This window comes from Delphinapterus leucas, chromosome 10 (genome assembly GCF_059928025.1).
Source record: "Delphinapterus leucas isolate spDelLeu-1000000601 "Yukka" chromosome 10, BTC_Dleu_Yukka2, whole genome shotgun sequence".
Taxonomy (NCBI): domain Eukaryota; kingdom Metazoa; phylum Chordata; class Mammalia; order Artiodactyla; family Monodontidae; genus Delphinapterus; species Delphinapterus leucas.
In genome coordinates this window covers 21,623,608-21,742,454 of record NC_143138.1, presented here as the reverse complement: position 1 = coordinate 21,742,454, position 118,847 = coordinate 21,623,608, and the positions used below count along the sequence as shown (strand labels likewise).

General features: G+C 41.6%; 13 protein-coding genes and 2 non-coding genes across 17 annotated transcripts; 9 read left to right on the top strand and 6 right to left on the bottom strand.

Moving 5' to 3' along the window:
* Window positions 1-6,002: 6,002 nt before the first annotated feature.
* On the bottom strand, window positions 6,003-19,282 carry LOC111168422 (zinc finger protein with KRAB and SCAN domains 8). Of its 2 annotated transcripts, none has more exons than XM_089918476.1 (6): window positions 18,993-19,282; window positions 13,904-14,404; window positions 13,119-13,260; window positions 10,981-11,072; window positions 10,596-10,719; window positions 6,003-8,944 (listed from the first exon to the last, which is right to left on the bottom strand). In XM_089918476.1, the coding sequence occupies exons 2-6, from the start codon at window positions 14,318-14,320 to the stop codon at window positions 7,983-7,985; spliced, it is 1,737 nt and encodes a 578-aa protein (XP_089774602.1). In that variant the 5' UTR covers window positions 14,321-14,404; window positions 18,993-19,282; the 3' UTR covers window positions 6,003-7,982. The 2 variants fall into 2 exon arrangements, with proteins under 2 accessions (XP_089774602.1, XP_030616092.2); XM_030760232.2 differs by having other exon boundaries at window positions 13,904-14,407; window positions 18,993-19,281.
* An 8,844-nt stretch (window positions 19,283-28,126) lies between these two features.
* ZSCAN16 (zinc finger and SCAN domain containing 16) lies at window positions 28,127-41,851 on the bottom strand. The gene is made up of 4 exons (XM_022562147.2): window positions 41,077-41,851; window positions 40,033-40,498; window positions 38,893-39,031; window positions 28,127-34,900 (listed from the first exon to the last, which is right to left on the bottom strand). The coding sequence occupies exons 2-4, from the start codon at window positions 40,414-40,416 to the stop codon at window positions 34,380-34,382; spliced, it is 1,044 nt and encodes a 347-aa protein (XP_022417855.2). The 5' UTR covers window positions 40,417-40,498; window positions 41,077-41,851; the 3' UTR covers window positions 28,127-34,379.
* Window positions 41,852-45,014: 3,163 nt separating this feature from the next.
* On the bottom strand, window positions 45,015-56,296 carry LOC111168435 (uncharacterized). The gene is given in 8 exon segments (XM_022562148.2): window positions 45,015-48,393; window positions 48,396-48,631; window positions 48,633-49,081; window positions 54,143-54,256; window positions 54,258-54,290; window positions 54,422-54,767; window positions 54,941-55,069; window positions 56,280-56,296. Coding segments are annotated over 8 exon segments (1,587 nt in total). The 3' UTR covers window positions 45,015-48,130.
* A 3,454-nt stretch (window positions 56,297-59,750) lies between these two features.
* On the bottom strand, window positions 59,751-68,302 carry ZNF165 (zinc finger protein 165). Its single transcript, XM_022562133.3, has 3 exons — window positions 67,716-68,302; window positions 67,233-67,371; window positions 59,751-65,078 (listed from the first exon to the last, which is right to left on the bottom strand). Exons 1-3 carry the CDS (start codon window positions 68,124-68,126, stop codon window positions 64,171-64,173), a joined length of 1,458 nt encoding a protein of 485 aa, XP_022417841.1. The 5' UTR covers window positions 68,127-68,302; the 3' UTR covers window positions 59,751-64,170.
* Window positions 68,303-77,385: 9,083 nt separating this feature from the next.
* TRNAG-GCC (transfer RNA glycine (anticodon GCC)) lies at window positions 77,386-77,456 on the top strand. Its single transcript has one exon. It is a non-coding gene; the product is annotated as a tRNA-Gly (tRNA).
* A 366-nt stretch (window positions 77,457-77,822) lies between these two features.
* TRNAM-CAU (transfer RNA methionine (anticodon CAU)) lies at window positions 77,823-77,894 on the top strand. Its single transcript has one exon. It is a non-coding gene; the product is annotated as a tRNA-Met (tRNA).
* A 7,970-nt stretch (window positions 77,895-85,864) lies between these two features.
* LOC111168446 (histone H2B type 2-E-like) lies at window positions 85,865-86,736 on the bottom strand. Its single transcript, XM_022562159.2, has one exon. It carries the CDS (start codon window positions 86,352-86,354, stop codon window positions 85,914-85,916), a length of 441 nt encoding a protein of 146 aa, XP_022417867.2. The 5' UTR covers window positions 86,355-86,736; the 3' UTR covers window positions 85,865-85,913.
* Window positions 86,502-87,351, top strand: H2AC17 (H2A clustered histone 17). Its single transcript, XM_022562156.2, has one exon. The coding sequence runs from the start codon at window positions 86,606-86,608 to the stop codon at window positions 86,996-86,998; it is 393 nt and encodes a 130-aa protein (XP_022417864.1). The 5' UTR covers window positions 86,502-86,605; the 3' UTR covers window positions 86,999-87,351.
* A 669-nt stretch (window positions 87,352-88,020) lies between these two features.
* LOC111168441 (histone H3.1) lies at window positions 88,021-88,535 on the top strand. Its single transcript, XM_022562153.2, has one exon. It carries the CDS (start codon window positions 88,060-88,062, stop codon window positions 88,468-88,470), a length of 411 nt encoding a protein of 136 aa, XP_022417861.1. The 5' UTR covers window positions 88,021-88,059; the 3' UTR covers window positions 88,471-88,535.
* Window positions 88,536-93,677: 5,142 nt separating this feature from the next.
* Window positions 93,678-95,050, top strand: H4C13 (H4 clustered histone 13). Its single transcript, XM_089918487.1, has one exon. It carries the CDS (start codon window positions 93,791-93,793, stop codon window positions 94,100-94,102), a length of 312 nt encoding a protein of 103 aa, XP_089774613.1. The 5' UTR covers window positions 93,678-93,790; the 3' UTR covers window positions 94,103-95,050.
* Window positions 95,051-95,116: 66 nt separating this feature from the next.
* On the top strand, window positions 95,117-96,430 carry LOC149748166 (histone H3.1). The gene has a single exon (XM_089918482.1). The coding sequence runs from the start codon at window positions 95,154-95,156 to the stop codon at window positions 95,562-95,564; it is 411 nt and encodes a 136-aa protein (XP_089774608.1). The 5' UTR covers window positions 95,117-95,153; the 3' UTR covers window positions 95,565-96,430.
* A 1,443-nt stretch (window positions 96,431-97,873) lies between these two features.
* On the top strand, window positions 97,874-99,691 carry H1-5 (H1.5 linker histone, cluster member). The gene is given in 2 exon segments (XM_089918493.1): window positions 97,874-98,615; window positions 99,448-99,691. Coding segments are annotated over 2 exon segments (906 nt in total). The 5' UTR covers window positions 97,874-97,938; the 3' UTR covers window positions 99,677-99,691.
* Window positions 99,692-99,705: 14 nt separating this feature from the next.
* On the top strand, window positions 99,706-102,347 carry LOC111168449 (histone H2B type 1-L). The gene has a single exon (XM_089918486.1). The coding sequence runs from the start codon at window positions 100,111-100,113 to the stop codon at window positions 100,489-100,491; it is 381 nt and encodes a 126-aa protein (XP_089774612.1). The 5' UTR covers window positions 99,706-100,110; the 3' UTR covers window positions 100,492-102,347.
* Window positions 102,348-106,218: 3,871 nt separating this feature from the next.
* LOC111168445 (histone H2B type 1-N) lies at window positions 106,219-116,354 on the bottom strand. Of its 2 annotated transcripts, none has more exons than XM_022562158.3 (2): window positions 115,719-116,354; window positions 106,219-109,239 (listed from the first exon to the last, which is right to left on the bottom strand). In XM_022562158.3, exon 1 carries the CDS (start codon window positions 116,120-116,122, stop codon window positions 115,742-115,744), a length of 381 nt encoding a protein of 126 aa, XP_022417866.1. In that variant the 5' UTR covers window positions 116,123-116,354; the 3' UTR covers window positions 106,219-109,239; window positions 115,719-115,741. The 2 variants fall into 2 exon arrangements, with proteins under 2 accessions (XP_022417866.1, XP_022417865.1); XM_022562157.3 differs by having other exon boundaries at window positions 106,219-109,112; window positions 115,719-116,348.
* Window positions 116,355-116,400: 46 nt separating this feature from the next.
* LOC111168443 (histone H2A type 1-D) lies at window positions 116,401-116,904 on the top strand. The gene has a single exon (XM_022562155.2). It carries the CDS (start codon window positions 116,446-116,448, stop codon window positions 116,836-116,838), a length of 393 nt encoding a protein of 130 aa, XP_022417863.1. The 5' UTR covers window positions 116,401-116,445; the 3' UTR covers window positions 116,839-116,904.
* The last annotated feature ends 1,943 nt before the right edge of the window (window positions 116,905-118,847 follow it).

Sequence of the window (118,847 nt, the reverse complement as noted above, 5' to 3'; positions counted from 1 at the left end):
CCTTTTGTTTGGAATGGCAAGCTAAGGGGTCTGGTGGGCATTGATTCCAAATGTACCAGGGGTACACGTTGTTAATGTGACTCAATAAATCTCTGAAGACCTCAGAAAGATAGGGGTTATAATCCCGAGAGAAGTAGTCCAAATGTGGACTCCAGCAGCACTAAATCGCGAGAAAAACCCTTCCCTGGGAGGTTGCATCTGGGCTTAGCGCCCACCGTCCCAGGACTGCCTCTCGGGGCTCATGCCAACGCTCCACCCCGTCTGTCCAAGCAGAAGGAATCCGAGGGGTTGCAGCTGAGCAACGCCCACCACGCCACCTCCCAAACGCAGAGGACCCTACTACTACAGCCCGAGCAGCAACCTGGTCCGAGAGCTCCCCGCGAGCGGAAGTCCCTCTCAGCACTTCCGGGGCGGGGCCTAGCTTGTACCCAGGCAGGCAGTTGTGGGGTCTGGGCAATACTGTCATTCCTGGGAGCTCCTCTGCCCCGAGTCTTTGAAAGACTCCGAATTCCTGCCTCACCCGTCACGAAGGTGATTTTTTGCTTCCTGATTTTACCCAGGGTAGGATCACCCTTGAATATTGGAATTTAAAGACACTGCAGCTGGGAAAGGGCAACATCTCCAGTGTGGGCCCTACAGGATTCCTAAAACTGACCCACAGGTCCCTAAGAGCTCTGGTCTTCATTATTAGTATTCTGAAGCCAATGCTGCACATCCTATGTGCTTTCTCCAAGATTAGGAACCAGACCTGAGAGGGCAGGACTTTCAAAAGGGCGGCGGTACTGCAAAATCCCTTGGACTACTCAGTCGTTTATTAAAGAATTTAACTCAAGACACCAGTCAGTATACTCGTTTGGACATACAAGCTGATAAAAGGAATAATTCCTAAAATGAAACACTACAAGTGGAGGCAATAAGTATGAACACATCCCATGGCACAGTATGAAACAAGAACATAAAACAAGGGTCATGACTAGCCAAAAAAGAAATAGGCAAAGCCTCAGGAAGCCTGGATTCTATTTTCACCTGTACCACTAACTTAATGGGTGACCTGGTGCAAGCCACATGACCTCTCTGGACCTTCATTTACAGAATAACGGGCTGGAAAATGATCTCAAAAGTCACTTCCAGGGTTGAGAGTCCGCCTGACGACGCAGGGGACACGGGTTCGTGCCCCGGTCCGCGAAGATCCCACATGCCGCGGAGTGGATAGGCCCGTGAGCCATGGCCGCTAGGCCTGCGCGTCCGGAGCCTGTGTTCCGCAGCGGGAGGGGCCACATCGGTGACAGGCCCGCGTACCGCAAAAAAAAAAAAAAAAGTCACTTCCAAACCTAGCATTCTATAGACTGTATGAGTAAACACAACAGATCAACACAGTTATTTCTTTGCTGTATTACATAAACTGATTTTTCTAACTCTGGGATTGTTACTTTTTAAACCTGTTGAAGGAAGTACCATTGAGTTACAAAAGGAGACTAGTTTTTAAAAAGTCTTCTTTTACACTACTCAATTTCCTAATTAACTAAATTTCCTACTAATATTTCCCCCTACATGTGTTTCTTAAGTAGGATTAACAGAGTATGTTAAAAACTTTTTAAGTGGGGATGTGTTTTAATACTTGGCAAACTTTGACAACGTTCTGGCTTGGGGTTTCCTTGGGAAGTTGGCAGTTATTCCTGTCTAGTGGCTGTCCAAGGGACTGTCGATGGTCATGTGTTGTCCCCAAAGCTAAATCTTTGGTAAGTTGCAGGCCCCCTGCTAAAAAGATAGGCCCCAGTGTTTTACCTTGTATTTTATGTAATGAACCAAGATATAGAAGGCTAAAACTAGACTTGTACTCCTACAACATCTTCCACTTGGTATAAAGGATGGAGGCAGATTTGATGCTGAAAGCAATCTTAAAACATACAGGTATGTTGCTGTAAACGCCAAACGTTAAGGCTTTTTCTAATCTTACAAACTACAAAATATATAAACACTTAGGATTCTCATAAAGCTTGGCATAGCTAATTTTTCTAATTGTAAAAAAAATCTAGTATTTCGTCTCTCTTCTTTTTCCTATTTACCTTAAATATATCTAGACCAGGGTTTCTCAACCTTGGCACTATTAAACATACGGAGCTTGGTAATTCTTTTGTTGTGGGGGTTGTCCTGTGCACGCAGGATGTTTAGCAACATCTCCAGCCTTAACACTAGATGCCAGTGGTATCCCAGCCATCCACTAAAGGTACAACCGAAATTGTCTCCAGACGTTGCCAGATTTCTCCAGTTGAGAACCACCAGTCTAACTTGAGATACAAAAGCCTATTCTCAAGCACTTTTGCAACGATAAACAGCAATCTTTACAGTTTCCTATTTTCTTTCTTAACCAATAAATAACTCTGACCAAACAAATAGAAAGCTTCACATTTCAACTTTTCACACATACCCTCCTAAAGTTGAATTTTTTGGTCTTTAGTCTTAGGTACAGGCAGTTATTGATGTACAATGGAAATGGGTCTGTGCACAAAATAAGAAGAGACATATATCCTCAAAAGCAGTGTAAAATTTTCTGTATATAAAAAAATAATCCACACAATAATTCGACAAGCATTTATTAAACGCCTACTATGTGCTCAGCACTGTACTAGGCACTAAGGGGTGCAAAGATACAAATGTAAAAGTTATTATTCCTGCCCTCAAGGAGCTTACAATTTAACTTGGGAAATAAATACAAATGTGAAACTACAATACAGAATGCTAGAAAATAATTACATAACAACATATTAGTAACTGCATGGACCATAGTAAAAACTCAAAAGGATCAGTGCTGAGGCAGCACAGAATAAGGGAGGTCTCAGTGTGAGATGAAATCGTCAGGGAGAGCTCATTCAGAAGATGTAATGGAAGCTAGGCTTTGAAGGGAATAATGAACATGAGCTGGGGCCAAAGAGAAATCTAAGCAAAAGGAAAAGCATGAGAAAGGCACAGAGGCAAGGGCTTTTAAGACAACAGTGGAAGGTCACAGAAGTTTAACCATGATAAATCCAGGTGAATATGCTAGAGAGTAATGAAGCTGAGGCAGATTAAGTATGGAGGGCAAGGTAATGGAGAGCTTTGAACATCATTGCTCTGATAGGAATTATTTGCTGGGTGTTCTTGAGTAAAAATGAGATATCATGAAAATGGAGTTTGAGGAGGACCATCTTGGAAGCATACAAGGTGGGGATCTTGGGAGTAAGTAAACTGAAAAGAAAGAATTACAATAACCTGGGCCTCAGATGATATGGATCTGCAGAGAAGGATATGAAGGGATAGCAGAAACGTAAAAAAGTCCAGCCTCAAGGAGAAAACTGACTAAGAATTGGTACAACTTAGCAAGACTTTGGACATGAACGATGGAGACCAGAAAAAGACTAAAAGACCACTCTAAGATTGGGATAAGAAATACGAATGGTAGTGAGTCTGTTCAGGGTAAAGATGTTAAGCAAAGATGCCTATTTAAAAGGAAAACAGGGGTTGGGGACAGAGTGATGAGTTCTGTTTTCAAATACCAAGTTGTATAGGTACCTGTGGAAAAGTTCACAGGTACCTATAGTACCTGTGGGAGACAACCCACAGGGCAGGAAATATTAAGTTACTCAAATATAAGAAGGTAAGTGTAAACAATCACAATGGTTAAATAGGAGTATAGAAAAAGTAGTGAATAAAATTAAGACATGGACATTTTCTCAGTGGAGAGGAAGAAAAGACCAACAAAGAAAAGCTAAAAGTGAAGAAACTGACCAAAAAGGATCCCACAAGTCAAAGGAGAATTCCTGAGATGCAGGGGAAATTCCCAAGTATGAAATATAGATCTAGAAGGACAAGAACTAAGAAAAGGCATTAATATTTATCCACTGATGATTCTGAGGATATTTCAGTGGAATACAAAAGCCAACAAGGAGAAGTTTTAAGAATAGATTAATGAGGAAACGGGGTTTAATAATGGATGACATGTTTGAAAAACCATGAATGACAGAAGAATAAAATGGTAGTTGGAAATGAGCAGTAAAGTTGAAGCTTTTACACATTTTATGCTATAGATGAACTTACTGGTGTCATCCTGACTGTCCATCTGCCTGGCCTAGGGCATGGATATTTCATTTCCCTCCACAATGCTACTTTCCTTGGGGCAGTTCAGAGAGAAATGTACTTGAATCTATAAGTTACTGCTTTGTCCTCCCAGTTTTTAAAAATGTTTTACTTCTTTAAACATGTTTTCCTTGCAGAATTTAGCTTTCTAGTACTACAAAGCATCAAAAGTATCAACATTTAAAGATGATATAATTATAAACCAAAATGGCATTTTCAACCAATTTTCCAGTAACTATATGGATTTGCACTATAGTGCACATTTCCTCCCTCAGTAACCAGGAATACATTTTTTTTTTTTTTTTTTTTTTTTGCGGTACGCGGGCCCCTCACTGTTGTGGCCTCTCCCGTTGCGGAGCACAGGCTCCAGACACACAGGCTCAGCTGCCATGGCTCACGGGCCCAGCCGCTCCGCGGCATGTGGGATCTTCCCGGACTGGGGCACGAATCCGTGTCCCCTCCATCGGCAGGCAGACTCTCAACCACTGCGCCACCAGGGAAGCCCAGGAATACATAATTTTTAAATGGCTGGCCAGGGTTAGGGTGTTCATTAGAGACACAGCAGACCAGCTGTCAGGAGAACAGGCTTGAGAATCAGACTATGTAGGTTAGAATCCCTGCTCTATCACTTACTAGTTGTGATCTTGATCAACTCATTCAGCTCTCTAAGCCTCAGTTTCCTCATCCATACAGTGGAGTATATAATATCTACCATAAGCATAAGAAATATGTAACACTGGGTTTGGCACATAGTGAGTGCTCAATAAATGTCAGCTATTATTATCTAGAGCCTCAGAACCAAGAGTAAAACTAACTGTTCCCATATGGGAATCAATCACTGCATTCTAGCACTGCCACCTTACTCAATGGAGAAAATCTTTGAAACCTAAGATGTCTCTATTAGGACTATGCTGGATCGCAACAGTTACGGAAGAACCACTTTATTACACCAGGTCCTAAAATGAAAAGCTGAGGATGGGAGAAGAAAGTACTGGTGAACAGTTCATCTCAGATTAAGAGCATAAAAACAGAATATGTAGGATAAAGGAACTTAGTGCATGTCACTCATAGTTAGGAGCAAAATAAGGTCATACAGAGTGATCAACAATATTCTAATGCTAACAGTGAAAACAGGAGACCAAGAATGGGCTTCTACTTATGCCCCCAAAGAAACAATAGCCTTTTTCTACTGTCTTATACTACTTGGCTATCTCTATAGGTGTGCTGAATCAGCCTTGGTATATATCGTTCTTTCAAATCATATTCTTTTCTCACATGCATCCCTGTAAAATAGTAATCTTTCTGGTCATATTTTCTTTAAATTTCTGCCAGATATTAGTAATTCTGAGATTTAAGTCTGGCTACACATTACTCTGAGTAGAGATGTTAACTGGTACATTTACAGTCATTTCAATATGGTACTCTGCTGAGAGCTTTCATTGGAATAGGAGACAACTGTTCCCCTAAACTATCAATACATGGGAGGAGTGTGTGTATACATGCACATGCACACACACACATACTCTCCCTCTGACAATGTACTCATCCTATGTAATATCTGTACACAGGTAGCATTTGCCTCAGGTAGAATTAGTATCTTAAGGACAATAAGGCACAACTAAAGTGGAGAGCAAGGATCTAGAGACAACTAGATTTATTTCTGGTTTCTTGTAATTTCAAGTACCAGGGAATTAGGAATAGTAATCTATAGGCCAAAAAGAGGGAGAGGGAGGAGGGAGGAGGGAGGAGGAAGGAGGAAGGAGGGAGGAGGGAGGAGGGAGGAGGGAGGAGGGAGGAGGGAGGAGGGAGGAGGGAGGGGGAGGGGGAGGGGGAGGGGGAGGGGGGAGGGGGAGGAGGGAGGAGGGAGGGGGGAGGGGGAGGAGGGAGGAGGGAGGGGGGAGGAGGGAAGATAAGAAAATAAAGGATACTGAAAAGCATTGTTTTGAAGAAGTTAACCAAGGAAACCAGGATGACAAATAACAAGTGGGTACCAATGGTTCAATGAAATAGATGTAGATAACCTTGATGTTATTAGTGGTTAATATGGGCCATACTGGGGTAGGGAAGGGATGTTATAGGGAAGGAATTTATGATCCAAAAGGTGGACCTCTATGATACCTGATTTTATAACTGATTTTTGAAAACATCAATCATAAAACAACATGATTAGAAAGTGCTGTCCCTGTTCATGATAGTCACAGTGTGAAATTTCATAATTTCTCTTGGAATTTTCATCACAATGTGTATCATTTTCTTCTGGATAGGATTAATGGAATTAATTCCAATTCTGACAGCTGATTTTGGAAACAGCCAAAAGTTATTCAATTCCAAATATGGTGAATAAGTGAGTAATCAAATGGTCAAAAATGAGATGAAATTCAAGAGTAATAGAGTTTTCTTGTATGGTCTATTAAATGGGAATCTTGAGAATGTTCCAAATATCTACAGGAGTGGTAGCACTTGGAATAATAGCACTACTGGAATAGCTAGAACTGCCCAATTTAAAGGACAACCCACATTTGGATTCTTCTGGAAGTTGTAGGTGTTACTTTAAACCAGCCTCATTACTTTATACAATATCCCCTGGTATACTGAAAGCTTCAAAGATGAAATATAGTGCTTGGTGATGATGAGTTTAATACTGTGTCTTTGCTGGATTACAGATGGAGTGCACCAGAATTCAGAAGAATGAGGAACTGTGAGGTGAAGTATTCAACTGATTACCACTGTAGATATGGCAAGAAAGAGATGAAGAATGAGGGAGGTGCTGAGGCCATCTAAGGAGGTGGGTCCAGGGTAAAGACAAGAGTGTAGACCATCTAGTCAGGGGGTTTGTGCAGACCCCTGAGAGAGTGGTACCGTAATGGGCCAAAAGAGATGAGTATACATTCTTTTTAAGGATTTTTATGTCTTCTTCAAGCACCTCTGTCTCCTTTTTTTTCCCCATGTGATGCCTTAACGAGGATAGTGTAACACCTATTTGTACCACAGTGTACAGTGGGAAGGTGGAAAGCAGAGTCAGAAGTCACCAAAAGGTACAACCATCCAAGCTCAAGAGCAGCGGGGCTGAGTCTCCACTCACCTCTTTCTCTGCATCATTCCCACAACCATCACTAATGCGTCCACTTCCTCGCTGACACAGGTACTGGGACTGGGAGTGGTGAAGGATACGTATGGATGCTCAATGACTCAGTGGAGTCAGTGAAGGTGATATATGAAGAAAAATGCTGGAGTGCTGTTAAAAATATAGCATTCTGAGTTTGCATGGGAATATGGATTTCCACTATCAGGAGCATTAGAATAAAATAAAATGCACACTTAAGCATAAATACATGAGATGTCTGTAAAATTTTCCCTAGAACTAGGATCTTAGAAAGCTAAATATAAGTCTCACACAGAGGCTGCTTCAAACTCTAAAGCAGCTTCTTAGGTCAGATTAGGAGCACAAGTGCACCTTTAGGGGAATAAATGGGAGAAGGGATCACAGATGGGAAGAAACAGAGAAACTAGGAGAAGTAGCCTCTCTCAAACCTATAGCTACTCACCAAAAAGACAAAGTTAAGTGCCTCAAGCTGCGACAAGCAACTTGCTCTAATGCTATTTTAAGCTTCTAAAGGATACCTTAGGCCATCGGGAGCTCCACTCCATCAGACACCTCCCAAGATAGTCAAGCTAATCAACCTGCATCAAGGCACTGTGCCCAAACTACTGAAGAGCTATTCTAACTTTGTCACCACTATCAATTCTGACCCTAGATAAGGTTGTAATGATGCTGAACTTTCTGCCTTTTTGTTACACTGAAAGACCTCTCACTAGCACATGGTTCCTCTAATGCTGAATAATGCCCAATCTATGACTAAAGTTTTTTCCTAAACTCCCGTGGATTCAGGCTTTTCTCCACTGTGGATTCTCTGATGTCGAATTAGACTTGACCTCTGAATAAAGGCTTTCCCACACTCATTACATTGATAGGGCTTCTCCCCTGTGTGAATTCTCAGATGCTGAATGAGGCCAGTGTTCCCATTGAAAGCCTTGCCACATTCTTTACATTTATAGGGTCTTTCTCCAGTGTGGATTCTCTGATGTTCAATAAGGCCTGACTTTTGACTGAAGGCCCTCCCACACTCATTGCATTTGTAGGGTTTCTCCCCAGTGTGGCTTCTCTGATGGCCAATAAGATGTGAGCTCCGCCTGAAGGTTTTCCCACACTCATCACACTCATAGGGCTTCTCCCCAGTGTGGATTCTCTGATGTCCGATGAGGTGTGAGCTATGACTGAAAGCTTTCCCACACTCATTACATTCATAGGGTCTCTCCCCACTGTGGATTCTCTGGTGCAGAATAAGGCCCGCACTCTGACTGAAAGCCTTCCCACACTGATTGCACTGATACGGCTTCTCCCCAGTATGGATTCTCTGGTGCAGGATCAGGCCTGTGTTTTGACTGAAGGCTTTACCACACTCCTTACAGTGGTAGCGTTTTACTTTGTTGTGGATATCCTGATGGGAAAGAAGGGCTGACCTGTAACTGAAGGCTTTACCACACACATTACACTGATAGGGTTTCTCCCCAGTGTGGATTCTCCAGTGGCGAACAAGACCTGAACTCTGAGCAAAGCTCTTCCCACATTCATCACATTTATGTCGTCTCTCTTGGGTGGGATTTCCCCGCTGCCTCTCTAATGTGCCCAGAAGGTCTCGGGCTTCTCCATGCTCAAGACCCCCGATAACATCCCCGTTGCATTTGGCAGCTGTCTCTCCATGTGGTTGGATTCCAGTAGATATTACCTGTTTTGAAGCTAATTCCCTGTTCTCATTCCTGGTCTCACCACCTGGAATAAAAATGTAATAAATATCAAGCCAACGTCACTTCCTATTCTCTATGTTAGGAGAAAGAAATCAAAGATGGGGGAAAGGAATATACACTTGGAACAGCTACAAGTAAACGCAAAGCTCCCACCTGTCTCTGAAATGCCTTCGTTAACATGGGGAGAAAGGAGCAGGGTCAAACAGAAGTACCACACACCAACTGGGGAAGAACTGCCATCAAAAAATAGGGTTGATGGGGCTTCCCTGGTGGCGCAGTGGTTGAGAGTTCGCCTGCCGATGCAGGGGACACGGGTTCGTGCCCCGGTCCGGGAGGATCCCACGTGCCGCAGAGCGGCTGGGCCCGTGAGCCATGGCCGTTGAGCCTGCGCGTCCGGAGCCTGTGCTCCGCAATGGGAGAGGCCACAACAGTGAGAGGCCCGCATACCGCAAAAAAAAAAAAAATAAATAAAATAGGGTTGATGGAAGGAGGACTAAAGTAGAGAAGGGATCAACTGCGGAGAAGTGGAAGTTGGGGAGTGGGAAGGAATATGAAACTACGAAAAGATCTAATGAGTGGAAAAGGAATGAAAAAGTCCCAGTCATTAAAAGGGAGGAGCACAATAGGTCTAAGTGAGAGAATCTATGTGAACTCAGAGAGCACTAAAAGATTTCAATTTCCAACTGGCAAAGAGACCAATACCCAGTTACAAACTGTAAGGTAAGTCCTAGATTAGAGAATAAAAGTGCCCTTTTATTTTTTAAAATTTATTTACTTATCCTGGTTATTTTATTTCTATTTATTTTTTTAATTGAAGTATAGTTGGTTTACAATATTGTGTTAGTTTTGGGTGTACAGTAAAGTGATTCAGTTACACATATATATGTATATATATCTTTATTCTTTTTTAAAATTCTTTTCCATTATAGGTTATTACAAGATATTGAATATAATAGTTGCTGTGCTATAAATCCTTGTTGTTTATCAATTTTATATATGGTAGTGTGTATCTTAATCCCATACTCCTAATTTATCCCTCTCCCCACCTTCCCCTTTGGTAACCATAAGTTTGTTTTCTGTGTCTGTGAGTCTATTTCTGTTTTGTAAATAAGTTCATTTGTACTATATTTTAGATTCCACTATTTTTTAGATTCTCTGTCTGACTTACTTCACTTTGTATGACAATCTCTAGTTCCATCCATGTTGCTGCAAATGGCATTATTTCATTCTTTTTTACGGCTTAGTAATATTCCATTGTATTGAGATATATATATACACACACACACATACATACACACCACATCGTCTTTATCCATTCATCTGCTGATGGACACTTAGGTTGCTTCCATGTCTTGGCTATTGTAAATAGTGCCGCTATGAACATTGGGGTGCATGTATCTTTTCAAATTACAGCTTCTGTCTTTTCCAGATACACACCCAGGAGTGGGATTGCTGGATCATATGGTAACTCTATTTTTAGTTTTTTAAGGAACCTCCATGCTGTTTTCCATAGTGGCTGCAAAAGTTCCTTTTAGAACTCCAGAAGTCTCAATATTTTATCTTTCTGTTGGATCCTGAGTTTAAACTCAACTATGTCTTTCAGAAAGCTCAAAGCTACTGTACACATAAACAAACACAAAACTGTAAATGATAATAATAACCAGAGCTTTCCTTACCCAGGGAGAACATGTTTCTGTAATTCTCTGGCCTGTTATCTCTACTCAGATCCTTCTGTGATGAATCAAGAAGCCATTCCTCTCGAATTAGGGACACAGCCATGTCTTCAATCTTCTCCAAAGTCTGAAACAAAACAAGATGCCCATCTGGGACTGGGACTATTCCACAGTTCAAACCCAGAGTGTCAGAGAGATCCACCAGGGTTGGAGTGGATCAAGAGGTGGGAATGTACTGTGTAAAGGGATCTGCATAGCTAGCAGGAAAGAACAGGAAAATGCACCAGATTCACTGGGGGAAAATCAAGGATCAACCTGTCTCTATGCAGAAGAACATGGGACAAGTTCTTAATGGAGCTATGGGGTTTCAGTGAGGAGCACAACTCACCTGGAACCCTGCTGTAAGAAGTGTAGCTGTCATCTCCTGGTCTCGAGGACTTCCTTTCTGGGAAGGAGTAGGACTCTGTGAAGCAGATATGGCTGAGAGAGGAGAAAGGAGCTATGAATGAGCCCAGCCTTGTCCTGTGGTTATAGGAACCAGCACTAACACATTCCAAAATTATTTGTATTTCAGCCGATATGCATGCCAGAGATTTTGAATATGAAATGCTGTTAATCTTGGACTCTGGGTTCATACCTATGGTTGCTCACAAAACATCTGCACTTTGATGTCCCACTCAGCCTGAAGTTACATGTCAAAAATAGAAAGTGTACTGGTTTCCTAACAGGAAGTGCATTACAACTTCTTCTCTACCACCAAAGCTACATTCCATCCTTGTGCTTGTACACAGTATTTCTTTAGGTCCTGATCTCTTGCCAAGCTGAATATGAGAACCAATCTATCTCTACTAACTCTACTACTTTTTTGAAATGTCTACCATGACTGCCAGCATCTGCTTCCTATAGAAACCAGACAGGGTAATATCAAAATAAACATAGAATACTGTGTCTTGGGCAACAGGCATTAGAATTTTACATAAGGATTGTATTATTAATTGAAAATGTTTCTAAACTTCTTTAGAAATATTAAAAATCCACTAATTTAGAACAAATTACTATAAACCACACAAATGAAAAAATAATAAATTCAGGGCAAGTATGAGATGAGACTAGAACATCTTATCTTATTCTGTAAGAAAATTCTCAAAAAATGATGGAGAAATGTCAATAGGACACAGGAGCCAGACTGAAGAGGCCTCCTCTGGCCAACTCTGAGACAATTTAAGCATCAAAATAAAGATAGTAACAGAACATTTCTGGAATAAAATAAGAATTTATGAGTCCATATTGATAAATAAAAAATGAATAAATAAAATAAAATGGGGGAAGGAGAGAACACTCTCCATTACAATAAATAAATAAATGTAGAAGAAATGACAGAGTTAGAAAATAATCACTTTAGTAATCACTGATTCAGTCAAGAAGCATCAATAAATACTAAAACTAGTGTTTCAGCAACAAAAGTTTCATGAGGATCAGGATATTTACATAGACTCAAGAGTATCTCCCCACAAATTACTTATTAATTACAAAGGGAAAAACAGTAACAAAAACCTAGCAAGAATAACCTTAACCAAGTCATCAAAGATAACATTACCAATAACAGGCAAATTCCTGTTGTATTCCTGAGGACAACATCACTTCTGGGATGTTCATGCCAAATATATACAACTCGAATCTACATATGAGGAAACATCACACAAACTCAAATTGTTGTCATTCTACAAAATAACTGACTTGTACTCTTCAAAAATGTCAAGATCGTGAAAGGCAAAGAAAGGGTGAGGAGCTACTCCAAGTTAAAGGAGACTAAAGAGACAGGACAGCTAATTGGAAAGTGGGATCTTGGACTAGACTCTGGAAGAACATTATTGGGACAACCAGCAAAAACTGAATATGAACTGTGGACTAGATTAGTATTGCATCAGTGTTAAATTTCCTAATTGTGGGGGCTTCCCTGGTGGCGCAGTGGTTGAGAGTCTGTCTGCCAATGCGGGGGACACGGGTTCATGCCCTGGTTCGGGAGGATCCCACATGCCGCGGAGCGGCTGGGCCCGTGAGCCATGGCTGCTGAGCCTGCGCGTCCGGAGCCTGTGCTCCGCAACAGGAGAGGCCACAACAGTGAGAGGCCCGCGTACCGCAAAAAAAAAAAAAAATTTCCTAATTGTGATCAATTTATTGTGGTTATCTATGAAAACACTCTTGTTTAAGAAAATACATACTGAAATATTTACAAATAAAGTGTCATGATACCAGCAAAACCTCAAAATGCCTATGTTGTAAAATACACTGTGGTAACAGAAATGTATGAATACATAAAACCCCCAAATTCTTTAATTTGTTCATGAGTTTACCACTGGGACTAAGAGTCTGTATTTGAAGCCTAGATAAACATTTAAATCAGGTCTTATGGCTGTTCTGTAAACAGTAGAGGCTAGCTCCTTCCAGGAACTAGACAGGTGTCCCAAAGGTACTTTCTTTCCTCTCTGCTTTCCCACTCCTCATCAATGAATTCTGGCTCCTCACCTCTGTCTTGTGGCCCTTGGAGCACTGGAGATTTGTGCTGGGTTGCCACAGGTTGGAGCTGAGTATCCGGAGGCTCTGGTGCAGATTTGGAATGCACGGCCTCCTCCCAGAGTACCCTATGTCCATGTGCACGAGCAGGGACCTAGAAACAAGACACCTGCATTACAAGGAATCCCTTTGAGAAATGAAGTGAACAATGTAACAGTACCAAGAGCACATCTAAAGGGATACGTACTGGGGGAAGGAAAAAGCAGAATCTCACTTACTTAGGAACACAAACATGTTGATTTGCACAGAAAGGCATCATTTCTGCTTAGTACTGAAGGAAAAGATTTCTGCTGATGCCCTCCCTGCTGCACATAATGCTGATATTCTGCATTCCCAAGAAAGGGGAAGAATGATAAACAGAAGCTTAAAGCAGTGCTCTTTAGTGGAAACAACTTTTGATAAGGAACTAGGAAACCTGAGTTACGGGCTCAGATCTGCATTTAGTTATTGGGTGCCCCTGAAAAAGTAAGTTAAGCTCTCTATGCATCAGTTTCCCATCTAGCAAACAGAACAATAATACAGTTGTAGGGATGTTATGAGGATAAAAAATGGATTTATATCCTTTACAAGAATAAAATGAACTCTACAAATACAAGGCATACCACATGATAACTCTTTTCATCCTCCTGCAACACAAACTCATGCTCAGCATTTATTCTCCCATTGTTGTGTCAATGTCCCTCCACCCAGCTTCCTGGACTCTCACAGTCAGAGCATGCCCACCTCCTTCTACTTACTGGCCGTCCTAGTATATCAATTTGCCTTTCCAAATCCTCCAATAGAGTCACCACCTCCTCTCCATTCTCTAGATGATGTTCCTTAACCAGAGTCTGGAGCTCCTCAGGCAGGATGGTCAAGAACTGCTCCAGCACCAGCAGCTCCAGGATTTGCTCCTTGGTGTTCAAATCTGGCCTCAGCCACTGGTGGCAAAGTGCTCGGAGTTGGATCAGAGCTTCTCGGGGTCCTAGTGTCTCTTGGTAGCATAACTTCCTGAAGCGCAGGCGGAACAGCTCTTGGCCAGGAGGGTTATTTTCATGTAGACTTGATTCCCGGTCCCAACCATGATCTTCCTCTACCTTGATGATTACAAGGTCCTCTTCAGGAGCCTGGTCTGGTGGGGATGGGGCTAAAGGCTTCCTTGATTCTGCAGCCATTTAGGGCCAGAAAAGCTCAGGAGACTCGTTTCCACTACTTTATCTTCTTAAGAGAACCTTCTGAGGGCCTCTTCTTTAAGGGTACTTCTTTGGGAAGAGAAAATGACAAATAGTGTAAAGGCAAGTCAAAGGTCATAGTAATCTACTGAGATATCTTAACAAGTTCCCTTCCATGACATGGACTTCATGGCTCAGTCATTTAAGTGATCCTCTCCAGAAATAACTCCTTGCCTCCTTAGCCTTCTGCATGCCAATCTCATCTGGGAATAACCCTTTCCTTCTGCTTTCTCTCTTGGGGATGTGGAACATGGCTAAACAAAGTCAGGAAACCAGGTAGACTGGGTCTAACTGAAATTCTGCATTTAACCTCATCTGGCCCTCAGGGCTGCTGATTTAACTCCTTTCAACATTTGCTATACCAGCTATACTGTTTCTACACACTTTGGCTCTCAACCTGCCCCTCACTCTCAACATGAGACTAATTTCCATATAATCTAGCTCAAGATATTGTCAAGAACTGTCCTAACACTTTCTTCTTCTCCACCTAACGTTATCATACATGTGCTCCCCCTGCCATCTTCCCCCTGTCTCCAGGCTAACTTCTACTATGGACTTTACCTCAAGCTCTGTAACTCTTCTCTGGGGCACAGGTCCTGCATCTCCAAGGAACCTGGATGCCCTATCAACACCTGCAACCCCAAAACCTAGTCCCATACACTAATGATGTTCCAGAAAGTTTTATAAATAAAATCATACAGTATGTAGCCTTTTGAGTTTGGCATCTTTCACTTAGCATATTGTACTTGAGATCATCAATGCTGTTGTATGTATCAGGAGTTTATTCTTTATATGGATGAATGTTTACCCATTCTCTAGTTGACAATATCTCAATTGCTTCCAGTTTTTGATGATTACAAGTGATGCCACTATAAACATCTGCACATGAGTTTTTGTGTGAACAGTTTTCATTTCACCCGGGTAAACATCCAGAAGTAAAACTGCTAGGTCATACTGTAAGTATATGTATAACTTTATAAGAAACTGCCAAACTGTTTTCCAAAGTGGCTATTATACTTTGCATTCCACTAGCAAGATGTGAGAACTGCAGTTGCTCCATATCCTGACCAGCATTTGACATATAAATAAATAAATAAATATAGACATATATATAGATTTAGATATCCTAAAGGCATATAGTGGTATCTCACAAGGGTTTTAATTTGCATTTCTCTATTGACTAATGACGTTGAGCACCCTTTCCTGTGCTTATCTGCCATCCATATAGTTGGTCCTCCATATCCATGGGTTCCACATCCCTTGATTCAATCAACCACGGATCAAAGATGTTTGGGGGAAAAAAAAATTCCAGAAAGTTCCCAAAAGGAAAACCTGAATTTGCCACACACCACCAACTATTTACATAGCCTTTACATTTTATTAGGTATTATAAGTAATCTAGAGATGATTTAAAGTATACGTGAGGATGTGTGTAGGTTATATGCAAAGACTATGCCATTTTATATGAGACTCGAGCATCGACAAATTTTAGTATCCATGAGGGGTCCTGGAACCAATCCCCCATGGATACCAAGGGACAACTGTATCTTTTTTGGTAAGTATCTGTTCAAAACTTTTGCCTATTTATAAAATTAGTTTTTTTTATAATTGAGCTTTGAGAATTCCTTACATATTTTGGATACAAGTCCTTTATGAAATACGTGACTTGCAAATATTTCCTCCTTTACATTCTTTTAACAGTGCCTTTCCAAGAACAGAAATTCGTAATTTTTTTTTGCGGTAGGCGGGCCTCTCACTGTTGTGGCCTCTCCCGTTGCGGAGCACAGGCTCCGGACGCGCAGGCTCAGAGGCCATGGCTCACGGGCCCAGCCACTCCGCGCCATGTGGGATCTTCCTGGACCGGGGCATGAACCCACATCCCCTGCATCGGCAGGCGGACTCTCAACCACTGCACCACCAGGGAAGCCCTAAGGTGCTCATTCTTGCCAAGTTATTTTTTACATGGTCCAGACATAGGATTTATCACACTGTGTACAGTATGTACTGCAAATGTCAGCCCATGGCCATGATTTTCTTGCAAATGTTAGTTTGTAGCCGTGACCTTTTTCTTTGTATCTCTTTTTAAGCAGGGAAGTTATATTACATATTTGTATGTCAGAAAGATCACAATGGCAGCACTGTGGAAAACAGGATGGAGAAAAACATAACTGAAGGCAGCACTGTAGAGAATGGAAAAGAGCATAACCAAGGGCATCATATCCAAAAGCAACTGGCAAGAAATGCTAACATCAAGATAAAATCTCAGACCTGTAGTCCGCCAAGGGAAAGAAGAGGTAGGCACTTATAAGGAAAATCAGATTACATATTGTTCCTGACATGAGTCTTCAAAGCAGTGTCTCTACCTTTCAGGGGTTTTGGGCCCAGAGGGTGGGGTAGGGTTGGCTCATAGTCTCTCAGTCTAATGAAAACACAGAACTTCTCCCCATAAAAAAGCCCATAGGCACAAAAGTTTACATTCAATTTCATCGGGTTCATACACCAAACGCCCACCTAAGGGCTCCAGGAAGGTTAAGAACCACTACTTAGAGAGAGTGGACAGAAAAGGAAGAGAATTTGAAAGGTTATCTTTAAAATCAGACAAGACTGGTGACAGTAGTTTTGGGAGTAAACTACAGATAGGCGAAACCAAGGAGCAAGAGATAAGGTTAAATATGGTAACTGACAACAGAGGGTTTAATTAATAGATGATAACTTTACAGAGAAGTGGGGGAATTTCCTGGAATACAGAGATTTGAGGGAAGAGTGAATTTGGACAAGAGGCTGAGATTTTGTGGAGGGTTTGAGACAAGGGGTAAACAATTTTGTTTTGAACAGACAGGGTTAACATCCATGGTTTTAAAATAATTCATTTAAAAAATCAAGGAAAATTTAATAAATTCTTAAAATAGATACTTATAGTTTAAAAACTTAAAAGGTCATTACTATGGGACATGAATTCTGAGCTCTAATTGTTTTGAATGTGATTCTGCATAATCATAGTTTTACCATGTTTTCCTATGAATTTCCTAAAGTCAAGGTTCATCTTTAAGTACTGAACTACTGGCCATCTTCCATCTTATAGTCAATGCTCGTCAATACTAGCTTTAAAAGGTTTCAATGTTAAGTGTGCATCACGCAAGAACTTTATATTGTTGATATGTTAAAACGGTAATATAATACTAAATGACATTAAAATCTCAGTAGTGAAACTGATGGGAGTAATCTAATTATCAGATTTGTTCATATTTTAAACCAAATCAACCAACAAATCTTATCCATTATCCATTTGATTATTCTTTTTAGTAGCTAACTTTCCATTTTTAGCCTCTTCCCTCTCCCATGAGACAGTTTTTGAAAATTACAGCCTATAACTAAACAAGTACAAAGATATGTACTACAAAATTAGTCTACTATGTACCCTCCTCTCAAAGTATATACACCTGTATTTAGGTTGGTAAGCACCTTGTGGATAAAGACTGCGTCTTACATTCTCTTTTAAGAATACCTCAAGTTTCTTGATTTAGGAAGCTAAAATAATCAATCTTTAAAGCTTCTTCTCATCTCAAACGCTATAATCCTGTGAACTACTGAAAGCACAACCCATTTTAACAGCATTATCTTTTCAACAGATGAAGAAAGAATGTTTTCTTCCTTTAGACTAATTTAAGTCTAATTTGGGATGTTTGAGAGCTGAAAATAAAACAAAACAAAGATATTTTCCAGGCTTTAAAGATAAAGGTGAAGCAAACACTGTGCTTTATAAGTATCTCAAACTGCGTAAATTTTAACATCTACCACATTTTACACTTAACCACAGCAGAAATTCAGAATATGTATGCATTTGCTACAACAATGATTACTGCATAAGTATACTTAACTGAACTAATCAAACAGAAATAGGGATTATTTTTTAGAGGTGGTAGTGGCAGTCTTAACGTTGCCTGACAAAAATTACTCATGAGTCACTTGAGTTTTGGAAATGGGGCCCCTCCGAAAGAGTTCCCAGGCATCTGCTTCAATTAGCTTTAATAAACTAAGTATTCTGAATAAGTCTGAATTTTACATCACCACAAAGTTGTCAAAAAATGTTTCTTTTGTACATTTATGCAGTCAACACACCACCACATTCTGAATACACCACAAAGAGCAAAATAACTTAGCAGGAAAAATTGGTTTCCAAGGATAACTGGGGTTTCCAAAAGCAAAATATATCTTAAAAAAAAAAAAAAAGAGAGAATTGTGAAGGAAATGCAAAATTGCTAAGTAAAAACAATTCAGATCGTAGAAAGAGGAGGATGAAAGATAACACGGGGGAACAAAAAAGATAACCCGGGAACAGTTTCCTATTTTAAGACAAAATCGACTGCAAATAACGCCACAAAACGATTAGCGATGAAGACAGCGAATCTCTACTAAAGGTTCCCTCGCAAAAAGTTTAGGCACGCGGACTCGGCCTGCGCTGGCAACCAAAGCGACCCCTGATCCACCGAATCACCGGGGCGCCGACTTCGGCTCAGGTCCCCTCTCAAGACCCCTCACGCTTGTTCTCACCTGCGGCCTGGTCTGGCCACAAAGCCCTCCCCTTCCTCCGGCCCGGAGCCCGAACCGTACTCACCGTGAGTTCCAGCGGCGGCCCGGGTGGGGAAGTGAGGCTGCAAAGTGTGGACAGACCTGGAGGGAGGGCTGGTAGAAAAAGGGGCGAAGGCTGTAACCGGACCAGGCCCCTCCAGCCCCTAACTTCCAAACGTGCGGAGGCACAGCACCGGCCAGCAAGCATCTTGCCCCAAGCCACTTCCGGGAGCTCTCTAGGAATCCTGGAGGTCTGAAAGCTCTATGGTCGGCCGACTAAGCGGACGGGGGCACCGCGCCCCTCTCACCAGTACTCTGGGCCTAGCGTTCCTCTTGCGTCTACGCGTCGCAGGGTTGCGCGGCTCTAGGGCATCGGGAAAGTCGTGGGGAATAACGGACTGTGGTGTCACCTCTGCCCCGCGCACCTGGCTCACCCAGTCCGCTCGGCACCGTCGCTAGGGAGTCAACCGTCCCCCGGCGGGCTGATCCGAGGGCGTGCGGGGGCCAGGGATGAGAGCAGGCGGAAGTGGGGTATCGGTGGAGGAGGATGCGCCTTAAGGATCCTTATGATGCTAATTAACTAGACTCGCGTTTGGCCGGGTTAGTTACCCCTGTACTTTACTGTTCTCGCTTCATAAATATGTCCAGCCCTCTCACATAGACTGCAGATCTCTTGAGGAATTTTGTTAATCATGGTTCATAGCTTTTTGAATCCCCTATGGCACCTAGTAATAGTATACCATATACTATTAAGTATTCAAAAAATAATTATAATTAAATGTAAATTCTTTTCGAGTCTTTACATATGTTCCACCCTTTCCTATCTTAATGAATTGCAGTCTCTTACAAAACCTGCTTTGTAGTTTATTTTTAGTGCTGAGTTAAGCTTAGCATCATGACGTAACCTGTGCCTTAAGCTTCAGTAGTAGACTCTAGTTCTAATACCACAAATTTCGAAAAACCTAAGTTCAAATCTATGTTCATTCTTTATACACCCTTACAATTTTAACTTTTCAGACTACGTAGGATTTTGGGGTGGAGGTTGTGGATGTTAACCTTAGAAATAAAACACAATTTTTTAAACAGCAAAATGGGTTTATGCAGGAAAAGCAGAGAATTGCAATTTTGGTCAGGCAAGCCGTAGTGAATCATAGGCAAGTGCAAGAGACAAAGGGAAGGTCAGCTTTTACTAGGTTTTAGGAGGAGACTGGGGAGGGTTGTCTTGAATAAAAATTCATTGGAGAAGAACAAGAGTTAGTTGTTATGGCGGTTTCTTATTAGCTGCAAGCAGTGGTCACTGCCTTGTTGCTGGGACAAGAAGTGATCTTCTTAAAAGCAGGTGATGCAGTTCCCATGTGAAAAATGTCCTCCCTTGTACCAGAAGAGAAGTAACGTTCTTATTATCATGGATAAAAAGTTGTGACAGAGAAAAATTTATACAAAGAATTCTGTATAAGCTGACCTTGTTAAAATCATCTGTATCTTCCTTATTCCTGCTGGTTATGCAGGCTGTAACAGTGGTACATGCGTGAGAGCTCTCCTTCAGGGCTTCCTGACTCCAATTTAAATGAGGCTTTTCCTTAATTTATTTTCACATGAAAACTGTTTTACTTTGGTCCCCCATTTTTATTCCTTTAACACTTTTTCTAACTACCCATTTATTTTGGGTTTTCAGGTTCCCCTCCAGTCTTCACTTTTTAAAAAATATATTTATTTATTTTATTTATTTATTTTTGGCTCCGTAGGGTCTTCGTTGCTGCACAAAGGCTTCCTCTAGTTGCGGTAAGCGGGGGCTACTCTTCGTTGCGGTGTGAGTGCTTCTCATTGCGGTGGCTTCTCTTGTTGCAGAGCCTGGGCTCTAGAGCGCAGGCTCAGTAGTTGTGGCGCCCGCGCTTAGTTACTGTGCGGCATGTGGGACCAGGGCTTGAACCCGTGTCCCCTAGCATTGGCAGGCCGATTCTTAACCACCAGAGAAGTCCCTCCAGTCTTCATCTTAATTTCCCCTCCTTATCTGTTCCTGCTGATAGCCACCACCGATGTTTCTATCCAGTCCCCAACCTTAACCTAAAAATATTTTGTCTACCCCCAGTAGCTTTGATTTGTTTTTAAGAGTTTTGTCATCTAATCATCACAATGAAACAAATAACAATAAACATTGAGAAGTTACAGTGCTTCAGCTCTTTCAAAACACTTATTTTTGCTCTTTATCTCATAGTTCTTGCCTCATATCTCGTAGTTCTGTATTTTCAATACATATTTCTGACAGCCGGTATCCAGAATATATAAAGAACTCTTACAACTCAATCATAAGAAGACAAACATAAATAGGTAAAAGTTATGGACACACACTTTACCAAAGAATATATATGAATTATCAATAAGTACATTAAAAGGTACTCAAGGTCATATTCATCAAGGAAATATAAAACTAAAGCTACTACACATCCATTAGGATGGCTAAAATTAAAATGACTGACAATACCAAGTGCTAATGAGGATATGAAGCAACTGGAACTCTTATACACTCCTAATGGGAGTGTAAAATGGTATTAGTTTGAAAAATGGCAATTTTTAATGAAGTTAAATAATGCCTACATTATGACCCAGTAATCTCACCCTTAAGTATTTACCTAAGAGATATGAAAACATAAGTCCATAGCAGCTTTATTCATAGTAGGCCCAAACTGGAAAAACCCAAATGCTCATCAACAGGATAACAGAGAATCAAATAGTGTTATGTTCATACAGTGGAATACTACTCAGAAATTAAAAGGAGCTACTGATAGATGAACAATTGTAGATGAATCTAAAAAATATTATGTTGAATAAAAGTAGCCTTTTATGAACAAGTAAAATTAATCTCTGGTGACAGAAGACAAAAAAATGTTTACCATTGATTGGAGCTGTAGTTAACATGGTTGCATACATATGTAAAAATTCATTGAGTTGCACACCTGATTTGTGCATTTTACTAATAAAAATACATTTTAAAAAAGTAGGGACTCCCCTGGTGGCGCAGTGGATAAGAATCCACCTGCCAATGCAGGGGACATGGGTTCGATCCCTGGTCCGGGAAGATCCCACATGCTGCAGAGCAACCAAGCCTGTGCACCACAACTACTGAGCCTGTGCTCTAGAGCCTGCGAGCCACAACTACTGAGCCCATGTGCTGCAACTACTGAAGCCCGCATGCCTAGAGTCTGTGCTCTGCAACAAGAGAAGCCCACACATCGCAACAAAGAGTAGCCGCGCCTCACCACAACTAGAGAAAGCCCACGGGCAGCAACAGACCCAACGCAGCCTAAAAAAAAAAAAAGTAAATAAAATTGAATAGTACTCTCAGGTTTATGGTGTGAAAAATACCAGGCCTCACTCTTCCCTTCCGTTATCAATATCTATTCCCCAGAGACAACCACTTTAACTCTTTCCTTTTACTCTTGATATTAACCTCCATATTTATAAATAACACGCTAACACTGCCATTTCTTGATTTTTCAGGTATAGATATATTATCTATTGACTTCCTGCTATGGGAAGTAAGCATTTAACCCTTTTAAATCACTACTATAATTAGCCACACCAGGGTTTAGAACATATTTTAAACTGCCTGAGTCGCTAGGTCCAACAACCATGACAGCCCCACCAAAGCACAAAAAAAGTTAGACCCTGGTTACTCATACTTTCCTTATTTGTATAAGCAGGCAACATGTTTTTAATAAGACTCCAAATATTTTCCACACCTAGGGCCACAAGGGTGTTCCCACATTTTCCGTAGTTGCTCTACATTTTAGTTTCAGAAGCATCACTTCATATAGTGTATGGACTAGCATATTAATTCTCAAATATTTTGGTCTCATGACCCCTTTTATACTCTTAAAAACTAGTGAGGACTCCAAAGAGCTTATGTTTATATGGGTCATATCCATCAAGATTTGCTTTGTTCGAAATTAAAACAGGAATTAAAAATATTTATTCTTTAACAATAACATATCCATTACATGTTAACTTAAGTAACATATTTTGTTACTTTTTTATGAAATTTAACTATATTTTCAAAAAAAGTAAAAGGAGTGGAATCATTTCACATTTTGCAAATCTTTTTAATGTCTGGCTTAATAGGAGGTGACTTGGTTCTCATACCTGCTACTTCATTCAGTATCACACTTTTGCTCATACTGACCCCTCTGCTAGAAGTGTACTTCCTACTACTCTCCACTTACCTAAACTCTATCCATCCTTCGAGGTCTGGCTCAGATTTCACTTTAATCAGAAAGCCTTCTCTAAGAATCCAAAAATGAGGTGTGTAAAAATGAGAAAGCGAGAGAGAGGTGGTATAGAAGAACATGGCTTGTTTTAAGTTCAAGTTGGAAGGGTGACATATATCTACTTCCTTTCCCTCCCAAGAACACACTTAAATGACTGAAAAAATTAAAAACAAAATAAATAAATAACAGTGCTAGAAAATAAAGAGTGGAAAAGAAATTTTGAGGAATTTCTGGAAAAGAATCAGCAATTGGGATCAGATTGTTGAAGAAGCAGAGGAAATTGCCCTGTAAGACACCAGGGCCAGGTATGCATCTGCAAAAGAATCCTGGAGAAGTTCAAACCTCAGGACCAAGAGGTGCAAATGGCAAGAATGGGCTATTCATTTAAGAACTGCATTTGGGACAGTTGGATATCTCCCTTTTTTAACTGGGAGCTGGGGCTTCTGCCCTCTAGCTTGATACCTGTTTTCTAAAATGATCGGGAGGGCTCTTAATAAGAAGACTGAGGCCTCAAAAAGAAGCATAGCAAAATTTGAAATGACTCTGGACCTCTACAATGGAACAAGGAGGAGGAGAAAGAGGTTCTCATTTTGGTAATTGTGTAGGCTCCCAGCCTGTCTGCTTGCTCCCACTCACTCTAAAGGAAGGCCTGCCTACTTACATACAACCCGGACTGAGAATTTCCATTAGGATAATACGAGCTGCACAAGCAGCCTCCTACAACTGCAGCGGAAACTCATACTACCTAAGTTAACCAGCACAGGACTCCATTCCTAAATATAAGCATCCAATCCAGAGGACATTTAATGAAAATCAGGTGCAGAGCATGAAAGGCGGGACAAGAGTAACAGAGATCTGACCACCCCAAAAGAAAGAGACAATCCAGAGAACAGAAAGAGACAATCCAGAGAACAGAAGGAAACTTTAAATAAATCAGTTGGGGAATGAATGCTGAAGACCAAGTTGGCAGATGTCTTCTAGGTAAATGAGTATGTTAAGTATTTAATCCACGCTGCTTTAAACATAGAAATGGGTTAATATAAAAAAGTGGAAAAAAGAAACATTTAGGTTGAAACATTCTTTGAATCTCTACTGATCAGAAACAGAATAAAAATGCAAAACAGTGAGCAGGGCAGAAGTTGCAAGCTTGGTGGATAGGCCTGCTGAGCTAGGGGAGGCCACAAGGCACAGGTACAGCTTCTCAGCTAGGAGCTGAGCCAGGCCACCTACTTGATTTGTGACTGGTGTTGCCATATCCTCATTATTACTGCAGAGTGGTGACTTTAAATTTTCACTGTGAGAACTGGTTTTGATCTGGGGCCCTGTGGGCCAGGTGAAAGTTGCTTTAAATCAATTCCAGGGTGGGAGGCAGCAGATTTCTCCTTTGAAATGTTGCTCTTCTCTATTATAGTCACCTTCCTCTAATTACCTCATACCTACATGACTGCAGCCTTGAGATAATCTTCATAACTTTAGTCCATTCCAGATATGTTTACTAGATTCATGTTCCTTAAATATCATTATAATTTCCCCAGTCACAGACCCTGAGTGGCTCCTTATCCCTTACTAAAACAAATGTAAACTTCTCTGTTTGCCTTTTATTTTTATTATATTTTTTAAAATTAAAATAACAAAATATGATAAAAACTAAAATCTTGATGTATATAAAGTTAAAAAAAAAAAAGGCTGACATCTCCTCTAACCCCAGATGCTATTACCTAGAGTGTTGGGAAACAATTCTCCAAGGATCTCTCACATTTCTCCAAGGGTTCTGACAGATTTTCTTTCAGATTACCTTTTCAAAGATGTTTGTATCTCCTTGTGGAGCAGATTTGTTTCCTGACCAGGATAATAAAGATATTGCCTCACTCTGGGGCAAGGCTGGGCAAAGACTGGCTTTTCCTATGCTTGGGGTTCCTCTGCTAGGATGCAAACCCATTGTGTGAGCAGCACCCACTGGGGCCCCTCCACGGCACTCCTCTGGCTTTGAGGACAAGGGGAGCATGAAGTCCATGATGCTTGTGTCATTAAGTAAAGTCCTTTGTCTGACACAGGAGCCTAGTGACTACCATACATTTCTGACAAGAAAAGTGGTTTCGCTTGTTTTGTCAACTAGTTAAATATAGTCAGTCTGATTCACTTTCTCCCTTCTGTTCTTTAATTCCTTTTCCCTAGATCTGTCCTCATTCATCCAAGTAAGTACTTATCAAGAACCTACCATGTGCCAGGAGCCAAGTGAGGTGAAAATGCTGGGATGGGCAACTATGTGAAGCTCACAATGACTGTCAATCTTTTGTATTCTTCGTGGTTTCTCCCTTACTCAAATCTTACACTTTACTTTTCTTCACACGAGCTCCAGAAAAGCAAAAGTGACAGTTGGTTAATTAGTCCTATTTGTCTGACATGGATGAGTGATAGGGGAGGGGAGGGAAACGTCTAAAGACTAAGTTTTTTACGTGCACTCTCACAGTCGTCACAACCATCCTATGAAACAGGCACTATATTATTCTGATTTACACAAACAAGGAAACCGAGGTTTAGAGAGGTTAAAAACATTGCCCTTGATTCTAACAGGAAAGTGGTGGAGCGGGAATTTGAATCCAGGTTTAAAAGAATACTAGCGCCGGTACTCTTCACCCATTTCATCCTGGGCCCTCATTTCCCCTAAGGATCAGAGAAGTTTAAACAGAGGCCAGTTTTCCTCTCCCTTAGTGCACAAGGTCCTGCCAGATCACGGTGAGCGGGGCACAGCAGGTACAGTTGGCAACCCCGAGACGCGAGTGGAGGAAGCTCCTCGGTGCCCCTTCCTAGTGTGACCCTGGGACGCGAACGTCCCAGCCAGACCCTCTCGCAGGAGAGAGGCGCCTGCGCTCCAGGATGAACTTAAGCAGAAGAAACCCCCTTTCCCTGTCCGCGGTTGACCGGGCCTTTCCTGCACCCGAGGCCCCTAAGGCTTCGGCCCACTCCCGGCCTGGGCCCGCCGGACCCGCGCTCTAGGGAGCCGCGGACTGGGGTCGACAGTTGCGCGGAGGGAGCGGAAAGGAAGCTGCGGGCCGAGGAAGAAGCCTGTCCCCAAAGTCACTTTCGGGCCTCTCGCACAATCCTGGAGGTTTCCACAGGCTCGCGGTTGGTCGACTTTTCGAGAATGCCCCCGCCGCCGTAGCTGCGTCCGAACCGGCTGCAGGGGAGCGCGTTTCCGGATCTGCCCCAAAAGTGTCTCCTATTCCTCCACCTGGGAGCCCTGGGCTTCTTTCCAGGGGCAACCTCAGTGTTTCTGAACCCGGGAAAGACCGGCCCCCTTTTCCAGCGCTCTCGCGACTCCCAGCCACTTCCGGTAGCTAAAGGTTCCAGAGCTCCCCGGGCGGGGATTTGCGGCTCGGTAAACGGCGCTGTGAGCTGGACCCGGCGCCGGGGGCTGGAAACCGCCAGGAGACGAGAGCTGGCGGGTGGGTGCCCCAGTGAGGGTCACCGGGGCGGTGTTCTCCGCCGGTGGACGGGTGGGGCCGTCCGGGCTGGGTTTGGGGTTAGGTATTTAGGGAGCAGGGAGCAGTTCAGAATTAGGGTAATTGTTAACATTACAGGAATTATTTTAAAACACACACAACAGCAACAAATGCAGTGAATTCATGAAGCTCGAATGCCAGTTAACTAATTTAAGCAGTCTGGGGGGAAGAAAATGCTGAACATGACGCATTTTGATAAACAAGAAGACCTAACTGCGCTATTGGCAGAGGCTAACATAGCACTTACTATGTTTCAGGCACTGTTCTAAACCCATTACATTTGGTCACTTATGTAATTCCTACCTTATGAGGTAGATAACCATTTTACCACCGTTTTACAGATGGGAGACCTGAGGCACAGAAAGTAAGCCAAGGTCATGTAACTAGTAACAGGCAGAGTAAGGATTCATACCCAGGCATTCTGCTTTTAACCTCTGCTCTACTGCCTTTCATTGATAACCTTGACTTTATCAGTTTAGGAAATGTGCTATCCAGAAGGAAGTTTGTACAGAGACATGTTATTATAGTGGTGTTCTGAATCTCGTCAGGTTTGTTGGCAATTTCCCTTTAGACAAAGGGCTTAACAAAGGGTGCCTTCCACAGAAAGTTTTAAGGAGAAAAGAATACAAATTTTCATTTAACAAATTAATTAGGCCCACACACAATTTCAAAGTCCCTTCTCCTGTTCCATTTCACTCTAGCTTTTTCTCTGTTCTTATTTTGTTTCCACTAGGTTAAATCATTTGAAATTGCTGATATTTCACTGCTTCTGACACACAGAAATGGCAACTTCATATGTTTAACCCAGTATTTAAACATCTTTTTGTGTGAGAATTTAGGAGTCTACAACAATCTTTTAGCAAATTGTTTTGGCTTTATCTCCAAAGTATACCTTGAATCCTTTTATTTCTCTTCATGTCCACTTTGGACCTGTGGTTGGTGCCACCACCTTCTCTCATCTGCCTTACTGCAGTAGCCTCTTGACGGGTCTCCTTGCTTCTGCTTTTTTCTCACTCTTGCTTCCTTAAGGGACCAGAATATTTTAAAAACAAAAATCAGATCATGTCCTTCCCTTCCAATGGTGTCCCACCATGCTTAGAATACATATCCTGGCCCCTGCTCGCCTCTCTAGCCTAATTTTATACCACATTCCCCTTAATCCAGTGCTTTAGACCCAATGACCTTCTTTCATTTCCTGTAAACACATCAGATTCATTCCTACTGTAGAGACTGCATAAGCAATTCCCTTTGCCTGACAGGGTCTTCTTCAGAACTTCCCAAGGCTGGACATTTATATTTCAGTTAGAATGTCAGCTCTTCAGAAAAGCCTTTTCTGACTACTTGTAGTAGTCATTCAGCCACTCTGTTTCATTTCATTATTTATATTCCATATACCACTACTCCTATTTGATATTTGTCTTGTATTCCTTCACTGTAATACAGGCTTATAAAAGCAGGGATTTCTTTTTTTTTATGAAAAGACAGAAGCAGCTCCTTTTTTATAGCCCAACAGTTGTGACAAATGAAGACACATTCAAGAACAGATAATGAAAAATTTTGAATTATTGTCATTGTTTCTCATATTCCTGAGACTCTTGAATTAATATAGCAAACCAGTCTGAAGATAAAAAGCTAGAAGCTTTATCAAATGGATTATGTCTGGTAGAATGTCTACACTGAACTAACTCAAAGTCCTGGTAGTAGTTTGGGTTTTATGTAAGAAATGGCATAGATTTTTCTAGGAGGTATTGATTTACTTACTCTTCATTTGAAGCCAAACTGTCTGACTGTGATGGTTTTATACTTTTCCAATTGGAGTGTCATGTTTATTTCTTCTTTATTTCTGACTTAGCTTTATCTACTTTCTGGAGGAGCCAGGATGTTCTTTTCCATAGGTGTCAAGAATACTGATCCAAGGGGAAAAATGAATTTAAGGTCAACCCTTGAGTAAGAGAGTGCCTAGAAAGTAGCATTAAGTGTTGATGCAAAAAACTCAACTTGTGCAAGAGTTAGACATTAACGTAACTTATATATGCAGTAGGTGAAGAAATGTTTTAACTTTAAATTATTTCAAAGATTCCAGATTTATTGTGTTGTCATTGCTTTACAAATAAGAATGGTATTTTCTTTCCCAGCTGACTCCTATTGTACATGCAAATCACCACAATAATGTGCATAGCTATTTACATATTTTATGTGACAATGAAATACTAAAATTGTTCAAAATATGGAATTATACATTTGCTGGAGGGTTTAGGATTTTAACCTAGCAGATAAGGCACTATTTCCTGATTCTGAAAAAGGATTTCCTTCCAGCTATGTTTTTATACATTGATACATGGAATATATAACTATTTCTGCATTTTTAGATGTCCTCATATTCATGTTTGTATTTTTATATAGATAGTAAAATAGAATTTGTTTATAATTATCTAACTGTTGATTGTTCTTCATAGGTAAGTTATTTTTAAACAAAAAACATCAAAAGCACGTAATCACTTCATGTCTTTGAGATAAAGTTAAGGCTATAGGAGAGTTTTCCAAGACTATCTACTGAGTGGAGTAGAGAAAAACAAAAAGGCACAATAACTGGATTAATGAAATTTCCTTCCTTGTACCCAGTATTACGGTGATATATAATAGGTTAATTCAACATACATGGGAACTTATGGTTCTTACATATAGAAATTGTTCCATTGCTAATTTCCCCAAAGAGACTTCTGCAGTAAATACTATGAAGTGTGTATTAAAAATAATGCATAAAGCAGGTCTAACCATTAATAAGTCCTCTCATGCAATGGCATATCCAAAGACCTTTAGTCCCTATTGCTGTGCTATTGGACTTGCCAAACAAACCAAACTTAAAATCTTATTAAATTGAAATGAAATTGTAATCCCGAAGTAACAATCTATTTTTCCCCCTTTTCTTTCCTTCCTCCCCACACCTAACCTGAAATGCCCTGCCTTTTTTTTCCTAATAGTCTTCCATCTGAAAGGACAGCATTATACCTTTAATTTTAACATTCACTATTTTTCTCACAGTCTTACATGGAAATATCTTGTTATATCCTGCTCTATCCCCAATACCTAAAATAGAGGCGTGGCACATAGCATGCACTCAGTAAATACCTGTTGGATTAATGAATAAGAAGAAAAAGGTAAAAAGTCCTTGGCAGCACAGAACTTAGCCTCACAGAATTGAGGTGGTTTGGAACATAGTGAATGGGACCTACCCTGAGAGTGAGATCTTGATCAGTGTTGTCCAATTAATAGGAATGTAATGTGATCCACCTACGTGGATGTAAGTTTTCTAGTAGCCACATTAAAAATGTAAAAAGATAGGTGAAATTAATTCTTAATGTATTTTATTTAAACCAGTATATCCAAAATATTATTTTAAAATCAATATAATTTATTAATGAAATATTTTACATTCCTTTTTCATACTAAGTCTTTGTAATCCAGTGTGTTTATACTTACTACACATCTCAATTCAGTTATTAAATTTTCATTGGAAGTACTTGATCTGTATTGAGATTACATAAAATTTTGAATGGAAAAAATAGATTCCTATACCCGAAATACTCCAAACATACTTAAAGGTTTTCCAATAACTGAATTGAGTATGTTTTTAAATTTAAATTAAAGTGAAAAAAATTTAGTTCCTCAGTTGCGTAGCCACATTTCAAGTGCTCGATAGCCACATGTACCTAGTGGCTAATGTATTGGACAGTGCAGATCAAGGATAAAGTGTCTATTTGTGGTTGGGTCAAGGGGCAAAGGAGAGGGTAGCAGCAGAAGTATGGTATAGAGAGAAGAAGGTGTAGAAAATCATTTTGTGGGGTAGTAAAAGGGTCTAACAGTGCTGGCCATATATAACATTTCTAAGTTGAATCTTACTGTATATGATGTTGAACGGTCATGGAAATCAGATTATTTTCCTATAGAGCAGTGGTTCTCAACTGGGCTGGCAGGGCAGGGGAGAGATTTTGTCCCTCAGGGAACATTTGCATCTCTTAAGAAATTTTTGCTTGCCACAAGTTGGGGCTGCTGGTATCTAGAGGGTAGAGGCCAGGAATGCTGCTAAACATCCCACACTGCAGAGGACAGCCCCCCACAGCAAGAAATTGTTTGGCTGAAAATGTCAGTAAAACCAAGGTTGAGAAACTGTGCTCTAGAGGATTTGAGTAAGAAAGACTGAGAGATCTATTCTTTTAGAACCTTAGTCTAATTGCCTTGTGATATTACTAAGGGGAGAACAGGTTGTTTTGAAGCATTTCAAAGTTTCTAGCAGTTTCACTGTTGATGGACTTTTTGATTAGACTATAAAGAAATAATTTCATGCTCAGAATGAGATTGTAGACCCATTCAATAAAGATAACATAAATAATATGTGCTGTGCATGTAAGACTCAACGACCTTGGGATAAACTGATCTGTTCACCTTCGTATGGCTGTGGCATATGACCCACTGTCTCAATTATAATTGATGTCAATATTAGAATTACTTGTCACTCTTTTCTTTCTCTATGACCATCTCTTATTTTATCTTTGTTCCTTTCCCTATACCCTTTCTCCTTTTTTATCACTCTCTTTTTGTTCCATCCCCTTCTCCTCTATCTTGTTTCTCCCCTGTTCACCAAGGCCCGTGCATACCTCCGACATCCTCTCCTACCCCAACTCTCATGTTTCCTCCCTTTATAGCTGTTGGCTCCTCATTCAAAATCACCAGTTTAACCACCATTCCCCAACTGTATCTGAAAGAACTGCCCCTGTACTCCCTTTAGATGCCTCTTAAAATCACTGTCTGTTCTACTAGTTCATGAAAACTACAAACTACAAGTTGTTGCCTCCCTCCAAAAAAAAGAAAAACCCTCCAAAAAATTTGGGACAAGTGATGCATATGTTTTTGACACAACTATTTAAGAAATTGCCTTCCATGTTTAGGGTTCTTTTAGAGCAGGTGCCATCATTCCAGGATGGCTCTCTGCTAGAACTCAGTGGTTCTGATTACGGCGTCTAACATATTACACCTTCTTTTCGAATAACTGTGGCTGTGATTGAACTCAGAGCTCTTCTTTCTAACTGCTTGCATCCTCACCAATTTTTTTGTGCATTTCTACAGACTTACTAGGACACTGCCTAATCCTTCATAATACTAACAACTACTTAGATCTCCTTCAACCTCATGCCTCCTTTGCCTTATGCCAGCAGTTATCCCAGGTCCCACTGGACTTTCTTCTCTTGCCACTATCACTCCAGGCTGTCTCTGGCCCCAAATCTTTCTGTACCTCCCTGACTCTTATCCTTGCCCCTCTGGTCAAGATCAGATGGTGGACACTGTGGTGGCAATTTGGAATCAACACCAGACTAAAAAGGGTAGCATACTCTCAGTGCTCCAAACTACTCTTCACTCAGACTTTGAGGGTGTACAACTCTAAGACTAGAACAATTCTTTATACACAACAGGTATTCAAAACTACTACCTGAATAGAATGTTCAATCATACAGAGTACGTTAGAGGAAAATCAGTCTGTCATCGTTTTTACCCACTTAAGTAAACAATGTTGTGGTAGCCAAGATCATCTTTCTTACCACTGCAGAAGTCTCTAAATTCAAGGATAAGATCAGAAACATGAGTTTCCCCTTTAAAGACTGTGAACAGCTTCTACACATGACAGTTTTTTAGCAAGACTGAAGGTAAAGGGGGAAAAGCTATCATTCATTAAGCATCTAACTTTATTTTTTAGATAAGGATGTTTCTAATACTAAAGATTTAATACTTTACTTTTCATGATCATTAAAAAATCCTTTGTTTCAAATGTTTTGAAATAGTGCTCAGATAAATGAAAAAACAAGTATGAGTGGGAAACTTGATGTCTTAAAATATTTGTATCGGTTGATGTATACATTCAAAGTAAACTTACTTTTATTTTTTTAAAAGGAGCATTATGTTCAAAAGATATAAAAGCTCAGTTTATCTTTATGGTGTTATGAAGAATGATTTAAGAGTCACCTTCCAATAGTAGTAGACACAAAATTATTCTGGTGCTTTTCCTACTCTCAAAGCAAGTATGTGTAATTAGTGTCTTCAGTAAGAGATTAGATCACTTTCTGATCATTTTGGTGATGTCTATTCCTAGAATCAGTGGTTCGTGGCAGTTTGATGGTGTTGTAAATTTGAACGTGTTGGCCTTTGGTCACAATTCCTGTCATGCTATAAAATTCTCAAACTAGTGATGTAAAACTGTCACAAATACGTTCATGAAATGCTAATACATTCCGAAGCCAAAAAGAAAAAGAAAAACTAAATTGTTCACTGTGTCTTAAAGTATTAGTGTCCTGAGAGTCCCAGTTTCTCATTAGTATAGGGTAACTGACAGGGGATGTTACCTTGTAAAGGTAATTACACTCTTTTTATAGAGATGAGGTAGTAAGTTAAGCTTTCAATTTTAATTATTAGGTTATTGTATTCACTTAATAATCATCTTACTCCAATTACAATACACTCTCTTTCTAAGGCTGAAAAAGTACCACAGAGTTATTTTTACTAAATTACTTTGTTTTAAGGTGTTTGTATTTTATCTCCTATTGCTATTACAGCCTCTTCAGCTATCTCTCTTGCTACCTTCCTGAACTCAGAATCACATACCAAAGCTGGAAGTTACCTTACTAATGATTGAACAGCAATGTCCTTGAGAAGTTTCTGCAGTGATAAAAAATGGTCTGGATCTGTGCTGTCCATTATTGTAGCTACCAGCCACATGTGGCTACTGAGCACTTGAAATGTGGCTAATGTCACCAAGGAACTGAATTTTCCACTTTATTCCAGTTAAGTTTAAATGTATATAGCCACATGTGGGTACTGGCTACCATATTGGACAGTGCAGTTCTAGACCAACCTCTCCCGATCTCCCTCAGTTTAAATGACCTGAGATTCAGTAGAGAAGTGACTTATCCAAAGTTACAGATCCCTAACACACTCCATCATGCCCCTTCCCAGCAGCTCCCACTGATGACTTATAGCTTTCCTCTCCATTTTAATGTTTTTCTTAGCCTGCTATCTTTCTGGTGGTTTCCTCTTTTTTTTATCACTGGCAAAGCAAAATATTCCACAAAATTATTATATTCCCCACTTTAAGATAAGGGATATTTAGGCCATTATATCACTAATAAAGGGGAAAAATAGTATGGTTTTAGTTCTTAATTTCAAAAGCAGTTTTCATCTATTTTAACTTAATACAGCATACCCGGTGGGCTTCTATTATATCATCTGCACTTGGCAGAATGGGAAAATGAAGGCAGAGAAAATATGAATGTCTTGCCTAAAGTCATACACTGAGTGGCCAAGGAAAAAGGAGCCAGAGTCAAGAGGTAGAATTCACATCTTTCAACCAGGACCAGGAAACATGGTTATTTTGGGCTGCAAGTGAGCAATGCTGGCAGTGGACAAGGCTTTCTGAAATAACTCTTAGTTCCTTCCAAGAAACTGAACTACTTTAGAAATAAAAGGAAATTTTACTCAGGTAAATTCTCTGGTGCCAGAGAAATTTTTAATGATGATTGAAGATTTGCCTACATCAGGATACTCAAGGTCTCCAAGGCAGATTTCTCTGATAACTAATTAGGCCTGAGTGTCTAAAGAACTTTCGTTACTTCCACCATATTAGTAGAGCTTATTTGCCGTATGAATTCTTTGATGTCTAATAAGGGCTGAACTTACACGGAAAGGCCTCCCACACTCATCACATTCATAGGGTTTTTCACCTGTGTGGATTCTCTGATGCTGAATGAGACCTGTGTGCCCGCTGAAATCTTTCCCACATTCTTTACATTTATAGGGTTTCACTCCAGTGTGTACTCTATGATGTCCAATGAGATGTGAGTGTTGAATGAAGGCTTTTCCACATTCGTCACATTTATAGGGCTTCTCTCCAGTGTGAGTTCTCCTGTGTTTACTAAGGTCTGAGCTATGACTGAAACTTTTTCCACAGTCATCACATTTATAGCGTCTTCTTTCCCTCTGTTGCCACTTGAATCTGCCTTCACTTTCAATAGCATCTTTGGATTCAGGATACTGAGGAATAGCTTTGGTAAGTCTGTTGTTTATTTTCCCAAGGAATTCCATGTCTTTGGGTATATCTTCCTTCTGGGACAACTCTTCATTCTTAGTCTTGGTTTTATCACCTGTAACAAATGAACAGTATACAAACAGGTCCTATTCTAGGTTTAAGAAGCAAAAAGCCTATGGAATAAAGAACATGTAAATGTTAAAAATGTGTTATAAAAATGAAAAGTCACATGCAATGCAAAAATTAGATATTTGGCACCATCAAAACATATATTGACAATATAGGGAAGAAATTAAAGAAGAGGCCAGTAAGGAAGATAGCAGGATACATTATTTGTGAATAGATTATGAAGAGAGGAAAAGGCAAAAATGTGGATGAGGGGTTACCTGGCAATCCTGTGCAAATGCAGAGTGGTAAATAGGAACTACACACATGCCAAGGATAACTAAGAGGGATAAAAAGGGAGATTAGAAAACAGATGGGGAGGGAGGTAAAATTTTGGGAGAAACATGAGGGGTCTGAAACCTAGGTAGTAAGTGGGAGTAAAACCAAGTAAAAGTGACTGGAGAAGGTAATGGGATCAGGGGTCTGAGAGGAATATAATGAGTTGGAACCATTAAAGGAGAGAAGTATGTATAAATAATAGTTAGCTAAAAGCAGAGAGAGCATGCAGGTCAGGATAAATGGAGGAAGCTAAGCAGGAAGTGACAGTGAATGGTCTGGTGTATGTGCTGGGTGGAATCCTTTTTCTGAAACTGATGTCCTCACTATCATCTCCTCCTGTCTAAACCCTAGCTTGGTGGTTCTCAAACTTTATTGTGCATCAGAATCAACTGGATGGCTTATCAAAACATTGCTGTGCTACCTCCCCCCAGAGCTTCTGATTTGATAAGGCTGGAGTAGAACCCTGAAATTTGCTCTTCTTGGTATGACAGACACTGCTGGTCCAGGGACTGCACTTTGAGAGCCACTGGCCTAGCTATTATTCAAGGTCCATCTCAAATGCTGTCTCCTCCAGGAAGTCTTCCCTAACCTCCTAAATCGGATGTGCTCTCTCCCACTTTCTGATCCCCATATCCTCAACCCCAAGCTAAGCATAGAACTTGGCACATAGCAAGTACTCAATAAATATTTGTTGAGTTGAATTCTATAAGAAAATAGGTGTTTTGATGATTTGGAGGGAATAAACCTATTTGGTCTTAATGCTGGGTGTCACCTATTTGGTTATGATGAAACCTCCACCTCAACAGGCCTAGGAATCCCAACTGTAGAACAATCATTTAATCACATATAGTTTTCAGTGGTTCACTCGGTATGATGGAAGAAGCAGCAAGAGCTACTAGAACATTTCAGTTCCTGGGCTGGGTATGGAAAACACTGGCTCTGGACTGAGCGCCATGAACCCCATTCTTCATTGTCATCACAGTGTCCCCATCCTACCAAATCTTCCTCAAATCTTACCGTCCTCCTTACAATATATATTTTTTAATCAGGCAATAAATTTCTTAAAGGTTGGTTATTTGCTCTAAAATGATATTGTTTTGGAATCTAAATACCATATTATCTCAGGCTAGAAATTACAAAGACTGGATTAGAGCCAGAAAGTCCAGATATCAGTCCTGGCTTTGCTGAAAATTGTTTAAATGTTGGCAGATTATAACCGTTTTGGTTTCCTTATCACCTCTGTGCCCTCCTCCTTTCCTATAGTTTGATCAGATGACGAAATGTATGATAAAGCATGTGTAAAAGTATAGCGTGTGGCAGAAGTACTGCTAAGTTAGTAGGTTAATGATCATTAAGCAAATCATAGAAATCAGAGACACCCCCATACCATTAAGAAAAGTGTTTTCAAACATCAACATATTGGCTCAACAGCTTCTTTTACATACTGGAGTCACTGATGGTTGGTTTTCGGTGGCTTACTGATGAAGATGAATATCTTTTAAAAAAGGATACAAAGAGTTGGCACTTGTGGTCAGTTTACCACCTTCAGGGGAATCTACCAGTCCTTAGGATAAGTCTCTCTCCTACAACTTCAGGAGAAGTCTGGAGAAAAATCCCTCACCAGGACTTGAAAAGATTTTTTTTTTTTAAATACAGGGTCAGTTTTCCTTGTTCAGCAATTCAAAGTACAACCCTCTCCCTTACATCTGCAATTGAACAACATAAAGAAAATTGTATGGAAACTGTCAAATGGGAACTTTTCTCATCTCAGGGACCTGCAGTCTACTTGGCCAACTGGAGTTTCAGGGCTTTATGTATCTCTTCCAAGTGCCAGCTATTCCCAGGCTAATAGGATTCTAGGAGATCTTGTTTCAGAACTGACAAAATTAGGAGTATTTCATTTTAGCATCTTCTGCCAGGGCCATTCTTTCAATTTTATTTTGGCATATCCAAGAGTCCCTATCAGTTACATTCCAGGTAAGCCCAGTCCTGCTCGTCACTGAGATGAGGCTATGTCCATAAAGACCATTTGATTACCATATGTACAACTTGCTTGACAGTCTAGAGGGAAAGAACAAGGTTAAATGCTGACTGAAGTGAAACTGGAACAGAGTTAAGTAGACAATCACTTACTGCTACCACAGAGTCAGAGTTGTGGGTTAACAGAACATCCAAAAATTCCCTTTGAAATACCTGACAATGTGCTACAAAGAACTGCAAAACACTCGGTTCTCCAAGTTCTCTTATATGTGAAGATAATTCTGTATTAAGTGACCACTATTATAATTTCCAGGTATGTTTACAGAGACGAGTCCCATTACCCTAGCCAACGGCTAATACTAATAATCTTGCTGAAATGGATACAATGAAAATTTTAAAATGAGATATTGCATAAAAAAGTCTCTCTATTTAACAATAAATTTATTTTAAAAGACACTGGCTTTTTGGTATATTATCATGATGGTTTTAAAAAATTGTTCTACTAGTAGGCAGGAGCCCCAGCTTTCCCTCTAACTCCTTATGGAAACTTGGAAAAGTCACAATCACTGTGGGTATATCTGTTTAATTGTAAAATGAGGATTTGGACCAGATATTACATTCTTTTAATAAAGTTGAGAGGCATTTCTTCAAATGTATTTGTTGTGATTTCTGCAGGGTTTTTTTCTTTTTTTCCTTTGGTTTTGCTTTGGTGGTTTTGTTTTTTGTTTGTCTGTTTTTTGGCGGGGAGTATAGTGGTAGTGGGAACACAGATAAAAATTGTGTAAGATTGCCAGGGCTGTACCTTAGAAAAAAGTCGTATTAATACTGTTCAATGCAGACAAAGTAGACTTCCCTAAGAAGTCATAGGCCTCAAGGATAGCTAGATTTCATGAGGTATCTTTTGGTAGATTAATCAGATTAAGAAAATACAATTCACATTTTAACTGTATAGTATTCCCTTGAAAGGTTATTTTGGTAGCAGCACATGTGTAAACCTCTATAATTTTAGGTATAGGAAGTGTGTAATTTTCTGGACTTACATTAATGGGAAGCAGAGTGAAACTGTTTCAGAAGTATTAAAAAAAAACAGAAGGAAAGATATCTAGAATTTAAAGTTTTGCATAGATAAGCCATTAGTCATAATAATAATAATTCTCCGTGTTCTCTGCAATACAATTTAGCACACTAGACACGTTAAATTATTATTGCGACCTATTTTATAAGAGCGTGTCCTGTCTTCTCTGAAAGGTGAGGAGAGAAACTTATATGGCTTCTCACAGAAAAGAGGTGAGGATTCCACAGAGTTAAGCTTACTAATGCTTATTAAAATAGTCTGACTCTTTCAGCTTCTGCCTCCCGATACTCTTGGTAAGACTCATTAACTTCTAAATGCCAAACTCAAGGGACTCTTATCAGTCCTCATCTTGTGTTCTATTAGTAGCATTGATTACATGTGGTAAACTCCTCCCCCACCCCTTGGGCCAAATAGCAGCTTTTAAGACTAATGAAAAACTGAAATACAGTTCTTTCCATGATAGGGCAAGGGTAGGAAGGGAGATAAGATCTTCCACAGTGAGGTGAAGGACAAGCAGGAAAACTTAAAAGGGAGATGAAAGTGAGAAAGCTCCTCTCTAACCTAAGGAACCAGCTCTTCCCTCATAAACACAGACTCCTGCTCCTTACCAGTCCTTTGGGGCTCCCCAGATTCCTGCTCCTGCTGGGTCTTCTTGGGATGGAGCTGGATAGTCAGTGACTCATGTGGCCTTCTCAAGGGGGCCAACTTGTCCAAAAGTGTGTCCTGTCTTTCTGAATTGGCTGGGACCTGGGAACAATGAAGTATGATTGGGCTTGCAAGGTAGATTTTGTGAAAGAACTGAAAGAACTTCAGAGAAAGATCAAAAGAAGCATGTGCCAGGGACCAGGGCCATGGAAAAGAGGACAAATTCTGATGCAACTGCAAATGGCAATAATGACTAAAAACGAAGAGACGCAGTCTAATCTGTACAGTTCAGGACACTGGAGAAGAAAATTCGGTGCCTCTAACAGTGATCTGCAGAGGTCCAGAATCAGAGTCTGAGGACTTGAAAGGTACCTTAAAGATCATCGAACCCAATTTCCACCAAATGGGGGCATTTCTTCTATAACCATGTGGTCCAGTATGATAGCCACTAGCCAGATGTGGTTACTGAGCACTTGAAATGTGGCTAATACAAATTGAGATATGTGAAGTGTAAAATACATTCAAATATTGAAAACTGAAATTAAAAAATGTAAAATACCTCATGTTTAATATTGATTACATGATTACATATTTTTGGTTAAATGAAATGTATTTAATTTCACAAATGTGGCTACTAAAAATTTAAATCACATATAGGGCTCACATTATATTTAATTACCATATATTAAATGTATATTTAATTACATGTATTAAATGTGAATGGGTCACAATTAGACCATGCTGTTCTGTATTATCCTTATTATCTACTTGAACCAAACCTTGAAGGGGAGTTTTTTATTACAAGGTAGCCTATGTTACGTATAGGTAACCATGAATGTTAGAAAATTGTTTGTTTTCCTGATACCTTTTTGCCTTCCTACAGCTTCTCACTGATCCTAGCCTTCCAAACTGACATAGAATCAGTCTAGTGTCTCTTTTTACTCAGTCACACTTCAGTTATTTGACACTGGCAGTCAGTCCCTAAGCCTTGTTCTTCTCTAGGGTAACATATTAAATACCTTCAGGTGTTCTTTCATATGCTTTTTGCTTTGGCTTGGTCTAAACCCTGCTCTCTCACAGACAAATGACCGCCCCCTTCCCACCTGCTTTCGAGGTTCATCAAGCTCTCTCTCCAGATCCTCCAGCACAGTCACCGCCTCCTCTCCAGTCTCTGGATGGTGTGCCTGCACCCATGCTTGCAGGTCCCTAGGGAGAATGCTCAGGAACTGTTCAAGCACCAGCAGGTCTAAAATCTGCTCCTTTGTGTGGCATTCTGGCCTCAGCCACTGGTGGCAAAGCTCCCAGAGCTGGGTAAGAGCTTCACGGGGTCCAGGTGCATCCTGATAGCAGAGCTTCCTGAAGTGCTGCCTGAAGAGTTCCCTTCTGTGAGGACTGTACTTTTGTGAGATGGAGTCCTGTCCCCCATAATGGTCTGCCTTAACTATTAAAAGTCCTTTTTGTTCCTCAGGTTCCAGGGATGTGGCCATTCTGGGCTGTTTTTCAGGAGATTAATCCTCTATTGGAAATGATTCAAGGAGAATCTCTTAGAATCTTGTCTCAGAGAAAAATCTGTTACCATAGAGAAATGACAAAAGCTGCTGTGAACATAAACACTGATAAAGGGAAGCAACCAGAACTGAGTAGAGAGAACAGTCTGACAGGAGGCTGTAAATAAGAACACTGAAGCAGGAGCATGCATTTAAATCTGGGCTGTTGTGTAATTTAGAGCAAGCTACTAGCTCTTCATCTGTAAAAATTCTCGTGTTTCTCATAGGGTCGACGTGTAGATTAAATAAGTATGCAAAGTCCTTGGCCTGAGAGCAAGCACTAAATAAACGCTAAGTATTAACAGCGTTGTTAAAAGGCTCTTTCATTCCACAACCTGAGATGTACGGGTCCCTAGGATGCAGTGGTTGTGGGGTACATGCGCCAACTCAGGAAGGGGGTTAGGATGAATGCCCTCGCAGAGCAACTCGTAACCAGTGTTCCCTTTCGCTCCGTTCTCCCGGGATGTCGGCCCAAGTCCTCTCTCGTAGCTATGTCTGAAGGGAGGGGACAGCCTGTGAGGGGGAGGTGTGGGGAGACAGTTGCTGCAGACCACGACTATGCCCTGCCCCTCCTCCACCCAGGAGCCGGGAGAGACTCACCTCGCGCCGAGAGGTACAGGTGCGACAGCTAGCGTCTTTTGGGCGGCCTGAACAAAGGTCAGACTCAAACCGACCAATCGGCGCTGGGTCGCTGTCAGCTGGGCACTTCCGGGCCGCTCTAGGAAGCCTCGCCTCGGTGGCGTCCGCCGGGCTGCCCACCCTCAGCTCTAGCCCGCGGAGGGCCCGGTTCCTGTACATTGGACTGGTGGGACTTAGGCGCCCGCAAGCTGTTTTTTTTGCTCTTAAAAAAAAACTTTTTCCCTCTCAAGATTTTCTTCCCCCGCTTAATTATTAAATAAGTAATATGGGTATGTAATGCATTCACATGGTTCAGTGTTTAAAAAGAATTATAAACTATAGTGGAAAAGAATCTAAAAAGAATATAGGTATAACTCTGCTGTACACTCGAAACTAACACAACACTGTAAATTAAGTAAACTTCAATAAAAAAGATTAGAAAAGAAAAGGATAACTGGCCCCGCATCTAGATTTGACAACCATTTTTCGTGACATATGCTGTATCATTCCATAGGTATATCACGCAGGTTTAGATTCCCTCACCCTCACCCCCAAATACACACACCCATACACAAATGGTAACAGTTCTGCAACTTGATTTTTTTTTCCCTCCTACTAATTGATTTTGGAGATTGTACATAAAGGGCTTCTTCCATCTTGCTCTTTTTTAAAAAGTATAATCACATAGTATTCAGTTACGCCATAATTTATTAATAATTACACTATTGATGGTCAAGTAGGTTGTTTCCATTCTTTTATTTTTCAAACAATGCTGCAATAAATTACTCTGAACATCATAATTTCTTGTGTGTAAGGATAGTATATATTCCTAGAGAAAGATTTACTAGAGCACAGAGTAGAGGCATTTGTACTTTTCTTAGTGCCAAATTACTGAGCATAGAACGCATCTGCGATGTTTACTTATACTTGCCAACGCAATGTTATGAAATATTTTGAACTTTGCCAAGCTGATGGGTAAGAAAAGCTTAGTTTTTTTTTCTCCTTTCTCTTTCTTTCACAAATATTGATTATTCACCTTCTGTGCCAGGCACTGTTCTAGAAGCTGGAACTAGTTTAAAGTAGAACAATGCCCGTGCCTTCATAAAACTTCTAAGTGTGTGTGTGTGTGGAGGGTGGGGGTAGGGAAGCAGGCAATAAACAAACAAGAAAAATATATAGTGTATCAGATGGTGGTTGTTAGTGCTCAGGAGAAAATAAAGAAAATACGGAGTTTGGGATGACAATGAAGGAGTAATGCAATTTTTCGGCCATGGCTCACAGGCCCAGCCACGCCACGGCATGTTGGATCTTCTCGGACCGGGGCACGAACCCGTGTTCCCTGCATCGGCAAGCGGACTCGCAACCACCGCACCACCAGGGGAGCCCAGGAGTAATGTACTTTTAATAGGGTGGTCATTGAGGACCTCACTAGTACATTGACTTGAGCAAAGATTGAGGGAGATGAGTGAGTGGGCCCTTAGGGGTAAAGGGGTTTCTGGGAGAGGGATAGAAAATGCAGAGGCCTGGAATGGAGAGTATTTGAAATAATCAAAGAATAGGAAGGAGACTTATGTATCTGGAGCTGAAGGAGCAAAAGGGTGTTGGGAGTAGAGAGAGAGAGAGATGAGGGTCTTGTGTGAGTGCGAGGATATTGTTTTGTACTCCAAGATGAAAAGCCGTTCAGAATTTCTGAGCAGAGGAGTAGCTTAATCAGACTTAGGCATTGAAAAGATTTTTCTGGCTGCTGTGTTAACAATAGACTTGTAAGTGTGAAGCTATTGCTACCTTGGAGTGGGGAGGGACTTTCTAAGAGTGACATAAAAAACCCTAAAGACATAACTGAAAAGCCATGAAGAGAAAGATAAACGGAACTGGTGATGGAAAAGTTTAGGATTTTTGAATGAAAAAAAAAAACCACCTAAAATATAAGCTCAGAGTAAAATACACCACACATCTCAAAGACACAGGGCTGATTTTCCTAATAAGCAAAGATCTCTTGAAAAAAAAAAAGAAAAGTAAAACGTGAACAGGCCAGTAGAAAAATTGGCAAAGGACCTAAGTTGGCATTTATAGAACACAAATATTGATAGACAAAAATGACTGTTAAAAATTATTCAAATTTACTACTTAAAGAATTTACATTAAAACAATAATGAGATTTAAAAAATCTTTTCCATTACTAAAGACAAAAAATCAATAATATTCAATATTAAAAAGTGTGTGGAAATAGAGGCACTGTTAGTTGTATATTTTTGGAAGACATCTTAAAATTAATATGTCTGTACTCCTTGATCCAGCAACTTAGCTTCTTTGAATTATCCATATAAAATACTTATACAAATGTTTGAAAATGTGTACAAAGAGACATTTTTTATTTAAATGGGGAAACTTGAATATCCAGCATTTGGGAATTTAAATTTCTATATACCGATCACTTTTCAAAAATTTTTATTTTATTTATTTGGCTGCGTTGGGTCTTCGTTGCTGCACGTGGGCTTATTCTCTGCTTGCGGTGAGCCGGGGCTACTCTTCGTTCTGGTGTGCAGGCTTCTCACTGTGGTGGATTCTCTTGTTGGGAGCACAGGCTCTAGGCATGTGGGCTTCAGTAGTTGTGGCTTATGGGCTCTAGAGCGCAGGCTCAGTAGTTGTGGCACACGGGCTTAGCTGTCTCGCGGCCTGTGGGATTTTCCTGGATCAGGGCTCGAACCCACATCTCCTGCATTGGCAGGCAGATTCTTAACCACTGTGCCACCAGGGAAGCCCTTATACCCTCGTCATTTTTAAAACTAAAAACTATAAGATGCCAAAGACATACTGAGTAAAAAAAGTAAGTTACAAAACAGTATGATATGATCATTTTTGTAAAATAATCATCTTAAATGTGTTCTCAGTGATTATCACTTGGGGTAAACTTACAGAGAACTTGCATTTTATACATTATATATTTCTGTTAAGGTTTAATTTTTATAAAAACTTAATACTGGTGTAAATAGAAAAAGATAATTGCTTTTAAACCCTATTTATTCTTCACAACTTACAAACAATTTTCCTGTTTGGAGAATGCCATCAATATCTCTTTTCTCTCTCTGAAATTCTTTGCCTGACAAGTCATCCTGTAAAAGAGTATAACTCCTTTAAGATGAAAATCAGATCTAACTTCCCTGTGCTTCAGGCAAATATAAGTAATCAAGTAAATATGGGTGGGACATTTAGAAAGCGTAGAAATGAGTGACTTTCATGTAAGCTTTAGAAAACTCTCCTCTCTGGGGAGAAACATTTAGACAAAGGATAACCCCTGTTCTTCTTTCACTAGAATTACATGATGGAAAGCCAAAGCCCTTTCCCTTGACTGGCATATGTCCCTCATAGCCAACTGAGCAAGTAAAACATCTAGAAAATGCTTAACTATTTCCTGTTCCCCCTTTAGTGCACGGTGCACTATTAGCATGTTTCTCCCTCCTTATTTAGTGCTTTGTTGTATCAAATTCTCTTATCAGGTTTTCAAACACAAACCTTGCTAGAGACCGTGAACATACTGAGTAGCCCAGAGTATTCTTCAGGTACCCCTGGCTTCAGTCACTCGTCAACTTCAGAGAATCAACACACCAGCGCCTTGGAGCACCAGCTGTGGTAACTTGAGTGGTTGAACACCAGACAAAATGAGGCTTCCAACCACTGTCACAGATCCTGTTAAAATCCTGTCTCTGCCCTTGGCTTAGGTATGTCCTTCCTCTACTTGGATAAAGCCTCTCTGACCTCTTTACTAAGGCATAAGCAGACAGTCTATGTATGACAAGGAGAGTCCTCCCTTCTCCCCCTCTAGTTATATCTTCCAAAACTACCAAGAAACAAAGCAAAGCAAAACAAAAACCCAGAAAAAAACACTAGTGGACAATTTTAAAAAAATAACAGCACTTGGTAGGTGTATATACTCACTTGCTTTCATTATTTCAACAGAGAGAAAATAAATGAACTAAGAATTCAACTCAAGAAATCAGAAAAAGAGGGCTTCCCTGGTGGCGCAGTGGTTGAGAGTCCTCCTGCCGATGTAGGGGACACGGGTTCGTGCCCCGGTCCGGGAAGATCCCGCATGCCGCGGAGCGGCTGGGCCCGTGAGCCACGGCCGCTGAGCCTGCGCGTCCGGAGCCTGTGCTCCACAACGGGAGAGGCCACGGCAGTGAGAGGCCCGCGTACCGCAAAAAAAAAAAAAAAAAAAAGAAATCAGAAAAAGAATGAGAAATTCCCAAGGAAAAGGTTAGAAAAGAAAAATAAAAGTAAACGAATTAAAAATAGAAAAAGTCATGTTAATAAATAAATCCAAGAATGAAATCTTTGTAAATGAGCCCATAAAAACAACAAACCTATGGTAAATCCAAGTGAGAGAAGAAAATTAAGTTATCAATGACAAATAATAGCAGATGAGGTAAGTATGCTACCAAAATTTTTAAAAATCTTAATGAAATTGATCGTTTTCTGGGAATAAACCATTAGTTCAGAAATTCATTTAAGAAGTAGAAAAATCTAAAAAAGCCAATCCTAAAGGAAATAATTGAAAAAACTATCAAAGAATCATTTCCAGAAAGGCTCAGAAAATTCTGTAGCATTTTAATTTTTTAAAAGTATTTATTACATGTGTAGGATAAATTCTAAATTTTCCATTTGGAATATAAGACAAGTAGAAAGAAAAGAAGAGAATTGTTCCATTTTCATCACCTAAATACAGTCACTATTGACATTTTGTTGTCATTCCCTTCCAATTTTTGATATTTTTAATCTGTTTTACATAGTTGTGTGATTTTATTCTAAAAGCACTTTAACAGGCTATTTAACATTTTAATATAATAAAAACTTTTCATTTTATTACAAGCTTTTCATAAGAATAAATTATATGTAGACATTGAGATATAATAAATAGTGCTTATAGAAGAGATGGAAAGTTTACATGAGATATATATTGACAATAAGGTGCTTGGTATAGTGTGTGGGACACGGGTTCAACAGACGGTAGCTATTACTGTTATACTTTGCAAAGGGCTTTTCCTTTTGCATATATCATTATTTAATTTATAATGGATATTACTATCTCACAACATCATGCTTTTTCCTCTTTAGTGGAACAGGCAAGCCACATGCCTCGCAGAGAGAGGCCAAGAATATATTATTGCTCCTCAGGAGAATCCTTCTGCTTGTTTGGTTTTGCTAAGAAGGTAGAGTTCAGGCTGAGCAGAGTTCAACAAGTTGGGGCTTAGAGTGGTAAAGAGGGGCATCCTGTGTCTCAACACTCAGAGACCCGTGCAGGACCGGGATCCTGAGTGGCACATAGAGTAGTGAACTCAGGTTTGGGTTAGGATCTTTCATATGAGGGATTTGGCCTACATGGCATAGAAATAAAGGGTTGATTATTACTCTGAAGTCACTGGGAGGTTAACGATCAAAACATGGGCTCTAGCCTCTACAAACCCTCAACCTCCCCTTCATGTTTCTTTAAAGGTTGCTTTTTCATTTATTATGTTTTCACTAATTTTGCTTCCATTTCTTTGAAGTTTGTTTTTCTGGCATCTCTGGTCTTTCCCTTTTCTCCCTCGCTTCACTTTCTTCCTCTCGTAGAGTTTATCCCCATCTTTCCATTTCTTAGCTGCTTTTTCTTTTCACTTCTGCCTACTCTCCCATTAAGGCCTCATCCCACTGCTTTCCCACAACTGCTCCTATTACTGAATGTTTCACATTTCAATGGTTCTCTTTCCCAAATGGTCTCTGCTTTTGGCCTTGCGTTTTTTCAATTTTTCACTTAATGTTGACTCCCTTCATGCGTTTTTATGTTTTTCATCTCACCTGATTAACTGGTCTCTAAGAATTTGGTTAGAAGCTATTATAATTGACTTTCAATAGATTACCTATAAATTCTATCTAAAGAAAATTTTAAAGTGGCTTTCCTCTACCTTCAGGTGCTCAAAAGTTACATTTTAGAATTTATTATTTAATCTAAATCTTCAAACTGTTGCTAGCAGAAAACCCTTTCTTCAGAGAAATCTTATTTAGAGGCCAATATTTAAAACGAATTAAAATGAAGCTGTTTCAGTGGTGAGGGACCTAGAGCCCTGAAGCCTCTCTGAGAAACCCTTAGGGCAGGGGCAGGGTTCACACAGACAAAATGAATTAAGGGCGGGATATAAGACGGTAGGAATCTGTGTGGCAGTGGGGACCATGTCCAACTAGACAACAGTGATAATCAGCTCCAGTCAGTTGTTCCCACATGGGAATGTGGTGCCCACTGTTGCCACATCATGCATTTTTGTAAGAGAATCTGGAAAGTCAGACTTTATGTGAACTTAAGTAGTTGCAATAATTTCATATCACCAAAAATACTTTGTGAGAAAAATGCATGTGCAGGCCAACTACAGCCCATTGGCCTGTTTGCTCTCTCTGGTTTAAGATGTGAAAGGTCACTGGGAAATTGCATGGTAAATCTTCTTGCTCTACTGCCACTAACCCATCCTACCCGTGCAAATCATAGTTCATTCCAATATTACAAAATGGCTTTTGTATTGCACAATGTTTTAGTGTATGTAATTGATTGGTTAATGTATTTTATCAAGTTAACCAAAAAATCATGGTTTTTAAAAAAATGCAGATCAGATGTTAATCCTAAATTTACACTTTAGACAAGATTATTATTCCAACTCCAAAGAAAACGGGAGAATAAAAAGGGAAAGGGAAAAGAAACAGTAGTAATCTCTAAAATCTTGTTATTTGTCTAACAGACCATTTAGATTGCCTGAGCCACTTGCTTCAGAGAAGAAAAGTTTGAGAATATGGAATGAGCCCTTCCAAAGTCCCAGTTCATCACATGATGTGCTTAGTGGCAGAACATCACAATGTCTTGCTTGGTAAGCTGTCAGGTGTCTGCCTATTTCAGCCTCTATAAGTATTTTCAAATGACTGCTGAAATTGCAATAGTGATCACAGAGTTCCCTACATCTAGCTGTGCTTTTCTGATGATGTCCCACAGGAATGGGCATAGACGGAAAATTCTACATCACTCTTGACATCGCCAGGGCTTCTCTCCAGTGTGGATTCGCTGATGTACAATGAAGTGTGAGCTCTGCCGGAAAGCTTTTCCACACACATCGCATTCATAGCCCTTCTCTCCAGTGTGGATTCTTCGGTGTCCCAGAAGATGTGAGCTATAGCTGAAAGCTTTCCCACACACATCACACTCATAGGGCCTCTCTTCACTGTGGATTCGCTGGTGCCCAATAAGAGCTGAACTATGACTGAAAGCCTTTCCACACTCATCCATTCATATGGTTTCTCCCCACTGTGGATTCTCTGGTGACGGAAGAGGCCTGAACTCTGACTGAAGCTTTTCCCACACTCACTACACTGGTATGGCTTCTCTCCAGTATGGGCTCTCTGATGTTGTATCAGATGTGAGCTCAGAGAGAAAGCTTTCCCGCAGTCATTACACTGGTATGGTTTCTCTCCTGTGTGGGTCCTTTGGTGTTGAATAAGGCCTGAGCTGTAATGAAAAGCTTTCACACTCATTACATTGGAAAGGTTTTTCTCCAGTGTGGGTCCTTTGATGCTGAACAAGGTGTAAACTGTAATAAAAGGCTTTTCCACACTCATCACACTGATACGGTTTTAATTGGCTATGTATTCTCTGATGGTCAGTAAGTTGTGAGCTCTGAATGAAAGTTTTGCCACATACATTACATGAACAGGGTCTCTCTCCAGTGTGGATTCTTTTATGTCTAATGAGGCTTGAGTTTTGAGTGAATCTTTTTCCACATTCATCACATTTATATCTTCTGTCATTTGAAGTGTTTCTCTGATATCTTTCTGTCCATCCTTCATGTTCTTGGGTTTCTCCACATTCAAGAGCCTCTCCATTGATTTGGTCTGATAACTTTTCTTGGGATTCCATATCTACAGTAAGCTCCTGCTTTTGAACCAATTCTTCTTTCTCAATTCGTATCACATCATCCGAAATAAAAAATACAGTATTCAAATGTCACTGAAATATACAGGAAATAAAATGAAACACTTATACTAGAAGTACACAGCTTCAATATACCAACAAAATGGTTTTACAACGTTTGAGGAGGAAATTGGGAGATGGCAAAGGAAGAGAGGACTTAGGACTAACAGTGGCTGGACTGGGAGGGGGTGATTCGAGAAAAGAGTGGAGAAACATCAGGGAGGATTAAGAATGGTCCAATGGACAAGCATCATAAACAACAGAAGAAGACCTAAGATAAGAATGGGTTCACCAGGAAGGCCAAAAGTTGAGTAGAGAGGGATGAAAGAACAGAAACTGTGGGAGGAACAAAATGAAAGAGGAAGCTGACAGTGGCAGGTACCAAGTTGGAGTCATGAAACAGTTCTGTGCAGGTTGCTCTGAAGGCCTCTGGGATCAGCCACAGAGAAGTATCACATTTGTAAACAGGCAGGACAAAGAGATTAGAGTCTAGACACATGGGGTAAAAGAGGATGTTCTTATGTGGGGACAGACAGAAATTGCTTTAGCTCCCAGAGACATTACTACTCTTCTTGCAAAGAACACTGGAAATCTGTCAAACCTGAAGCTACATTCTGTGGGTCATTCGAGATTTCCCAGGAAACCAGTACTAGCACAGAGAAGGTTCTTTAGCAGACCCTAGACTCCCATCTGACCTCATCCAAGGAAAGCATGATTCCATAATTCCTCTGCCTTTCTTTCCTACAGAGGTTCCTTTGAGTAGAGTCCCGACACTCCCCACTCTTCCAGGGTGGGAGATGTGGCCACTTCATCAATGATAAACAGTTTCTGAAAAAAAGTGAGATTGTCCCATTCAAGCCATGTTCTCCCTGAAGTAATCACATTTTTAGGACCCAGGGTAAAGGGCAGAATTTATAACCATGTAGAAATAATGCAGGGAAAAGTGGTTTGCTTTGTATTATAAAAGATATTAAATGGGAGAAAAAAGGGAAAGACTACTATGGAGCCAGTTGAAGATCTAGGATGTAGTACAAGTCAGACCTAACTCTAAGCAGAAGCACTGGGCTGACTGTGCCAAAATGCGTTGCCTAAAGAGACTCTGGGATGAGGGGTGAGAAGGAGCCATGGTCAAACAGCACATTCCAGATCTCTGAGAGTGTGGATGAGGGAAGAAGCTCACTGGCAGTCTGCCTGAGAAAAGTGACAGCCACTTCTGGGTCCTGGAGCTCCCATTCTGTGAAGGGCAGAAACCCAGAGATAAGGCAGAGCTGAGAAAGAATGTTGCCAAGAGTGAGAGAAGCCTTTCCTCGGGGTCTCCTTTTAGGACAGGAACCTGCAATAATTTCCTCACCAAACCAGCTTGCCACTATGGTAAAAAACCCTCATTGTTAGTGGTTTATATAAGGTTATCTTAAAGTATTTAGGTGCTTTAAAACTTCAATTTATGTTACAGTTACCTTAGATATATCTGTGTAGAATTTAAAGGCAAATTACACAAAGAGATGCATTTATGCAAGAACATAGTCTTTTAGAGCCATTAGCAAATAAAAAATGGCTACTGCAGATGGGTTACAAAGCAGCATTGCACATATAATAGAACTAAAATCCGTATCAGCATGAGAAAAAAATTTATGGATTAATATAAAAAAGTACAGCATAGAAACTCAATTTCTAACTGTCTAAAAAAGGTTGGGGGCTTCCCTGTTGGCGCAGTGGTTGATAATCTGCCTGCTAATGCAGGGGACACGGGTTCGAGCCCTGGTCTGGGAAGATCCCACATGCCGCGGAGCAACTAGGCCCGTGAGCCACAACTACTGAGCCTGCGCGTCTGGAGCCTGTGCTCCTCAACAAGAGAGGCCGCGACAGTGAGAGGCCCGCGCACCGCGATGAAGAGTGGTCCCCGCTCGCCGCAACTGGAGAAAGTCCTCGCACAGAAACGAAGACCCAAGACAGCCTAAAATAAATAAACAAATAAATTTTAAAAAGGTTGGGGAAAATGGTATACTTCTAGGCAGGATGGCGCCATGAGTTCGCACTTCAGCTCTAAATACACTGAGTAAAAAATAAAAATAAATCTAAAAACCCATCTGTGCTAAAAAGTAAGATAAACATCTCTGCGGACCAGAATGGAAACAAAAATACACAATGGTGGCTACAGTTGAAGCTGTGGGTCTGCTGGGCCCCAGAGAGTGACTGAAATCTTAGTCCCAGAGGAAAATGGGGACCTAAAATTACTTCCTGAAAGGAGTAGCACCAGCTCACTGCTTGATGCCAGAGGCTGGGTGGGACACGCAGGTACACACATACACAAGCACACAGACACATACAGAGAAAGACACAACTCTGACCAAGAAACATGTCAAGCCACCTGGAAGCCTGTGACTACACTGGTGATATTTGTGTATGACATGAAACAGGAGCCCTAAAACCTGCTTCCAGGGGGCCAGGTAACAGTAACAACAGAATAGCTAAACATGGAAGCAGACGATGTTAAACAGATTAGAAAGAACTCAAAGTGAGCCTAGATATGAAAATTTCAGAATGAATGGAACACTAAGAAAGATGGTTCACAAAGTCAATTGGAACATGAATTCAATCCAGATGAAGTTATTTTCATCAAAAATCCTGAAAAATTAGTAGAATAAAGATACCTAAAAGAGATAAATGATGACATACCATCCATGGTAAATAAGCATGGAATTATGAAATAAAATAAGCAAAAATGAAACAAAGATATGTGGTATAAAAACTGAATAGAAATTTTAGAAGTGAATAAACTAGAGACAGAATAAACTCAAAGATAACAGAAGAGGAATCCACTTGGATGTACCACAGAGAGACAAAGACATAAAATATGTGAAAAAGTGGCTAAATGAATAGATTGATAAGTAGGTTCTAATCAGTGTATTCTGGGAGCTCCAGAAGAAAATAATATAAGGAATTTTAAAAGCAGCACAATTTAAAGAATTAGTAGCTGAGAATTTTCCGAGAATTGAAGAAAAACGTGAGACCTTAGAGCAAAAGAGCATTTTCAGATGAAGCAAGACAAACAAAAATAAAACCCTATCAGGACACACTTTTTAATGAAAATTCAGATCATAAAGGTTAAGAGTAAATCTAAAAGCCACTAATGGATAAAGATGGAATCCCTAAAAAAATTTAAAAGGCAGTAAGACTGATAGTAACCTTTTAATAGCAAATAGAAGCTAGAAGACAGTGAAGTAGTATCTTCAAAATGCTGAGGAAAAGAAATTGTCAATTAGAATTTTACACTAGCTAAACCATGATTAAAAAGGAGGGAGGGCAAAATAAGGGTATTTTCTGACATGCAAAGACTAAGTCTACTACCAAAGAATTTTGCTAAAATTATTTTAATTTTTGAATTTTATTTTATTTTATTTTTTATACAGCAGGTTCTTATTAGTCATCCATTTTATACACATCAGTGTATACATGTCAATCCCAATCTCCCAATTCATCACACACACACCCCCATCACGGCTTTCCCCCCTTGGTGTCCATACGTTTGTTCTCTACATCTGCGTCTCTATTTTTGCCCTGCAAACCGGTTCATCTGTACCATTTTTCTAAGTTCCACATACATGCGTTAATATACAATATTTGTTTTTCTTTTTCTGACTTACTTCACTCTGTATGACAGTCTCTAGATCCATCCACGTCTCAACAAATGACTCAATAAAATGATTATTAAAGGATGAACTTCAACAAGAGTGAATCCAGAGGAAAGGTGCTGACATACAAGAATGGTGCCTCAGAAATTGATAAAACATGTCAGAAAACTTAACTAACATCTTAGTATTAAAGAAAATGTCCATTTCACATTTAAAAAAGAAACTGGTTCCTAAGAATGACGAACTGTAATCAATGGAAGGAGCTTCAGACAAGTGAAGTGGAAATACAATATGCTAACTGCTGTGACAGGTATGCACAAGAGGTATCACATAACTCAAACATGTAGGAAAGTATCAAGAAAGGCTTCATGAAGGAGGCGACAGCTGAGGTGAGTCTTGAAGAATAGCTCTGAGTTGGTGTGGCAGGCGAGTGGAGAAGGTATGGTCACAGGTGGTGTTTTATGAATCCAACAGGGTGGTGATGTGTGTGGCAGTGCAGTGAGGGTGGCTGGGAGAATGTTGAGCATATTAGCAAAACCCAAATATGTCATGGGTCTGATAGGACAGGGAAGGAAAGGGCACTGGGAGGAAAAAAATGGGCTAAATAACTAGAAATCTCCCCTGAAGAACTGAAGAACAGGGTAGCAGGACAGAGAGAGCTAGAAGAGGAGGAAGTATGAGCAACAGCCTTCCTGATGTTCTCTGCCCAGTGAAATGCTACCCGTTTTTTTTATGACCCAGTTCAAATCCCAGCCATTCTGCTACCACCAGGGCCTGAAGAAGTAGATTTCTTCTCCTAAGAACCATGACCTCCAATTTGGCACATAATCATTCACTGTCTCAAATCAACAGCTATCTTTTTATGGATACTCAACCCCTTTAGGGCAGGGATCCTCAGAGAACCCAGAGCTAGGCTTACACACAGTGAAAGGTAAAGATTTACTGACTTCTTAACAGGACCCACAAAGCCCCCATTTTCTGGTTCCTGACCATCTTCTCTCTGCTACTCTGCCTGTCTCTCCACGTTCCAGTCACACTGGCCGTCTTTCAAACCCACCAATTTCTTTCACACTTGTTTTTGCACATGTCTTTTGGCCTGGAATGCTTTCCCCTCTATTATTCACTTGGTTAATTCCTACTCTACTTTTAGGATTCAGTTACCATGTTATTTCCTCAAAGACACCTTCTCTGTCATCCCTCTCCCCCCACGTACAATCTATCATGGCATATTTATTTGTGTGGTTGTTTGTTTAATGCCTCTGTCGTCAGATTATTATAAGCTCCATGAAAACAAAGATCATGTCCACTTTGCTTATTACACCTAGTGCCTTGCACAGTGCCTGGCATATAATAAGTACTCAATATACATCTGCTGAATGATGAATGATTCTAAGGTCTCCAGGCGAGCCATATGACCTAAGTGTCAATACTAACCACAATCCTGTTGCTGTAGAGCGTCCTGAGATTCACCCTTAAGCTGGATCCCCATGGGTTGAGGCTGGAGATATGTTGCTTTCTTAGCTGGATCCAGAGGTACCGATGTCTCAGAAAAGCACTTCCTGTGCACAGGCCTGGGTTGAAACCTGAGGACAAGCAAGCTCATCTAGGCATCTGAAGGGCCAACAGAGTAAATGATACCCAGAGACCCCACAAAGGACCAGCTTGGAAGCTCACTCCCAACTATCCCTCCGCTGAGCATAGGGCCCTTTCCTACCTGTCGGCTTGATTCATCCAGCTCCCTCTCCAGATCTTCCAGCATAGCTACCACCTCCTCCCCACTCTCTGGTTGAGGCTCCTGTACCCAGTCCTGGAGCTCCTCAGGCAGGATGGTCAGGAACTGCTCCAGCACCAGCAAGTCCAACATCTGCTCCTTGGTGTGTATCTCAGGCCTTAACCACTCACAGCAGAACAGCCAGAGCTGGCTCAAGGCCTCATGGGGCCCAGGAGTCTCCTTGTAGCAGAAATGTTGGAAGCGCTGGCAGAATAACTCCTGGTTGTTTTGGCTGCTCCCTTTTGTGCCAGATCTCTGACCCACAGCAGGCCCTTTTTTTTGCGGTACGCGGGCCTCTCACTCTTGTGGCCTCTCCCGTTGCGGAGCACAGGCTCCGGACGCGCAGGCTCAGAGGCCATGGCCCACGGGCCCAGCCGCTCCGCGGCATGTGGGATCCTCCCGGACGGGGGCATGAACCCGTGTCCCCCGCGTCGGCAGGCGTACCCTCAACCACAGCACCACCAGGGAAGCCCAGAAGGCCCTTTTTTATTAGTTACTTCAAAGAGCCCTTTTGGCTCTTCAGGAACATCTGGAAGGAAAACAGCAGCTATTCCCACTCCAATGGGCCAAGAGGAGGTGATACGTGTTATCCTTTAGGGCACACTCCTAAGGTTACAGAAACCATAGTTTAAAAGATATGTATATGCAGGCTGATTCAATATTTGAGCTCACACACTAAGTCTAATCTTTCTGTTTTAGAAGAGAAAGGAGGCTCAATCCCAAATTAAAGAGAATTCAATAAAGAAAATTTAAAAAAATAAAAGTTTAAGGCAATTCAAACCTTTTTCCAAGTAGGAGAAGGGAAGTTTGTCAGGAGACTGCATTTTTGACAATACTGGGAATATTGTTGGATGCTTGCTTCCTCCAAATAACACCAAAACAATCAGTTGATAAGGCCAGCCCAAGTTTATTCTTAGAGAGTACTACTTGACAGAGTCTTAGTAGTGTCTCCCAGGGAAGAAGGCAAAGTCAGGATATTTATGAGGTTTTGAGGGCTTAAGGCAGATCTTTCAAAGCAGGATAAGGATAGGGCAAGGATCATGATACAATAGTTTAGGATTGATGGGCACAGCAAGGTGCAGAATTTGAGTTGACGGTTACAAAATGTCTAGATCCTATCCATTGAAAGTTGAAGAGTTTGATGTTCACATAAATGGATTGAGGGGCAAGTTCTTGAAACAAATATAATTATCGGCAACTTTTACTTTCTAGGGCAAGAATTTCCTGGAATAGTAAAGGTATGTTGCTAAAGAAGTGGAATAGTGGAGTTACATTTAGGGAAGACAGTTGAACAGTCAAATTATGTTAGTGTAGGTAGTAGGCTGTGTGGGGGTAGGTGGTTTCAGTTTTCCATGTAGCAACAGACTTAAGCAGGGCCTATGGATTTGCAGAAATGTGGATTACCAACTAATTAGCATGGCAGGCAGTGGTTAAGGGCACGGGCTGTGGATTCCAAAAGACCTGGGCTTGAATCCTCTTTTCTTATGTGTGGTGGCTTAACATCTCTAAACCTCTGTTTTCCCCTCTGTAAAAATATCGTAGAGGTTTTTAAACGTTTTATTTTGAAATAATTTTAAACTTACAGAAAATTGCCAGAAAAAAAGGTACAGAACAATCCCTATAACCTTCACCCAGCTTCCCCTAGTTAACATCTTACATAACCACAGCACAATTACAAAACCAGGAAAATAATGTTACAGTGCGATTAACTAAACAGCAGACCTTATTATATAGGGTTACTTTGAGAATCAATTAAATTCAGTGCCTGGCACTTAGTAAGACCTCAGAGGGATGCAGTTACCACTGTGAATTGGTCATCCAGGTGCTGGCTCCAGGGACCACGCCTCGAGCTCAGGTACACTTCTAGGTTTCCGGGCACAGAATATAGGACGATGCAAGGAGGCCCTCTAGTGCCTTCTCTGCGCCTGGCATTTGTTACTCAATGGGCAACTTTCCAAAACACCTTCACCTTCCCGGCCCTAAAGGTTAATTTAGGGGATTCTAGACTGGGCTTGGAGAAAGATTGTTTTAGGAATCATTCAAGATAAAGGACATGGAGCCGCTTATACATGTCTTCCACTGGTTTGGATCTTCGAAAGAGTAAGACAATATAGTGAGTTAACCGGCTAGACTACAAACCCCGTTCTCATTTACCGCACTGGCACATCATTGTGACCAACCACTAGCCCAAGGCTCAGGAGGTGTCGGCTGTCTGTGTCCTTCAAGCCACAAGGACCTGGCAGACCACAAAAGGTTTCCGGGAGTAGGCGGCCACGTTGGACAAACGGGTGGTCAGAATAGAACTACTCGTGTTAGCGCCAGTAACCCAGGAGTGCGAGTCTTAGAAACGTTCTGGGGCGCCGGCCGCCAGCTGGGCCGGCTGCTGCGGGGTCTCCGCGGGCACTTCCAGCGCCGACTGACCAAGGAGGTGGCTCCTCCCACCCGCGCCCAGCCGACCTCGGGGTCCCGGGCCCCGACGGGGGGGCCGTCTCCCCGCCAGTCTTACCAGCGCCCGGGGAAAGCGGCCACCCGTACCTACCCAGCCTCTCGGAGCCCCAGACCTACAGGCGGCGGAAGTGCGTCCGCGAACCCGGCCCAGCCCTGCGCCTGCGCTTCCGCCGGCTTCGGGAAGGTCCGAGCCGTTTGGCTTGGCCGAGCGCCGCGTTCCTGCAGCGAGGTCTGCACATCAGGACGCCAAGGCCTGTGGGGTTTTGATTTGTAACTCGCCTCATCTTAAAAAGAGGGTCCGAGCGCCAGCTCCGCGTCGTTGAGTCCCTCCGCTCTCCCCTGCGCGGGGCAGCGGGCGGGGACTTTCCTAGGCGCGCTTCCCCTCCGAGCATCACTTCTCTAATTCCAGTTCACCGACCCCGAGTCCTCTTCCCCTCCCTGCCAACCTGCCTCCCTGGACAGCATCCCCCACTCCATCCCGACCCCCGTCAACCTGAATGTATTTACCAGGCAGGCACATCGCGCAACCAGAATGTGTCCGCAGTGTTCCCATCAGTACAGTCACTCCGTCTGGATCATAAATGACCCGCAAGGAGAGGACGGGAAAGGAGGAGGCTTAAGGCACGCTATGATGGGTGCGGCGCTGTGTGTTCTACTTACAACCTGGAAACACGCAAAAAGCTTAAGTGACCTGCCCAAGTTTGCACAGCCCAGGGACAGGATGCACCCCCCGCATGTGTGACCAAGACCTGCCCTGGGATCCCTACAGCGTGGCCACAGTGAGAGAGACCACCACTGCTCAAGGTAAAATGACAATTTCCAGGCTTATCGTGTGTATTGACATTAAAATATGAGACTGCTGCAGGGCTCGGACACCATAAAAGTTTTCTTTAGGAAAATTAGAACCCCAGGTAGAGAATAGAGTCTTCTGGAAAAATTTAACAACTGATGGTCTGTAGCTTGTAAAGGACACTTCTACTCTGTAGGCTTTTTAAGTTGGTAAGTGGAGTGGGAAGCGGGTGTTGGGGAAGAAAAATTTTCCTTCTACCTTTCTAGGTTCTTTGGTTGGTCTTATAATTAAATTGACATAAAACAGATTATCAGAAGAAAAACAAATTTAATTTTTTATGTCTAGGAGCCCTGAAGATAAGAGAGGCTTACATGCCATCCTGAGCTAATGAATGGGATAGGGGTCTGGGGCTTCAAAGGGGAGGAGGGTAATTAACAGGATGATAAGAAGAGCAGATGTTTGGTAATTAGATGTTTGCCCTGCCATGCAGATACGTCTTTTAAATGAAAAAAGTTATCTCTGTTAATATCTCGTTTTCCAGCACAGGCCCCCAGTCTAAATTATTTCTGGTAGTTAAGGGAGAGGTAAAAGTTTTCCTGAGTCTGCTGGGTCTTGGTAGTTTTCAACTCAAAATAATCCACATTCCAAAGTGGAACATTTTTGGGTAGCCTATTCTGCTCCACTTCATACTCACTTTGCATCTTGCTGAACTCTTCATGAATTGTGGGTCCACTGGAATTTTGTACTCATGAGGGATTACAAATGCTACACGTGAACAGGGGCATATCCTCTGCTCAGCCACATGCTCTATTGTCCTATTTTACTTCACTTACAAAACACAATTTGAACGATAAAGTTAAGAATTTCAAGACTGTGACAACAGGGCATTAAACCAAGCTCTTGACCTTCTGAAAGCTGGACACTTCTGAGTGCTAAGGCACTGTGTGACTGCGTTAAGTCACACATATTTGAAGCTAGCACTACCCATCTAGCAGACTCAGTGGGGAACCTTACAAGGGAGGCAACTGTGGAGAAGCCTTCAAACAAACAGGTGATAAATGTGGGAAAATTTTCAGCTGGAATTCAAATCTTATCAAGCACAGGAGAAACCATACTGGAGAAAAAAACCTTGTAATTGTGGTGAGTTAAGGATATTATGAGGATAAAAGAAGGTATCATGTGGAAGGCATCTTGAATACATGCATTCCTGTGCTGGTCTAAGAATGTTGTAGTACAGGTGAGTATTGGCTCTGCCAAAGCAAAATGGACGAACAGAAAAAGTATGACATATTAAAGAAATAAACAAAAATAAAATATATATTAAAACCTTACAGGGACCTCCCTGGTGGTCCAGTGGTTAAGACTCTGTGCTCCCAGTGCAGGGGGCCGGGGTTCCATCCCTGGTCAGGGAACCAGATCCCACATGCCACAACTAAAGATCCCGCATGTGACAATGAAGATCCCGCGGGCCGCAACTAAGACCCGGCACATCCAAATAAATAAATAAATATTAAAAAAAAACAAACCTTACAAATATCACTTAAGAAACAGGTTACAATTGTGTTTCCAGAATATAAACCAAAATTTTTTCCTAAGGTATATATTGCAGAGCATTTGTTATTATGCCTTTATAAAAATTTCACATTCAGAAGACATAAAGGTTGCTGTCTTTCCAACCAAATATTCGTTCTTTAAAAAATATGGAGAGCAGTGCCTTCAGATGGGAAAGATGGGCTCTAATATTTTAAGACTTTTTTTAAATTTCAGGAAACGAAACAAAACTTGGGTCTATAAGAAGAAGTTACGTTTGAGACTGAGAAATTTTGGTTTAAAATGAAAAGAATAAAGGAAGAGTCATTTTTAAATCCAATTTTTTGGTATAGCATGAATTTAAAATTTCATTTATGGGAATTCTCTGGCAGTCCAGTGGTTAGGACTCAGCGCTTTCACTGCAGTGGGCCTGGGTTTGATCCCTGGTAGCGGAACTAAGATCCCACAAGCTGCATGGTGCAACCAAAAAATAAATAAATAAAATAAAATTTCATTTATTTATTATTAATCTAAAAGCTAATAATCATGACATATGAATAGTGGGATTTGGGAAAACATGGTTTCATGTCAGAGTGAATCCATTTCAAGATACTGACATTTAAAAAATACTTTTGTGTTTGTCTTTTTAAAAATTCAGATATAATTGACAACATTGTGTGAGTTTAAGGCATACATTTGGATTTGATACACATATATTGCAATGTGATTACTACCTTAGTGTTAGCTAATACCTCCATCACTTCACATAATTATCTCATCTTTTTTTGTGATGAGCACCTTTAAGATCTAGCCTCCTGGCAACTTTCAGGTATATAATACAGTATTGCTAACTATAATCACAATGCTGTGCATTAGATCCCTAGAACTTATTAACCTTCTAACTACAAGTTTGTACCCTCTGACAAACATCTCCCCAGTTCCCCCACCTGCAGCCCCTGGTAACAGCCATTCTACTCTGTTTCTATGAGTTCAGTTTTTTTAAGATTCCAACTATAAATGATGTCATGCAGTGTTTTTCTTTCTCTGTCCGATATACCTCGCTTAGCATAATGCCCTCAAGGTCCATCCATATTGTTGTAAATGGCAGGTCTTCCAGGTAACTGGTAAATTGAAGAAGGGCCCTTCTTCACTTGAGGAGGTAATACTGAAGAGGACAGATCTAGGAGATATTTTAGAATCATTTCTGACCCTTTAAGACTACAGGGACTAAAGGAAAAAACCCAATAAACAAGGCTTAGGTGAGTCTGAAAGATCAGGTAGATGATGTGGCTTATATTACAAGGGAATAGGAAAGAGGGTACAAAATGGCTTTAGGTGATCCAGGGGAGTCAGAAAAGGTAATTTTAAGACAAAAGAGTACGTTTACTTTACAGAGCAAGCACTAAATGTACAGTAGAGGTTAGACTATGAAATTACACATGATGAAAATACAAATAGGTTTAAATAAAGATAATTTTTATTTTATGAGATCAGTCAGGAATAGGTTTTTTTTTTTCTTTTTTGCGGTACGCGGGCCTCTTACTGTTGTGGCCTCTCCCACTGCGGAGCACAGGCTCCGGACGCATAGGCTCAGTGGCCATGGCTCACGGGCCCAGCCGCTCCGCAGCATGTGGGATCCTCCCGGACCGGGGCACGAACCCGTATCCCCTGCATCGGCAGGCGGACTCTCAACCACTGCGCCACCAGAGAAGCCCCAGAAGTAGGTTTTTAAATGAAGTTAGGAAAGCTGGTGCATAGCTTCCTGCTGATGCTGATAACAGGGAGGACAGCAGTGTGTTATTCTGCATCATGTCCTTTGTTGATGCAACCCAAGCTGGAATGCAGTACCTGAGAGGATGGATATTCAGTCTGATTCAGCATGGTGTTTCCTATGTCTAAAGTGTTGCTGATGCTGTTCAACCTGGATAACTGTCAGAGCTTTCAACCACTCCCTTCTTCTCAAGATGGATTCTGATGTTCACCTTGCTCATGAATGGCCTGGAATTCTGGATATTCCCATTTAAGCTGTCTTTTTCATAGTCTGGAAAGGAATAGTTGGTGGCTTCTGTGTCACTTGATGATGAAATTCGGAATGCACTCCCATTCCACAGGCACTGGCTACAGCCTGGAAACAAGATATGGTTGGGGTGTGAAAGACTCAATGAATGAACAAGAGTTAATACCTTAGAAAGACATCTTAGGGAACAGTTCTCAGGGCGTACAATAGACAAAGAATGTGCACAGTCTTATTCCATCCTCAAGAGGTAGTAGAAACACGGAGACTAATATATCTAGTCAGGGTGAGTAGAGACTGAAGGTTTGCAGCCTTGCTCCCACAGTAGTGTTGTCCTCCTCTTTTACTGTCAGGAGACTATTCTGTTCCTTTTGATATTTAATAGCCAAAGCTGCAGCCAGTATGGCCTATGACAGTTTGAGTAAACTCTTACTCCAAGGGTTGGGGGTATATGGCAGTCTCTGCTTCAAGGGGATTGTCCCTGGGGCTGATTTGTTGGGGTCATTCCTAAGGCAAAATAAATCATTACTAACATAGAGAAATGCCAAGGGTTACTGAAATCTTTAACTGAGGTTAAAAGAAGACTAGTCATCTTGAAACTCATTGAATGAACCACTAAAATATTAATTCAAAAGGAAAACTGACAATTCTGGTGAATTTTGTCACATGTGACAGAAAGCACAAACTTGGCAAGACAAACAATACAATTTATAATTTGGAAACAATGTGAAGCTTGGCCACAAAGGGATGAAATCAGAAATACCAAACCAAGCATGCTGGTGTTTTCTACTACAAATAAATCTACAGATAAGACTTCTGATCATGATCAGTAAATGATCAAATGGTGCGCAGACGTTCACTAGCAACATAGACAGGTGTGTGAGTGTGCATGTGTGTGGTGTGGTGTGAGGGGGGGCAATCTGAAGTCGCAGCCCCTTCCTGTAGCTGCCGCCTTCACCTCTGGAATCCTGTTCCTGACCCTCAACAGAAGCCCTGAAACCCTGGGCAACAGCCCCCGGGCCACACAAGCCCAAATGCCCGCTAACCAGGCGGGTGGTAGTCTTTGTGGTAGTCTCTCGGGGCCTTCAGGGCAAAGTCGCTGCCTAGCCTACCAGGTCCCTGCTGCCGCCTTGATTTTAAAATGTATGGTGAATTAGTGTTCTAAAAGGGTGATATACAAGCCCCTTCCCCCTAACTTTAAAATTGTGTTGCTGTGCCGAGCGCCTTGCGGGATCTTGTTTCCTGGACCAGGGATTGAATCCCGGCCCCCCTGCAGTGAAAGCGCCAAGTCCTAACCACTGGGCCACCAGGGAATTCCCCAGTACTGTCTTTTCTAATTTTATATCCCGTTGTCATACTGTCAGTGACATAGTCAAGGTTAAGGTTAAGAACTAGGGCACTGGAATAGTATGTGTGTTTATATCCCGCTTCCACCATTTACTATGTGTTCTTGTGCCAGATACTTTACAGCTCAGTTTTCTCAACTATAAAATGGGAAATAAAATAAAATAAAATAAAGTGGTAAAAATAACAGCATTTGTACAATCATGAGACAGGTTTTATCAGCACAGTGCCTGTAAAAAGAAACTATGGGTTCAACATTACCTTAAAACAAATATTGGGTTATTTAGATCCTATCAGGACATTTCTAGTTCAAGGTCATTGAAAAATAATTGCTAAGACTTTTTTTTATAAAGCCTCTTAGTGGAAAATTTTGTTCATTAGATTATACTTCTCATATGGGAGTTCTGTTTCTAGCCAGAGTTTTCATATAAAAGCATTATATACTATAGAATATTTAGGCCTTAAATATGTTTTTATTTCTCATATTAGTTCAAATGTGCCTCATCTAAAAGGTAAAACAAGTAGAGCAGGATTCACCTTTATATCCTGAAATCATTGGTAGAGTTCCAACTTGTTGCAGATTCCTCTCCACTCTTCTCTCAGATACCTACCCTTTCTACACTCTCCTCTAGGTCTTTTTTGGAGAGAATAGCAGCCAGCAGCAATGAAATAAAGTTTCAGGCCCTATATTTTTAGTACTAATTCCTTCAGCCCTCTTCCACAATTGTCAGTAGCCAGAGAACCCTATTTCTGTCAAGAGAGCTCCCCAGAACTACACTCTCTATCCACCTACCCAGGAAGGTGCCAAAACCCCCACAGCGTACGTGGCAGTAAAATCCCAGTTATACTACTGTGTATCTCCTCCAAATTCTAAGGTTTAGTTCAATTTGAACACCCTTCCTTACCTCTAACCCTAGCTCTTGCCTAATTTGCTTCTATTCCCCTCCTGTCTTATTTGAATCTCTGGATTATGGTCTCTTGCTTTAAATGCTCTTCCAGTTGTTCACTTCCTGGCATGACCTCTGAACACAGATTTTGGCTTACATATTGGAATGCCACCACTGCATATGTCCTCTTGTTTGACATGACTGTCTAATTTAGTTGTGCTGTGTCTTCATCCTTTAAAGGAATCTTCCAAAAGAACTGTTCTGCAGTACGTTGCTCAAGCTATTCCACTCCTGGGCTTAGCCTACCTCCTCTTGTGGAGAATCATTAACTAGAGTTGATGATCAATCTCTTTACCTGAATCTTCTTCCCCCCACACTGTAATCATGGTTATTTCCCAAGAGCGTCCTCTTTTTTATTTTCATTGCCATAGACTAACCCATTTATTAGCCTCCCCCAAATTCTGCTATTTTGGTTTGATTTTAGCGGTCAACGGAAGAGGTACATCCACTGTCTCACAGAAAGCAGACACATAGAGGTGAAGATCATATGCAGAACAGAAAACTGAGAATGAGAGAGAGAATAAAGAGACATTGGTCTTACAGTCATTCATCTCACCCAGTATTTATCTTTTATTCAATGTTTTTCACGTTTTTCTATTTCCTTATGAATTTAAGTTCTTTACATTAATAGGTTTTCCCTCTTGTGAATTCTCTGATGTTGACTAAGGTGTGAGCTCTGACTGAAGGCTCTCCCACACTCACTGCATTCATAGGGTTTCTCTCCAGTGTGGATTCTCAGGTGTCGAATAAGGTGTGAGCTCACTCTGAAGGTTTTCCCACATTCACTACATTCATAGGGTTTCTCTCTGGTGTGAATTCTCTGATGCAGGATAAGATGTGAGTTCAGGCTGAATGCTCTCCCACATTCTTTGCATTCAAAGGGTCTTTCCCCAGTGTGAATCCTCTGGTGTCTAATAAGATCTGAGCTCCCCCCAAAGCCTTTCCCACACTCATTACATTCATAAGGTCTCTCTCCAGTGTGGATTCTCTGATGCCTAATAAGCTTTGAGCTGTGTCTGAAAGCTTTCCCACATTCATTACACTGATGGGTTTTCTCTCCACTGAAAATTACTGCATGTTTAATAAGGTTTGGGCTCTTGAGAGATTTTCCATATTGGTGAATTTTTTCTCCAGCATAAATTCTTTGATGCTTAATAAAATCTGAATTCCATTTGAAACTTTGGTCATAGGTACTGTGTTTACAAGATTTCTGGTGTGAAAATTCATTTGAGTTCAGATTTAAGCTTCTCTCACAACCATCATGGCTTATTATTTCACCTGTAAGTGTATTTTTGTGGGTGAGGATTTTACTAAAACCTCCATCCTGAGCTGATGATGGTTTTTGAGACTCCCCTGATTCTTTTTCCTGTTGTCTCTTTAACCTGCCTGTAGACTTACAGATGTCTTGAGGCTCAGCAGATCCTTCTGACACAAATCCTGAAATTCTTCCTGATATAATTCTCTGCGATTCCATTCTCTCATAAATTTCCAGCTTTGGCATGGATCCACTGTTTTCACTCTCATTATCTAAAATAATGATGAAAAAATAAAGGGGTAAATACCTGTTTGCTGAGCTGATAGAAAATAAAACTTTGAGGTACACGCAAGATGGTTACCTATTGGTACTTCATTTGGCCACTCTAAAAACGTGTGGCCTTTGGAATTAGAGGACTGATGGATGAGGATACAAAAGAAAGAAAAATTGGTAAAAGCAAGTTATTTATGCAGTGGTTGGCAGAGAGAGGAAACAGACATCCGAGGATGAGCAGATACAACAGAAAAGATTAGGAAGAGGATCACCACCAGCAAGAATGGGGGTGGGGAACAAAGTAAGGAGAAAGAACTACGCAATGTGACTGAGAGGGCTCTTGAGGAACTTTGGGTCTATGATATTTCTAGTGTTAGGCTTAGAGGATGAAAAGGAGGCACAATCTCAAAGAGAGCAGATGAGGATATAGATGCATTGAGAAAAGTAAAGTTATAATGACTCTGAGGTATGTATGTGGTGGGAGAAACCTCCATCCATCTATCCATCCAATCCACCCTTCCATTTCTTCTTCATCATTCATGGATAATCAAATTCTGTCATTTCTGCTAAATGTCCCCTATATACCTCCCTTTCTTTACATTTCTGTTACTATAGAACCTCACCGCTTCCTGTTTAGATAACTGTAACAGCCTCCTTGCTGTTCTGACTCTGAGCTATTCTTCTTCCCAGTCATCCTAAATACCCTTACCAGACTAATTGTCATTAAACCCAGTCATCTTGGGACTTCCCTAGTGGTGCAGTGGTTAAAAATCTGCCTGCCAATGCAGGGGACATAGGTTCCAGCCCTGGTCCGGGAAGATCCCACATGCTGCGGAGCAACTAAGTCCGTGCACCACAACTACTGAGCCTGTGCTCTAGAGCCCGCAAGCCACAACTACTGAGCCCATGTGCCACAGCTACTGAAGCCTGTGCACCACAACTACTGAGCCTGTGCTCTAGAGCCTGTGAGCCACAACTACTGAGCCCATGTGCCACAGCTACTGAAGCCCACACACCTAGAGTCCATGCTCTGCAACAAGAGAAGCCACCGCAATGAGAAGCCCATGCACCACAACGAAGAGTAGCCCCAGCTCGCTGCAACTAGAGAAAGCCCGCGCACAGCAACAAAGACCCAATGCAGCCAAAAATAAAACAACAACAACAAAAAACCCTGTCATCCTCTTACACCCTACTCAGAAACCCTTAATCTCTTCTACGACACACCTGAGCTCTTCAGACTGGTTTCCAGGACTATGATCTAGTCCTCAAAATTCCTACCTTCTAGCTCATCAACCATATACTGTGCTCATGACTCTATATCATGCTGGAATCAAGCAGTCCCTCTTTGTTATAGGGTGTCCTTTGTGTAGAATAAGCTAGGCAGTAAAGGGGGTTAGGCAGTGCTGGTCTTAGGGTGGGAAAATTTACAATTTTAGGTAGGGTGAACGGAAATGTTTCCAGAGCAAACTTGAAAGCAGAATTTGGGTAATTTTTTAAAAATTACTGTAATTTACTCTTGGGTTTATTTTTGGGACCCTATACACCTAAAGTGGTATTAAGTCCATGAACTTTTTAAACAATGAGTTTTTGAATAGCAATGAGGATTCTGTGGAGGTAGTCAGTGCAAGTATGGCCAACTTTCTATAAAAACATAAAAGAGCTTTGTAAAACCAAAAGTAAAATAAACAAAGGCAACAATATGGATCTTGTTCTATGTATCTGTGAATTATATTCTATTTCTGAGTATATCATCACATATTTGCCTCTCTTTTTCTCTATCATTGTATGTGCTTCTCTATGAACATGTTTTGTTTCTGTGAATGTGTTTCTTTCCCTTTTGCTTCTTTTCTCATTCCCTGACATCTCAACTCATTTATTTTCTTTCCTTTAACTTGCTCATAACATGAAAACATCTCATGTTTTGGAAATATTATGGATAAAGAACAAATGAAAAAAAGGAGACATTTTGCATAAGAAACAAAATTTTCTCTCTCTTTTTCTGGTTGGCCAATGACACACAAGAAAAAAGTTCTCCATTTCTCATGAAGTAATAAAGGAAAGGACCATCTACAGTTATGAAAACTAACATGAGAAGGGAGGTTCACTGTCCCAGTTCTTCAGGGACCTGCACCACAGAGAGTATTGTCCCTTACCACGGTCCAGTAGGAGTTGGGGTTCTGAAGCACCATGAAGGACCTTGGTGTTCACTGGCTGGAACTGGACACTAAGTGGTGGTCCAGGGGGTGCCACTTTTCTCCTGAATAGTTCTTGTCCATGTCCACAGACTGGAATCTGAGAAAAACAAAGTACATTTGAGCTTACGAGAGAATCCCTGTTGGAATTAAACATCTTCCAAAACCAAAGAGAACCTCCTGTAGTATTGGGTTGGCCAAAAAGTTCGTTCAGATTGAACAAACTTTTTGGCCAACTCAATAATATAAAACTGGGGAAGGAAGAATTAAGTCTGACTCAATTATAAAAGGTAGTATGGTACCAAATGGAGATGGAAGGAGACATAACTGCATACTGAACTACGAGTTCCTACAAAGCTCACTAGATATCAATCTCAGGCCCTTTTCTCCCTTTGTGGGACTCCACCTGTCCTGGAGGTCTTAGATCTCCCATCCCCTTTGTACCTGGAGTACTGCTTCATCAGTGCCTCTCTCTAAATCTTCCAGTATGGTCACTGCCTCCTCTCCAGTCTCTGGGTAACGTTCATGCACCCAAGCCTGTAGATCCCCTGGCAGGATGGTCAGGAACTGCTCTAGCACCAGTAGCTCCAGGATCTGCTCCTTGGTGTGGGTTTCTGGCTTCAGCCACTGACAGCAGAGCTCTCGCAGCCGGCTCAGTGCCTCGCGGGGTCCTGGGGAATCCTGGTAGCAGAACTGCCTGAACAGCTGCCGGCAGAGCTCCTGCCTGAGGGTATCACTTCTCTGTAAGCAAGTGTCCTGCTTCCAGACAAAATCTTCCTCTTCAATCTTCACTATCAGAAGTCCTTCATCCTCTTGAAGGTTCTGAGCTGCAGCTTTCTTTGATTCTGTTGTCATCCTGAGATAAAATGTATGATCAGAATCCCACTTCTGCTCTGTGAAAGGCCTTTTTTAGTTTAAAGAGCTCTCCTGAGGGATAAAAAAATTGTTATTACTGTCTAGGAAGACAAAATATCACATCATAGAAATAGTTATTCTTCATTATACACTTAAAAGCACTAAAATACCTGTTTTGTGGAATACAACTGTTGCATAATTTCTACCTAAAAGCAGCTTAAATTTTTATTTTAAAAATAAGATAATTTAAATTTCAAATATTAAACATAAGACAATATAAGGCAATATTGAATGTTAACTTGTCACATGCAATTAAATTATTTATTAGCCATAAAGAAAATAACCATCAAAACAGAAAAATGACAGAAGTGCTTCATAAAGTTGGAGATGGAAAAGAGCACAGTAGGTTACAATGGTCAGAAGCTTAATTAAAAAACTACCTTCTGATGAATGGATAGGATTTGACTAGGATGCGGGAGAAAGAAATAGGAAATTACAAGCAAGGAACAGCTTGAACAACTGGTTAATGGTAGGAACACAGAAGTGGGAAAGCAAAGTGTCAGTAGGTTTGTATAAGGAAATTATAGAGACAAAGGCCCTATTGAAGAAAGCTTCAAATGTCAAGTTCATGAATTCAGAGTTTATCTTTTAGGCAATGGGGAGCCAACAAAAGCTTCTGAGCAGAATGGCCTGACAAATAATGTTTGTGGAGATATATTGTTTATTTCTAGGATGGACCAATATGAAAAGATAGAAACATAAAGAGGCTACTATACTCATAAAAGTGTGGGGGAAATACAAGCTTAGAATGTTATAATTATCTATTCAGAATGTGGAACTAGGATTACTTATAAATCTCTTAAATAATAAAATAGGGCAACTTTTCTTGACAGCCAGAGGTTAACAATTTCAGTCAGCGTAACTAGCTTCTTCCCCAAAAGTCTCAGGTAGGTTTCCTTTTGTCCCAACAATTCCTTCTCTGCCTTTCTGGTTTCATGGCTCAGTCTATGTCCTGGACACTGAGGCCTATCGTATCACCAGTAAATTATAATAAACCAGCGCCGAGACTTGCTTATCAGCCTTTTGTTAGTCTTTTTGTAAGATATGAGTTCCTCAAGTCTTATCAGCACTTTGGAATGGTCAGTCTGGTGTCTGGACTGAAAAACTGAATAAAGGAATTGAGAGGTGAAGCCCCAGAGTACAATAGCAAAATACAAGTACCAATCTTTCACGTTCTTCTACTCAACATTTCACCAAGCTGACTACTGACTCTTGCACAGACATGTACATTATTAAGAATCTTAACACAGCAAAGCATTGGGCCAGAAGTTATATGGCAGTGGTTTCCAAGAAAGTCTGAATTCAGAGCTGAGCTCACTGCCTAACTGTCATGTGGGAACTTTGTTAGAAACAGATTCCTTGGCCCTGACCCTGGATATGCTGACCTGGTTAGTATGGGGTATGCCTAGATATTCTCTATTCTGATGTACAGATATAAGGAATTTAAAAAATAGTATTTGAGTTTGCAAGGAGTTTGCAAAATAGTTGGAAAGAAATGACATAAAACACACATGGATACAAAACATTTAAATAACAAAACAAGTTTCACGTGACACACACATTGAAAATGTTTGATAAATGTTGAAAGCCGAAGTACTAAACAAATTGCATGGTAGAGACACTGAATATCTTAAGAGCTCTGAGGTAAGGAAGGAGTGTGTGTGTATGTGTGCAAATATTTCCTACAGGTGGTGGGGCTTAAACTGGACAATAAAGGATGAGAAAGATCCAGAAAGGCAAAAAGGAAGGGAGAGCAAAGAGTTGAGGAAGTGGGAAAGAACAGCAGATTGATAATGAGACCAGCTTGCAGGGTGTAATTGGAGTGACTAAGAATTGCACTACCTCTTATAAGGAATTCACCAACTCTACTCTGAGTTCCTACAGTTCCTAAAACAACATCTGTGGATGCAACACATATTAACCTGTATTATTTTTAGTTGTTTGGCTGTTTTCTTTTTTTTTCATCAATTGACTGGAGCTCCGTGAGGTTAAGGACCATGCATTATTAATATTTATTCTTAAGTTCCCACATTTGTTGATTTATTAGATAAAAATGTAAATTAGGAAATTTTGAGTTTCCTAATTGCTTTGTCTTTTGGATATTCTGTATTTTAGATGATGAGACGTCCACTTAGAAAAACATTTCCAACAGATATTAAGAGATTTTAATGGAAAGGAGTTAGGAATGGAAATACAAATTTAGATAAGATCCATAGAAAGGGCAGTTAAAGATAAATATTGAGGATAATTCTCCAAGAGTATGAGATGAAGATCACAGGCTCAGATTGAACCTTGGAAAACAGAGTTTGAGGGGGTGAAAGTAAGAACAAAATTTAGCAATGATAGAGGAGGAAAATGGGGGGTTAGAGCTATGGTTTATATATCAGTCTCAATCTTTCATAATTTATTGGGACATTCTTTTGATATAGAGACCTAAGTTCACTTCTCGTTATGTTTTCCAGACGTGATAAATGTTTACCAGGTAGTGTCTTAAATCTTTATGGGCATTACCTCATTTAGCGTAGGAAGATGAACAGTAAAGTAGGCCTACAGAATCCACAGTTCCTAGCTTAAACTTAAATTATCATGCTAAGCAGCTGATTCTACAACATATGTTATCTCCTCACATAGCTGAAAGTTCTGTCTTCAGATGTTTAATCACTTCTCATCCACTTAAAACAGTCCACAACTCTAGATAAAATCATCTAGTTCTCAAGGATTTGATATATACCCCCTAAAGCTGGGTTTCAAATGTCTTACTAATCTCAAGCTAATAAACATTTATTGAGCATCTAGTGCTTTACAATCATTGTGTTGGAGCAGTTACAAAAATAGCTAAGCAGATATGTAAACAAATGCCATTAGGACAGAGAGTAGGGAGTAATTAGTTACGTTGGGAAAGGTGGAAGTTTCGTAAAGTGCAGGCTTCCTGTTGGATGAGTAGGTTCCTGGTGAATGGGTAGGTTCTGGGTGTGTATGTTGGGGTAGGAGGAGGACGGGGGTGGGGGGGTAGTTTTGTTGGCGGAGGGATGGCAGTTAGGGGAAATCCAGAGAGCAAGGGATTCACAGCTCTCACAGCACCTTGTGTTTCTCAAATTGAGGCACTTTACAGTCTTACAACTGCCTGATTTGCTGTCTTCTCTCTCATTCTAGAACGAGATATTGGTTTCAATATTGGCTTCGCGGCCTCCCCGCTACACAGGAAACACTTCCTAAATATTTACTGCGTGAGTAAATTTCATGAGGATGCCGGGATGTCCCCACTTTTCCTGCGAAAAGGCAGATTACTCCTCCCATGAGAGGCAGGAGTCAGGGGCGGACCGTGGGGCAGTTTTCTTCTGGCAGAACGCAGCCGATCCAAGACAGATGCCACCCTTCCTCGCCTTGCCCGACTGGGTCAGGCCACTCCTCTTACCAGTGACCCTATAATCTCCGCAAGCAGGAATGCCCGAGCCCCCCCAACCACGCCCTCTTAGCCCTCAACGATGACGTCACGCGCGGCGGAGGTAACTATGGAAACCCATATTCTTTCCCGAAATAGGAGGGCGCGAACGCTCTCCCAACGCCAAACCTAGTTCCACATTTCCCCGGGATTCCTCTGAGGTCCCGGTCCAGAGCGCCACAGGGCTGCTGCAATCCCGAAGGTAACATGATAGGGACTGGGTGTTTAAAGGGGACAAAGGGCCGGACATCTGAGGCCCCAGAGCCGGACTCACCTCTCCCCCGGGGTGGTTCCGATCGGACACTTCCGGTGGAAGGACGGAGCTGCAATACGCCCCCAGGCGTCCTTCCACAGAGACTTTTGAGGCTGCGCAGAAGGAGACGGGCCGGCTTTGGACTGCGCTTCCCAGAAGCCTTCGGATCTCCTCAGGAGCCGGGACTCCATTTCCCAGGCGTCTTCGCTACGGTCTTGAAGTTCTCAGACTTTGAAGGAGAAGGCGTCTTTTCTTCTCTTTGTAGTAATAAGCTTGCATCTGTAGCTCCCATGCGGGCCTCATCCTTGACTTCATCCCATTTCAGTATGGGGCCGTGAAATGGAAGCTCACGCAGCAGGGACGCGGCTCAAACTTCGCCTTTGGACTTATGGGAAACTTTTCCCAAATCCTGGGTTTGTCCCCAACCCGGGTGGACCGCAGATATGCAAAACGGGGTTAATCATAACGCCTGGTTTAAGACTTTGCGTTACCCTAAATTGTGAACATTCTTTAATCCATTACCAAATCTATAAGAACCAGAACGTTGACAATAACCTAACCTTTACTACAACTCTTTCTCTTGTCTTCCTCTGTATTTTGTGTCCCCTTACTTATTGAAAAGATAGTTCTGCTTGATACATACACATGGCCAAACAATATAGGCTTTTAATTTTAGTTGTTTTTGTCTGAAAGGCATCGTGTCATAGGTAATCTGAATTTGCTGCTTTTCACTCAATAAGTTAAGGTACACCCATATTGTTGAGTTAAAATTCATTTTCATTACTGTATAATATTCCATTTGTGAATATAGCATTGTGTTCATCCTTTCTCCTAAGATGGGTTGATAACACTATTATCTCTCTTTTGGATTACCGCAGTAAACTTTTTTTTTAACATCTTTATTGGGGTATAATTGCTTTACAATGGTGTGTTAGTTTCTGCTTTATAACAAAGTGAATCAGTTATACATATACATATGTTACCATATCTCTTCCCTCTTGCGTCTCCCTCCCTCCCACCCTCCCCATCCCACCCCTCCAGGCGGTCACAAAGCACCGAGCTGATATCCCTGTGCTATGCGGCTGCTTCCCACTACCTATCTATTTTACGTTTGTTAGTGTATATATGTCCATGCCTCTCTCTCGCTTTGTCACAGCTTTTGTTCAGCTCACAGGGAAACATTCTGACTCTGCTCACCTGTGAATGGCTGCAAGAAAGAAGAAATTAACACATCCCCTACCCGAGGCTGGTCAAACCAGGGGATATTTTGCAAGACTTATGGCCTTTTAACTTTATTTCCTAACCTCCGCCTCCCCACCCCCTTCTATAAAAGAAACTAGCATCCAGACCCCAATGAGATGGTTCTCTAGGACATTAGTCTGCCATCTTCTCAGACGCCCAGCTTTCCGAGTAAAGTTGCTATTCCTTGCCTCAACACCTCGTCTCCCGATTTATTGCCCTGTCTTGCAGTGAGCAGAGCGAGCTTGGACTCGGTAACAAAAAGGAGACAATCAAAGTTTAATAACATGTATACATGGAAGAACCCAGGAAAACTGAGTAACTTGCCAAAATGGCCAAAGTTCCCACCTTAAATACCGTCTTCAGCTAAAGATAAAAGAGGATGTTGAGGGTGAGGAGAGTCTGTTATGGGAGGTCACCAGGAAAAGCATAGTAAACAAAGGTGATTGTGATAGAGATTTGTCATTGTCTTCTCCATTGATAAAAGTTTCTAGAGATTTGGTCATTCTCCTCTTTCAGGTACAGGCAGGGAGACACACTTACAAATAAAGATTTCCCTTAAAAATGTAAATGTTCCATATGAAAGGGCAGCTTCTACTTGATTTTCAGAGCCCTTCTCTGTTAACACAAGTTCGTGTGCCCGATGCACGGTGAGGCCAAACAAACTGAAACATCGGAGTTTGAGCAGAGAAAGGTTTATTGCAAGGCCATGCAAGGAGACAAGTGGCTCATGCCCTAAAAAGCCCCAAGCTCCCTGAAGGAAGTGGGGGGGGGAGAGGGGGGAAGGGTTTGCAGGGTCTGTGATCAGCTTGTGCACAGTTCTCTGATTGGCTGATGGTGAGGTAGCAGGGTGGTGTCACAGGGGTTCACATTATCAGTCCTTAGGCTCCAGGAGGCCTGGGGCTATGTGTTTATGGTCCTCAAGTGGTTAACATCTTCCATTTGTTTGAGAGGGGGAGGTTTTTTACATCTGCAAAACAACCCAGGAAATGTGCATGAAATGCTATTATCTAGGTACTTCAGAGAGGAACTAAAGAAGAGGATATGGAGGAAGGCCTGTCCTGGGAAGGCTCCATGGGGTCCTGCTCGATTACATCCCTTGTCTGCTGTTTCTCAGAAAATAACCGGCTTAAAACAATTCATATGCCAAAGACATATTTTAGGGTGGCAAATTCTGCTCCCCTACACTGCAACAAATATGGGCTAGGCGTGGAGTGGAAACTTGGCAGGTGTTACAGATCAGAGACCACTGTCTCTGCGTGACCTAGCAAATATTTTTTAATTAAATTTATTTCTTATACAGCAGGTTCTTATTAGTTATCTATTTTATACATATTAATGTATATGATCTAGCAAATATTTGTTTATCAAATAGTACCAAACTGCAGACACAGGAGAAGCTCTGAAAACTGAGTCAAAGTTCTGCTTTTGTAAGAGACATTTATATTTATAAGGGAAATCTCTATTTGCAAGGGTGTCTCCCTCTCTGTATCAGGAATAGCAAGATAACCAAATCTCTAGAAACTTATCAATGGAGAAGGCCCTGACTTAAATATGCATAACAACCATACCCTGGTTTACCCTGCTTTGCCTGAAAACGGCCCATAACTGATCTAAACCTGGTCACGATCCTTGTCCTTGAACAGGTCTCAGTAATTAATGATCTAAAGGGAACAAAAGAATGCAGGAACAAACGACTGTTATCAAGCAAGAGAAGTAACAATAGCAAAGATAGTAAATCAGTGGTAAAGACTCCCAGTTCTGTTTCTGTGGTAAAGATTAGCCTGCTCCCTAAGGGATGAGATAATGTTGACCCTTTATGACCCTTGTGACTTTGACTAAAGCTTGAACCCTGCTGACCTTTGCCCCAATTCTATGCTGAATTCTCCTCTGTTCAAGCCCCTTCATGAATATGCATGTACTCTTAGCTTAAAATTTCCCCAGTTTTGCTGCTCTGGGAGACACTGCTTTGGGAAAGAGCCCTGGTGTTCTCCGGACTTGCTGCAAGTAGTAAAGCAGAAAATTCTGAGAAATGAAGACTGCCATAAATCCCTTCTCCAGGGGAATTTTATGGCCATGAAGAAGATGGAAAGTCAGCACCAAGATGAGTCTGCACAAAGATACTTCACTAAAATAACCCTTGTGTTCTATTAATTTCCCCGTGTATTTTCTCCCCACAATTTACATATCTGAAGCAAGGTCCTGGTGCGACACGTCAGCGGCAGATGGCAGGCAGGACATGCCAGTAGTCTTCAGCTCCCAGGGGAAGAGGGAGGTTACAGGTTATGGGGGGAATTGACATCCGATTGGCTCATCGGTTGCCAGGGAAACCAGCAGAGGGCCGTGCCCCTCACCGCTCCTTTGATAAGCTATCATAGTGGAGATAGTTCCGATCTAAAGATTAGAACAGTCACTAGATGGGGCCGGGGCAAGTACATAGGTATTTACTGATTAGGATGTATGATTAAGAGGGAAGGTCAGTCAGGTGAGTAGGGTGTAGGTGAAGCAGGCACTGGTCGAGCAGAGGATGTAGGTAAGGGAGAGCAAGAGAACAGCCACCTTGGGTGGCCTAACCATACAACGTGTGTGTAGGTGGGGGTAAGGCAGGCATGTAGGGCATTGGGCATGATTTTAAGGAATGTAGGTTAATCTACACCTAGTTATATATTAGCTCCCATCCATCCCACCCCTAAACTACGCTGAGTCCCCGAGTGGGGCCTTCATAAAAGAGAGGCTGCAGTTCCTGAAGTGGGTGATGGCAGGAATGAATGAATGAGAAGTATGGAGAGGACGGTACTTAATGAAGGCCACCTTCCAGGTTAAAAGAGGGAGAGCAGAGACCCTGGAACTACTGGATCACGGACTGTTATCCTAGGCCCCAAACCTGAACTCGAATGCAAATGTGTGTATGTGTACAGGTTTCTAAGGAGTTTATCCAGATCTTTCATCTGTTCTTACAAGGATCTGTGAACCCACCTGTTAAGAGTCCCTCACCCTAGACTTTAAGGGGAGATGGTCAGAAACAGCAGACCAGCGCCCTTGGCTTTGAGCTATGGTGAACTTTTAAACGGTGTGTTTAATTTGTGAGTTTAGCCCTTCTGTCAGTGCTGAGTCTGCAGAATTTTCCTGAGAAAGAAAGGGACTGTCAGGGAAATTTGTGCTTCAGAGGAAAATTATAGCACACCCTTTTGTGTCATCTGATTCTGATTCTGTGAGAGCTATTTTACAATTCTGTAGATTGTAGATATCTGATAGCAATAGAAAATAACTCCTGTCTATAGACATGCAAATTAATTGTCTGCTGGTGGGACATTTTCTCCCTCCCTAGTCCACCCTCCCCACCAATCCCTAACCGTGTAAAAGCCAGTTTGGGCCCTATTTACACTTTAATTTCAATATTCCTGATCTATAAATGACCTCCATTCTTCGAATTCTCCTTTGAATTGTAGTAACACCTCACCAGTTACCTCGTTAGTGAGTTAAATAAAATCTTTTCAAAGGGGTTCATTTTTATACTTGTATGAGAGTCACGATTGTATATTTTTGGGGAAAATTACCCTTTAATAAGACCTTTGTTCTTTATTTGACCGGAAGGAGTTTCTAGTGCAACCTCCATAACCATGGCAACCGAAGCATAAGGCAAACAAACCCACAGAATTCCTAAATCTCTCACAGCCTACCCTTTGGGGTGACCAGAGGGGAACAGCACTAGGCTCCTTCCCCTTCCCTCTCGTTCCTCCCCTTCTTCCTCCTTTTGCTCCCCACCCCCTTCCCTTCCTCTCTTCGATTCTTTTCCTCCTCGATCCTCCCCTCCCTTTTCTTCTTGTTTCCCGCCCTTGTACCCCTTTTTTCCACCTCCCTTACCTTCCACAACCCACCCGGACGTGGAGCCCGTCCACACACACACACACACACACACACACACACGATCCCCTACACATACGCACACACAGAGGAGCCCCTACACATGCGAGGGCGCCCACGACCCAGGGGCTAGAATCGTGGCGGGGGCGGCTACCGGCCGCTGAGACGCGCCCGAGACCGGGCCGCCCACACCCGGGCCAGCCTCCGGTGTCGCAGGGGGACGCTCTGAGCTTGCAGTGGAAGGGAGGGTTTCCTGAAAAGAAGGAACATTATAAGTTTCTAGTCAGTAAGAGCAAAAAACTAAACATTTTTTTCGGCAAGAAAATTCGGGTTGTTTCAATGTAACGATAAAAATAACAGGCAAAAGCCATGTGGAAAGTGTGCAGGGAGCTGTCGTGTAGGCATTGGTGGTTCAGTGGTAGAATTCTCGCCTGCCACGCGGGAGGCCCGGGTTCGATTCCCGGCCAATGCAGCGAGCCTTTTGTTTTCAAAAAATCCTTCCAATTTCCAAAATGCTCTCGTTTTGAACTCGGATACTTTATACATTCGAATTTTGACCTACTCGTATATTTTGTGACCATAAGACCCGGAGTCACTTCTGCAAGGTGAAAGGGGAAGGCTGGCTGGAGACGGGCTGGTTTCCTAAAAGAAACATCCAATTTTCTGTGTTCAGAATATATGGAGTCAATGTGCTCTGGATTCATTCTTCTGTTTGAAGCGTGAGTAAAGCCAGCGAATGGGCTCTGAGGGAAAGAAAACTTTTTCCAACTTATAAAAACAGCTCTCTTTAAATAAAAATATAATAAAGGAACTACTGCGAACACCAGCCGCCGCGTTCAGCAGAGTGGCGCAGCGGAAGCGTGCTGGGCCCATAACCCAGAGGTCGATGGATCGAAACCATCCTCTGCTAGATGCTTCTGTTTTTTTTCGGGGTGGGGGGGGGAGGGAAACGAGGTACCGTAGTCTTAGCAACCCTGTTTCCCTTCTTTCTGTACCTCATGAAAATGTGGGTAATTCAGGGGTAGATTTTTATCCCAAGAAAATTTTGTGACGCAAATAATTCACAAATGAGAAAGTCTCTAATGTCAGGTGCCCCATCTCAGAGAGCAGAGAATTAATATTCATCCATCCGCTGAAAGGTGCCCATCTTTACCTACTACTGTATTGTAAAAGAGAATTTAAATTTAGAGCTAAAAAGAACCATATATAGCTGATTTCAGTTTCAGAGATTTGGTTAAAGGGAGTTGGGGTTTATTTAAAATGACAGTTTTCAACAATCTCTCCCCCCTGCTCTGTTTTCCTCCTTAGCACTTATCACTATGTAATATATAGTATATTTTATTTATTCATTCAGTATTTAGTCCCACTGTGTTTCCTGTGGTATCTACAACATGGCCTGTCACATCTTGGGCGTTGCTCGTTTGTTAAATACGTTAAAAGCTACGATTTCTAATACACCAAAGGTGACTATTCTTCGTTATTCTTCACCTTCTTCTTTTACCTTCTAAAAAATTACAAAAGAGTACAAAAATTACCACACAGAATCTATATACTACTTAACATTATGGTATATAAACTACAAATTTCTTTTATATTTAAGGAAAACAACAACAACATAAAATTGAAGTACTCTTCAGCTGTAAACCCAGTCCTAATATCCCCTTTCTCAGGGCAACTCTACCATGAATTTGATGTGCATATCTCCCTTACCTTTTTTTTTTTTTTTTAATGAATAATTTTTATTTGCAAAGAGCCTGAGAACAACTCATATTACAGTTTTCGTTTAAATAACACAATGCTTATTTTCAAAAGCATTGACGAAGTGCCCACATAAAAGGCTTTCCTTTATGATAACATTGACAGTAAGTCTATTTCTATGTAATAATCTATAACTAAACATATGAGTATACCTAATGTCTACATAAATGTCTGGACTGAGAGGCCAAAGGGCCATATTTGATTTTCAGTTGGTTCTAAAGTGAAGGCAACGTCTTTATGAACCTGGCGATAGAGGTTTTAGAAATCCAGTCATTAAAGTTCTTTTATCAACTGTATTTAAATTTATTATTATTTTTTTTTTGTATTTAAAGTTTTTTCCACATGAAAATCCTATCACAGTAAAGAATCACTTTAGGTACCAGGCGAGATCTCATTTCATTTTCAGTCTTGCTTACATGGATGCCCATGGCAGACACAATTTCCATCTGAGGTGTTTCAGTAACAAGCTTTCTAATCTCACAGATCACCAGAGGAACATGTGATTAATCAAAAGGAAAAAATTGCCCAGAAAGATGAAACATTATTCACTATTTTCTTCTGGGTTCTATTTAAGAAATAAATTTTCAGTCTGTTCTTGGATATTGTAACCATAGACTGAGCATCTTCTCACAGTGGCAAATTCATGCTTACCTAGAATTTCTTATTGACATGCATAAAAATGAAAAGAGAAGAGCTCTATTATGATAGTGTCGACGAAAAATTAAATCAGCCGATCTCAGAAAGAAATGGAAAACTTTCTTCAAGCCAAATTGAGGATTATAACCAGGGAACAGCCTCTCAGAAAGCTCCAAGAACTGTTCCGCCCATTAGAAGTCAAAACACAGTTATATAAATTTTTTGAGACAGAGGGCTGTACATCAAACGACGTATTATTGACAGTTTACACAATTCAGATCTGCAAGTACAAAGTTGTGGGTTATCATGGCTCCTTACAAGATCAAGAAGGAAGGTTTTCTTTTAAGGAGTTGTCTTGTTGGTGATAGGAGAATGTTGTTCTTTAAGGTTGAGGCCAGTATTTCTGCTGATGGGAGTGGTTTGGTGGATGCATCATGCAGACACACAATGCACAGTGGAGGGGGGATGGGGAGGGGGAGGGAGGTGGGGGCGGGGGCGCGGGGAGAGGAGCCCAAACGGCAGAGAAAATTTTTTATGTTTAAATTTTTCTTGTCTTGCCATAAAACGTGAATTTTATTTCACAATAGTCATTTTATTGTGGGGCCGGGCCTCCAAGCACACTCTCTGTGTATAGCACAGCTCCCACAAAAAGCATTTTGCGAGATTGAAACAAAGTTTGTCATCTGTTACATTTGTTAGCAGTAGCTTCAAGTGACCTGGAAGAAGGAGACATTTTTAGAAACAGATTATTTCTGCTGGAAGAGAGACTTCAGAGATCACTTTTAGTTCAGGAACAGACCAGGAAGATGAGACCGTCCAGTAAATTACACAGAATGTGGCAGCAGTGGCAGCAGGGCTGGGTGGTGGATAAAACTCAAGCCTTCTGATTCCGCAAAGTGTTATTCTTCAATTACAGTCTTCACTTCATAGCTTTGGATGCCGACTATAGAGATTTCCAAATCTCAGAATTTCCTAGAGAGGCCTAGAAACTGCTTGTGTGAGGCAATAATCCGCTGGCTGAGAGTTGAGTGTCTATTCAATAAGGTTTGGAGGAAGAAAATGGGACTGGGACCAGTTTACCTTTGTCCCCCTCCTTCCTGTCCACACTCATCACCTGGAATCATTTGCATTTTATTAATTACCTACAACTTACATTCTATCTCTGAGTTGTAAAATAGCCTAATCGCTCAAAGGCAATCAAAGATGCACACCTCCATAGATCATATAATCCTGGAGGCTCAGCCACCTGGCCCCACCCCACCAGGCACCACTGAAAGGACTCCCTGGGAGCTGTCGACTGAAAAAAAATGCACAACCTAAAAGTTGAGAATTATGTTTTATTCCGTGGACCTGCTGAGGACCTGCTGAGGACTTAAGCCCAGGTTGCAGCCTCTCAGATAGCTTTGAGGGACTGCTGTGAAGAGGTAAGGGAGTAGCCAAGATATATAGGAGTTCAAACAAACAAACACCTGGTGGTCTAGCATCAAAATATCACTGCTAATTAAAGAAAACCAGACATCACAAGTTAATGAATTTAGCGCGTTTTTATGTGTGGGAAGATGCAAGAGTCTGGGCTCATTGAAATCATTCCTTTGATATGTATCTTAACTACCTAGGGCCAGTATCCTGCTTTTCTCCATCCTGAAGCCCCTCAGGGTGCACAGTCAGTGCGTGGCAGTGGCTGATGGCTTGATGGCTGCGGTAAAAATCCTTCGTTTACTGATATGGCAGGTGACAATTTTTGTCCACAGATCCCATTCACACACTTCCAAGTTTGGTAACTTATTCTGACAACTCATACACATTCTGTTAATAATCTTCCTTTCCCCTTTTACTTCTCCGATGCCAAGTTTTCATTCTCAGGCCTGCTTTTATTGCTATACTGACCAGTGGAATTCCAGGATCTAGCCTTGAAAACACAGTTTTTAGTGCTGGAGAGAGGAACAGATCCTGTAGGGCTTCCTAAAACGGCTATTTCTGATGATGTTCAAAGACATTGACCTCAGAGATTGTTACTATGACCCACGTTACTACGAAGTAACATTTAAATTGTAAAAGTCTGTAAGTGATTGTCTTTCGCAAAGAAAATGTCTTGCCCTAGTAATAAGCTGCTAATTGGCAGCTCCTTTTTTCCTCAAGATCTTTATCTTTGTTAATCAGAAGAAGACAGTTGGTTTTTCCTACTTCTCCCATATGCGTGGAAATAAAGTAAAAAAATAGTAAAAGAAATCAGTGATTCACTAGAGAGCTGATTTCAACAGAATTTGAGTCTGTGCCTCATGTAAATAGAGGAAACAAGGAGCTAAAGGAGAGAGAGGGTCAAGCTGGGTTCAGGGAACAAGGGTGGGCCATTTACAGAAGGCAGTGGAACCAGGAAGGGAAGAGGTGGAGCTTCCGCTAAGATCCTTACCGCCTCTACCTTCCCCTTTCATTTTATTCATTGTAAGACAGGAGAAATAAGAACAGTTACTAAAAAAAATTAAAAAAGGAGAAAAATTTGAAAGGAACAAAGAAAAATAGGTAGAGGAGAATACATCACAGTAAGACAAATATAACATAATTAGAAAAGAATGAGTTTATTTATTAACTATTTAATCTACAATAAACTATTCCAAACAACTTTCACCACTTTTACCTCATTGTTGGTAGGGAGCTGAAATTTTTTTATTATTTGTTTAGTTCACTTTTTTATCCATTTACTTAAATTGCCAAAAAAAAAAAAAAAAAGCTGTTGAATGCCTGCTGTGTGTGTGACCCTCTGCTCTGTCTAGAGCTGCCAAGTGCGAAACAGATTCTTTTCAGTTGAGGATTTAGGAGGATAGGGAGATCCAGGCATTTGATCTGGGTTTTGGTGGTATGGAGAGTATACTGGACAGCTTGACATGGACACAGAAATCTCTGTTAACGTCCAGAGTTCTCCAGCTGTGGGATTAAGGTTTTCAGGAAGCTTTCAGGTATTTTTTGTTTAGTCCACACTATTATACATTTTTTATTAGTTGTGATGAAATAAAATTCATATTTTATGGCAAGACAAGAAAATTTTAAACATAAAATTTTTCTTTGCCTATTTGGGCCTCCTCCCTCCCCTTTAGTGTGTGTTGTACATCTGTATTAACCAGATCTCCCTAGGAGATAACATTCCTTATTAATCTCATCAGGGTCACTATTCCTTAGGAGATAACCTTCCGTTGTAATCTCATAAGGGGCCATGATGGCCCTGACCCACTACTTGATTTGTATGCATAGATCTGGATTGTGTAAACTGTCAATAACACATCATTGTATGTACAGGTCTCAGTCTCAAAAACTTAACTGTGCTTTGATCTTTAACGGGTGGAACAGTTCTCAGAACTTTCTGAGAGACTGTTCCTGGGTTATCAGCCACAATTTGGCTTGAATAAAAGTTTCCATTTCTTTCTTACATTGACCGATTAATTTTTTTGTTGACAATTGCCAATTTGGAAAATTTGAAGTATTCCTTATTAAAATGCAAATCCTCTTGAAAAAATTGAAAGACTCACTGACCCTGAGCCTGCAGCCCCACGAGGCAACAGTCAAGTGAAATCATAGTGTATAGGCTCTGTAGCCTTCAGTTTTCTGCAGTTCCCACTGGTCCCCTTAGTTTCCAAGTGTGAGGTGGCATTTATCAACATCCTTGTGCTGTGGTTGTTCGCAGGGTAGTATTAAGAGAACAGTGAAATATGCTACTAAAACTGGGAAGGTGAAATACAGTGTCAGAAGTCTTTGTACTTCAAGAAAAATAGCAAAGAGCACCTTGTAGCCAGTTTTGCTTTTATCTGCTAGGCCCCCATGAGCTTTTGACTTTTAACCTCTGGTTTAGGGTATATCACAACTGTCTCTTTAGCTGCAGTTAAAGCTAAATGTAAACATTTTATGAAAGACAATTTGGAATAGAAAGTTGGGATCAAAGCATGGAAAAAATGGCCTAAATGCTGTTATGGACCCAATCGTGTTCCCTCAAAATTCCTTTGTTTTGAGCCCTAACCCCAAAGTAACTATATTTGGAGATAGGGCCTTTAAAGAGGTAATTAAGGTTAAATGAGATCATTAGGGTAGGGTCCTAATCCGAAAGCCCTGGTATCTTTATAAGAAAAGGAAATGACTCCAGGGGTGCAGACACACAGAAAAAAAGAGTATGTGAGGACACAGCAAGACAGCCAGCTGCAAGCCAAGGAGGGAAACCAGTCCTGCCAACACCTTAACCTTGGACTTCTAGCCTCCAGAACTGTGAGAAAATAAATTTTTGTTGTTTAAGACACCCAGTGTGTGGTGTTTTGTTGTGGCAGTGCTAGCAAACTAATACAAGCATTTTAATAGGATGTTTGTTTGGACTTAGGCAGTAGAAACTGTCAAAGCAGGACTAAGAGACAGAAACGTTTGGAAAGGAAAAAAAAAGTCTACCTGCAAAGAGGTCAAGAGTCAGACTTTGAGGAAAACACACACACACACACAAGTATTTAAAATGGCGTGTGTTGGAGGGGGGACCTGCAAAATGACTGAGGTTACCACGTGCACACTGGCCTGTTCATGGTGGAAAAATTGCAACTCACATGGTAATTATTATCCTGACAAGTCCTGACACATCTTCAAAGAGCAGTCTAGCAAAAATCAGGGTATCATTGTTCTGTCAGGTGTTTAGGTTTACAGAAAACATTCAAGTATTTATTAGTTTGAGGACCAGAACTAGGATGAGCAGGACCCTATTATTTTTTATTTATTTTAGGGTGCATAATATTTTGATTTCTTTTTTTAAATTTTATTCCTTTTTATTTCCACAGCTCTGACCAGAGCACAAAACAATACCTCTCTCCCTCTCTCACATGCGCACAAGTGATTCTTGAAGTGACTAACAAACCCGGCGGTTAAAGGGAGACAGAAATGATCACTCTACTCATCCTAACTCACTGTTAGTAAAAAGTTGAAGTTAGGAAGCATTTCAGTTGGATCTGGAAAACACGACGCCTTGGATCGGTCCTTCTGTTTTCTTGCCACAAGATGGCAATACTTCTTATTTCACCCACTCTGAAGGTAATTATCCCTCTGATCTCTTAAAAGTGGAAGAAAAAAATCTCGGAAAAAGCAAAAAATAGAAAGAGGGGATGAATATGATGCTGATGAGTTCAGGATGAAATTAGGGGACTGCTCTCCACCAAGTAGGGTAGCTTGTCGGTGGGTTTTGTCGCCAACTCCCAAGACCTAATGACAGGGGCGCAGGGACTGGAACAAGAATCTCATCTTAGAGGAGTGAATGACAAACCCGTATATTTTTCAGACCCATTGACCTGTTGGCATGAATTCCTGGAGGCTTGTTGTCTGTGACAGGGACAAGACTGTTCGTCTGACATAGGGTCTATACCTACAACTTTAAGGAAAGTGACAATAGGGAAAGACAGGAAATGTTACAGCCTGGAGGGGGGATGTGGTAGTAGGGGCTTATTTTGCTGTTAATGGGGGAAAAAAAGATTTACAATAGCAGTCATTTACTGGTGAGAGGGGATGACAGGGTAGAGGAAAATGTTAATGCTTCCAACTGCAAAAAAAAATAATTTAGGCATTGTTGAAAGGTGCAGGGGAGGGGGGAATTGAAGGACTTTCGATCATGCCTTGAGACTCCATTCCCTAATATTCCTAGTTAGCCCATGCGTTAAGTAAATACGCCCTTCTCTTAAATACTGAGTTCTCTGACTTCTATCGCGGGATTTTAAATCGTGGACTCTAAAGTCACTGCCAGATAACTACTCCCCCGGCCTAGCGAGTCCTGACATATCTCCTTCCGGCACATCGATTAAACATTGGAAGAACGCGGCTTTCCCAAATTGCTGGGTTCCTTGTTCAACCTTTTCTCCTTAAGGAACGTCCCTGACCTTTAATATTCCAGTTGCACTTTGACATAAATCACTTCAACTCACCCTAAGATCTCCGTAGGATAGACAGGTCTAATGTTACCGTACCCATTCTGTGGTGGATGAGAGATAGACACCGAGAGGTTAATTTCGCCCAGGATCCGACTGCAGAACACAGTACCGTTAACTGTCAGCTTTATGGCTCTTGGCTCCAGAGCCCGGTGCATTTCCGCAGATAAAGCAAGTCATCCTTTTACTTTCGAGAAAATCTCTTCAAAACGCACAACCCTGATGGCAGACTATCTGGCCAATTGCAGCCCACGGCGGGCTTTTCAAATAGTGCTTCTGCCCAATCAGAGACGGGGAGCGTTCCTTGCGTTGAAAAAGTGTAAACAAAAGCGAAATTTTGGCTATTGCAGCTGAAGGCAAAACTGAAAATCTTTTTCAAAGGACGCCAAAGAATCCACACTAAATTTGCATGACACTGCATAAATGCGTATACTAGAATGTTTACGGAGGGCTTTTTAAGTTTTTACCCCGTTTTCCGCTCCCAAACCAACCCCCTACTCTCCCGAGAGAAACTAGACTACAGGCAAGTGCACCAGCTATTTCTCTGAAAGTGTAGGTGGCTCTGAAAAGAGCCTTTGGGTCATGTGTGGCAGCGGGCTGGCTCACTTGGAGCTGGTGTACTTGGTGACGGCCTTAGTGCCCTCGGACACGGCGTGCTTGGCCAGCTCCCCGGGCAGCAGCAGGCGCACGGCCGTCTGGATCTCCCTGGAGGTGATGGTCGAACGCTTGTTGTAATGCGCCAGGCGCGACGACTCGCCCGCGATGCGCTCGAAAATGTCGTTGACAAACGAGTTCATGATGCCCATGGCCTTGGACGAGATGCCGGTGTCCGGGTGGACCTGCTTCAGCACTTTGTACACGTAGATAGAGTAGCTCTCCTTGCGGCTGCGCTTGCGCTTCTTGCCATCTTTCTTCTGTGCCTTGGTCACCGCTTTCTTGGACCCCTTCTTCGGAGCCGGGGCGGATTTAGCCGACTCAGGCATGATGAAAAAAATTACAAGATTCCCGAGAAGCAGAGAGAATAGTGAAACGGTCGAGTCCATTTTATTTACAAATCCATATGCAAATAAGGTTTAGTAAAGTTCTTCGTCGGATTGGCGAATATTAGTGATGACGTTTTTCAATATTGTCCAATCAGAACACGCATTATTAGGAACTGCATTTGTCTTGTTTAAAATGGGACAGCAACTCTGGCCAATGGAATAGCTTCTTTTTCGCGCGCAGCTGCGGTTATAAGTTGTGGGTTTTTCTTTCTCTTTAGTCTTTTTTGGCGTAGGTGCATAAGCTTTGCACTATGTCTGGACGTGGTAAGCAAGGCGGCAAAGCTCGCGCCAAGGCCAAGACTCGCTCCTCGCGGGCCGGGCTCCAGTTTCCCGTAGGCCGAGTGCACCGCCTGCTCCGCAAAGGCAACTACGCCGAGCGGGTCGGGGCCGGCGCGCCGGTGTATCTGGCCGCGGTACTGGAGTACCTGACGGCCGAGATCCTGGAGCTGGCGGGCAACGCGGCCCGCGACAATAAGAAGACGCGCATCATCCCGCGCCACCTGCAGCTGGCCATCCGTAACGACGAGGAGCTCAACAAGCTGCTGGGCAAAGTCACCATCGCTCAGGGCGGCGTCCTGCCCAACATCCAGGCGGTGCTGCTGCCCAAGAAGACTGAGAGCCACCACAAGGCCAAGGGCAAGTAAGGTCTGAATTAATACTCCAATCTCTAAGAACAAAGGCTCTTTTCAGAGCCACCCACAACTTATGTGGAAGAACTGAACACTGTCCTGAAACCTATTATGTAGTCCTATTGACTTGACCGAGCATGCGTTAACTCATCTGGTAAAACCTAGTTTGCAGTTTACTCTTGTAAAACCATGAAAGCGGCCGCATTTATTGTCCCCTCCCCAGGAACACATTTCCGGTGATTATTTGTTCCAGCAAATGTTAAATATTAAACCAATTTTGTCTTGTTTCTGGGTCTTTATCGTTAAAACCCGATGGTCCATTAGTTAAAACTGCCCCTACTCGAAAGCTCCTTTCAGAGCTACCCCTATTTACAGGAAAACACCTAATCACTGATCAATGTAAATGTATCATTACTCCAGGCCTGCTAAGTACACAGTTTACATATTAAAGTCCAATCAGCCATTTGATTGCATCAAAATCAATTAATGAAGTCATAGTCATTTACTAGTATTTAATCAAGCACACATCAAGCTCCCCCTACCCCACACCACGCTGGGCAAAGTTCTGTGTTCAGGAGGCCGGTGTGCCAGAGTCTATTCTGAAACTTTATTTTAGGTCTTGGTACACTCATTAAAAATAGATCCTGATGCAATTATGAAATATAACTACTATTTAGAGAGACTAACAAATACATTATTTTGCTGTAATTTTCCCCTACATTATCTGAAAAGGAAAAAAGTCTCCAATGAAAAAGTGCATTTCTTTTAGGACAGTTTAGGCGCTGACTTCCACAAATTCTGAACCAGACTCCTTTTTTACTGGAGTCTTAACGTTTTGGTCGAAAACCATAAACTCAGGATGGAGTACGACCATAATTCTTTCCTGCGAAAATAGAAATCACAAAATAGTATGGACAACAAAACCTTTTCAGAGGCGGTAAAAACCAAATGAGGATTGAATTAAAAGCCAATCAGGTTACTCCCGCAAAGTTCTGGCCAATCAGGATCGGATCATCTGTATAAAGTCTGGTCCTGGAAGCGCTCAGTTGCTTCTCTCGCGGCATTAGCACAGAAGCATGGCTAGGACCAAGCAGACAGCTCGCAAGTCCACCGGCGGCAAGGCGCCACGTAAGCAGCTGGCCACCAAAGCGGCCCGCAAGAGCGCGCCGGCTACGGGCGGCGTGAAGAAGCCGCACCGCTACCGGCCCGGCACGGTGGCCCTGCGCGAGATCCGCCGCTATCAGAAGTCCACGGAGCTGCTGATCCGCAAGCTACCGTTCCAGCGCCTGGTGCGCGAGATCGCGCAGGACTTCAAGACTGATCTGCGCTTCCAGAGTTCGGCCGTGATGGCGCTCCAGGAGGCGTGCGAGGCCTACCTGGTGGGGCTCTTCGAGGACACCAACTTGTGTGCCATCCACGCCAAGCGTGTCACTATTATGCCCAAGGACATCCAGCTTGCGCGCCGCATCCGTGGGGAGAGAGCATAAACTGTCCTTTCTAATCCGCCTTGGGTGCATTTGCTTCCTTCCAAAGGCTCTTTTAAGAGCCACTTCAGTTCTCATTGAGAGTAGCTGTTATACTAGGATGGGCATTTAGAAAATGGGAGAGAAGGGTTTCTTTCAGGAACTACATATTTGTCATGCAAAATAGGTATACAGAATACTTGCCAAGGCTACACATGCCCTGTTCATTTTCTTAGCTATCTAAAAGGACTTGCTGAACAGCAGCTTATAAGGGCAACAGTGTCTCCAGCAATAAGGTCACCTGGACCCTGAGTAATCAAAGATTTCACTAGAAGGAATCAGTCAACAAAAGAACTCTCAACCAAGTAAACCGGGATTCAGAGCATAAATACTAGCCAGTCCCTCCACTTCGGATATAGTCGGGGTGTGGAGTTCTGGCTGACTGTCTGTGATGTATTGGCAGTGCATGGAAGGACAAGCACTTTCCATGCCCTAATCAATTATTGATTTAAACTGTTCAGGGTCCCAGGAGGGGCAGAGTACATCTCGATTAAGCCAGACAATGTTGGTGGTTTGCCCGGGATCTAACGATAGTGGGCAGACTTCTAATGTACTAATTCAGTTTCTTTTATACAACTCCAAAAGGAAAGAAAATCTGGCTGAAGCTACAGGGTGTTCAAACTAAGCATTTGTGTTCTCATGAGAATTGCATTTCTAGCTGTTTAGTAGTACCACCTGGTAACCCTACGGGATAAAGCTCTGAACTGTTTTCTCTCCTTCACACCCATTCCAAGATTTGATACTGTAAAATTAACAAATTAACTGTTTTTTGTTTGACAGCTTTCAGGAGCCTCCTAATGCAGATGTGCACGAGGAGCAATCCATAGGTACCGTGCATGCCATCAACATCTGGTGACTTCCCTGAGGCAGAAGCCACAGTGAGCCCGTTTGGGACAGTAATACCCCCCACACCGCGTGTGGACTTCCCCGTGTCTCCTTATCCCTTACATGAGGTCACACTTACAAGTATGAAATACTAGCTCCAGAAGCGTAGTCTCCCAACTCTGTGTGAACCTGTTTTAAAAGTCGAATTTTGCCCCTTTTTTCTCACCATATACATATAAGGCCAAAGATTTTTTCGTGTTCACTGTTGTTTCTCCAGAATAGAAAAAGCCTGACACGGGCAGGTGCTCATTAAACTCTAGTTGAATGAATGTATTGCTGATAAGCAACCTTGTAGACACAAGATAGCCTCAGTCACTGAGTGCTTCCCACCTTCTGCATTACACATTTCATCACAGATTCTTTTTGAATTCTATGGGGAGTAGATATAATACTGATGACAACAATTATATAAAGCTTTATAGTTTCCAAAGTATTTTCACATGTCTTTTCATATGTGAACTTGGTAATAGCTCCCCGGGTTTAGATGAGGCACATATTAATCCTTCACTAGCTCTAGAAAAGTCTGTCTTTTCTAAAGGTAGCCAAGTATTGGGAGGACAAAGCCAGGAAATCTGTTTGGGATTCTTTCAACAAACCCTGAAAGGGGACGAGATCTGGGTAAGCCTCCAATGACTGTAGGAAAATAAAGGAGGAGAAATCGTTTAAAAAAAAAAAAAAAAGAAAGAACTGGGCAGAAAAGCCTGATTTCTTTTAAGTGGAAAGGCAGAAGTTCTCCTCAGCAAGGACATCTGCTGGGATTTGGGAGTCTTTTGAGATCTGAACTTAAGATCTCAGAAGTGTACTATGGGTCAATGAGGACATGTTCTATTTGAAGCCTAAATTTGATTGTAGAAAAGGTGGTTTTAGGAAATATCCAAAAATTCTTTGATAATCTTCCCTTCAAAAAATGGAAACTAGGGAATTCCCTGGCGGTCCAGTGATTAGGAGCCCACACTTTCACTGATGAGGGTGTGGATTCGATCCCTGGTTGGGGAAATAAGATCCCGCAAGCCGCGCAGCGCGGCCAAGAAAAAACAAAAAGGAACCTAATTCTTCTCCCCTTGAATGTGAGCTGGATTTAGAGACTGGTGTGGCATAAAGCCAAAGTGACAATGAGTACTTTGGAGACTAAGTCATAAAAGGTGCTGTGTTTCCTGCTTGCTCTCTCTCAGGTCATTTGCTGGGGGTGGGGTGGGGGAGCCCCAGCCGCCATGTTGAGAAGATATTCAGGCAGCCCTGTGGAGACGCCGGCACGATAAGAAGCTGATGCATTCTCCAACAGTCAGTGGGCAGCTACCAACAGCCGTGTGAGTGAGCCATCTCAGGCCCAGTCAAACCTCATGTAACTGCAGCCTCTGCTGACAGCTTGATTTTTCACTTCTTGGGAGATCCTGAACCTGAACCACCCAACTAAACTACTCTCTAATTCCTGACCTTCAGAAACTGTGTGAGATAATACATTTGTTGTTTTAAGCTACTAACTTTTCTGGTAATTCACTACACAATAATAAATAACAGATGCAAGAGAAAAAACAAGAAGAGTTAGGAGTTATCTGACAGACTTCACTGCTCTAATACAAGGGAATAAATAAAATATAGTGGGCACATAAAAAGAAATTCTCTCTTTCTTCTGAGATCAAGAAACAAATAAATGGCAAAAATAAGAGCTGAACCCAAGAATCAGTCCATACCTGGGCACACCTGCGCCAGGATCTCCAACAGCATTTTCTAGCTTTATTTTAAAAAACAACCACCAACAACAACAAACAAACAAGCAAATCCAGAATAACCACCAAAACCAAAGGCAAAAAATCTGAGTACTATTTTAAAGCATGACTTGCAGAGTACCAGTGTCTTAGTCTGCTCAGGCTGCTGTAACAGAATACCATAGACTAGGTGTCTTATAAACAATAGAAATGTATTTCTCACAGTTCCGGAGACTGGGAAGTCCAAGATCAAGGTGCTGTCAGATTCAGTGTCTGGTAAGAGCCTACTTCCTAATTCATAGATGGCTATTTTCTCAGTGTGGAAGAGACAATGGTGTCTCTTTTATAGAGGCACTAATTGCAATCATGAGGGCCCTCCACTTATGACCTAAGCACCTCCCAATAACCCTACTTCCAAATACCCAATACCCTCACATTAGAGATTAGTTTTCAATATATGAATTCTGGGGGAACAGAAACATTCAGTCTATTGAAACCAGTCTGTTTTTAAAGATTAGAAGCTTAGGAACTGTGTTCTTAGCCTCTGTCCCTGTTGTAAACCCAAGAGGGCGAGGCAGTAGAGGACCCCTACCCCAAAGGACCCACACCTTCATTTTGATTCTTGTTTTCTCAGTATCCAACCCTGCAGATGCTAGTAAGTTGAAGTGAATGAAAGGGAATCAGAGTTTCTGGCAGCTACTGTTTGATATATTTCAGGCATGATAACTAGCTAAATTAGGAGACACTTAGAAAGGACTATAAAGACCACGGTATTATAAAATTTTGGAAACAAGGTAGGACATTATACAAAACAAGGAGGGAGTGTTAGGCATGAAAAGCTGTGTATATTAGAGAATACATTTAGGTTTTGAGAGAGTTTCAGGAGAAAGTAAGGGGTTTCTTAAAGGTTTTTTGCAAATTAAGGTTCTGACTTGGTAAAAGACCAATCTATGTGAAGAAATAAGACTGTATGGAATGGAAGGAAATATTTGAGAGGTTAAGTTCATGGAGTTGAAAAGACTCCAAATGGCTAGTGGTGTTTTGGATTAGTGTGTGTGTGTGTGTTTTGGACAGGAGAAATGAGAATTAGGAAAGGTACTAGTTACTAGTCAGTAAACTAATTTTGAACGAAGAACAATTAAAGAACAATAAAAGAGAAAAAAATTAAAAACAAAAAAGAAAAGCAAGAGATATAAACACAATCTACCAGCTAATTCCAAAGGTTTAACCAAAACAGAGAAAACAAAATCAAGTGTCAAGAAAATAAACGTGTGGCACATCAAATTGAAAATACAGTAATAATGAAAAGGATTGAGCCCAACACTTGGAACTAAGAACATTAAGAATTGTCAACCAGACAAGTGTGAATCAGTAGCAACCCTCAGAACATTGGAAAGGCAAGTATACCTACCTCATTTATTCATCTGATTGAAGGGGAAAGGAATTCTATGGACTGTAAAGCATTGCCAACATTTCTCTCAGAAAAGAATAGCTCTCCTAATGTGAGAAACAAACAAACAACTCCTAAATATTTATCCCAATCATTCAACAAGAATTTATCAGGCAATATCATTATTTGCTGAGAAAGACAAAAAGGAAGCATTTGAACAGTACTTAATTTAAATAACATTCTCAAACTCAACTTTTAATTGAATTATATTTGATTTACAATTTTATGTAAGTTTCAGGTGTACAAGGTGATTCAAATATACCTATATATCTATGTACATACAGATATCTATCTTTTTCAGATTCTTTTCCATTATAGGTTATTAAAAGACTCAAACTTTTTAAGCTGAGAAATCTGCAGTTTGTTTCCTCCATGAAGGTGGGAGAAAAGACTTAACAAATTATTTTAACAAAGAGAATCACACCTTTGGGACACATAGATGTGAATATAAATATTTCCAGGGCAAAGCATTGGCAAGGCAACTGTATTTGTAAATTAAAGGCACGGAGTTTTTGGGTGCACTTGATTTCTCAGTTCAACAAAGGAGAAAAGCGAGGTGGGGGAGGGGGCAGGGCAGTAATCCCTGAGAGGCATTTTTACTTGTTCATGGACTCACCAAAGGAAACTACAGGTAAAAGATTACCTTCCTCAAACAGCTTCCTGAAGTGTTTCTAAGTGAGATGAAGAAAATTTGAAAAAGCCAGTACTACCCCCCAAAATGTGGCAGCCAGTGAGGGAACGGAAAGTAAGGTGATAGGATGAGTAAGGAAAAGGGGAGAGCACCGACGCTGAGAACGACAAAAAACCCCACCTGGAAGCTATCTATAATCAGGCGGCCAGCCACGAGGTTTCACAAAAGCTCCCAAATGCCTACAATCATCGCTCTTGAGATGCGCCATTCATTCCAGCAGCCACAAGTCGCTAAGAGATGGCAGAAAACAAAACAAAACAAAACAAAACGGACAGCAAGGCCTGACCAAACCAAAAGAAAAGTCTTCCAGGGGCGGGCGAGCGCAACACAATGTAGAAATTAGGCTGAGGGATTTTCATTAGGCGCCGGTTCTGACCAAGTAGTTTAAGCACCGCCCTTTCCAGTTTGCTGAAAACGTGGGCGGGGCTTCGGGTCTGGAAACTCCCTGAAGAGACGCAGCTGGCTTGAGCGGTTCCCAACCAGGTCCGATATACCACTACATAAAACACCGCCTTTGCGAGTTGGAGTATCGTGTTCAATTGAATTGGTGAGATGTCTGGTCGTGGTAAGGGTGGGAAGGGCCTGGGGAAAGGAGGTGCTAAGCGCCACCGCAAGGTTCTGCGTGACAACATCCAGGGGATTACCAAGCCGGCTATCCGACGCCTAGCTCGGCGTGGCGGGGTGAAGCGCATCTCTGGCCTCATCTATGAGGAGACCCGTGGGGTGCTAAAGGTGTTTCTGGAGAACGTGATCCGGGATGCTGTTACGTACACTGAGCACGCCAAGCGTAAGACTGTCACTGCTATGGACGTGGTCTACGCGCTCAAGCGCCAGGGACGCACTCTGTACGGCTTTGGCGGTTAGAGTTCCAAAGCATCATAACGTCGCTCAAAGGCCCTTTTGAGGGCCACCCACGAAATCTGTTGAAGAGCTGTAGGCATTAAGGTGCATTTTAAGTATTCTAGAGCAGTTGGGTTGGGGGGGCTAAAAATTTGAAGTTGAGCTTAAGTTGCGCGTTGTCGCAGCCCCCAAGCCCTCGTCAGCCTTTCCACGTACAATGGCAAATTCTCTGATAACTCAGCTTCGTTGCCAGTTTTTACAGAGGTTTAGTGTAAGCTCGGGCTCATCTAACCTATGTCGACTGCGCTCGCACTCCCATGTCAAGGGCAAAGTAATGATACAGTATGGCGAGTAATGCCTAAAATACTATCATACCTTTTTTGCAGAAAAAGTTGGCCGACCCTCGTTTTAATAAGCTGAGAGGTTCTTAAGCACGCTGAAGTTTGAGACCACTGGCATAGAACATGGCTGGATTTCGACTTCCAATGCCTCCGTTTATCATAAGCTGGTTGGTTCCCTTTTATGTTATTCAGTAAACTATTTGTCGAGAACCCAATCATGACATCTTGTACTGTATTTAAAATAGTGCAAGGCACTTTGAGATTCTCTAGATAACACCTTAAGAATTTTTATGCATCCTGCAGTCTTTTTTGTTTTGTTTTTTTTGGCGGTACGCGGGCCTCTCACCGCCGCGGCCTCTCCCGCCGCAGAGCACAGGCTCAGGAAGCAGCAGGCCCAGAGGCAACGGCCCGCGGGACCCTCCCGGACCGGGGCACGAACCCGCGCCCCCCGCATCGGCAGGCGGATCCCCAACCACCGCGCCACCAGGGAAGCCCATCCCGCAGTCTTAAAGCCAACAAGATATCTCCTCTGTACATTATCCTAATGACCGAAGTAGAAGCGGGAAAACGCTTCCTTTTCTTTGAGGAATAAGCCTAGAAGCAATTCTGTGGGCGGGGAAGGGCGGGGCAGGCAAGGGAGGCAGCAGTCTATTGTCCAATCAAGACGCGAGGGTCCCTATATATATTGGGACGACTGGGTCCTGTTATTACTGTTAAATTGGCGCTGCTTGTGCATGGCTCGCACGAAGCAGACCGCTCGCAAGTCCACAGGCGGCAAGGCGCCGCGCAAGCAGCTGGCCACCAAGGCGGCCCGCAAGAGCGCGCCGGCTACGGGCGGCGTGAAGAAGCCGCACCGCTACCGGCCCGGCACGGTGGCCCTGCGCGAGATCCGCCGCTACCAGAAGTCCACGGAGCTGCTGATCCGCAAGCTGCCGTTCCAGCGCCTGGTGCGCGAGATCGCGCAGGACTTCAAGACCGACCTGCGTTTCCAGAGTTCGGCCGTGATGGCGCTGCAGGAGGCGTGCGAGGCCTACCTGGTGGGGCTCTTCGAGGACACCAACTTGTGTGCCATCCACGCCAAGCGCGTCACCATCATGCCCAAGGACATCCAGCTTGCCCGTCGCATCCGCGGGGAAAGGGCTTAAATCTTACATCGCTTCCTATTAATATACCTCATCCGAAAAGGCTCTTTTCAGAGCCCCTCAACTGTCTCCAAAAAGGAACTGTTCATTCTAGAGGATACATATTATCCCCAAAAGAAAAATGACAGGAGGGTTTTGATGAAATAGCTGTTGTGGGCTCAATTGTTACTGTGTCACTTCAGTGTTGCATATTTGGAGATTAAGCTGCAGACGGAGGTTACTGTATTCTGTGATCCTAGTCAGCCTATTGAGCTGTTTCTGGGGAAGCATACTTAAAGTGATACAACCATTAAGCCTTTGGCTACACGAAGGGACTGAAGAAAAACTGGCCCATACCTTGTGAAAGTTTATTGGTTTCTGTGGATAATTGTGTAAATGGCAAATGAAGGTTTTTTTTGTTTTTGCCAAGTACCCTAGCACCTTGACTTCAGAAAATGTGCCTCTTGCCTTCCTGTTGCAGAAAGAAATACTGGTTGAGGTTCAAGCCTCACAGCTGCCAATTACTACTAGCTGTATAATCTTTGCCAAATTACTCATCTCTCTGGGACTCACCTAGAACAGCTGTAAAATGTAGCAGACGAATTGGTTTGTAGGGCATGCTTAGATTCGTTCCTGGCAGTTAAATGCTCAATGAATGTTAGCTCTCTTTATTATGCTTCTCTCCTGTAAAGCATGACTTCCCCCAACCTCCTCCTAAATTTTCTGAAAGTTTTGTGATTGAAAAAGTGGGAAATACTTGGTTGGAAAATTTTCTTGTTAAGATCTCCTTTTTAGATCTCGATTTGCATAGTTCTGAAAGGCAGGCCTGTAGCAACACACCATGAACTGTCTGTGAGAAGGAATACAAAACAGCAAAAGAGCCAAATAGTAAATATTTTAGGTTTTGCAGGCAACATATAGTCTGTCACAGTTTTTTAAAAATACAATTTAAAAATAGAAAAACTCAGCTCGACGGCCATACAAAAATAGGCCACTGTCTAGATTTGGCCATAGTAGGCTATAGTTTCAACTCCAGGAGCTCCTGAAGAGATGAAGTGTATTGGCCTACAGTTTTTCACAGGGGAGAACTGTTGATTGCATGAGAGACCCTAATCATCACCCCATCCAGGCACAAAATCCTGTCCATGCCTCCCCCTCCCACCTCCCAATAAATAGCAAACTTCATCCTCCATTCCACTTCCTGGTCATTGCCTCAGTTCCCTTGGATGTTAATGTTTTCCTGAATTCTCTTAAACTTCTATAACCTCCAGTCCCTTAAGAGCCAGTCCATACTTATAGTCAGTGGCCAGTTATTTCACTGGAAGATACAGGTCTATCTTCACTTAAACACACAAAAATATCCACACTGATGTCCTACAAAAGAAGGTGTTTTGACCGTGTAATTTGTTAAATGTTGATGGAGGTAAGGAGTTTGAGAGCATTGGGAAAAGCACCGTGAAAGAGGGACAAAGTCCCATGCCATCTAAACAGTTTGCGCTTTCGAGGGCTACTGGAAGCCCTTGAATAATTTTTAGCAGGTTTCAGGGTTTTTTCTAAAATACATTATCGGGGTTAAGCATTTTTCTTTGTTCTTATTTTACTGGATTCGCTTAGGAATTAAAGAGAGAAAGCATCTCAATCAAAAACAAACCAAATTTGCTTGAATATAGGTCATTGGATCCTGTAGCCAAAGCAATTTCTATTCCTCCTGGAAGAAGTCACTTTGGCAACAGAACTTTTCCTAGCGGCAAAATCCCATTCTCTAAAGATAGTGGCACGTGGAAACTCCTTGGGAGGCAGAACCGGTTTTTAAAGTAAGATCTATATGGTTAATTTGGGGCTGTAGGCAACCAGCTGTCCTGCGCCTGTGTTACTTGCCGCAGTTTGAAACAAAGTTTATGGCAAAACCACGGAACCTAGTGTCTTTCCTCTTGCAAAAATCAAAGGCCGAACTTAGGGACAAAACCTTTTAAAAAACGTTCACTTGGTACTTAGTAAAAATTTATTGCAACAATGCAACTAACTGGCTCGATGCCTTACGCCCGATGGACACATATGAAAAGCTGAAGGGATTTTTAAAAATATCTTTCATTAATTGCGCGTGATTCATAAAAACACAAACAAGTATGTGAACATGGAGGCTGTTTTCCTCCTTTGGAGCTTCAAAGAGTCAAATTCTGTACCACTGTTTTTAGCATTTAATCAAATTTTGGGACTAACAAACACAATTTGGGAGTCCAACCACGAGAGCCGGCTGCCTGAGGGCGGTGGATCGGACGCTCCACCAATCACAGGGCAGCACCGGCTTATATAAGCCCCGGGCCCGAGCAAGGTAGCATTGCAAAACTTGCTCTTTGGGTTTTGAATCTCTCTTCTTCTAGCAGTTTCTTCCGTCGCCATGTCGGAAACCGCTCCTGCTGAGACGGCTGCCCCGGCGCCGGTGGAGAAATCTCCTGCTAAGAAGAAGTCTACTAAGAAGTCCGCGAGCGGTGGCGCGGCTAAGCGCAAGGCGACCGGGCCCCCAGTTTCTGAGCTGATCACTAAGGCTGTGGCTGCCTCCAAAGAGCGCAATGGCCTTTCTTTGGCAGCGCTCAAGAAGACCCTGGCAGCTGGCGGCTACGACGTGGAGAAGAACAACAGTCGAATCAAGCTGGGTCTCAAGAGCCTGGTGAGCAAGGGTACCCTTGTGCAGACCAAGGGCACGGGTGCTTCCGGCTCCTTTAAGCTCAATAGGAAGGCGCCCACCGGGGAAGCCAAGCCGAAGGCCAAGAAAGCGGGGGCTGCTAAAGCGAAAAAACCCGCAGGGGCCACCCCTAAGAAGCCCAAGAAGGCTGCGGGAGCAAAGAAAGCAGTGAAGAAGACTCCCAAGAAGGCGAAGAAGCCCGCAGCCGCTGGCGTCAAAAAGGTGGCCAAGAGTCCCAAGAAAACCAAAGCCGCGGCAAAGCCGAAGAAGGCTGCCAAAAGCCCCGCTAAGCCTAAGGCAGTGAAGCCAAAAGCGGCGAAACCCAAAGCTGCCAAGCCTAAGGCAGCAAAACCCAAAGCTACAAAGGCGAAGAAGGCGGCTCCCAAAAAGAAGTAGGAAGTTGGCGCTTAAGACGCAAACCCCAAAGGCTCTTTTCAGAGCCACCCAGAGATCTCTGAAAACAGCTGTGCATTGAGTAACATATTATTCTCAGCCGCCCGCCAAGAAACAATTGCTTGCCCTCTACTTCCAGTAAATGTTTTCACCTTTCCTCCTGCTTGGAACTCAGTGAAAAACATACTCTTTTTAAGACACAACAAAGAAAATTTGACCTGCATCCAGGAACCTGCAAAATTGTCCACGGGTTTTTTAAGACATTTTGGTTCCTGGATGTTTAGCTACAAAGAACTTTTTAAAGTTAAAAAGCCCGCGTCACGTTCAGATAGGTCAACTGTTTCTGTTCAAATGGTAAGACGTTTTTATTCCGGTTTATGCGCCACCTAATTCACTGCACACATCTATTTTTAATTTGATATTGCAGGAATCAAGGCACAGAGCATAACTTCAGCACTGGCAGAGGTCGAGTTATACTGCAAATAAGCCGAGAAAGTGTTTTGATTGTCCTCAGGGGCCCTTAAAAGATACTTTGATTTTGCATCTTAACACTGCACTCCCTTACCAAAGCTCTTGATATCTTCCTCCTGACATTCCGAGGACATGACTAGGAGTCCGAAAAGTGGCTCAAACTGCTTGCCAAATTAATTACATGAAGTAATTTCTTTTCCCCAGGCAATAATGACAATGGAATTAAATGAAACTACTGTCCCAGCTCCTCCGCAGAAAAAGTAGGTGGCTCTGAAAAGAGCCTTTGGTTTCGAAGGCGTTGCTCTTGAGGCCTTACTTGCCCTTGGCCTTGTGGTGGCTCTCGGTCTTCTTGGGCAGCAGCACCGCCTGGATGTTGGGCAGGACGCCGCCCTGAGCGATGGTGACTTTGCCCAGCAGCTTGTTGAGCTCCTCGTCGTTGCGGATGGCCAGCTGCAGGTGGCGCGGGATGATGCGCGTCTTCTTGTTGTCGCGGGCCGCGTTGCCCGCCAGCTCCAGGATCTCGGCCGTCAGGTACTCCAACACCGCCGCCAAGTACACCGGTGCGCCGGCCCCGACACGCTCAGCGTAGTTGCCCTTGCGGAGCAGGCGGTGCACTCGGCCCACGGGAAACTGGAGCCCGGCGCGAGAAGAGCGAGTCTTGGCCTTGGCGCGAACTTTGCCGCCTTGCTTGCCACGTCCAGACATAATGCAGTATTTTAAAGCCTACACCAGAAGCAACTAAGGTGAAAGAAGAAAATCGCACATTTTATAGCTGCAGCTGGGCGCGAAAAAGAAGCTATTCCATTGGGTAAAGTAGTAATTCCGTTTTAAAAGAGACGTGTCGGTCCTTTAAATGCGCGTTCTGATTGGACAAAGTTGATAATGACGTCATTAGCAGTGTTCGCCAATCAGACATAGAACTTTACTAAGTGTCATTTGAATATGCAGTTGTAAGTGAAACGGACTCGCCTCGCCCATTGCTCACTCTTTGTTTCTCGAGGATTTTGTTAACGCCACTTCACCATGCCTGAGCTTGCCAAGTCCGCTCCTGCCCCGAAGAAAGGCTCCAAGAAGGCGGTGACCAAGGCTCAGAAGAAAGACGGCAAGAAGCGCAAGCGCAGCCGCAAGGAGAGCTACTCCGTATACGTGTACAAAGTGCTGAAGCAGGTCCACCCGGACACCGGCATCTCGTCCAAGGCCATGGGCATCATGAACTCGTTCGTTAACGACATCTTCGAGCGCATCGCGGGCGAGGCGTCGCGCCTGGCGCATTACAACAAGCGCTCGACTGTCACCTCCAGGGAGATCCAGACGGCCGTGCGCTTGCTGCTGCCCGGCGAGCTGGCCAAGCACGCCGTGTCTGAGGGCACCAAGGCTGTCACCAAGTACACCAGCTCCAAGTGAGCCACTGGCTGCAAAGCAGTTGATAAGGTTCCGTCATATCCAAAGGCTCTTTTCAGAGCCATCCACGCTTTCCATAGAGAACTGGCACTTAGTTTAAACAGCTTTAGAGGTAGACAAAAGCAATATTAATCTGAAGCCTTTAGTAAGTGCTGCTTAATTTGTGCAACAAATTAGATTTTGGGTTTGTGGCATTTCAAACAAGATGATCTTGATAACAAGCTGTACATGTTACAGCCATCACCCAAAACGAATTTTATTGTGCTTATTTCACTTACCGTCCAGCTCAGCTTTACTCTGAGGATCATCTTTAAGTTAGTGGCTAGCAAATTTCAAATGCTCTTTAACTGAACGTTTACTTATCTTACATCATTTTTCAGCAGTCGTACACTTGCCATTCCATGCCCTGACCCTCACCATGCTTTATAAATATCACCCCAAACAATGAATTAAAGGAAACCAAGCAGGTAGTGTCCCCTTTAGATTTTTCATGTAATTTGATGCTGCTGCATTCTTAAGTTTTAATGTTTCACCCCTTTTGGGAATGGCATTTCTGTTCACTATTATTTTTACATGGTCAAATTTTTTAATTGGGAAAAAGAATTTAGAGTATCAGTTTCTTTTCTGAGTCAGCTCCACATTTCATCTCACTCTGTTTCCTCTTTACGTTTTTCCCCCTTGTAATAAAGGAGAAACTCTAAATGAAAAGGCAATCTTTGAGACCTGAAGGATGGCATCTTTCTCCAAGGGGGAAGCACAATCTCCTGGTGTTTAGGCCCGTATTTCAGAGCTAATTAGGCATTCTCAAGAATCAGTGTGGAAATATAAGTCCCAAGCATGCTACAGACTATCAGATATTAAGATGGTAAAACCCAACATCTTTACTGTTTTTCTAGATATTATTCAATCTTTCCCCATTAAAGGACAGGAGGCCTTGGGCTTCTGGGAATAGAAAGCACAAAATTGGGGCTGAACTTATGAGCTCAGGAACAAAGGAGAGTTAAGCCAAAACTGTAGACAAAAGCCAGTGATTGCCTTCCCTGTAGCCTCAAAAAGGTCACTAGAAACATGCAGAATATTTATGGAGTTTAATATTAGTTCATTTCTTTACTACATCAATTAACATTGAATATGAAATTAGAATTGTTATTGATGTAGTGAAGACATGACTAATATTAGGCCTAGAAAGATACAGTTATTTCCTGAAATGTACCATATAGCTGTTCTCCATTCTGTTTCTGTTAAGCCCCAGTTCCTCTACCATCTAAATCCTGTCTGTCCTGCAAAGCCAATCTCAAATCTAATCGCCTCTCTGATTATTCCAACTTGCATTGTTTTACCTTCTTGAAGTTTCTCCAGAGTTTTTTTCCTTTTTATTTCAACCTCTCCCACACACATACACCCTGTCTATATGCAAACCAGGACCTCCCAGTCTTTCCTATATCTTTATGCCTTTATCTCCATTAGACCTAGGAAATGTGATTTATTTCTAGAGTATTCTTTAGGTATTTAGCATTTTATTTTACAATTTTTTTGGGGGGGTGCGTGCCATGGCCTGTGGGATCTAGATATCCGACCACTGCATTGGAAGCACAGAGTCTTAACCACTGGACCACCAGAGAATTCCCTTATAATTCATTTTTAATCAACATTACCTGTGTCCACTGTTATGATTGGCCCATGGGACCTACACTTGAAATTAGGAGACCAATTCCTAAAACATTTGCCACTTACTTTATGAGGCCAAGATTTTGGCTTCTCTGAAACACAGTTTCCCTATCAGTAAACTGGGCATAACAGCAATTCCTAGTCACATGACTATTGTGAGGATCAGTGAGACTGCTTTGTGAATGTCTAAGAATTATTATGCACATATTTTGTATATATTAAAAAGGAATCTTATACATCGATTTGGCATTTGAAAGGCTTAAGGTCATCTTCATTTATCAAACTGAATCTCAAAGTTCAGCCCGTACAGTGTTTTCTAGTTCATTTTTTCTTTCAATAAATATTTGTTGAGCACATATTATGTCCCACAAACTCTTCTAGGTGCCAGAAATACATCAATGAACTAAACAGAAAGGAAGTCATGCACAGATAGAGTTTATTTTCTAATGTGGGAACAGACACGCACATAACAAAAACAACAACAAAAAAAGAGTGTCAGAAGATAATGAACATTAAACATTTGGGAGGAAAACAAAGCAGAAAAGGAAGATAAAGAATGGGTTTTTTATCTTCCATTTTAAATAACATAATCACAGAATGCTCATCAAGAAGGTGAAATTTTAACAAAGATGAAGAGACGAGGGAGTGGGCCACTGGGGGAAGATACTTCTAGGCAGAAGGAAGCAGGAACAAGAGACCCCGAATGTATATGTTGGGTAAGGGGGAAATACCTGGTGTTAGACAAGGGACAGCAGGTGGCCAATGTGACTGGGACTGAAGTGGCAAAATAGCTGGAGGTGGGAAACGGTGCTGGGAATGGGGCCTTCCAGAATGTGTAGGACCTTATATGACAGTATAATGGCTTTGGATTTCATTCTTATATGTTTCAAATTCTTAGTAGCTGCAGAAAGCTGTAGGTTTTGGGTGATCAGCTGTGACTCTTTTTTTTTTTTTTTTTTGCGGTACGCGGGCCTCTCACTGTTGTGGCCTCTCCCGTTGCAGAGCACAGGCTCCGGACGCGCAGGCTCAGCGGCCATGGCTCACGGGCCCAGCCGCTCCGCGGCATGTGGGATCTTCCCGGACCAGGGCACGAACCCGTGTCCCCTGCATCGGCAGGCGGACCCTCAACCACTGCGCCACCAGGGAAGCCCAGCTGTGACTCATTTTGACCCCTGATCCTGGACTTCAAAAGGACAACGGGCATGGTGCTCTGTGTGGAAGTGTCATTTTACTTCTTTGCTGAAACCTCTCAGAGAGGTCAGAGAGAAGGACTACCAGGCCAAGTCAGGGCATCAGGGACCCCAGAGAAGTACCAGACCCTTCCTTACAGATATAGGAACTCCAGGCCTTTTACTCCCAACAGTTACTTTTTGTTCCAGAATAGTCTTCTTCTCCAAAGCCTCCTGAACTGAGCAAATTCCTGTGGAAGAATCACTGATTTTGAATCTGTTTCCAGTTGGGGGTCACCAGGGACCACACAAACAAGAGCCACTGACAAATAATGTTCTTTCAAACATCAAACCCATACCCACCATTTAATACATGTGTCCACTCCTGAATCTTAACCTTTCTCCAACTTCTTTAGTTTTTTCTGGCCTTATTTCCACCCTTGTCTCAAGCCAAGAGAGCGAAATCTCGCATATTTCTTATGGTACATTATCCATGTAACTAGGTAATAATCAAAGGGCCACTCTCACTTTTACGTTCCTAGTTTCTCACTCCTCTTGTGTCCAGTGGTTCCCAATTTTAATCATGCATCAAACTTGCTGGTAGAACTTTGAAAAAATATATTACTGCAGAGCTTTGCCCCTAGAGATTCTGATTCAATTTATCAGAGGAGGGGCCTGGACATCTGGGGTATTTGAAATTCCCCAGCTAATGCTGATGGCTATGAGGATTGAGAGGCACATTCTTCTGTGCCAACTGTGGGAAGTAGCCTCTAAGATGGCACCCAGTGACCCCTACCTTCTAATATTGGTGCCCTTCCCACATTGCTCCAGCATTATGGTCAACAGGATATGACAGAAGTAATGGTATGTCACTTTCAAGATTCGATAAGAGACTTCCATCTTGATAACTCCCACTCTCTTGGATCACTTGTTCCAGAGGAAGGAAGCCAGCCTTTGTCATGAGTAACCTTATAGAGATATCCACATGGTGAGGTACTGAGGCCTCCAGCCAACAGCATTATAAACAAGCTTTTTCTTGAACTTTAGAAGCTCCAGTCCCAGTCAAGTCTTTAGAATCTAAAGTTTAGATGACCTGACTGCAGCTTTGTGAGAGATCTTGAATCGGACTACCACCTAAGCTGCTCCCAGATTCCTGACCCTAAGAAACTCTATGAGGTAATAAATGTTTGCTGTTTTAAGCTGTTCAATTTTGGAACCATGAGTTACCCAACATATTTAGTTGATAATATACCAACTGAAAACTTAGCGATCCTTTCTTTCAAGGTCAAATCTTGTTATACCTCTTCCAAGAAACTTTCCCAGATTGCCACATTCCAGAATAATATTACTCCCTCCAAATTCCTACAGCAGTTAATATTAAATACAGTTTGATGTAATAATAATAAATATTAATTATATTACATTTTATATATACAATTATATATAAGTAGTGTTATATTAATGCTATAATATATAATTTATATATTTATATAACATATATAGATCTATAATTTATATAGAAGTATAAAATATAACAATAGTGCCATTTTGCCATTTACTGGTTTATGACATTGCTTATTTTATTCAGTATTGTTCAAACTTCAGTTAGTTATTTGAGTTCCACTTTTATGATTTTTTCTGTATCAGGGTGCAATCTATACTATTGTTTACTTAATATTTAAAAAAATATATATTCTTTAGGGGAATTCCCTGGCAGTCCAGTGGTTAGGACTCTGCACTTTCACTGCTGTGGGCCCAGGTTCGATCCCAGGTTGGGGAACTAAGATCCTGCAAGCAGGGCTGCTCAGCCTAAAAAGAAAAAAAAAAAAATGAAATCAATGTATTTTTTTTTTTTTTTTTTTTTTTCTGGTACGCGGGCCTCTCACTGCTGTGGCCTCTCCCGTTGCCGAGCACAGGCTCCAGACGCGCAGGCCCAGCGGCCATGGCTCACGGGCCCAGCCGCTCCGCAGCACGTGGGATCTTCCCGGACCGGGGCACGAACCCGCGTCCCCTGCATCGGCAGGCGGGCTCTCAACCACTGCGCCACCAGGGAAGCCCGAAATCAATGTATTTTAAAAGACAACCATAGTGGAAAATTCCTGCCTCTGACCATGAACAGAATACAACTATAAAACAATATGTAAATATATGTATATATTATTCAATTTCAGTTATATGCTATTTGCTGTCTACTACTTTGAGTCTGAAACTTGTTCTTTGTTACGAAGTTGAAAGACTGGGGAAGGGGGCAAGGATTAACAAGTGTTTGCAAGGCCTTAAAGATCTGCTAGCACCAAATTAATGCTTTCCCAGTTACTTAATCAGAAAGATTTAGAGAGAGAAGAAAAGAGAATGATATTTTCACTCTCTGTTTCAACATTTTAAACACCAAAGTCCACATACTACTTATGATAATCTTCCATGCCCCCAGTAATACTTAGTACAGATCTGAGAAAATATTGGTTAATTAATGTACCTGTTTGTTTTTTTTTAAATTAATGTACCATTTAATTGAGCCACTATTATATGTCTAACTCAGGAAATATAAAGTTATATGACCCAGGGAAGCTCACTTTGTGGTGGAACATTTATTAAATTATACTTATTTTTATTTCTCATATTATTTAATCATTATTTTGTTGAAAGAAAAAAAATCTATGTAATGTCTTTTTCATAGTAACTTTTATTTGTGCACCTCACCTGGGTCCCAAAAACACACTTGGAAGCAGGGTACATCATCTCATAAAATCCTTCTAAGAAAACTGGGGCCTTATTATTACCTCCATTTTACAGGTAATCAGAAGAATCACAGTGTTTGGCTGCACGCTGTAGGCCTGCAAGTCCTGTAATTGCCCAGCCTTGAGACCAAAAAAAATGCCTGGAGACAGCAACAGAGACATCAATGGTTTATTGAACAGGGGATCTTACACGTCTGAAGCAAAGTTCTAGAGTGACTCCCCACTCCATACCAACAGCAGACAGGACATGGCAGCAGTCTTCATGGTGGGGGTTGGGTGGGGGGTGTACCAGTGTACCAATTATAGGGGGAACTGATGTCAGGTGAGCTCATCAGTTACCGGGGAAACCAGCAGAGGAGGACATCCCTCATTGTCCCTTTGGTTAACAGCCATCAAGGGGGCAGATATTTCCCTTTAATAACCCAGCGTGCTGGAGCCGTTCTGTTCTAAGAATCAGAAAAATTTCTAGTTGGAGCAGGGGCAAACACTTAAGCAGATACTGATAAGCTCTATGATTAAGAGGAAAGGTCAGTCCTGTGAGTAGGGTGACGTGAAGCAGGGACTGTTCGATCAGGGGATGTACAGAGAGCAAGAGAACAGCCATCTTGTGTGGCCTGATCATACACACAGGCTCACTGAGGTAGTATCCAAGATAACCAGCTAACAAGCATTGGGCAGAACTTCAGTCACAAAACGTTTTCCAGGGCCTATGTTCCTTCCACCTGTTTAGGCTGCTTTAGAGTAGGTTCTTTATTAATTCAGATTATCAGAATGACCTTCCTTTGGTGCTCTATTTGGTTTTGCTATTTTCAGCATTTTATTCCTGTTCATGTATTTCTCTTGCTTATCTCCAGTACATCTGGAAGTTCTTCATTTCGTTTGCTCTAATATTTTGTCATTTGAGGGATTATTGAATGTCAGAGTTTACGTCATGGCTCTTCACTCAAGGATCTGCCCTTAAGCAGTAAACTGTATGGCACTTACATCTTGCTTTTGGCATATAGGGGAAAAAAATCACAGTAGTTATTGGCTGTCATTTATTAAGTGTGTACTATCTTTGCATACTGTGCATTATCTAATTTATTTTTCCAGTCTAATGAGGTAAGTGCTAGTGGTATCTTTGGTCTACAGCTAAAGAGACAGGGGATTGGGATTGTAATATTATCGTAACATATTGGCTGCTTTATTAGTTTGCTAAAGCTGTCATAATAAGGTACCTCAGTCTGAGTGGCTGAAAAAACAGCAATTTGTTTTCTCACTGTTCTGGAGTCTAGAAGTCTGAGATCAAGGTGCCAGCAGGGCTGTTTACTTCTGAGGGCTGTGAGAGAAAGAAGGGTTCTAGGCCTCTCTCCTTAGCTTGTAGACGGCCATCTTTCCCCCTCTATCTTCACATGTGTTCCCTCTATACTTGCCTATGTCCAAATTTCCTCTTCTTAAAAGGACAGTAGTCATATTGGAGTAGGACCTAACCACTTTCCAAGGACCTCATTTTAATTTAATTACCTCTTTAAAGACTCTATCCCTAAATATGGTTACATTCTGAGGGTTTAGCGAGGTGGGGGGAGGCAGATAAAATTCTCCCCATAATAGCTGCCTTACTTTAAAAAGAACAGCCAATAGAAATCAGGGGTGTATGACTACCTTCCCTGGACTAGGCCTAGTTTTGGTTCTTTGGAATGAGGAGGACAAAAGAAACTAAGAATAAGGATAGGTTAATGTTTAAATGTCTACTTTAAAAATAACTACATTGTATCTATTGCAAATAATTAAGCACCATTCAGGTCTCATCCACAGTGATACTTTAGCCTTTTACTTGGGCAAACCTCGATTGGTGACCCTCTGGGAGAATGAGTATAAAGGGTCTTCCCAGGGGGGGCTGCTGCTTCAGGGAGAGGCCTCTTCTTGTCTATTTCATTACTGCTTTCAAGGCAGAAATAATGGTCAGTTAAGAGATATAACAACAAGTCCATGTCTCACGTGGCACGATTTCAGGGGGCAGGTTTCTCTCTGCTCCTTGGTGGTACATATTTCCAACAATTGAAATACAGGGTGTCTGCAAGCATTGTGTGAGTATAAGTTGCAATTTTCAAACACTGTCTTCTGGAAAAGTTACAGACGGAGCTTAGTTAGTCTTAATTTCAGTACTATAATCAACAGGCAGACTTTGCTATACGTGCTTGTTTCCCACAGGAAAGGCAAAAGTTATTAATTGTACGATGATGATAGGGTAGAGCTATAGGACCCTCCAAAGAGAATCTGACCAGTATTCTCCAAGAAAAAAAAAATTGACTTTTTTTTTTTTTTCCTGTTCTTGGGAACAAGAGGGAGAAACTTTTTTTTTTTTCAGATAAAGAATGGCAACTTTTTCACTATTAAAACAAATATGAATGAGTCATCTCCATTTGTTTTGAAAGAATTTAGTTTGATGATAACAAAAGACCACAAAATCTATCATTTGTATACTGATGGCCACTACCATGAGGCTTATAAACTGTCATTGATCCTCTAGCTATTTAGACAAAATACCCCCCTTCTCTGTGCATCAGTTTGTTCATCTAGGAAATAGGTATGGAATGAGAGTGGCCTTAAAGTTCTATTGCAGGCTATCATCTTCCTGCATAGGATGGACTGAGGTCCGGGACACTGGAGCAGCAGGGCACGGTGCAGATTAATGGTATGTATTCTTCTATATTTCTTAACTCCATCAAATTACAACTGAAAAATTATTGAAAGTCATGGTTTGTGGTTTGTAGAGGTCTATGTTCCATGGTGTGGCCACTGTGAAAATTTAACACTAGGCTTGAAGTAAGCAACAACTATAGTCTGACGTAGCCTAAGGAGATAAGCATCCCACCTTAAGAAGTCAGGATGTTGTTCAGGGATTTCCCTCCACCAAGATTTTGGTTCCAACAAAAATATATCAGAGGATTGTCAGGATGGCAGAAGCGGAGAATCCATAGTAGATGTCATTCTGAGTGCTCTGATGAGGTTAGTTGTTCTGATGACTTCAGAAGGGTCCCTTCTCAAGCACGAAGTGATGGATGTAGCTCTGGAAAACAAGGCATAAGCGAAAGTTCAAGGAAAAAAAGATGTGACTGAAGAGATGGTAGCTTTGATAAAAATATCCTTGATGGTGAGGTGAAGGTGTTTGAATGTTGAGCTCTTTGGTGTGGACACTGCAAAAAAATGGAGCCAGAATGAAATGTCTAAACTTCAAGAGATTTGACTCAAATATAACCTATACTTTTTAAGGTATATCCTATTACCATTTACTGATAAGGTATTGCAGTTAATCTCTGTGTGTTTAAATTTTGGGCTTCACAGACACTTCATAAAAGTTATTCATTTCTTCAAATTTATAAACCTGATTTCTTGAACCAACAATACAGTGTTTAGTCTCTTCCTCTAGTCCTGTGACTAGTATTTATTTACATTCAATTCACCATCTCACTTCTTTGATCATGAACAACTAACCCACTATGGCAACTGATGTGCTAACTTGAGCATCGTTAGCAAGAAATTGAGTTATCACTGGACCAGAGGGTATGCCTGCAGTGACCCATATCAATTTTACACAACTGCATTTTAAAGATTGTAAGGATTGGAAGTCCTAGAGTAATTTATGGGTTGACATTTAAAAAAACATTTTAACAAATACTATACCTTGATCCTATGTCCAGTAATAGTAGAGTAGGCAACTCAGATAAACCCTGATGCTTAGAACAACTAGAAAACATCTGATTGAAGGGTCAGGCAGCTAGCAAGAAAATGAATTACAGAGCCAAGAATCAGAAAAAGAAGAAAGCCCAGGGTACTAGGCAGCTAGAAAATAAGAAAGGAAGAAAATCTCCATATACTATTGTGGAATGATCTTCAGGATATATATTTTAAAGGAAAAAAGAACAAAAACAAAAAAAACCCAAGGTAGAGAAAATTATGTGTAAGATGTTACTGTTTATCTAGTAGAGGGGTACTGGGACTTCCCTGGTGTTCTAGTGGTAAAGAATCTGCCTTTTAATGCAGAGGAAGCTGATTCCGTCCTGGTCAAGGAACTAAAGATCCCACATGCCAAGGGGCAACTAAGCTGGCGCGCCACAACTGCTGAGCTCGCACCCTTCAACTAGAGAGACCGCGTGCCACAAACTACAGAGCCCACGCGCTCTGGAACCCGCACCACAACGACAGAGCCCACGCGCCCTGGAGGCTGTGCGCCACAACTAGAGAGAGAAAACCCGCACGCCACAACTAGAGAGAAGCCTGCACGCCACAATGAAAGATCCCGCATGCCTCAACGACGATCCCGCATGCCACAACTAAAACCCAAGGCGGCCAAATAAATAAATAAATATTAAAAAATATAATAGAGGGGAACTAAGAATACACAAATGTATGCTTATAATTAGCAAACAAATAATTGGAAGTTAAATCACAACATTAAAAATTGTTATGAGAGAGGCTATAGGCTAAAGGAGAAAGACCTCTTTGAACATACCTTGATTTGACCTTGGAACTATGTAAAAATATTTTATGTAAGGATAAGGTTAAATTTTAAAAAGCCAAATCCCTAAACATAACAGCAAAATGAAGCAAATGGATCTGTGTATTCAGATGGTAGCATAAGCACACAGGAAATTATTTCCAAATAATTTGAAAAACAGTAAATCAAACAGTTCTAGTGTGACATAATTTATTAAGGCAGCAGTTCTCAAAGTTTTCGACCCATGCACATTTTAAAAGTATTGAGGATCCAAAGAATTCGTGTTTCTGTAGGTTACTACTATTGATATTTACCTTATTAGAAGTTAAAACTGAAAGAATATTTGTTTTATTAATTCATTTAAAAATTACAATAAAGCCTTTTCAACATACATATTTTATGAAGATAGCTACATTTTTCAAAATTAAAAAATTAGTAAGAAGATTAGCACTGTTCTATATTTTGCAAGTATCTTTTAAATAAATTTCAGGATAATTATGAAAATAATTTTAGCTTCACATACCCATTAAAAGGATCTCAGGGGACTTCCCTCGTGGCGCAGTGGTTGAGAGTCCGCCTGCTGATAGAGAGGACACGGGTTCGTACCCCGGTCCGGGAAGATATCACATGCCGCGGAGCGGCTGGGCCCGTGAGCCATGGCCGCTGAGCCTGCGCGTCTGGAGCCTGTGCTCCGCAACGGGAGAGGCCACAACAGTGAGAGGCCCGCGTAACGCAATAAAAAAAAAAAAGGATCTCAAGGACCCCCAGGGGTCCCCAGACCACATTTTGAGAATCACTGCCTTTAGGACAAAGAGAAAGCTAACATTTTATTTATTTATTTAGTAACCACATTGTTGGTGGTAGTGTTGGGGATGGCTGTAGCAGAAGCTGGTACAAAGGACAATTTGAGAATGCCTTGGGAATTAGTGTTTGGATTGATTTCCAACAATAGCAGTCATTAAAATGCAATTTGCTCTCCTGAAATTTTATTGAACAAAGCATCAGCGAGTTTCTCAGGGAGCTCTTTTTTGTGACTTGATCCTATAGCATTGCAGGAGGTGGAGTTTCCCCTAATATAAGTACAACAGAACCTTAAGACTGTAAAGCCAGGCACTTTCTGGAGAAGATGCTCATCTCAGTGACATAGGGCACAAAGACTTTGGAAAAGATGAATAGTGAGATACACCAGGTAAACTTCTTATTCAGCTTATCACAGTATTTGTCCCAATTGCTTATTATGGATTCATGGCTTTTACATGCTGAATCTATTCCAGTAAACTACAACTATTCTGTTTGTTTAGTTTTAATTCTCAAGTTAGCACTACTTACACCATGGGGATTCTTTCGGGCTTTCTTGCCACTCTCATCTTAACTCTCTTTATTGTTACTCCAAACATGGGAGATCATCCTTGCTTTCAGTGAGCATGGTGTTCTAGACCCATCAAAATTTCCCTTGTCTCAAAACTTGTAATCAGTTCCTCTTCAAGGAATTTAGTTTCTTGAATAGAGGTGGAAATCTCCATACCAGGGTTTTGCGTGATGCACCTGGCTGCATCAGATGACTTTGAGAACACTATGATGATAGATTAAAAACCCTGTTTTTAAAGGCTAAGTGCCTGTTACTCTTTTCACAGAAAGTCCTTTATCTTATCCCCAAATACATTTTTTTTTTCAATCAAACTCACTTTTCTTCTTGAGCTGATAGCTTCACTCTTCTCTGCCATATAAAACGTCACCTCACCAAGGTTAATTTACTAGATTTTGGGCTGTTTATCTAAACAATGTGTTTAAAAAACAGTATTATTAAAAATTTTATAAAACATACAATGGACTTTTATCCAGATATATATTTCTAAGATACACATAATACGTTAGTAATTTTAATATTTCATTTGAGCTTTTGGAAGAATTAATATAGTCCACAGCTCATAAACATGAGGATGCTCTTACTATGTTTTCTTTTTGCAATGCATTGTCCCAAATGATTTTCCCAGTCATTATCATCTGTACACCAGTTATTTTAAAAGAAAATGAAATTTTAATTTTTCCAACACTTTCCACTTTCTGATTATTCTATTAATTCCACTAAATATAATAAAAATATAATAGAAATTAAAACGTAATATATATGTGTGCATGTATAAAGTGTATCCTGGCTAATGGAATGGTATAGCTAAAAATCTCAAAGGTTTGGTTCTCTACTCTCCATCTCACTGCTCTGTACCAAGAGCCTAAAATAATCAGACACTAGACAGTCAATGCTTTTATATTTTTTGTCACCCTCTTGGAGTAAGAGTGTTGGAAAATTAAAATATAACATATTTTAGTAATGTGTGTATAAATAAAACATATTTTATGTGTATATTATATATATATGCATAAATATATATACATACATGCACACACTCATATTATGGTATAATTATTTTAATTGCAGGCAGCATTGAATTTCAATTTCTCAAGATTTTTGGTCAAATACAGCTATTTGGCCAAATACAAATACATTAAAACATACAGAGTTATCTTAATATTTCACTAGTTTATTTTCAAGATATCAGTTTAAAATGTTGGGGAAGAATTAAATTAAAACGAAGCTACAATCAAATTAATACAATCAAATTAATAATTATTTTTTAAGGGCTTCCCTGGTGGCGCAGTGATTATCCGCCTGCCAATGCAGGGCACAGGGGGTCCAGCCCTGGTCCGGGAAGATCCCACATGCCACGGAGCAACTAATCCCATGCACCACTACTACTGAGCCTGCTCTCTAGAGCCTGAGAGCCACAACTACTGAGCCCGCGTACCACAACTACTGAAGCCCGCGTGCCTAGAGTCCATGCTCCGCAGCAGAAGAGGCCACCGCAGTGATAGGACGGTGCACCGCAGCAAGGAGTGGCCCCCTCTGGCCGCAACTAGAGAAAGACCACGCGCAGCAACAAAGACCCAAAACAGCCAAAAATGAATAAATACAATGAGCATCTGAGGTAGTATTTGTTGGTCTCATTCCACACATGAGGAAAATAAGGCAAAAAATAAAATTAACTTAGCAATGTTATGTACATAAAATTTCTTAAAAAAATTATTTTTTAAAAGTCCAGTGTTACATTTATACAATGTCACGTACCGAATTTGAGTGGGATATTTTTATACAGTTCATATTCTCAAAACACTGTTCCACAAGAACCAACTAGTAAAAGACACTGATATATCTGAGCTATATTTTAGGTGCAACTCCAGAGTCACATCACATATACATATTCCTAGTATTAAATGAGGTGTAACTTTATAGTTTTTTTTTTCTTGGACATGTGCAAGGACTTTAGAAATTAAAGCAGACACGATATAAAAAGTCATTTTTTAAAGAATTCAAACATATTAAAAAAAATCCCTTAATTTATTAATGGATATTTTTCTTCATTCTAAGCACATGAGGAAATCCTCTGGGAAATATTTTGTCTCTATCTTTTATTATAACCTACATTAAAATTATTCTTTTTAATATGCCTAATATAAAAAGTCAGAAATTTGAAATTATAAATACCTAGAAAAAATAATATAATACACTTTGCAAAGATGTAGGTCATACTTATTAATTCTGAATGTAAGCCCTTAAGCAAAGATTCAAAGTAGTTTCTCCGTCGTAACACTTTAGTCCTTAAGAGACTTTTCATGGCTAGTCACTCATTTGTCTTGGCATACTGCAAATTAAACATATTAGGTCACCTATGTATTTTCATATGCAATATGAACAAATGGTAATTTTTACATCAAGTGGTCACTTTGTAGAATAACATACTTTTTTGGGGAAGCATTTCCATGCTGATTCCCTGTAAAGACTAAAATAGTTTTAAATATGCCATTCATTCCTAAGGGCCTAAGATGAAGAGATGGATTTTGGTTTCCCGAACTGAGGGTAGGGAAACAGCCCTTCTCTATTTTTAAAAAATTTATTCCGATTAATAGAGAAACAGTAAATGCAAGTGACATGCAGAAAGAAAGAAAATATGGAGAGGATCCTCACAGTAAAGGCAGGAGTAGGACCTAATCCCTCCCATACAGAGAAATTTCACTCAGAGAAATTAGGGAGTGGAGAAAATGGCAGAGTTCTTCCAACAAAGCCGCGTGGCCCAGAAATCTCCCAATTAGGATAGACTCACGAGGGACACCGTTGGTAAACTTCAAACTGCGCGCGCAGCGTCTGGATTGGCTATCGATAAACGTGGCACCTGGTTGATGTGTGCGATAATTTGAATTGGATTCTCACTTCCATTTGTTTTTCTTCTGCCTTTCTAACTTAATATTTGGCAAACCCAAACCCAGGGAAAGGGGAGGAGAGCCAGCACCTCTCCCCAAAGAAAACATAAGTGAATCAAACGATTGGTACCTTTCTTACTGTGTGCCAAGCAATTCATTAGTCAGGTATGTACACGTTAAAATAAAGGATGGAAGGCTTCCCTGGTGGCGCAGTGGTTTGAGAGTCCTCCTGCCGACCCAGGGGACGCGGGTTCGTGCCCCGGTCCGGGAAGATCCCACATGCCGCGGAGCGGCTGGGTCCGTGAGCCATGGCCGCTGAGCCTGCGCGTCCGGAGCCTGTGCTCCGCAACGGGAGAGGCCGCAACAGTGAGAGGCCCGCGTACCACAAAAAAATAAAAATAAAGTTAAGGATAGAGCGCTCAAGCCATTGTTAGCAAAAACTTCTGCCGGGTTCAAACTTAAAGGCGAGCGGATTTTCCTTTGGGACAAAGTGCATTTTGCCTTCTTCACTACGTGTGTCTGATAATGAACCTCCCCCTTCTCGACATAAAAACATATAAAAATATCTCGAGTATTGCTGCAGCACCACCTACATTGTAGTGGAAGTAATTTCTAACAAGATGAAAATGAGGAAACGCGAACAGAAGGAAGACCAAATGAAGACAGAAAAGATGACCATCTGCAAACCAAAGAGAGAAGCCTCAGAATAAACCACCCCTGCTGACAGCAAATCTTGGCCCTCTAGCTTCCAGAGCTACGAGAAAATAAATCGGTTTAAAGACCAAAAAAAAAATAAAAGGAATCGCAGAACTTGTTATACTTTGCACCAAATAACAAACACCTGCTGCATAAAGTGAGTGCCACTTCTCTTCAGAAGATTGAGTGGCTCTGAAAAGAGCCTTTGGGGTGTGGGCCTAGCCTTACCGCTCGCTCCGCTGCGGCCTGGCTCATTTGGAGCTGGTGTACTTGGTGACGGCCTTGGTGCCCTCGGACACGGCGTGCTTGGCCAGCTCGCCGGGCAGCAGCAAGCGCACGGCCGTCTGGATCTCCCTGGAGGTGATGGTCGAGCGCTTGTTGTAATGCGCCAGGCGCGACGCCTCGCCCGCGATGCGCTCGAAGATGTCGTTAACGAACGAGTTCATGATGCCCATGGCCTTGGACGAGATGCCGGTGTCCGGGTGGACCTGCTTTAGCACCTTGTACACGTACACGGAGTAGCTCTCCTTGCGGCTGCGCTTGCGCTTCTTGCCGTCCTTCTTCTGAGCCTTGGTCACCGCCTTCTTGGAGCCCTTCTTCGGGGCCGGAGCAGACTTGGAGGGTTCAGGCATGGTGCGGAGTTAACTGCCAAGCAGTTCAAAAATAACAGGAAGAACGAGAACCAGGCTGAGCCCTCTTCCTTCACAGCTTCTTAAACAAAGGAGGCAGTGAGTTAAGTCGAGCGTCTGATTGGTGGTGAATCCTGGAAACAGCACGTAACAGTTTTGTCCAATCAAAATAAGTGTATTTCAAAATCCGATTTCATTGGGTTAAATAAAACTAGTTTTAGCCAATGGTACACCTTCATTTTCGCGCCCAGTGAAAATTATAAGTAGAGTAGCTCTCGCTGTATCTATTCAGACCTAACTCATATTGGTGGGTTTCTACTTTCAGTATGTCTGGACGTGGCAAGCAAGGAGGCAAAGCTCGCGCCAAGGCCAAGACTCGCTCCTCGCGGGCCGGGCTCCAGTTCCCCGTGGGCCGAGTGCACCGCTTGCTCCGCAAGGGCAACTACTCCGAGCGGGTCGGGGCCGGCGCGCCGGTGTACCTTGCGGCGGTGCTGGAGTACCTGACGGCCGAGATCCTGGAGCTGGCGGGCAACGCGGCCCGCGACAACAAGAAGACGCGCATCATCCCGCGCCACCTGCAGCTGGCCATCCGCAACGACGAGGAGCTCAACAAGCTGCTGGGCAAAGTCACTATTGCTCAGGGCGGCGTTCTGCCCAACATCCAGGCGGTGCTGCTGCCCAAAAAGACCGAGAGCCACCACAAGGCCAAGGGCAAGTAGAAGTACGTCGTTCTTTGCAACTCAAATCTTTCCAAACCAAAAGGCTCTTTTCAGAGCCACCCACCTTATCAACAAAAGGAGCTGTGCTTTCAAAGTCACATTGTTTTGGAAAGCAAGATGCTGTTGAAAATTAATCCTAGAACAAAGTTTGGCTAAGTCATTTGCATCTAGGTTATTTTCCCCAGAGTACCTTAAATGCCTTCCAAAAAGCAAAACATTTGCTTACATAATTTAGGTTAAACTTATGAGCAAAATTAACATCCCTGTGATTCCTCTACAGGGGCAAGTGTCCATCTGAGTTAAAAAAAACTTAGCACCATCCGATTTTGGCCTACCTTCCCTTCTAATTCAATTCAGTCTTACTGCGCACCACACACATCCTCCTAAATGGGAATGGGGTAGTAATCCAGACAGGTAAACTACTTGTTTAAAAGTAACTTCAGGCAGAGAACACATTTCATAATGGACTGTTTACATCAATGATGGTGAAGTAAAGGCGGTTTGGAACTGCATTAGGAAGAGGGTGTGTCTTAAATAGGAAAGGTCGACATTGTAAGTCACTTATCAGGTTCTTATAGTCCTAGTGCTGTCAATGATTTTTGCTTCCCCTTTACCCCACCATCATCTCTCTCACCTTCTCTCAGATCACCAAGTCACCCTAGCTAGAGAGGGCCTTCAATTCCTCTCCACATCAGCTCATGAATACATTTTGAATACATTTTAATGAAAATGAATTTATTATGAATACATTTTCTTATGAATACATACAATTTCTTATGAATACATTTTAATGAAAATGAATTTCTATGGCATTCCTAGTCCATTAGAATAGGTTTTCTGAGTCTCCTGAAATATTTGTTTTATACACACACACACACACACACACACACAGGCCCTCTGCAGTGGAAGCACCTAGTTCTAACCACTGGACTGCCAGGGAATTCCCAGTATATCCTATATTTAAATCTGAACCTCAATCACATGTAAATAATATTCATTGGAATAAAAGTGACCTCAGCAGTCACAAACAGGACGTAAATGTTACCTTTTTTCCCTTTTCTTTTTGGCTTCATTATTTGATATTGGAAGACCCGAATCCTGATTTCAGTGAATCTAATTATTCAATTTTTCCCTCTTAAAAACTCATCTGCGGGACTTCCCAGGTGGTCCAGTTGTGAAGAATCCGGCTTCCAATTCAGGGGACGCGGGTTCGATCCCTGGTCAGGGAACTAAGATCCTACATGCCACATGCTGCTGGACAACTAAGCCCGCGCTCTGCAACTAGAGAGAGAAAACCGGCACGCCACAACTAGAGAGAAGCCCGCGCGCCGCAACAAAAGATCCCGAGCACCGCAAGATCCCGAGCACCGCAACTAAGACCCGACGCAGCCAAAAAATAAAAAAATTAAGAAAAGAAAGTCGTCTGCATTACTTGAGTTTGTATATTTTAAACAACTATATCTCAGAAGTAGAACTGTCAAGTAGAGTAAGTGATACAGCTCCAAGGAAGGCCTATGAGTTCTTTCAATTTTTAATAATAAAATATGCTGTTGTTATCATCGTTTTTGATATTGATCATGCAATTACTAACACTTGCTTCATTGCATCATTCTATTCCCCATGGCAAGAACCACCACATTGTTAAAATAATGCCTTTACAATTATTGATGTGGTTTTGATTGATAAAATCAATGAACCTATAATCAAATAGTTGATAAATGAATACAAAACTTTGTTTTAAATAAAATAAAATATTCAAGTGTGATATGTCATTGTTTATAATTCCACGTGTTAACTGAGTTTTTTAAATTAATGGACTATTAACCCAACTTCATTGGATAAAGCACTTACTGTTCTTTACTATCTACATAATCAGAAAAAAAGTAAAACTTGTATTTAATAATGGAGATAACAAAACTTTCCAAAAATCTTGCCAAAATAATTTAGATATTTCTAATTTCAATTAGATCCTGAAGAACTTTTTAGGACTCCATAGTTTATACTGTAAA

Bases quoted from the DNA above. Each gene is read 5' to 3' on its own strand.
- LOC111168422 (XM_089918476.1), bottom strand. From the start codon at position 14,320: ATGGCTGCAGAATCAAGGAAGCCTTTAGCCCCATCCCCACCAGACCAG. The intron at 13,261-13,903 runs GTAAGTAGAAGG...TCTTGTTTCTAG, and splicing joins TTGATATACTAGGACGGCCA to GTCCCTGCTCGTGCACATGG. The intron at 8,945-10,595 runs GTAAGGAAAGCT...TTTTTATTCCAG, and splicing joins CAGAAACATGTTCTCCCTGG to GTGGTGAGACCAGGAATGAG.
- ZSCAN16 (XM_022562147.2), bottom strand. From the start codon at position 40,416: ATGGCCACATCCCTGGAACCTGAGGAACAAAAAGGACTTTTAATAGTT. The intron at 39,032-40,032 runs GTGGGAAGGGGG...CATTGTTCCCAG, and splicing joins TTGATGAACCTCGAAAGCAG to GTCCCAGCCAATTCAGAAAG. The intron at 34,901-38,892 runs GTAAGGAGCAGG...CATTTGTTACAG, and splicing joins TGGGGAGCCCCAAAGGACTG to GTGATAAAACCAAGACTAAG.
- ZNF165 (XM_022562133.3), bottom strand. From the start codon at position 68,126: ATGACAACAGAATCAAAGAAAGCTGCAGCTCAGAACCTTCAAGAGGAT. The intron at 67,372-67,715 runs GTACAAAGGGGA...TGTTTTTCTCAG, and splicing joins CTGATGAAGCAGTACTCCAG to ATTCCAGTCTGTGGACATGG. The intron at 65,079-67,232 runs GTAAGGGACAAT...TCATTATTTTAG, and splicing joins CCAACTCCTACTGGACCGTG to ATAATGAGAGTGAAAACAGT.
- LOC111168446 (XM_022562159.2), bottom strand. From the start codon at position 86,354: ATGGACTCGACCGTTTCACTATTCTCTCTGCTTCTCGGGAATCTTGTA.
- H2AC17 (XM_022562156.2), top strand. From the start codon at position 86,606: ATGTCTGGACGTGGTAAGCAAGGCGGCAAAGCTCGCGCCAAGGCCAAG.
- LOC111168441 (XM_022562153.2), top strand. From the start codon at position 88,060: ATGGCTAGGACCAAGCAGACAGCTCGCAAGTCCACCGGCGGCAAGGCG.
- H4C13 (XM_089918487.1), top strand. From the start codon at position 93,791: ATGTCTGGTCGTGGTAAGGGTGGGAAGGGCCTGGGGAAAGGAGGTGCT.
- LOC149748166 (XM_089918482.1), top strand. From the start codon at position 95,154: ATGGCTCGCACGAAGCAGACCGCTCGCAAGTCCACAGGCGGCAAGGCG.
- LOC111168449 (XM_089918486.1), top strand. From the start codon at position 100,111: ATGCCTGAGCTTGCCAAGTCCGCTCCTGCCCCGAAGAAAGGCTCCAAG.
- LOC111168445 (XM_022562158.3), bottom strand. From the start codon at position 116,122: ATGCCTGAACCCTCCAAGTCTGCTCCGGCCCCGAAGAAGGGCTCCAAG.
- LOC111168443 (XM_022562155.2), top strand. From the start codon at position 116,446: ATGTCTGGACGTGGCAAGCAAGGAGGCAAAGCTCGCGCCAAGGCCAAG.